Raw genomic sequence first — 144179 nt, forward strand, 5'->3', positions numbered from 1 at the left:
TTGTCTTTGAATCGTTTGTGGCTATCAAAAGCTGCCTTATATTTAACCAACTAAAATTCATGTAGGTGGAATCCTGTTTAATTCTTTAGCGTTGGCACAATCTTTATGACAAACAGCACCAAGACGAACGGTATCTATAATTAGTCTTACAAGAAATGAGAACCAGTTTAAATTTATCGAAATAACATCAGGTTTTGTGTCTTTACGTGATTGTAACTTTTCTCTGCACGGTTCCGATTAAAAACAAAGAAAAAAAAACCAGACCAATCTTTCCTGTGCAATCATTATCTTGTGTATGTTTAGAATACTCAAAGGTAAGAAGTGGGAGGATTTGAATTCGGAAGTCAAAATATTTATTCATTGCCCATTGCCCTTGCATAACTTTAATCTTGCAAAGAGCGAGAATTACGGGTAAAGATAGATATACGGGCAAAGATAGATTGAGAGACGAGGAGAGCGAAATAAAAAGAGAAGCTCACGGCAACTTTTGTCATGTTTTTACAAAGACGACGTGGTTATAGATTCTACCATAAGAAAAGAAGATCCAGAGAGGCTCTTTTTGTTAAACTCCTAAGATACCAAATATATGGAATAATTGTGGTACCGATTAGCACGCTTTGTCTCTGTGAATCTTTCAAAGAACTGGGGCAATACGAAGTCTTGAATCATTTGTCCGTCCATCTGTGAGGTAGATCTAGTTTGGTACAGTGACAATACAAATCTATCTATATCATATCTACATTTATAATCTACACATGTTGAGAATTCACGAATTAGCTCCACGGAGAAATGAAGAAATAAACTGGTAATGCATTTTGCCAAAAAAGAATGAGTCGAATAAGTTCTTACATTCATATCTAACATACGTATATATCTTGTGGCGGCATCAAAGTAGGCTCAAAATTAATAATGCTGTTGTGAATCCATCTTCTGAACCTCCTTGATGCAACGTACTTATCCATACAATAATACAAGTTGCCTCTTCAGGAACACAAAGTTTGCGCCCAACATAAGATCTTTCTCTATAATTATGTTCATAGGGCTTTAAATTTTGCTGATACAAACTGCGTCATCGCTTACAAATATTGAAACAAACACACAGAAAAACAAAATTTAAAGAAAACGTTTGGAGTAAATAGACAGGTTAAAGAAATATGAAGCAATTAGTTCACGGCTTTCGAAGTTCTGTTCCATTGTAATCGTTTGGCGTGCAGACGTCGAGAAGCTTTTGACAAATTTCGTCTGGTTTCTGCCCGGGAAATAGAGAGAAAGAGCAATCGTCTGAGAATATGAAAATAATTGAGAGACAGAATTAACTGATAAATTCGACCAAAAAAAAAAAAAAAGAAGCCCAGTTTCGAGCAGAAAGAGATAGAGAGAATGATAGATAAAAATATAAAAAAAGATCCCGTGACATATTGTACGAGATATGGAGCATAAGAAATAACCAGCATTCAAACATATGGATTGTGATTTTCGGCAAGGCATTGTGTACTCGATCTTGGATCCATACATCAAGTAGTATAGTAGCGTGAACGACGATAAATCATTCGTTAAATCTTATCACTTGAGACAAAAAGTATCGATGTTGAAACATAATCACTTTGTCTTTCGATGAAGTAAAACGCAACCGACATGCTGAAGAATTCTGACTGAGCCAGAACACTGTAATGCTTACCAAAATACCAAGTATGGACGCATACACTTTCCTTACGTCTATTGAGATGGCAAGCTTGCAGTTTTTAATGTCTGTGGGATCGGTAAAGAAGTCATGACACGGATCTATGAAGAACTGTGATACCTGTAAGATATAAGTAGTATATACCAGGAGAGAGAGAGAGAGTAGAGAGAGATAAAGAGAGTGATTGAAAACTTGAAGGGCAAATTAGGCAAGATCGTCATTATGATCATTCAAAAAACAAACAACTGACTGCATTCAATTTGTGGTAGGTTTAATGCAGAAAAGTATGAATAAATTCAAATTTGAATTTGACTTGAAATACATGTTGTATCACGACACAGTCGATTTCCTGTAAAAGATAGCAATTACGTTTAAAAGGCTATCATAATCTACCATTGACGCCTTGTTTGATCGGCATCTTTATTTATTCAGTCGTTTATTAAGTTTCCACACGAAGTCAATTTGTAAAACAAATCTGCAGATCAACGAAAACTAAAAGATAGTTGAAAATTCACTGAATATACAGACTGAACTTCAATAACATTTCATGATACAGAATGGATTTAAATCATTCTATAGTATAAATATGTAGCATTCATATCGGTGAATTAAGATAATGTATCCCCATGGGGAAAACTACGGATTTGAAATGATTGTTACACTTTCTTGACATTCTATTTCATATTTTTGAGTATAAACCTATTATTGGAAAATTGTGAGACGATGACATTATGGTCTCATCTCATGTGCATATTACATAATCGTGACCGACATCACGTATTTCCTAATACATAATGGGCTTCTACAAATAATTCACGATTGTAAATATTGTCCGGTTATGAAAAAATGGGACTTTGCGATTTCCTTTAAGTTACCTTGAACTCCCTTGACTCCTCCCCATTAAAATGTGCTTTTAAAGAATGTAACCAGAGACGATCTAGACTCTGTGGACAAAATTAATGTATGAACTCACTGCGGACTTTTCCACGAGCAAGGCATACACGACGTTGGTGACAAGCTGCTTGCAGGTGCGACACGCCAGCGTCCAGTTTACTCCATTCTCGAAGATGACGGGCGAGGGTACATTGTCCTGAGACGTGTGCTCAGAAATAGGCAAACACTGCACGACTTCTCACACCCACAGCACAGGCAAGACGAAGAATATAATAATGACAACAAAAACAAATAAATAAACTAAAAATGTACATAAACCTATACATACAAGCATGAAATGGGAGCGTTAAAGGCATTTTTTTTTTTTGGCAGGGTCACAACATCAATATATACAAATTGTAAGCTGCAGTCCTCACTGCTCTTCCAGAGTGCGCTTTTATCAACAGTACCCTGGGATAGGCTTGGTAAAACATCTTGTATTCGGGTATAAGAACCGGGCGGGATTCGAACTCATGACCTGCTTTTAACGGCAGGTAGCCGTAGAGCTTCTTCACCACGGTGCTTTTGCAACATTAAAATACACTCTAATTCTATATTTCTCAGTGAAAGCAATTGCCGTGTCAGTATGCCGACAATAATGTTGCGATGTTACGTGAATTAATTTGAGTCAATTTTTGAGATCGTCCAAATGGTTTATGGAGACATGAATGCCCAAAAGTGGTCCAAAATGAAAGATAAGTATGTTTTATATTACAGGACAATGTGTTTCATCACAAAGTATTCATTTATTTATCCACTAAACCCTACTAAGAAAGACATGGGATTTCGGTTGCCTGCACGTTTTAATCTTCTTCTTTTCAGCTAACGTTGAATACATCATGGCCAAAAGAAAAGGAAGGTGGAATTGATGACAAATTTAGTCAAACGTGGTGTTGTGCTGCTGAGAAACAACTATAGTGGCGGTGCTGATGACGGTGAAAAAGATCGTCTGGTTTATTGTGATATGTTCTGAACAACAAAGAAAGATGTAAATTTTGATCGTCTCAATGGACATTATCATTGGATAGTTATAGATGACTAGCAACGGGCCTACTTTCTTGCAGAAAACGACAGCAAAGACAGACTTACCTGCACCAATGCCAAGAGCAATAGCAAGCAAAGCTAGGCGGGTGCCATCAGCCATTATGTCGATTCTCATATATAGACGTCCTGTGAAGCACAGGTCCCCCAACTTGCCAGTCTAGCTTTCGTGATATTACGTTTAATACGTTGATCGAGCCCAGGACTTCACGGTACCTCATTAGCCGATTCATGCACAAGCGAATTATCGAGGAGAACGTCTTATCTGATCACTGCCTTGAAATACAAGCTTTCCTAGAGGTACTCGCATAGATCAATGGATGGATCGTGTTCTTTAAAGAAGTTGCTCCACATTGTCGTCTGAACAAAAAACAGCAATAACCAAGATACAAAACAAGGCTTTTAAGGCTGCTCCCTGAAGCGCATACCTTTCACGGATGATTACAAACGGTAATGGATGAGCTGAGGGAACCTATCGGCAGATGTTATGGTTCTTCGGGGGAATCGATCTTCATTCGTCACCCACTTCGGTGCACTCGAAAATCCATCGGCAAATACATGACGACACCGAAGTGTACATGTATCTCCTCCAACCTCCCCAGTATTACGGTGAAAATTCTACGAGTAGACCACCGATCTCTACCCGAACAAGGATCAGTGTAGCGTGTTTGTCTTCTCATAATATCAATACAGTCTCTCTCAACTAATGCTTCAGTTGCTCATACTGCCCTGAACAAGTCTTATTCCTGTCACCGATGTTTAAAAAGATTGTGTAGGATTGGTTGAGGTGAGGATTCAGCCTTTGACTTTTTGCAAGATACTTAGAAACCACTTTATGTATGATATTAAAGAGCATACTATTCTTAGAGAAATTCAAAGTTCATAAAGATGAACATCGGATTTGAAATGGCTGAGGTATCTATAAACATAGTAAAAAGCGATCCTAATAAACGATGGATCCCACCTTTTATTAGGATCGCTCTATTTCGGATATCTCAGCGATTTCAAAACCAATTTTAATCAAAGAAACTTTGAATTTCTCGTAGAATTATATTCTCTTTGTTCACCATTTCAACCGAAACTGAACGATCCTTTTTTGTGTGTGTGTGTCGGTCTGTCAGGATGACTATAATTCATCAGTGGCTACCTCAAGAGATCTGAACTGTAATGCCCTTGGGAGGAGCCCAGAAAATTTCGTAATCATTTGAGAACCTGACTCGATCGCCCATGAAAGAAGAGAAAGAGACAAATAAATGAACTATAATATCTCACCAAGCATCACGCGAACATGCTACAAATACGAAATCTAGCTCCCACCTGACCCTATTACTACCATCAGGGAACAATGTGTGCATTTCGAAATACAGAGTGGAATCTATCTTTATTACATCTATATACAATTGTAGCTCTAATTTCAAGAAGAGAATCAGACGTCTGTGAATATAAGCTTAGAAAGGAAAGTTTATTCATCTTTCATACATTCCAGAGATAAATATGCATATATACATGGAAATATATCGGTTGTAAAGTAATTGGAACACCTGTTTCTGTCAAAAGTGTCTCACAAACATTTTAAACATGCTTTCCTGTTTTGATCTCATCATGACTGCCGACAGCTAACCTGAATAACAACATGGCGCATTGAAAAATATAACAACTATACATGCGCACCGGCATACGCAAAAGAATAAGCCAGCACGGAGCTAGCTCATTGGTACATTGGTACGACTGACCCGTCCCTTTTTTTCTCAGTCTGTTATGGGCACCTCACTCATTTTAAGAGAGACATAATGCATATGCTTTACGTAACAATTTATGGAATTAATCCGTCCTGTTGAGACAAAGAATGAACTTACGTAGGATAGACCAGATGACATAATTACTCTCTAAAAACAATCGAGTGGAAATATTCACTCATATAAGAGTGAATACAAAAAAAGAGTGAATTTAGAGTAAAATTGGAGTGAATTTTGAGTGAAAATGTTCATGACCTCAGGGATCACTCCAAAATCTTCGAGTGATCCCTGAGGTCACTCCAAAATGAGTGAAAATGAACATTTTCACTCAAAATTCACTCCAATTTCATTCTAAATTCACTCTTTTTTTGTATTCACTCTTTTAAGAGTGAATATTTTCACTCGATTTTTTTTTAGAGAGTATGATCCGTCAATTAACACTTGCGAAAGCATCCACTTCATTACTTTTCATTGAATGTATTAACAGTATCTTTCTATTGACATTGCCAAATACCCTTTTTGCTGTTAGGTGGGTGTGCTGGCAAGCAAGCACCATTTATAAGGATTACATGAATGATCACCACATCACAGATGCTTATCCCAGTGAATTAAAAAAACCAACATGTCTGTTAGTACGACTCAATGACCCCTTTTTTTTTCTGCTCATGCGCAAAGTGGAACTGCGAACTGAATTATACAGATGTACCCCTCTCAAATCAAGAAAAAAAAATGCACGCACAGTATAATCTGTTGTAGTGTATATATAAGAAAATCATCACTCAGCCAATTTCTTTTGCCAAATGCACTAGAGAAAGCAAATAGTTTGGCAGGTTGATTGTGATTTGCAATCTAATATTACCATTTTTGCACATCATTTCAGAGTAATCATGGACAGCAACGGTAGAAGACAAAATAGGCCAATGTGATAGTAAATGTAGGTCCACGACGCAACGTACTCCTTATGTAACCGTGCGTCACAAAATCAACAAAAAGTTGCACGCCCTGATTTTACGTGAGGACTCAAAATAGGTGAACCTGTCAACTTAGTTAATTTTTAGTTTTTCATATTTTCTGAAAGAAGAATTCTTCCTTTTATACATCATTTCAAAGTTTGGAAATCATAAAACGAAATGGGTTTACGAGAGTCCATCAGAATTGAGTTACTAAGTTTTCTCCTGCAGAATCTGCTCTAACTAAATATCCATGTTTGGCGACTTTTTGTTGGTTTTGTGATGCAGGGCCACAAATTAAAAACAAACAAACAAACAGAAAGCCAAAAAAAAAAAAAAAAAAAACACCTAAAAACTAAAAACCTTCAGGAGCAAACAGGTGGCGCCCACATATACGACCTTTCGATTATAGGGCCTCTTTGTGATACAAACTGCGTCATCGCTTACAAAGACAAAGACAAACAAAACCTAAGAAAAGTTTTGGAGAAAAGACAAGAACTATGAAGCAATCATAGTTCACGGCTTTCAAGGTTCTGTTCCATTGTAGGCGTTTGGTGGGCAGACGTCGAGAAGCTTTTGACAAATCTCGTCTGGTTTCTGCCCAGGAAAGAGAGAAAGAAAGTGCAATCGTCTGAGATTTTATTACAATTGAGAGACAGAAATGATGGAAAATTGATTAAATAGTCAACGCAAATATCAGAAGTGACTTAAAGAAGAGAGAAAGATTAAAAATAGATTGACTGATAATTGAAAGAGTTGTTGAATGATAGAGAGATGACATAAAGGACGCCACAACTTGCCGAAGTGATGGAGAATTTATCTAAAAATTTGCACAATCAAAATAATGGCATGTCTATCGCGGTATCAATATCAAAATCGTAAGCAATGTCACCAAATTGATGGCAAAGAATCCTATAGTCCCATGATGCGCAATGTCACTGAAAGGTCACTAAAATACAATGAATCATTCGTTAAATTTCCTTCACTTGGCCCAATGAATATGGAAGAATTATCACTTTGACTTCGGTTGTAACGTATAATGTAAAACGCCATCGACATGTTGAAGAATTCTGAAAGAGCAAAAACACTTCATACTCACCAAAACACGAAGCGCGATCGTGTAAAATAAATTTACATCAATCGAGATCGCAACCTTGCAGTTGCTTATGTCTGTGAGGTCGGTAAAGAAATCATTACACGGGTCGATGAAGAACTTTGATACCTGTAAGATTTTAAAAGTAATTACGGATGGAGAAGAGAGAAAGGGAAGAGAAAGGGAGGGAGAGAGGGGAAGGCAAGATAGATTTACGCTAGACACATTCGGATGCCATGAAGCATGGAGAAAAGTACAAGTTTCTATAATGATAGACTGAGATATGAAATGTTGTCGATGTACAACAATTCCTGCATGAAAGGGTAATAGCAACGGATTTATGACAGCAGACAACATATTTGTTATCACTGTCTTTTTTCCTGAGTACGTAAAATGTTTTAATAATCTTTTTAATTTGTATCTGATATCTTCTCTTATATTTTGGCGTTTGAATTAAAAGAAGAATCGTAAACCGAGGATATCGCCTCAGCCCACGTGCATGTACACACTGTAAAAACATCGGTGTTAGATTTAACACTACGGGTGTTAAATCTAACACCGATCAAACTTCAATAAAGGACCACACCCACAGGTGTTGGAAATGCACTGTGATGGTGTTGAAAAGTGTTCACCTGACACTTCGTGGTGTTAATTTGACACTGTACCTGGTGTTATTTTGACACTGTACTGGTATTAATTCAAAAATGACACCACGTGGTGTTGATTTGATATTTGTTGGTGTTAATATCAATGGTTTAACACCCGTCCAGCTTCAATAAGAGACCACACCAGCTGGTGTTACTTTGGTGTAAATTTGTTTTCACATTTTTTCAAAAATCTAGTATTTTAATGTAAAATTCTTGATCGTCTTGTTTAAATTAAAAATCAACAAGAAGTGCAGTTACTAAGAAACTCTTCAAAAAACAGTTTAAAATTTGGAAATGACACCCGGAGGTGTTAATTTAACACCATAAATGAGCACCGAAAATTTAACACCAGCTCGGTGTTCACTATTTAACACCGGACTTTTTGCAGTGCACTTAGTATAACGTAATCTTGATGGGTATCACTTATTTTCGAAAACCCATGACATTTCCTCAACTTTACTTTGCCCAATCGTGATGAAACTTTCACTGTTCTTAAACTAGGACTTGAGTTTTCTTGAACAGAAAGTACGACTAGACTTCCATAAGTACCCCCCCCCCGATAAAATTAAAAAAAAAATAAGAAGAAAATATATTTAGTCAAGAAATAGATTTATGTCTATGTCTATAAGAAGAAACAGTGGTTAAACTCTGTGGACAAACAATGTGTGAACTCACTGCGGACTTTTCGACGAGCAAGGCATACACGGCGTTGGTGACAAGCTGCTTGCAGGTCCGGCACGCCAGTGTCCAGTCCACCTCATTATCGAAGAAGACGTGCGAGAGTTCGTGGTCTTCAGAATTTCGCTCAGAAATGGGTAAACACTGTACGACTGCTATCACCCACAGACAAGGAAAAGCAGGCCATAATTATGTACACAATTAAACAAATTGAATGAAATATTGCATAGACGCATACACACAAAAACAATAGGGGTGGGTTAACGGCATGGATTTTGCAGTTTCACAAGACCAGTGTCCAGAATAGAAGAAATCGCCGTTGTCAACAGTACCTCAGGACGGGCTGGATAAAAAGTAAAACACCTTATCTTCCGGGTGAAACACAAGGCAAGATTCGAACTCATATGTACCGTAGAGCTTCTTCACCGTGGTACTCTTACGGTTCTGAGTGAAATCAATAGCTCTTTCAGCATGTCGACAATAATGTATTTCGAACGTAGGCCCTACGTGCATTTTTGAAAGTAGGACTACTTAAATCGTCTGAGGAGAATGGTTTAAGAAGGCCATGCCCGAAAGTGATCAAATGCGAAAGATTTGTCTGTTATATACCATACATGTAAGATGACACTGTAACTGATCAGGGGTGGATTCAGGATTCCGTAAATCGGGGGGGGGGGGGGGGGAGGCAATATTTCTGGTGCTACCTTCGAATCGAATTTCATCTCATTTTTTCTCTTTTTATTTCTTTTGTTTTAACCGCAAATAAACAGGGGGCTCGCGCCCGGTGCTCCCCCCTCTGGATCCGCCACTGCTGATCGCTGAATATTCGTTTATTCACTTTTGATAAAAGATATTAAAGGAGCATTCCGGACGATTTTCATAATTTCACATCATGTAGTACATAAATCAACAGCTCCATGTATGGATCTGTGGAATTAATTGTGGTCCTTGAGCAGAGAAACCAATAAATTGAAAATCTTAATCAAATTACACTGAACAGTAATGATGACATCAGAGCCTCATATATTTCAGAAATGTAGCAGTGTAATTCCATTACAATACTGCTTGCTCAACAAGTTCACCTGTGAAAAATCCATGCATACTTTCTTCTTTTATTCCGCTTCCTTGAGCTCCAACTCATACATTCTTATGGTGAGGCTGTCATGTCATCATCCTTGTTCATTGCAATTCATAATAAATTTTGAAAACATTCTCATTACTTATCTCAATCGCTATAAATTCTGAAACTCTGCACTCAGTTTGACTAATTTATAGTTGTTCAAATGTAAAAGTCTGAAAATCATCCGGAGGTCCCCTTTAAGAAAAGAGCATGATTTCAAGTACACATATACCGAATATTATTTATTACTTTTCCGAATCCTCTCTGCAACCGGCATTAGTTGATATTCCATACCAACAAGAAAATGAAGTTGCGTGATTGAAAATCACCTGGTCTGGTAGAAACGGGCTGGTGTCTGTAGTTGAAACGACCATAGTCTGACACTGAGTTCAAACGATGTTGTCTGCACACTCAGCTGTCCCTTACCAAAACTTTTAAGGGGTGAATTTTTGATCAACTCCATTAAATAATTAGTTCACATGAACAACGGGCTTATCACACTTTCTTGCAGAAAACAGCAGCAAAGAGTCTTACCTGTACCAATGCCAAGGACAATGGCGAGCAAAAGTGTAGGAGTGCCACCAGCCATAATGTCGATTCTCAAGCGTTCTGTTATTCGCATGTAACCCACCCTGCCAGTCTAGCTTTCGTGATACACCCTTTTCTTAAGCCTTACATTGCAAGGTGCCTCACTATACTCTTCGTGAAAAGCGCATTATCATGGAGAACGTCTAATCAGATTACTCCCCCGAAATACAAGCTTTCCTAAAAAGTATTAGCATAGATCAGTGAAAGGAACATGCTGTCAGACAAGTTGGTCTACACTCATCTGAAGAAAAAAAAAACACAAAAAACGAAATGGGGCTAAGACAGTATACTGCTCTCAGAAGCTTACCCTTATTCACAGGTGACTGCAAAAGGCAATGGAAGAGTTTCCTGAGGGAACCTATTGACAGATACTATATGGTTCTTCAATTGGAGTAATCTTTATTCTTGGTCCTACCGCGGTATTCATTCGAAAACAGCGACTAGAGCAAGTCTAGAACGCGATAGATTGAATATCGACCCTTATATTACATGCAATACATTTCAACGCTAAATGTAATATCGACCCCAAACCCCAAATATAATACTTTTTAACTGTAAATGAAATAATCAAGTGAAACCTAAATGCATTACTTTTTTTTGAAGCAAATGTAATAAACGGAGGCAATCCTAAATGTACCATATTTCAACCCTGAATTTGACATCGACCCTAAAATTTAATGGAATACATTTCAACCCCTAAACGAAGCAAATTTAACCTAAAATGATATCATCTAGTCAGTGCTAATTTGGGATCGATGTTACAATATTAGAATTGAAAGGTATACATTTAGGGTCGATATTAAATTTATCGTTATCACATTTTAAGGTCGACCGTAATCTATACTCCAGAAATGTCTTAGCAAGGCGGAACGTAATATCGACGCTACATGTAATAATCAAGTAAACCTGTAAATGAAAGTGTAAATATCACATTACAGTTGAAATGTATTACATCTAGGTTCGATGTGTCAGTCTACATTGAGTGGTGACTGTGTCACCCCTCGAAGAAATAACACCGCTTAATAGAATATTGACCCTAAATTTACAACGTTTCAACTCCAAGTGCAATTAATGAGAGTTGAAAAGTATCACATTTAGGGTTAACTTGTCTTTTCTATTTCTTCTTTCGTATGATTGTTTTCAGGAAGAGAAGCTAAAGACGTGCGTCCACGTTGGCCAGTCAGCTAACGAGGGCATCCCCAGTTGTTGTTTTCTGTTTAAACTGTTATTTTGAAAATGTGTGTGTGTTGTTGTTTTTCTTTGGGATAAAAGCCAAGTTCTGTCTTATCTTACAATCCATGTTCATCAATGTATATCATAATGAAATTATTCCATCCGAATAAGAATTACGTGAAAGCTTGCCATTCCGATAGAACCATCTACAGCTGTATACCCCTCAGTAACAGGCAATAGAAATATATATTAGGCAAAATTACAGCAATCATGACGTAAACAGAAGTTTGTTGTAAAAGATAGATCCAGTGATAAAATGTTAAATACGACGAAACTGATGCGAGGCAAGACATGAACGCGTTTGAAGTAAATACGGTTAGGTTACTATACAACGCAATAAAATGTCATATGCGAAGGTCAAAGACTTTCTTTTTGAATATCGTGTGAAATAAAGAAATTTGGTCAAGATCTGCGTGAAGCTAAATGGAAGACTCGTCATTGATTAACATCATCATCTCATTTAATTTACATAACATTGTGACTAATGCTACTGTTTCTTCTAGACTGTTTTGATATGTACAGTTATTTCGAAAATTTGTTTAGAAATCAATAAATTGACAATGATTGACTCCTACTATTCCATTCGTTTTATTTCATTTTATATAAGAGAATAAGCTTGACTTTAAGGTGGGGTTGCTCTTTAAAAGCTCAATTAAACAACAATTTCCCAAGATTTAAGGGACCCCAAAATCTGAAATCCATTTGGAGCAGGTTAATTCCATTTTTATAGTTGCCATAACATCATAGACTTTTGAAACTAAAGGCTGGCTGAGGAAGTGGCACCGACAGCATGGATATCACGCGGTTCCCGGCGAAGATCCAAAATCCCGCCAACAACACCGGCACCCCTGCTCGCGTGCTATCATAGCAAGGATAAAGGAAGTGAGTAGCGTTGAATCAGAGTGGTAATGTTGCATAATACATAGCACTATGATCATAGTGACTCACGGGATACTTCCTCTTGTGTTTCCATTCGCAATTATTTTTGCAGGTAAAACAATATTACGTCTGCGTCACGCCTACGATTTTTTTTTTGATCACATATAATGCCCGACAGGGAGCGAAAACACAAATGGGGGTAAAAACACAAACAAAAACAAACAAACAAACAAACAAACAAACAAACAAACAAACAAAGTGAAGCAAAAACAAGACTAAAAATACTTACACACACACGCAAAGAAAGAAAGAAACAAACAAACAAAAAGCACAAATTGATACACGAAATTCGCTGCGTTAAACCAACGTTCTCAATAATTATGTCATCAGAAATACGCGTTTATACAGTACAATAAATTATTAATGAAATATACAATAATACAATACAGCTTAAGTGCTTAAAACAATAAGAGTTAATGAATTTGCTTAATCCCTAGAAGATGAGCTGTTAGTCGGGAGGTCAACCGTTGACATCAATTTCTGAGAAAGTGTCATAATCGATATTAAGAGATAATCATTTTCTATATTGGGTGCATGATTCATGGGCATGGGTGACACTTAACGGAAAACCGGTAGGCCTACAATTTCTATGTCAAGACTGCAGGTGTTGTAGATACGGTCAGATTAGTTTCTTCAAAATATTCAAAAAGAAATCAATTGAAAAATGAATTAGCTATATAAGCCATGTACTATTATAGTTTACAATTGTGTTTATGCAGAAGTATGTGTATGTACACAGCATAGTATGAGGAATGCATTAGGGACGGCATGTGAACAGTGTTATCATAATATTATACACCATCTATTAGATCCACTTCTAGTCACTGAATTTTGCGTTTGTTTCATCATCTTACTGCAAAGCATTCTTTCATTTTCTTTAGTTTTATGCGTCTCACTAGATCTTTTCTTTTCCTTTCTAAAAGGACTTCTGATTGTTCGCTGTAATCAATCTCAGATTAGAAATGACTAAAAGGGAAATTTGGCGCAATTTATGCTTATCTGGCTGAGAAATGGGGAAATTCTCACATTTCTGGATGTGTGTGTGTGTGTGTGTGTGTGTGTGTGTCTCAAATAAAAAGCTCGACGTTTCATACTGTGCATGAGCTTGTCGCAGGATCTTAGGAAGTATCCTTTCCACATCCTGATACTGCCTTACAAAGCCAATGCTGTCATTAGGAGGTTCTGTGGCACGTGATCGCTTGACCAGTGCCCTGGACAAGTATACTCACATGGTTCACAATAGTACGTCACAATTCTGCTAATTTCCTTCCTTACAGAATGACCCAATGATGTAATATTGTATAATAACCTTGTGGTAAAAGAACGAGCAGTGCCCGACAGACGTCAAGTTCTCATGTATATCTGCCAAGGCATCCCGTCAACAACGGTCAATGGACTGGACTGGCAGGTGACCTTGAGATGTCCTTCTCCACATCCGATGGCCGTAAAGCAAACCATCATTACTGATGCGGTCATCGGAAATGATCATCATTTACAAGATATTGGCCAGGTATTTCAACAAACAAGGTACTACTAAGTGATCTTATCTCATGAAACTTGTTACACTTTACAGGCACATCGAGCTCTCATGAAGTCAACTTGCGAACACATAATCACACACGTTACCACTGGTAGCCAAAAATTTTAGCACTAGCCATTCATTTCAAAATTGCGGTATGTAATAGCTCCATTAAATGCAAAGTAATATTTTCCAGTTGTAAAATGCTGAGGTGATGACATCTTGACATCACTCAACTTGTAAAGACGAGTGTGCGATTGTTACCAATAAAACTTTTTCGTGGAAACACGTGAAACTTCAAAATCCCAGAATGCCACTTCTGTCTAATTTTAAAGTGACTTTACAGTTGTTTATTTGATCGATCCTTCAAAGGCAACATCATTGCGGGCAGCATGGACAGAAGTGTGCTAATCATATGTTGGAGATGATGACAACAAATGACAACACAATTTCTGCAGGAGATGAACTCGACCAGACTTTGATGGTTTGGAGACAAAGTCTTAATGTTTTTTCGTCTTTTCAAATTGTCAGCGTTAACTATCTGAGACGGAAAGAGGCGGCGGTAGAATATTACCATAGACCAAGGAATAAAAATTGCGTGATCACTCACCTCGAGTTAATATTCATAGTAGGTACGATCTAGTCAGTTTTAACTTTGGCCGAGATATATTGCGTGATAACTCGCATCGAGTTAAAGGGAAGGTATATAGTATTGGTTGAGGAGAGAATTAGGCTTTTAACTTTATGTGAGATATTCAGAAACCACTTTATGAAATGTCAAGAAACATACAATTCTGAAAGGAATTCAACGTCTATTTGAGGAAAATCGGTTTTGAAATAGCTGAGATATCCAAAACAGAACAGAACAAAACAAAACAAAGCGATCCTAATAAAATGAGGGTTCCACCTTATATATGTAACGATTGCTTTGTTTTGGATATCTCAGCCATTTCAAAACCAATTTTCATCAAATAAACTGTGAATTCCTCTTAGAATTATGTGCTCTTTCATATTTCACAAGAGACTTCTCATTATGTTAAGAAAATCGTCATCAAAAAACGATTGAAACCTCAAACCCCATCTCAACGGAAACTGTACCATTCCTTTAATAGTTATAATAGGTACGATCTTGTCAGTATTACCTTAGGCCAAGAAATATTGCGTGATCACCAGCCTCGAGTTTACCGCCATTGTTTTTACATTCTTGTGACTACCGGAAGTAGAGGCCATGAGAACGACGGAAGGTACACAACGTTTGAAAAAAAGTCTTGTTTTATCTTCAAAACATTTTCCTTCTACCTTAACGAGATTGTACTATGTATGATATCAGCACCGACTATAGTATGGCATTAGTATTGGATAATGTCTAATTTTGTGATCAATAGTAATCCAAGAATATTTTCATTTTCTACAAACTCCCATCAACATTTCCCTTTTGTCCATGACACAAAGCACAAGGGTGCAATTGGTGGTATGGCTGGTAAAAACACGTTTAGCTCCTGCCCTAGTAACCCACAACATCCGCACTTTTTCCTGTTTTACTAGCATGTCAACCCGCCCAACAGCTATGACGTGGGCATGCTTTAAACCAATCAACTCTATTCCACGTTTCCATGGTTTATCGATCAAAAATCAAGTATATAAAATGTTTGACTATTTGAAGGATTAATCAGTCGCTCTATCGATAAACGAAAAAGGGTTTCTACGTCTCGCTCTGAAATACGATAACAGCACTACGATGGATGGGAGAACAGTTTTGGACTACTTTGTTGGAGAAGGCTCTCGATGTACGATATGTGGCAAAAGACCTGAAGACAAACTAGCACTAGGTTGTTCACATAGACTCTGTTTGGATTGTTATGCCAAGTACAATACGGTGCTGGGACATGACTGCGACGTTCGGTGCCCGAACGGTTGCGAGTCCAGTAACCTGGATTTGGCCAAGTGTACGACCGCTACCGATCCCCTCTCTCCCGAAGGAGAAAATATTTGCAACGGACAGAAAGAGAACGAAGAGAGTTGCCTGCTTGTAGACCTGACCAACACGAGATGCAGTTCTTGCGACTCCGAGGATTCCGTGGCTATTGCGTGCTGTGACGAATGTGATGGTTTTCTTTGTGAGGATTGCGTCGACGCGCATAAGAAACTTCGTCGCTTAATGAAAACACATCAAGTGATCCCTCTGGCCGATCTGGTGAGTGGGAAAGAACAATTCAAACAGAAAGTCCGACGATGTAAGGTGCATACGGAAGAAAAGCTGAGCTTCTTCTGTAGAACTTGTCGAGCCTCTGTTTGTCCAAGATGCGTCATCATCGAGCACGAGAAAGGTCAGCACGAATGCGTCGAGATCAACATCGCCCAGAGGAATTTCGCGAATGAAATGACGAGTCTTGTTGCAAAGTGCGAAACAAAAGTTCAGGAAATGACGGCGCAGTTGTCTCGCATTGAAAACGAACAGAGAGAAGTGAATATGGAGATCGACACTCTCGAGCAAATCATCAACAGCACAGCCGACGCCGTCATCGAAGCTGTAAATGCTGATCGTCGAAAGCTTCTTGATGAATGCGATGCGGTTAAACGCACTCTGCTTGGCAAGATAAAGAGCATTCATGACGCAAACCAGATCGCTGTCGACAGATTAAACAGCGCCACGGGACTCATTAGAAGCGATGATGGCAATCCTGGACTAACGCTAGAACATTGTAAGGCGGATCTTTTCTTCCAAAGGGTAGACGAAATCTTGGCTCGAAAGCCAAGCGATGGGCAAATGGAGGAGATAAAAGAGTACACGCGTCGCATGGGCTTTCGGCGGACAATGTCCATCTCTGAGCAGACAGCATTCGTCGGCGAATTCTTCCAACTCTCAGAGTGGGAGCTGTCCCGTCAACACGACCTGACATCAGCGGTGTCTGCAATGACGGTCTTCCCAGACGGACGACTGGCGATAGCACCCGAAGACGACGACGGACTCGTGGTCGTTCTGACGAATGGATCCAAAGAGCGCGTTCTTGATGGGGTAAATGTGAAGCACATCGCGGCTTTGGCGGATGGACAGTTCGTTATCATCGACCATGAAAATCGTCTTCGAGCTTTTTCTTCCGAGGGCAAAGAGAATCTTGACTTCCGGTACAGTCGTCCAGAAGACGTACCGGACGAGTGTGTGCCGGTCTGCCTCACCGAAGGGTACACTCCTGAGAACATTCTGGTTGCATTCAGCGGAGTACCAGCATGCTACGCCTACTCGGTTTCAGGAGGCGAGCCTCTCACCACATATTCAACGGGAACCCTCTGCCCACAGCATCTTGTTGTAACACGAAACGAAAAGCAAAAAATCGTTGCTGCAAATGCCGCGGAAATCATTGCGGTTGACATGTCAGGCAGTGTCATTTGGCGTATAGAAGAGAAGCAGGCGAGTTCCATTCGACCAGTCGTCACCAGTGACCACGTCTTAATCGCGTCTCTTCAACTACAGGGCGACGACGACGAGCAAGATAGGAAAGCGGTGATGCTGACGATAGATCGGTACACGATCGAGGGGGAGTTGGTTGACTCTCTCGTCCAAGATGAACGTGTATTCATCGACGATAACAACGACTCGACCAAGCTGCAGCTGATCATGTTGACTAAAACAAAAATGGCTGTCAGCGTTGGTAGGCACTGTATGATGTTCAGCGGTCCACAAACTCTGAGCGATATCGCCAAGGATATGTGAAGTATGCATTTACGCATTTACCCTCTTCCCCATCCCCGCCCTCTCCCCGCCCTTACAGGTGGAAAACGCCTGACGAAGAAATGTCTCTTACGATAACTGGACTTACAATCGACTCTAAGATACGAGACTAGACAAGAGAATGACTTTCGAAATGGACACTATTGGACTTACATGATGTAATCAATTGATACTTTTTGTGTTTGAAAATTTCACTAAATGCGACTTCAACTTATGTAGAACTCACTGTATTGCATTGAGAACGAGCAAAAAATACATGAATCTAGCTGTTTTACAAAAATTATCAAGGAGGAAAGTAATTTTCAGGACATCAAAACTTAAACTTGAGAATAAAAGTGAAAACAAAATGAGATGCAACTGACTTTTTCCACATTTTAAAACTTCTCTACATTAATTTGACAAACCATGATTACTAAGTCAAACAGGCATATGAAATGCATTGCATAGGAATAGCGAAGAGCTCAGTAATGCAATCTTTGATTTATGTTTATCAGAAATGTTCAACTCGAATGATATCCCAGTCATCTGTTTTAATTATCACTTCAAAAGGACGACTGATACAACATAATTTATCGGATCATGAGATAACATCTTCTGCTGAAAGGTTGATATTCGTACCTTTATACAGGTCTCTCTGCCATACACATCATCTCTTCACGTCTCATTCTCTACTCCTGTTTGATTGCGTTTTCCATCTTTATTTCTAATGTTCCTATGACTCGGATTTTCAACATATGGTTATTTCTGGGTAGTTCTCTTTGATTACGCCTGAGCTTATACTTATGACATGTATGAGCTCCGTGTGTTCTCACTAAGACATCCATTAAGACTCGATATGTTGACTTTTTTAAAAACTTTCCCTGGTGAATTTTAAGGTCAAAGTGATAGAAATTAATTATATGAACTTGAAAACAAAACGTTAGAGAAAGAAATGTGCAGCACTAATTGTGGATGATGTCCAATGTTCTTAAAAGTGAACACTAATCTGATGAATGTGCATTTGAATACAATGTACAGGAATTTAATTCCAAGTGTATCAGTAAGAAATGAACACTATTCATTCAGAAAATTAAGTGCTTAAAAATGAAGTTGATTCGACATTGTATCAAAAAATGGTAAAATATGTGGGTTTTTTTTTTCAAGATTGACATAAATGTACGGCGTTTGGGTTGCAAATGCACATCTATTTTCGCAAAATAGACAAGGTGTATTTTCTATTGAGAACTATTCACACTGCCAGTAAATGGAGGCTGGCGAGTCAAATTGTATACAGTGTACTTTCACTGTAATACATTCAGGACTTAATTATGAATGTGTCTTCGAAGTTATGGACATTAAAAATGTGCTGTGCGCAAACACAAAGTCTCATTATCATTGTTTTAAAATGTGCACTTAATCGAATTCTTAGTATGTGTCTGTGTGTGAGTGTGTGTTTGTGTGTGTGTGTGTGTGACTATAAATTATTTTGATTCAATGCTTTGATTTGATATACATTGTAGGAAACTGATGTACAACTGCATGTCTTTCTTCATTTGTTTATGCGGTGATTATTCAAGATATGTCAGTGATAACATATTATGTTGCTCCCATTTTCTCCTTGTACACGTAGGCTACTAAAACTAACAAAACGGGAAATATAGAGCAGTTATTGTGCACATATGGTGCATTTTACTAAGATAGCGGTAATTCATCATGAGTCTTTATAACGTGGTTTGTTAGTGCGCTCTTATTCAGTATTGCATGTAGGCCTACTGGGCAGCTTCAACGAGATAATCGAGTGCAGATACAAACATACAAACATTTGAAGGATTATATGTATGTTCACATGAATTGAAAGGAAAATTGTAAAAACATCGCATGGATCACCCTTAATATAGCAACTGCTCACTGGAGATGGACCTGCAAAGCTACGTACTTGCATATATAATGTAAACTATTCGAAGGTGGTTCACATAATGGGGGCGTTTGTAACAAAAAAGATTTCCGTTGATCGACAGCTTTCGTTATTACTGGCTGTCTGAACCAATGCTTGTTCCAATGGTTTTAATGAAGAAGATTTTCTCATGTTCTGACAGCTTACATTTTTCCTGAACATGAACGTTCTGGATGACATAACTGACATTTTTTAATCATTATTTTCTTCATGTCGCCCATCAATTTTAGATTGTGTGGACCAACAAAACCTGACTTCAAAATCACATAAACAGAAAAGATATCACGTGCATCAAGAGGAGACGCAAAAACGTCAAAGACAGGAATGTGTTGGTCAATGCATTATGAGAATACCATACATTTCGTTTGTTCTACATTGGGTGCAGTTGTAAGGTCCTTATTCTTTGTCAAACATCATTTTTGTGTAATGTCTTGTGGAATACAGGAAACACTATACACAATATACAGTATAATCACTGTGGATGACTTTATTTCGTCGTCCAGAGTGTAAGGAACAGAAAAAACCCTGAAGGATACACAGAATAATGATAACAAGGGTGTAACCCACAGATCAATGGGTGAAAGTTGTTGGTGTGTCTGTGTATCTGTCTGTCTGTGTGTGCATACGGTTTTTCCTGTCTAATCCTAACACGCACATGTGTCATGACGTTCTTTTTAATTCCACAGCAGAACAAAAGCTGACCTTGAAGCGGTGTTTGTACAGGCCTTGAGGTTCCTTCCTGTTGTCTGAACTATAGACAATTCTCGAACCTATGCAACAATCAGAATCTAAAATTGAGTTATTGTCTGCCGTGGGACGTATTGCTCATCCATTATTGTAACTTTGAGGTTTGCAAAAAACAAAACAAAACAAAAAAACAACCCAAAAAATGTTTACAATATTCCTAGGTCCAAGGTAGAAATATCGATAAACAACACTGGATTCTGCCATTGCTAAGATACAAAGTAAATGAAGTGTTGGCAGAAAATGCTATTGAAAGTATCAATATACTCCATAGCCTTGAACAGCGGTATCCTTTTTTGTTACATAAACCTATTCCTGCTGTTAAAAGCTATTAATATTTCACACATGCAGACCACAACAATTTCCACAACTACAGATACTTCCTGAGCTGTTGTTTTTGTTTCTGCAATAGCTTCCGTTGCTCCATGACGCAATGACCCACATGTGGCTTTCATAAGGCCTTGCAGCACCATTTCCAGCTACATTGAAAAATTCATACAAAAAGCCACTGTATCATTCCAGCACTTGAAAATGATAACATTCACAGTTTAAAAAGAGCCATTAAATCTTTTGTCTCTATTCTCCAGAGTGGCAGTTTATTCTCTACGATAAGAGAAATGACAATATCCTAGTCCATTCCTTCACAAGTCCATGAAATGCACACATAACAGACTCACCTTCATGACGGCTTGAAGGGATTATATATAGTATTGGTTGAGGTGGGTGTTCAGGTTTCATTTTTTTTGCGAGATACTTAAAAAACACTTTATAAAATGTTAAAGAGCTTACAATTCCAGGAGAAATTCTTCTTAGAATTATATGCTCTTTTTTTAATAATATGAGATTTGCTCATTATCTCAAAAAATCATCATCGAAAGAAGTTGGAAACCTGAAGACCCATCTCAAGTGAAACAGCACCATCCCTTTAACTTTGTGGGTAATGGTCATTCCCATGGTTCATTATACCAAAACTCACAAATTCTACATAATGCAATAATGTTCGTTGGTCTACAAATGCAAATGGGATTGATAATCTGAATATTTGTGGTCTTATGCTGAAAGTTCATTAGTCCCACAATGAAATAAGATTTGGACTTCTGAAACTTGCTTAATTTTCAAAGCAACAAACCTAGGGAATAACAAACCTTACTTTGTGTTTGGATGAACTAATCTTTTTTTTTTTTTTTTTCATACATGTATTTAGACTAACAAATCCTTGAAACAACAAACCTTATCTCATCTTAAATACTATTGAGCCTTTGGAATAATGAATCTTCAGAATAATGAACTGCAGCCAACTTTGCAATACACTGTCGACAGAAACAACTCTCATTGATAATACATGCACAATATTTAATCATGCAATAGCACATGGCAAAGAAATAGTTGACTATAAAAGAATATACAGTACAAACAGCTGCATGATCATAATGTGGGTAAATTGTGTTTTTTGTTGCATTTAAGGACAGTTCAGTATTTTGATACATTCAATCTGATACCCCTCTTTGCCAAGCCAAACAAAATAAGTGGACTGTACTGTAAAAAAGTAGAAACATCTGAACAACAACAACACTAATAACAAAGAGATAGGACGGATGGCAAGAAGAATATTAGAGGAGAAAGAAAAAGATGAGAGGATCAAAGGTTGAGTAAACAATGTTTCAGCATACAGTTGTAGGCTGACAGAGATGTCTAGTAAACTGAAAGGGGAATGAAGCCCCAAAACAAAAAGTGATTGAGTGAATGCAGCAATATGTAATAATAGAATACAGCAGTGAAAGTTTAAGGAAAATCGGACGATCTGTCCAAATGTTATGAATTTTTGAATTGGCGACGAGATTGCTGGATAAGAAGATTACTACAGATCATGAAATCACATGTGCACTATGATATAAAGAAAATTCAACATATTGTATTTTCACTTTTCTAGCATAATGAAAGAGCACAATTCAGAAAGCAGGGGAACAATATGACACTTGACATTATTATGTCAGTAAAAAGTCTAGGAATTGTGTACTTTTCAAATGAAATGATATTTTGTGGAACTTTCTTTAGATTTTCTTTATATAGTAATGTATAATTATATGACATCATGATCTGTAGTAGTCTTCTGATCCAGCAATCTTGTCACCAAACTTTACAAAATTCATTATAACTCTCGAACAGATTGTCAGAGTTTTCTACTAATATTGCTGCATTCACTCAATCCATAAGCCTATGTATTTTTGGGTATCATTTCCCTTTAACTGAATGTCATCAGTACCACAATACACTTCCCATGATGAGTTGCTCCATGTGTTATTTGCACCACCATCATACTCAGTGCAATGAGTTGCTCATCTCAGTTCTGTGGCAAATAAGGAGTGTTAGTACCACTGTTCTGTGAGACACATTTCTACTCAGTAAATGTGATATTTTACACTCATTTTGATCTATGTTTTAATTATATCTTGATACTTTTTAAGGTTTGGTTGTGTGGAGGTTAAGTTTGCGATCATTAAACAAAATTGTTCATAAAAGTTACATCTTCTATACTTTTACCCACTCTTTATGGGCTGGCACTATAGAGTAACAAAGCTATGAGATCACAGTCTTTTGTTATTGCTTGGGTTGGAACAAGATGTGAGCATGGTTAGCAACAATAATGTTTAGATATTCAGGCTAGGTGAGGTTGTTAACCCGTTGAGGACGGTTTGATTTTGCTACAACACACATTTCCCATAGACGCTTGCCCGAGTATACTCGGGTCTCGTCCTCAATGGGTTAAAGAACCAGTTTCCAAGGTGATAAATGACTATGCCATCACACGTTGGTAGGCCTGCTCTATAGATTAGTCAGCAGCTGGCAGTGAGTCAAGTGAGCTTCACAATACTTTTGATGTCAACGTGGTAAATTTTTTCCCTCCTCTCAAACATAAACACCTGTGACAAATCGAAGAGACAGAATCCCAAACAAACATTAACCCTTTACGAGTGCCAGGGACTTTGGAATGTGTGCAATACTTTGAGGTTTTCTGTGCCAATTGGTACTCAAAGCACATACAGGGTTAACCCGTTGAGGACGAGTCCCAAGAATACTCGGGCAAGTGTCTATGGGAAATGTGAGTTGTAGCAAAATCAAACCGTCCTCAATGGGTTAATCACTCTGATGGTCAGCATTACTGTGAATGTGAAAATCTTCGCGATGTTAAAATTTTCGCGCATTTCGCGCTACCAGAAACTAGCGCGAAAATAAAAGCACATGAATATTTTTGCTTGCCACATGTTCCAGTAGTTGATGTCCATGGAATTACAATGAAACTCTTCTTACCCAGCTGAGCGCGGAAAATTAGTCGAGCGAAAATATCCACTTTTACAGTATTAAACTTTGTTGGCCTAATAAACTGTAATTCCAGGTAAATCTTCTTGCAAATATAAAGGGTGATTTTTGCATTACCAGTGGTAATCTTGATATACCATTGTGTCATAATCATTGTAGTGATGCTGTGGTCTTGTGCTATTTCAGTATAATAAACTCAATCACAAAATCTTCAGGGTAACATTCCCCTTACTATCAGTTTACCTAAAAGAGGACATATTATGAGTGTCTATATCCTCCTGTTACTTTACTTGAAAAATATACATTTTCTGTGCATTTGTCTTACATAATATCTGCAAATAGCTGTCCATATTTCAGTCAGATTTTTATTTCCCTTGTGAACAACCACTTGCACATTTTACCTGTCACCATTCTTTTGCATTTCTTTTTGGCAATTATCTTGAAAACATTTCACCGCTGCTTCCTCTGTTCTCCACATATGATAATCAAAGCAAGATGTTTTTTTCATCACATCCATGTAAGTAAGCTTTTCATTAAATAGTGCTTCATAACCCTGAAGATTAATGACAGACAAGTCAGTTCAGTTGCTTCTTTAGTTATCGATATTGCATGTCATAATTCTGCAGCTAGATGTCTGTCCCCCTTACAAACACCTGTGATAATGAGGGCGTCGGACCAGAGGACACGCCCAAGGAGATGCCACGCCCGTTTCCAGGCCCCCGTCTTGGCCGCCATACAGTCATAGACAGGATTCTCGCTTGCCTCTCCTGTCTCATCAACATCACCATCACCATGCTGATGAGCAGGGGAGTGTGTTCCCGGCTGCAGTCCTTGATTTATCCTGATCTGGGCTGTATATTGTGATAAGCCCTCGGACAGGATGCCGCAGACGAGTGGCTGGCTTGAGTGAAATTCACTTCTCGCATCCTCACCTGGCAATTCAAGGAGAGGTCAGAAGTGAGAACACATGGAGAGAATCTACCGAGACACAATGCTACATGGATTGAAAACATCTACAAGTTTACTTCTGAATATGAACACACATACGCATGCTTCTTCATAATTAACTCAAAATGGTTTGATGAAAATTTGGCTATAATGAGATCTTCAGCTATCGATATTTAGACAAAGTGAATCGTAAATGAGGCTGAGCCACAGTGAGCAAGCGCCTGCCCTGCAACAGCAGCCCTTTACTTTGTACATGTACATGGACCGTGCATGCATTGTGTGTGGCAGCAGTGCACCTGATAGCCAGTTGGCTATTAATTGCTCCAATGCTGCTGAAGTGTTGTTTTATTATTATTATTATTATTATTATTATTATTATTATTATTATTATTATTATTATTATTATCATCATCATCATCATCATCATCATCATCATCATCATCATCATTATCATTATTATTATTATTATCATAATTATTATTATTATTATTATTACTATTAATATTGTTATTATTTATTCGGCAATTCAATATACAATACAAGCTGACATAAAATACAAACAGAAAATCGTATTACATGATATAAAAATTGTCAAAACATTATCATGATTATCATGATTTTTTTTACCTAATTTACTTTGAGAATTCATGACGTAGGATATAAATCAAATATGCCATGCACTTTTTGAGGTACATTGTACCACCTGAAATTATGGATTCTTCAGTGACTGGCATAGTTACTATTTTCTGTGGGTCTGCACCCTTCAGAAAAAAGTGCAATGCCAGTCACCTTAGAATCTATAATTTCAACTGGAACCTCTCTGTGCATGGTATATTTGCTTACTGTTTACAGGCACTACCAGGATGGATGCATCATCAAAATTTGACATGTTCATGCCTTTGATAAAATAACAGCCACTGCCTAATACCACAGATGTGAAGAGTTTTCTCAAAGAGCAATACAAGGATGTGGTAGTGTAACATAACACTAAAACTCAGCAAAGCAATTACTCATTAGGAATACATATCATATTCCAGGCGAAAACTGTGTGAGAATGATGATGCATTTTCTGTAACAAGCCATTTCCTATCTTAAAGGAAACCAACAAAACAAAGATGCAGCACGAGACTGAGGACGTTTTCAGGAATCGCACAGGTTCGTTTCTTATTTCATTTCTCAAAGAGCAATACAAGGATGTGGTAGTTTAAAGATGACACTAAAACTCGCCAAAACAAGTACTTGTTAAGAATAAATATCCTATTCTTGGCTAAAACTGTGTGAGAATGACGATGCATTTTCTGTAACAAGCCATTTCATATCTCAAAGGAAACCAACAAAACAAAGATGCAGCAAGAGACTGAGGACGTTTTCAGGAATCGTCAAAGGTTTGTTTCTTATTTCATCGCGCTCCACACTGTGTACTTATGACAGCTTACCAAATTAATAGGCTGCAATGAGAAGTATCACATGTGTCAAGACAAGCAGTTTTAACCCTCTGTGTACCATATCTCATTCTTGTCCATAGATTTGTGTATGAAATTGGTGCACATTTGACCCCTTGGCAGAGAAAGGTTTAAGGCAGCAGCTTACTTGTTTTCTAAAGGAAATGACCCGGATAAGATAGCAATCACTCTTCAGGTATGCTATTGTTTATCTGAAAGGTGACTAAGACCAAGGTTTACTACAACCGGTAGGAGTGAGGTATCAAAAATATTGTGACAACCCAGCACACAAGGACAAGGAACATCAACACTACACTTGCTTCATCCTCAGTTGTTGTTAATGTTGTTTAATTGGTGCATTTGTATCTTATCATTTTATCACATGAGAATCTGCAGTTGTTCCGGTACCTAAAATGTAAGGATATCCAGCAAGTGTGCATGATTTTAAGATATACTTCCTTTGCAGATTGCATCACTTCATTTCCAGCCAAGAACACTATAACAAAATCTAATTTGCACAAGAGAGATAAATTCCTCTGTGTATGTGTGTGTGTGTGTGTGCACGCGTGCACATGTATGGGAGCAGGTTGTCTAATTAACGTTTGCTCATCATCATTAGATGAAATCAACTCAGCTGCCTGCAACATATGCATTTAAAGTACTTGAGATGTGGAGCTACACAGGAAATATCTAACGGATGGAGATTTTAACGTTCGATAACCTATGATACAGACAAAGTCTGTCTCATGAATGAAGTGATAATACTCTAGTTTGGTCATCAAATGAATTTAAAACTCACCACAAAAATGCCTTGCGATGATTTCCTCAATGTGACCTCTGCCAGGAAGTACCTTCCCATCATGCAATGCCCCACGTAGTCTTGCCATGCATGCTGTGAATCTCTCTTTCACACCAATCAGCAGTGGTTCTGACGGTCCACACACAACAGCAGTCTGATTACAGAGGGAGTAAGAGAGTCATAGGGCACTCATCACTAGCCAAATCAAACCAAGTGGCACAATGTGCATTCCAACAATAACTGGCCAACCTTACCTTAATAGCTTAGCTTCTTAACATTATATATCCCTCAAGTCTTGTATATTTTCATATTAAAAATTGCATCAATAAAATCATATTTTGTAATTCACTTGGAACTGCAGTCATGCATTTCATTGTGAAAGTTCCAATGCATTTTATTGCCTTTTTGAAAGTTGAACAGGTTTTTCTTGTCACATGAAATACAAAAGGGTACACAGAGCAGGTATAGATTGTATCCAGAATCAGAAATCATGCAGAAGATATATTAACCTCCACTATGATGAAGTTCTCTCCAAAAAAATGGTTCTCAAAACTTCCTACTTTTCACTTGAGTAGATTTACTTATTCTCACCATCAATCCACCGAGAGTTGTCAGTTTGATGAGGTGTTTGATCCTTGGATTACTTGATCTCCAAATCTGTCTGCCATTATACCCTGGCATCCAGTAGGACACCTTCAGAGATCTGCAGACATCACCCTGGGAAAACACAACATCAAGATAACACTGCAACCATGGAGTCTACTGAACTTTGAGATGGATGTGCAAATGTTTCTATTGCAAGCTGCGGTCACACTGACAAAACTTCTTGAAGTTCTCAAAGTAAGTTCTCGAAGTTTGGTCGTCATGACTTCTTGGCATAGTTTGTTAATCTGTGAAATCTTCAGGGAGAGCTTAGAGAAATGTACAGTGTATGAACAAAGTATATCACGGATCTCTCACATCAGGAAAACAGCAGTACAAATTCAAAAGGTTTGTACAGTGTAAACCTTACAGTCTATTTTCTGATTCTGTGTGCTACATGGAGTACTAGTCTACCTGCATCAATCTTGTTTTCATATAACATTCCAAACTTCTTGTATTTCAAAATGAGGGCTAGATAAACTCTAAGTTAAAACTTGACATGCACGCAAAGAGTTCCTTTGATATCATTTTGACAGATCATATCAAAATATTTTTGTTTTGTGATTATCACCAAGTCTGTGGGTGGGGTGGGGTGAAGGGATGGAGGTGGGGTGCACTCATTACCTGTAAAGCATCAGTGACGTAGGTGAGAACTGTGGACTTGCAGACAGCGGCTAGCATCAGTAGGACTGTATAGGGAACTTGCTGTAAAACAAGCCTTTGCTGGAGACGACCATCGTCAAGAAACGAAGCATCCACAGACCCTCGTACAATGAGCACGTCCACACCAAGCTGCAGCAAATAGAGTTATCAAATTTTCAACAAATATGTCAGCATGAAATTAATCTTTCATATATCAAGTTATTTTTTCTGTTACCCCCCTCCACCCCCCCCCCCCCCACGAAAAAAAAAAGAGAGAAAAATACACCAAAATCTTGGTTTGCACATTTTCACCTGTTTGAATTACCAGTACATCACTGCATTTTGTTGTCAAGTCATTAAGAAATAATATATCTGATTTACTGGAAATAGCTTTCCTTTAATCTGCAATACCCCCCTTCTGCACATAAAAAGAAAGTGTGATCAAAGTTGTCAAAATATGTCAAAATATGGAAAAACTTCTACAAGGCATATCTTCACTGCACCTTGTCAAGACAACTGAAGATGTTTTCTGCCCACAGCAATTCTTCCGAGTCATTTCTCAAATGTGCATTTGTCGAGACAGTTGTAGTCTTGAGACTCTTCTTGAATCCACGGTGTCGATAGGCGGCCGAAATATCACCATTGACAAGCTGGAGGAAAAAACAGAAAAACATTCAAACATACATCATCAAACACCAATCATGCATTCTCACACATAAATCTGCAAAGCGATCATCATTCTTGGTGTGCATGTTGCTCACTTTTGACAAAATGTTCATATTTACATGAAGCAGAGTAATTATTTCATGAAAGCACTGACAAGCAGCATGACAAAGTTGTTCAAGCCAACAGTTACTGGAAAGATTGGAGTTACTGGAAAGATAGGAGGTTGATGACTTCTATTAATTTTACCTAAGTAAAAGACAACTGTTGGCTGACAGAATAGCACCGACTCAATACATTAACCTTTTAGTGGACATTGATTTCCATATTTACAAGCAAATCATCCACAGTTAATTTATGTATTACCATCAATGTTACATCATAGATACCAACTGCTCCCTACCCCCTACAATATCTGTTACGTTGCGGTTGAAGTTTAGGTCCATCAGTGGAGCATCGATGGAGCAGAGATACAGATCTACCATAACTCAAAGCCTTACCAAAGCCTGTAGGTTCTTTCCTGCCAGGGACTGCAACTTTTGTATCTGGTCTTCACATAACGGCAGGACCAGGCCATCTACAATGCTAGAAGCCGAGGATGGGGGACCAACCAGCGTCTGAATGTGTACACTGTCACCATCAAACTCACCTCTGTTCAACAAATAGAAACAACAGTACACAAGTGGTATTTCTAATACATAGTGTAACACTCAAAGTCCACAACTATCCTCACTGATTTTGTTCTCTTAAAATGGTAATGTTACTATGAAATGTGCCGTGTCGAAAAAATATTTCTCTGTAATGATGCAGCATTTTGATGGACACCTACAGGGTGCATAAGTTTGCAGGGTTTCATCATGTAAGATTTGTTCTTTTTAAGTCTCTTTAGGGTCCATGACATTAATGTGTCCTCCCTTCATCTAGCCAAATGTCTTATTTACAAGTATGGTAAGGACTGGCTAGTCACTTTGTTTAATCAAACTTGCATTATATCGGGGTTTGCAAAACAATGAAATACAAAGAAACTTTGGGGAAAAGAAAAATTACTTCGAGGTGTGAATTTTCTTCGATTTGTCTCCCTCTAAAAATGAAATTTGAAAGAACATAACTGCTGATCTGTAGTTTAACATTTGAAGAAAAATTCACGCCTCAACCTTCACTCCTCGGATTAATATTCTCTTGCTCTCAAAAATTACTTTGTTGTTTAATAAGAGATTTTGACATATCAGTATTCTTTACAACAAGAGCCCATCACATTACATAAAGCCACTAAGTCCAAAGGATTTACTATTGATTGTGAGAAGATATTGATATCCATCATAACCTGATAGCCAACAGTGAAATGACAAATAAATGAAATACTCAGGATTCACAAGCAATAATTTGCTGGTTGTAGTGACTTGTATATCAAGTGCATCTAACATACACTGACAAACATACCTGAAAAATTGAGGATCTACTGACAATTGCTTGTGGCAAACCTCCAAGGCTAGCTTCATCTCTACTTCAGCACCATGTGAGAGACCATGACTGTCAAGATAATGTCAAAATACATACTCATTTTTTACAAAATATAAACATACATTCTAAGATGTCAGGTAATATCTGTAGTACAAGTAGGTGAGAAAGATTGAATATTGTTCATTTGCATCAATGACACCACTATGCCATGAGAAACACCAGTAAGCAACTATAAGCTGAAATGAGGAAGGTATGTAAAATGATTAAGTGTATCAGTGTACTTCTTCTGTGAGGCATTTATTATGGATACATATTGTATTGGCAATTCATTGTTCTGTGGAGGAAGATTGAAATAAAGGAGAGTTCCACGAGGTGGATGAACCGGTCATACACCTTGTTTAAGAAGCTGGGTTATTTGTGGTTATAATGGTCTTGTTTTAGTCCAGTTTAACCTCCATAATACATTTATGAGATGTGTAAAGTACTCTGCCAATTACTATGCCAGTGGAAGTCTATTGCGTGAGGTAATTATTAGAAAACAGTGATATAAAGCTGTAGATATAGTTTTGGAGGCTGAAGTGATAGGTGTTGACGTCATGAAAGTAAAGTAACACATATAAAGTGAATTGCATTTAATCATTCAAAACTCTTAGAAAGAGAGGTGTGAAAGAATCAAGTATCTATGCAATTTTTGCAAGATTCAGGATAGTTTTGATTTGATTGGATAATGCCCAGTCTCTAGATTTCTGGCACTGCAAGTAAAAAGCCCATCTGCAATATAAGTGAAACTGTAACTTTTATCTTGCGAAAATCTACAACCGCAACCCATGAGTAAGACATAACTTATTGAATGGGGCTACTGTAAAAAATGATATATTCGCAGCATGAATTTTTCGCGAATTGGAGCCGACGGCCTTTTTTGCGGCATGAAATTTTCGCGAACTGCCACTGGCATTCAATGCATGTAGTGTAGACAAGAACTTTCGCGTGCATTTTAATTTCGCGAATCTTGGCACTTGCGAAATTAAAATGCACGCGAAAATTCCTCGTTTTACAGTATATCAGAAATCCTACGTCTCTCCTCTCTATGATTCTTTACAAGATAGTAACATGATTTATTAATTTACCAGTAGAGCTTACCTGAGCTCTTGCAAAGATGATACACCAATTTGTCCCACTTCCTCAATGCTCCGCATACTTCTATGCCTGCCATCCATGATGTCATGGTCTATTCTTTGTTGATTCACTCCTCCTCTTGCCTGCAACTTGTGTAGAGATTCAGCACTCACTCTCCTCTCGGCCATCACCTGCTTATCTGTCTCAGGAATCGAACCATTGTCATCGGCCAGGAGGTGTCTACTGAGGATCCGCCCATGGCTTCTGGAGGCTCGGACTTTCGGTGCATCTTGAGGTTTGCTTAGCGAGGACATCTTCGTGCCAAGAGACAGAAATGCACTGTCCATATTACTGGTTTTAACATTGCTACTCTTTGTCTTTTTATTCACCTCTCGCCCTGCTGCGGGAGGAGAGTGAAGTGACGAGGTACAGGAATATCTTGTGGGCCTTTTAGTGATGGAATGTAATTCATTGAGCATCGCAGATAACTGACGGAGCTGGTTCTTTGGCTTTCCAGAGGCTGTCCCACTCTGGGATGTCGCTACACCATTTACACTCACACAGCCTGGTTTTCCATCATGAAGACACTCCCTTTTATCAGTGTTGCTACCATAGTTATCTGCACCAAAAGTGTCATCTCCTCCTAATAACGGCAGTCCAGGGTTTCCACCTCTTGATGGGGAACTGACAGTTACTCCTTCTTCGCTTGTCTCCTTGTGGTCCTGCCCGGGCTTGAGGGAAAGGTGTGCTATTTCACTAAGGTTCTTATCAGTAGCGTGGTGTAACTCAGCATCACTTTCACCAATAGTTTGCATTCTTAAAGGATTCGCGGCTGCAGCAACAACTGAACTCGATTGCGTTCCTCCGGCCAGCTCCTTACACTTGGACTGCATACCATCAACATCATCATCCTCATGTCTGGTAGTGCTAGTGTCTGAGGATCCCTGAGCTTTGATGCAGAACAAATCATCCTTTTGCCAGTGCTGGTACCCTCCTGACAGAGACTTTTCTCCACCAGAGTTGTCATCATCATCAGTCTCAAAGAACCAGCTGACATCCTCATCAACACTCTTTTCCACTACATCGTCACCTCTCGATGAATGTGAAGTCACTGGTGCCACTCTCCATCCCAAAGAATCGCCTTCCGGCACATTGATGCCATTCAATGTCATGGAGTTTGACAAATGATCAGGATTACAATTGTTGCTATTGTAATTGGGGTTGCCTGGGTTAAAGTTGATATCACATGGTCTCCTGGGTACACTGAAATTCCTGGTTCTTCCCTCACCACCAACTTTTCTCTGTGCTAGATGCTCACTACTGCCTACAGAATGAGTAAAACTGGTATGAGTGGTCCTTCTGCTTTTTCGGAAAAATTCTGCATCAGGTTGAAGAGAGGAAAAGTGCAAAGGAATGGCATTCTTGTCTGCAATCTTCAAGCATTCTGCGATGAAAACATCTCCATACTTGATAACTTCACCGATGGGTACTCCCTGTGGTAATGAGAAATAAAGTCACACATTTAAACAATCATGCTCTAAACACACACACTGCGTGATCAATCTGAAAATCTATCTAAACTAACATCAAACATTTCTTCATCTTCTGTTCTACTTGGGCAGTGAAGTACCAGGGTCTTTTTTTTTTGGGGGGGGGGAATGGGTGAGCAGAGGACATAAGAAATGAGAGGGGAATGTAATATGTTTGATAAATGTCTAGAGCTAGATTATAATATTTTGGGCCAACAAACATTTGACATAGTTGATATCTAAATCTAAATTTTGTCACCCAAATCTAATAGTACACATTGGCATGTGAGAACACAAAGTGCTACCAGGGCCCTGCACGCAAAGGTACAAAAAAATTACCCTGTCAAGCAGGATCTGAACTTGTCCAGCCCACAGGCCAGCAAGAGTGACCAATGTAGAGCAGCCAGATCCATGGACCTTGTGTTGAGATGAGCAGGTCTCTCTGACCAACTGACCAACAGGGTGCTGCAACAAAATATGGAGAAGAAAAATATAACAGACAGAAATGATAGCACAAATGTAAAGACATGTCATAGGGCAATGAAAATTCAATTAGTATATCACTGATCAGTGAAGTAATGACATGTTGTCAAATTTTGAGTAGCAAAAATAGAAAGGAATTAAAGGAACAATGATTTAATTCAATAGTCAAAAATTACAAAAAGCAACAAAGGTGGGGGTTCTACTTGTATATTCTTCACATCTATTTGACTGTTGATTGCTTTAACATGCAATAATTCAGGGAAACCTGTAAAGGGTCTAACATTATAATTTTTGAGGGATTATACTCTCATATCAAAGGAATTTCGAAAGTATCGTAATTTCTTTCTTTTTATTTGAATCCCCACTTTGTCTATAGAATAACTGTAACATTTACTTACTTCAATATCCAGAGTTTGCAGCAATTCATTTGTAGTACTGATGAGGTTGCCTTCACTACTGTCTCCATCAAGCACACATTTGATACTGGAATAAAAATAATTTAAACCTTTATTTGCATAGTGAAGAGAGAATAACAAATACATCTTGAATGTTCTCTACCGTAATACCCTAAAAAACAAACAAAGCAAACAAACAAATTCTGACCTAATTCCTTTTTTTTAATAGCTGTTTTAAGAACATCTATCACCATATCCATTTTCCTTTAACGTAGCAATAAAATCAGAAATTATTATTTTTTTTCTGCAGTGCACTTTTGAGGAAGAATGTACCCCCTAGTTATCTATGAGGTTAAAACTGTCACAAAGGATTCACTTATCCATACCTTTTGGCAGGTCCAAGGAAGGATCTTACTGAAGAACCTGGATTGAAGGTAAAAATTATATGATTAGATTCAAATCCATCCTAATCGAACAAGATTTATCAATATCAAGTGAAGATTACAGAGCAGAGTTTGATATGATGTAATGGTTTACTGTTAAACCGATTTATCTAGCTGCCGACGCCTATACACTTATAATCTGTAAATGTCAGAAACATATTTTCATTAACATACCAGTAGTATGACACTAACTTTATTTCGGGTGACTCCTTGACAGTGTTTCACCTGATCATTATGTAATGAAAACATTCAAAACAGTTTGATAACAAAGTTTCATAATTTCATATGGCTTAAAGACTACAGGTTTAGAATTAGAACAAGTTTTCCCAGCATATTTCAAAGTGATAAATCCAGTACAATGTGTGGGCTTGGATTCAGAATAATTGTAAATGACAACAAACTGTGTGTACTACGGGATCCTAACCTAAATTTCAGTAACTGGTTTATAGTAATATTACCTATAACCTGCAACGCTTGAAGACCAGAATGTCCTGTAGTGGAGTTACATGCATGCAAAGCATTTACATTCATTTTCTGTGTTGAAATGATACAAACGAGAGAATAAGGTGAACAAAATGAGAATTACAAATATGGTGGCAAAAAACTTTTCAAATATTGCAATAATCTGTAAAGCATAACGGTTGAATACTGACACAGCTGGAATAATTTTCCTGGTATCGCATCACAATTTACATTTTTACACCACTGCTACACAAACTCACTTTTGTGTAGCAGTTCTTTTTTTCCATACAAGTGCACAGGATACTATTTGAAATATTGTTAATCAGCTGAAAATGCTTATAAAGTTTGAGTTTGAAAATTATTCCTGATATAATAAATAATAACAATAATAATTAGACAAATTTGTATAGCGCAGCTACTATGTAAATATACTCTACTGCGCTGTGACGTAACAGAGCTCCTGTCACTGATTAGACACACGAAGAATATTATATTGGTGTACCACATGGGACAAACAATATTATCATTATCATTATCATTTATTTATTTATTTGGCCATATGATTACAAATATAAAACATATGATTGAGATGTAAAGGAGTGACACATGGGTCAGGGCTCACAAAAGTACCTAATTCTTTCCAAATTCTATCAGGGAGGTGGAAAGACATTGTCACTTCCCAGCACATAATAAAGATGGCAATAGATGAATCATTATTGTCAGTATAAACCAAAAAATAAGATATCATTTGAATACAACAATCCTGCCAATTGTAAGTACAGTAGCCTGACTAGTAACCGCTCACTTTGATACTTTATTGTGAATAACTTTACCAAATTATATCCTTCCCGATCCAATCCTGTGAAATGTGGTTGGCGATATTGCTCTTTCTTATGTGTATTACGATCATCTGCTCACGAAGTCCTATAACGGAATAAACGCGCGATACCTTCGTCGTTACATCCTGTACTAGTAGCCGCTCACCCCTGACTAGTAGCCGCTCACTATAATACATGGCGCGCGCGCCGCACATTACAAGGCTCTGAATGATGCTAAGTCCCTTTCTGAATGATGCTTACTAGCAAAGGGCAAGTCTGCCAACACGTGTGCCGAGGCTGAGATAAACATAAATTTTTGGCAGCATACGGTGTGGTGGATATTCTATATAATTGTATTCAATTTCCATGTCCGAATTCGAACAATCTAATATCACATTAATGTTCGGTTTGTTGTTGTTCACTTTCTTTATTGTTGAAGTATGCTGCATTGGACATGGGATTGTATTGTGTCGTTATTATCATTATGTGGAAGACGGGTCTGCTTATTTATAGTTGCGAAAATAGAATTTTATAGATGGGAATCCCGTTATAACGAGATCGCGTCGGTTCCGGGTGATTTTGCTCGTCATAATAATCCGGATTCTCGTTGTATCCTAACGCTTGTGGAATTTATACTTTATATATAAATGCTCTATTAAAATTGGGCTATCTGCATTTTATTACATGTATGACGACGTCATATTGATGAACAGAAAAACAAGAAATGGGACAGGAAAATGAGAGAGCATTCTCGCGATGATTACTATTTTTGTTCTAGACACATGTTATCAAATATTTCAGATTTGACAAATCATATAATCATATCGTATATGGGGCCTTCCTTTTGTTAGCCCCATGCTGATCAAGCTGCACATCTGAGAAGAGAGAGAGAGATGAAGCAAAATTTATGCAACTACAGGTAAATAGTATCGCGCTATCAACGCTGCGTTTAGCGCAACTCGCGTGGATGAAAGCTGCGAGTAAAATCCGAATGTATCCTTCATTCTATGACAAATTACTGATATATCCCACGTGTACTATGGTGAAAGTTTACACCACAATTTACACTCTCATCTTTTATTTCTTCCAGGGAAACAGCTTCTCGGTTGTGATGCATGAGGTTGAATGCGTGCCTTGCGTGAATGTTTTACCCGATGACTTTGATGGGTCAATGCCGTTTTATAAGAAAACGAAAACCACGTATAGATACCGGCTAACTGTGGATTGCAAAATCGAGTGAAATAGTACTTGTATTTCGATAGGCTATATATAGTTGACTTAATTAAAATTTTATCATACGATCCCATCGTATTTTAATTTTGACATTTAATTCAATTGTTGAAGCGCTTTGTGTCTGTTTAGAAAAAGCGCTATATAAATATTGGTTATTATTATTATTAATTCATCTTATCAAAGTTACGTAAATGGGTATCTAACTGAGCGGCCAATGTTTGCGAAAGCATGCAGCGAATAATGGCAGATTCTAACTTTCGTCAGGGCTCGGTAAGGTTGCGATCAAACTCAAGAACAGTTTTAATTTTAACAAGCAGTTCTTTCTGTCGCAAAGGATTTTTGAACATGTTCAAAGCTCCCAAAACATACAATTCGCTGTGTTCGCCGCTCACAGATATTCCCGTTACGTATATCTTTGGAAACATTTAGGATAGTTCATACGTAAACATTATACTGTATATATACACCATATATTTTTCTTGTTTAAGCCATTAGATAACGTTAATTCGAATTGTAGCGTTTGTGATGACATTTCGGCATAAATAGCGAAGGCTATAGCTTCTACATATTCCGATGCTGTTCCATCACGGCCCTCGGAAAGAGACTTTATGAACTTGTAGCGCCGTTATCACCTTGATTGCTTCTGTTTGGCACTGGCATAAGTATATTAGTCTGTTTGCACGAAACGATAGTTCAAATAATTACGGAGAATTAACCTTTTCTGGTTTTGAAATAAAGCGTGATTTTGCCCATTGTTAAGTTCGGCTTAAAAGAGAATAAGTTGTCGTTGTATAAAAATCCGCACAAATTCTCTTTGCTTTTCTCCGTTTTTAGGCCCGAAAATTATCTCGCAATAGCCGGAACTCCAAATCTCCATTTAGGCTAACATGCAAATTTATTTGGGACCGGACGATTTATCTCGTTATAAACGGATTCTCGTTGTATCCGATCTCGTTAGAACAGGATTCCCCTGTATACAAGTTATGAAATAGCTGAAATGAATGATTCGTGAGGTCTTTGATGTATAGCGATCAATTATTAAAACATCTAAAACGCAGAATACATCCATTGCAAATAAATTTACGTGCATTATACCAGTGCCCTCCGCTGTTTTATTCTAATATTCCTTTTCTTTTTTCTTTTTCTTTTCTTGCTTTCTGTTTCTTCCATTTTTTTTTCTAGGATCATTTCAAGTTGTACAAACGTGGCAAACAAGGAACTTTCCAAAAGAAATCCATTCAATTATATGTAATGTCAATGTCTCACAACTTTTTCAACAAAGCTTTCGTTATAAACATCATTATAATCACCCATCCATTAAAAGCCTAGACGGCGTGCTCTGTCAATGTCTGTAGGCCTACAGATAGATTTCAGAACTGGCATAAATTGGTTTTAGGCTCAAAACTTTCCATAAAACAAAAGGCTTATCGGTATACATCATTCTACGAAATACAGAAACATATAGCTTGAAAACAATAAATTTAACATTTATACCAAAGTGTGGACTTAGATACCACCCGTTTCAAGGTCACATAACTTAAACTGTCAAAATCAGGGTGTTAAAATTCTTACACCAACATGGTGTAAACATAATTATCTTAACACCGTTGATAACGCCAGGATTCACTCAAATCGGTCACCATAGATAAAACGTAATGTTTAAATTAACCTCTAAATACCAAAGTGTGATTGCCTGGATGTCATGGAGTCAAACCACGCCCGTAACCAGGCTTTTTTTTTCCCTATGGAGGCGGGGGGGGGGGGGGGGGGGGGGTGCGTAATTAAGAAAAGAAAACTGACTTTTCATGCATGCAAAAATTATTGTTTCGTTAGCGCCGACAATCTCGCTCAGCGGGAGGAGGAGGAGGAGGAGGTGGGGGGGGGGGGGGTTGCCTCATACCTTTGTGATCACACATTGATATAATCTCTTGTTGATCATTGCATCCCAATTTCCATGGAATTAATTATAAGTATATGAAAAAGGACTATAGAAGTATACATATTTATACAGTTCACCACACAAGCTTTTAATTCTATATATATAATATTGAATGGAAAGTCCCCCAGACATTCTGGTCAATTTAGGGAATGCTGAAAAAGAATAAAAACATACCAGTTATGAGCACTTCGAAAAATGTTATTATAAAAAAAGTATCTGCAAACATTTCATAAACAGGCAAATCTACAGCAAGGCTGGCGATCTTTTCAAACATTGTATACCTTCAAACATGTAATTCTTATAATGATAATAAATCTTACGAATGCAAGAGTATGTTTGTGCTTAAAATTTCGGTCATATTAGTAATTTTCGTTAAATATGTCTGAAATAAAGATGCATAAAAACAAACTTCAGTGGTATAACTATATATATATATATGTATATGGGTTTTTTGTATATATACAGCAAAAATATTATATGGGATATAGTCATAACAGCAATATCACTTTTGAGTCCTGTAAATATCTGTATTTCGCAGCCGCTCGCTCATACGTATTATTTGTTTTATAATGTCGACGCACATATTTCTTCTGAGAAAAGAAAAAGTCAATATAATCTACACACACCTCAACACTATTTTGAATATACAGTTATTCAAAATATCATTTTGAAAATTCCATTTAAACACAATATGAACAAGATCATTTTTTTTTCACTGGTACGCAAGGTTATCCAAAAGGAAGAAGGGAAGAGAGAGAGACTGCGATCATGCTCCCCTTTCAGTTCAGCAGAAAGGACACCGATACATGTATTTTGATATGTCTTCTTCAACCTTATTGTAAGTTCACTGCATTCCAAGTGCAACCATGTGTCGCAAAAATCACAAGAAACCCATTGATCTTCACGGCTTCTTCTTTCCTGCATGCTGGACATACATATCTAACATCATCTGATTCAATTCCTTCCTTTTTGTTCCTCTTTTTTTTTTCTTTTCTTCTACGCTATTCTTCTTCGTAGAGTCATCTTCTTTGTTTTCTTCTCTCTAGTTTTACATTTCTTCTTCCAAGCTCACTTTTCTCTCTTTTTTTTTGCACTCAGATTCTTCCAACTTCATTTCTTCTTTCTGTTTTATTTCTTCTAATATAGGGTTCATTTCTTCTATCCTCATCACAATCCCATCTCTGTGATCTTTCTTTTTCCTGTACCCAACTTCATCTCTTCTATCTTCTTCTTTAGATCTTCCCTCTTCTTTCTCAATGTCTTTGTGCCTTCTTCTTTTTTTTCTTTGTTTCTCTCTCTTTCTCTTCCTTTCTTTTCTTCAACTCTCTCTTCTGTTTGGATTTCATGTGAGTTTTGAAATCATCTCCTCATATTGCTTCAGTAGCTGCAATTTCCTTTTTTGACTTCCTGGAACGTGTACTTCGGGAAACTCGATATAATGTTCGAGAAACGGGGACATTTTTATTTGAAACCTTATTTCATTTTGGGACTAACGAACCTTATGAATAACGATCGAGTTGTAACCGTATATATACATGTATTATATATATAGTTGTAAGTATGTATAATGTCACGATAGAGGAATGCATTAAATGTCAATTGCTTTGATTATAATTCAAAATCTGAATTTTCGGGGGCCTCCCACTTAGTCGGAAATCCAAGAGGATAGTTAGCGGGGAGGAGAAGGGGGGAGGTAATAAATCAGTGGTCTGAAAGCGCACGCGCCACATACTGTACACACGTAATTATAGTAAGGGGGGGGGGTGAGCGGTAACTAGTCAAGAGCCATCTCTGTCGAGTTCCGAACTTTTTTTGTTCGCGTACGCAATTCCACGTAAATACGTACACTACTATCGTTCAGTTATTTGCCGACAGTTGTCAGGTCGACGACCAGCGCATATTCGTACGACTTATCTCAACTTTGCGGGATTTTAACTAAAAAATCACGGCCTACTCACTAATTCCACTAACTTCAGTAGACGAGACCTTTCCGGCCATCGGGAATCTCCAGATGTGACTAATTGCATTTAAACATCATAAAATAGTCGTGAATACTTTGAATATTGCAATTTGTTTGAGCATCGAATTCTTAGCATTGCGCACACGCGTACTGCAGTGCGTGCAGTGCGTATTCGAGAATGTAGGGCAGATATTCGCGGTCATCATCAACTACACTCGTGCGCTAAGAGGTGAGCGGTAACTAGTCAGGCTACTGTAATAAACAACATTTGCGATTCAACACATGTATCAAAATACCAGTAATTTATGGTGTAACCACTTTCGATAGGATATAATTCTATAGTTATATATGTAGAAGGGGAAAGTGAGAGGAAGAGTGATAGAGCAAATAGGTATTCCAAGCAATAATTGTTGCTTGGAATAAAGAAAAACAAATGCATGTAAGAGACAGAGAGAGAAAGACAGGCAAACACAAACATGTATGTATAAGATTTCATAATATGCCACCTTTTTGGCTCGTAAAAAGCCCCCCCCCCCCCCGAAAAAAAAAGGGGGGGGGGGAACTAACATCAGAACACCCATGGAGGATCCAACTTTAGATTTTTCCCATTTTAAAGGTGGGAGAGGTTTTCTAACCCCGGCGCGGGGCGCTGTACCCGACTCGGTACAGGGTTGGGGTCGCTGGTGCGGTTAGGGGAGGGGTAACATTGACAATGCCCGTTCCCCACCCAGAAAAATGTGCCCAAGCCCTGCATGGCCCTGCCTTGCCAAACCGATGTACATAACCCACACTACAAGTACAAGGATCTAGGAATGTAGGATTCACTAAATTTATATAGTATGTGTGTATGTAACCACATGCATTACAGACTTGTTAAGTTGTAACATGTGTGACAATACAGTGGCAGTGCAGTGCTATCGTTTATACACGTGTACTGCCGCAGGCTGGCTGGTATACTTAGTTAGCTGGTACACCGACTACTAGCTTGGATCTTCTACTAGCCACACAAATGACACATAATTTAGATACAATCTTCACCCACTCACCATTGGATTCTAGAACACTATGGGATCCACCTGAAGCTCTAAAACAGCATTTGAACCACTACAAGAACACGAACTGGATAGTGCAGCGGCACACACATGCACATCAACAGCAGTACACAAGGAGACAAGTGAAGCATCCGGGGGGTTCCCGTCGCGAAGGTGCCTACCAACTCGGCCTAACACATAGAAAAAAATGATAATAAAAGGCGTTTAAAACAATAACCCAAGTAGAATCAAATACCGCTAAAATTTGAACGTGTCACAGGGTATTTTCCCCTTGAAAATTTCAAGGGTGTTAAGCGAAATTCATAACAATAATGATACTAGGCATGTAGTACTGTACAATAAAATATATTTTCTGCGAGTAGACTCGGCCTCAACTTTTCAGAGTGCAAAGTTTGCCCAAATTTGTCCTGAGGTCGAGATGACCCGGGGTTTGTTTTGCTCTACCTACCACACACGTGTGTACGTGCATGTGTAAAGTACATGATGTGCACAAAAAGATGGCAACTCTTCAGACTCGTCTGCTGCTGCGAGCAGACCGTTTTCGACAATTAGGCACAATCCGTGCCATCAAGGGATTAGACAGACAGCTGAATAAGGGGCATAACAACCTGTGCTCAACGACAAAAGATGACCCAAGGAAGTTTCAAGCAAGATTTGTGGGAAGAACAATGTTCCCTTCACAGCCCACTCCCGTGGACTCAGCACCGGAACGTTGCGGCATCCACACGCCGGTTTATCCCCACGGTTATCGGTCACGAATTCCCGCCGAAGCTTTACCAATCCGGGTGGCTCGTGTTGTGCAAAGTCGCAGTCGTGGTGGTAGCACTAGCAGCAATTACCATCAAGAATCAGAAGGAAACAGTGGCAGTGAACAATCTTCCGAGAACATTAAGGGTAGATGATGAATATTTCACGTCTAGAAAAGTGGAAAGTTTCCCCGAATTCGTGTTTATAAAATCTGTAAGAACAGCTGATGTTTCTAAAATTCTGTGTTGTACAATTGTGTAAATGTGTGGAATATCTGATGTGGTTATCAACCATTAAATTTTACTTGTAGCTTAGTTAAAAATGACCCTCTCATAATTTGAAGTTGAACAGTTGTCATTTTCTTTGGCGATGCAATGTTGTCATCTGAGCAAAGAGAGTGTTTAACATGAACATTTTTAAATTTCGAGATGGTAATACTTGTTGAAAAATAAAGATTGCCAGTATTAATATTCTAGCCCTATGTGAACTTGTATAACAGGTTGTATAGAAAATTTTGTTTGGTGTACTTTTCTTAATTTAAAGGAGTTTTAGGGAGGAAATGGGAAGGAAATAACAACATTAATGTGGTAAGGACAATCATACAAAAGTACAGGGAAGGCACCCATGCACCTAGGGAAAGACTTCCCTTTCAATGCGATGTCCCCCCCCCCCCCCATTTTTCCATACCACACTCCAGTCAGGGACAGTATCCTGTCCTCGCTAGCTGAACACATGGATGCACACACTGATCTACACACACATATACATTTAACAAGTGGTTTGATAGGAGTGGGGGACTTAAGGAAGTTGTCCTGCATATATTGGACTGTCATTGACATTAATTTACCCTTTTGCCTGATATTGACTGCAGGTTTAGCACTGTGTTCTGCAGGCTTAGCTTTCACCTTCTGGTCTGAGGACAAGAAAGAAACAATAGAAAAGATGATTGCTCGAGCTTTGGTAAGTATTCTGACAGAGTGGTTTCAAAAGATGGACAAAATTCTCTGATTAGCAGAGAAGCTTAATACAAAAGTAACAATATGATAGCGAAAAGAGATAATATTCTAATAGTGTGCATGTTAAAGAGTACCAGTAATGGATTAAGAATTTTCTTGTTTCATTATATTTATTGTTTGGAGGGAATCACTTCTGTCTGTTTTAAGCAGCCGAAAGCTGTTGATCTGCAATTGTAACTTTTTATAAACTGCATGCACTTTCAACAGAACATTTAAGACATTAATTTCACTTTTGCCTGGAACGTATGCCTTGAATGTAACTTGGCTCTTTGGGTTTGGTTTGTTTTTTGTTTTTGTTTTAATTTGTATTTTTATTTCACTAAATAGAATGTGTAGATTTTTATGTTCAGTTTCCATTGATGTCCCAGGAAATAGAATAGACTTTCATCCATGTCAAGTGTTTTTATTTCTTGCTGTTAGATAACACTCAAAGCAAATATATTTTCCATAGCAAAAAACAAAACAAAAAAAAAACCAAACAATCTAGTTTATGATATATCAGAAGAAAGGAGAAAGCCAATATTCCTCTGCCCCACACACTCCCTCCTTCTCCATTTTGGAGGGTACACGTGATATCAATCATTTGGTGGTATAAATCTTCAAGTAATTCCCGCTAACTGTCTACAATTGTCTCATACATCCAGTCTGTAATCTGTTATTTGTGAGTCATTTTGAATACTTTCTTCTTTTGACCTCAGATTGCTGAAAGAGAAAACCGACTTGGAGATGCAGAGAAATTTTTCCATCGTGCCATCACCATGTGTCGGCAAGAGAACAACAAGCAGGGACTGGCTTACACTTACGATCAGGTCAGTGCTGTGAAGTAATGAACATATGTTGCTTGTCATTGTCAGTTAGGAAATTAGTTAAAAGATTTCTAATGAGCCATAGTCCATGGAGTTCCTAAAGACAGTACCATAGTACCATTTTCCAATGCCTACCTAGCCTAAATTATCTCAGGGTAAAGTGTGTAAACAAGACTATTGGAAATAGGAAGACTTGGAAAGTACCGTTACATGAAAAAAGTGTGGGATCCTCCTTGTTTGACATGTATTTTTTAATGTACCGGTAGCTTCATTTATCAAGGGCTAATTCAGCAAAAAAAAGAGAAAATTATTAACCCGTTAAGGACGGGTTGATCTTGCTACAACACGCATTTCCCATAGACACCTGCTCGAGTATACTCGGGACTCATCCTCAACGGGTTAAGGGATGCCTTTATTGACATAGACCCAGTCTTTGGTGTTCTTCAAGCCTATATTCATTAATTCAGGCATGGTAATTTGAAATTGGGTGATGAAATTTGCTTCTCTTTTGTTTTCTTGAGTAAAGATGGCTGATTTCAACATGCGCCATGGTCGTCTCATCAAAGCAGAGAGCCTCTTCAAGGACACCCTACAGGTCCTGCTGGAGACTGGACTACCTCAGGGAGACCCAGCTGTGGTGGAAATCTCGCTCAAGCTAGCAACAATTTTTGAACGCATGGGCAGGTAAATAACCCTGCAGTTATCCAAGCACTGAGTGTGCATTTTATATAGCATGCTATCTCTTCTGAGAACTTCACATGAAGATATACATCTAGATGTTTTTGCCTTTACATCCGTCTTCCTCTCTCTGGTTTTCATGAAATGATAATTATAGAGTAAATTATGAAATTATTGTCAATCCACTGTTTCCACTAAATCAGTGTCATGTTTTCACGATGACTACTATGTGTATGATGTTGGGCATTATCATGTAGAAAACTGTACAACTGCTTAGTGGTGTAACTTCTGTATCTTCTTTTTATGAGAGTCTGCCAGATGTTCCTGTCTCTCAAATTTTCCATGTTTCCTGGATATTTTTTTTCTCCCTTCTAATTTGCTACAGTTCTTAAAATCTAATATACACAAACGAGCAATAACATCTAGCCACTAACATATGCAGAGACTCCAACTCTCCCGTTTTCGACGGGAGATCTCCCGCCGAAAACCCATTTTGCACTTAAAATCTAATATACACAAACGAGCAATAACATCTAGCCACTAACATATGCAGAGACTCCAACTCTCCCGTTTTTGACGGGAGATCTCCCGCCGAAAACCCATTTTTGCAAAATCTTCCGTTCTCCCGGTTGAGATTTAATTTCTCCCGCCCTGGCTCTGTGTCTCCCGGTGGAAAGGATTTCCTACTTATTGCTATCGTATGTTGAAAAAGTAAGCCTTAGATAGCACCAGAGAGCATCTAGAACCCTAGGAAATTCGCGCTTCCATGACGCAAATCTCTCGTTTGAAGAGGCTACACCCCAGTAAATAATGCCAGTGCATATCTTGGCAATCAATGACTTAAAGTCAAAGATATAAAACACCTGTTTCTTGACCCTGGCCTAATCTAAGCATCAGTCATCGCCACAGCGCCACAGGAGGGGGGGGGGGGGGCACCGCGAGAGGAGGAGATTGTTTTGGTTTTGGCATGGCGCATGGGCCATGTAGCTCCATGGTGCGTGTGTGTGTGTGTACGTGTGTGTGTGTGAGTGTAGACATTCAGCGTATGCAGACAGAGCATGCCTGTACTGTAGTGACCGGAACAATTGTCATTCCATTTTGCTCTCCCCTTCTCCCTCCCCCATCTCTCCCCCCCCCCCCCCCCCCCCCCCTCCCTCTCTCCCCCTCCCTCTCCCTCTCCCTCTCTCTCTCTCTCTCTCTCTCTCCCTCTCTCTCTCTTTCTCAATGATCCAGTCAGCAGGCTGATAGTAACCAGGGAGGTAGTCTCACCTCCCCGTTGTAACTCACTGCCAAATAGCACATTGTCAGCACCGGCAAACTGGCAATGCTCTCCTTCTTATTCCTGTATTTTCGTTATTTACGGGTCAATTTTTTTTTCGTTCGAAATGTAACATGGATGACCATAGAATTTCTCAATAGAATATAAAATTGAAAACTTTAGAAAGAATAGAGAAAATTGAGTTCACTTTGAATGGTCTGCCACAGGCAGATATCCTTATCATGCTCTTACGTAATACGACAGCTGCTTCTCAACGATCCAGTCAGCAGGCTGATTGTAACCAGGGAGTAGTCTCACCTCCCCGTTGTAACTCACTGCCAAATAGCACCGGCAAACTGGCAATGCTCTCCTTCTTATTCCTGTATTTTCGTTATTTACGGGTCAATTTTTTTCGTTCGAAATGTAAAATGGATGACCATAGAATTTCTCAATAGAATATAAAATTGAAAACTTTCGAAAGGATAGAGAAAATTGAGTTCACTTTGAATGGTCTGCCACAGGCAGATATCCTTATCATGCTCTTACGTAATACGACAGCTGCTTTCTCAACGATCCAGTCAGCAGGCTGATTGTAATCAGGGAGTAGTCTCACCTCCCCGTTGTAACTCACTGCCAAATAGCACCGGCAAACTGGCAATGCTCTCCTTCTTATTCCTGTATTTTCGTTATTTACGGGTCATTTTTTTTTGTTCGAAATGTAAAATAGATGACCATAGAATTTCTCAATAGAATATAAAATTGAAAACTTTAAAAAGAATAGAGAAAATTGAGTTCACTTTGAATGGTCTGCCACAGGCAGATATCCTTATCATGCTCTTACGTAATACGACAGCTGCTGGAGTCATCAAACCCTGGCTTGGCCTCCAGGTTTGTCACGCCTGAGCAGAAAGTTTATTTGCAATGGACAAGTACTTCGACTCCCAACTCCCAAACGACAAATATACGCACCCCACTTTGGGTAACCTCAGTTGAGGACTCGCCTCAAACGAGGGATTGACGGCATGCGCACACATCAACTTGGAGTCTCCCGTTTGCTAGGGGTTTAAGGCGGGAGAATCTCCAGATCAGAAGGTGCTTTGGGTTGGAGTCTCTGCATATGCCAATAGCACATGATGTTGCTCTGACTTGCATCTGCCAGTAATCTTTCCAAATAATTTGTGCATAATCATTACAACAGGATCTTAATGCTTTTCGTACTTTCAAGTTTTTGTGCAAATTTTCTGCATTCATGGTTGATGACCACCCTCTCCCCTGCAAAAAAAAAAAAAAAGTTAAAGTAAAACAGAAGACAACCACTGTCACATGAGTAACTATAATTCCTTTCACTTATCTCACTGCCAACAGGAATGAGGATGCAGAGCTGGGCTATTCATGGTGCATAGAAATGTCTGAGAAACTGCTTAAAGACATACCAAAAGACCCAACGGATGAAAGGTATGTTACAGTACATTAACTATGTCATTCCTGAAAGGATACTGTAAAAGTGGATATTTTCGCGTGACTAATTTTTCACGCTTGGCCGGGTTGGAAGAGTTTTGCATGTTTTTAATTCTGCAGAATCAAGACATCAACTGCTGGAGCATATGGCAAGCAGAAATATTTGCTTGCTTTTATTTTTGCGCTAGTTTCTGGTTGCGCGAAATGTGCGAAAATTTTAACATGCGAAAATTTGCACTTTTACAGTAATAGATAAAGTTTTTTATTTTTACAAATGTGGTATATCTCCTTTGAGCCAGAAATGCAGTGTGGAATGGACAAGTACTCCAATCCAAGCATCTCTTACTTTAAACAGGTGATTCTCCTACCTGGGCCTGGGCCCTTGCAAACTGGAGACTATGATTGTGTGAACATACACACAACATTATGTGTATGAAATGCTATGTCCCTTGTAGTTAGGGCCCACTGTGCCCACTTCCGGGCCCTTAAAACTCCAGGAATCTATATAGATGCTCTCTGGTGCTATTTTAGCCTCATTTTTTAACAAACTAATATGACGAAATCAAACTTTTAGGTGGGAAAAACCTAATTCTAAGCCAGATAAAATGCATCCATAGTTGAAGTGGCAGAAATTCAAATTCAAGCAGGAGAGTGGGAGATATTAAGAAAAATGGCCTGAAAGCTACAGAGTTGGAGTCTCTAAATGGATGGCAATTTTTTATCTGAGCTGACAAAAAGATGATTTACTGTAAAACGAGCAATGTTCGCGTGCATTTTAATTTCGCGAATTTCGCGAGCGCCAAGATTCGCGAAATTAAAATGCACGCGAAAGTTCTTGTTTACATTATATGCATTGAATGCCAGTGGCAGTTCGCGAAAATTTCATGCCGCAAAAAAGGTCGTCGCTCCAATTCGCGAAAAATTCATGCCGCGAATATATCATGTTTTACAGTATATGTTTTGTATGTCATGATTTGCATTCACACTATTTCTCATTAGGGACAGACAGGGTAGTCCAGAGAAGCAGAAATACCAACTGTGTGCATAAGTGCCCCCAGAATGAGTATTCACCGGCACATTTTAGATGTGCTCCCAGCTCCATATGAAATCAATATCTTGCTCAGAACATTAAACTTTGCTGGGTCCACCCCAAACTCCCCATCCTTCAGATTGCTGACCCAGTGTCTTGACCAAGGATATCATACTTATATTCTGACATTTCTTGCTTAGAGCGGACATGACCATATGATCCAGAGAGCAGGCATATAAGATTTACTCTCTGAAGAGGTCAAGAGCTTCAGGGTGAACATTATGATTCAATTTGCCATTTATTATTATGTCAAGTACTGCATTTATTTGTGGTTTTATGTATCAAGGCTAGGAATTGAAGTTGCATCAGATAACCAACTGATGTTGTGATTGGATTATTACCTTCTGTCTCCAAAATATCTAGCCGTGATGAGATACTGAACATCAAGGCACTCCTTGGGATGTGTATGGAAAACTTTGCGAGATTCCTCACCACAAGAAACAGACTAGCTGAGGCAGAGCAGTACTATAAGAAGGCCCTAAAGATATGTGAAGAGGACTTACAGGAAGATGACATGTCTCACCCTCAGGTAATGAATGGATTCTTTTGTCCTTCCTTTACAGTTCTTGAAATTTGAAAAAAGAAGCAACAAAAACAACAAAACATTTCCACACAAACCAAAGAAAATGTTAATGACTTTATTATACAGCCTTCTTGCCTTCAAAGAGTTATGTAAGGAATGTTACAGGTGGACAAATTTGATACGGAGAAAACATAAATGTGTACCAAATGCTTGCAATGAACAGGAATCACTGGTCAAAGTCAAATTTGTCATCTTATTTTCTCCAAGGACATGGGGTTTGGGTTAGGGTTGTGATAGGATTTTAGGTTTAGTTTGATGTGAGGATTAGGAATAGGGTCAGGGTTATATTTGAGGATGGAACTTGTGTTTGGCTGAGTGTGTGGATATTTCATAGGTGCAACTGTCGCAGAAGCAAATGTCATGGAACCATCTTGGAAGTCATGGATTACAAACCTCGAATTGCAAGCATTGTCCTATTATACTAGTCAATATTGTAATGCTTTCTTCTTCTTTTTTAAGCTAAACATGAAACTGAAAAATTGATGTATCTTCTCTCCCAATAACTTTCTGTAGACTGTGGTTCTACTGAATGACCTAGGGACAGTCTGTGATATGAGGGGTCACTTTGATGAAGCAGAGGGCTACATGCAGAGAGCATTGCAACTTGCTGAGAAAGACTCACCATCCATGGTGCCAACCATCCTGTGCAATTTAGCATCCGTCAACGTGCATAAAGGTGTGATCATGTGGTACAAAGTACGCAATGAAATTACATGACCCGAATTGTACATCATGTATTAAACTGAGTGTATTTTTAATTTGTAATATTTGTGTGTGTGTGTGTGTGTGTGTGTCTGTGTCTGTGTGCATGTACCATTTTACAGCAGAGTTGCTTCACCCAGAGTTATGGTAAATTTTCAACAGTGGTGTTAACAGTGCCAATAATGATAATGATGATGAAGAAAATGATGAAAATGATGGTGAAGAAAATTGTGAAGATGATAATGGGGGTAGTGGTAATGATAATGAAGATGAAGAAATGTGTAAATATTTCAGCACTCATTGATATCAGAGACATAACAATAGGAGTGGAAAGGAGTCTTTTTCCCAGTTCTCATATTCCTCAATTTATTGACAGTTATGCTTGATTAACTGTTTCATCTGCATACACTTAACTACAAAAGCATTTCCCCTTGTACAATCATGTCCTTTCTGTCTCTCACACATTTAATGATTTCATACTTTTTTTCTCCGGTACACCCTGGTTTCCGCAGGTAGAAAAGAAGATGCCAGAGCCCTCTACCGGAGAGCCCTGCGCATCGCAGAGAAATCCGGAGACAGAGAGGCTGCCCTTGTCATTCGTGCCAACCTCCAGAAGGTGTCATGATTTCCTCTGGAACTGTGCTGTGAGCATGGCAAGCTCTCATGCAGCTGTCCCTTTAAGGGCTATTAATATGGGTACCATGTGTGGCTCCGTATTGCTCCCTTCATTGCCCTTTAAGTACACTCTGTATGGTAATGAGTGTGTGTGTGTGTATCAGTGATGGAGTTGCTATGTCATAATGACATTTAGATGTAGCACTGAAGGTGACATTCACCTAAATTCTAAATTTGCTGTCTGTCTCCATGAAGCCATTGCCTGCTTCATGCTAGCGAACGTGCCCTCTTGATTTGGACGAATGTACTCCAGAAGAAGACATGAACAGACCCCTCACTTAATGAAAACGTACAGGGCTCCTTCTGCTTTTATACCTCCATCGTGTAATGCTGCTAGAGGCAATACATATGTATATATGATTTTCAGGTTTGAATATCGGTCTACACGTGATGGCTCATTTTCTCGTACCTCAACAGCTTCAGACAAAAATAACCTGGCAGAGCAGCAGAAAGTTAGTAATGGTACGGGTGGACAGAGTGAAGATGGCCTCCAGATTTTACGGTCACAGGGTACAGTATTAGAGGCTGGCCATGGGATCTTGGTCGGAAATTGTACCATGCATTGAGTGTTCACGCAAGTATGGGATACAGTTAGTCAAACTGGGTACTTAGATAAACTGAATTATAAGGTGCAATTCACTTATTATGAGTTTGGAATAGTCTTGCAAAGTTTTAAAGGTCTTTACTAAAACTTCATACCTGAATTTTGATTAAAAAAAAAGTGATGAAATTCAGACAGAGTAAACTCATTAACAATGAGTTCCAGTTTGCCATTAACTCATTAACAATGAGGTTTTTTTTTTTTTTTTTTGGGGGGGGGGGGGTACACTGGATGCCACAGAACAATTGTGACCCGCTACAACAAAAGGATCGGAAAGTCGGGGAAAGACAATTTTCTGAAAATGACATGACGTTATTCCCTTACTCTTCTACTTTAATTTCATACATAGCACATCTCATAAAAGTACTCTGTTGCGGAGATATCGATGATTTTATTAGCGCTTGTCAAGTAGTTGAGGAAATCAGAGTTTCGAGAAAAACGCCTTCAAAGTTTTCCTTCCGACGCTATCATGACAATAGAAGGCATGCTCCTAGCGACCTCCGCGAGGTTCATTCAAGCTTAGCGCCAGCGGTCTACGAACGACCAATCAGTAATCAGGATGCCTCACACTGACCAATAAGATCACTCCCTCGTTGCTAGGGGCAGAGTTTAGCTGCGGCGTTAAATCCAAATCTTTGGACACATTTCTGTTACGTTGTAAGTCGGAAAATCATGGTCCAGGAAAACACTATTTTCTTCTTGCCTTTCCTTTGATCATTTAGCTTCGAAATTTTGACAGATAATAGACAAAAACATTAGACTACAAAATTATGCCAAAAACAGAAAACCAATTATTTTGACCAATTTTTATGATGTGACTTTTAACTCGATTTTCTCGGCTCAGCCGTCAGCGACTTTAGGATCCTGTTGTTGTAGCGGGTCACAATTATGTAGTGTCACTCTCAGTAGCAGTAGGTAATTGATAATACATGTAATCATCTTTATTTTTTTTTTCACCCAACATATCTTGCCCTTATGAACTTGAGTTCACTTTAGAGTTAATATGTGAAGCTTACTGTAAGCAAACTTGACATTAATAATGCACATTGTATTAGGACACTGTGCCATTATTCTATATTTTACACATGTATCAGCTGATTAAGTTCTTGATTTACACTGTGCATTACCTTGGTTGTGAATTGCTCTTCCATGCAGGTGTCACCAGCAATAGATGTTCTCTTATTACTTGCAGTGTAACTCTCCAAATCTGAGTGTTTGTGCATTGGGATATGAATGGGGGATTACAATATTCATACTACTGCCAAGTAAAAGCATGATGCAATTTATCATATATTTTGAATTCGTCTGTTGAGAATGAGAAGGGCGTTAAGTTGTCTCGAACACTATGGGTTTAGTGATAACCTAACGCCCTTATCATTCTCAGCCGACGAATTTGTCCCAAATGTAATGAATTTGATAAATGGTGACAAATGGTTTTAATGTCAATGTAAGGCAATTTATCAATTGGGTGCAATTGACTGGATTTGTGTTTGTTATTGACCACTCTCAGATATACTGATCTCATAAAACTGATGCCAGAGCTCTTGTTCAGCTGTCTAATATACAGTCAATAAATAATTAAAATATATTCTACTGTTTATGCTTTGAGTAGAGGAAGTATGTGAAAGATTTCATTGCATGTGGAATGATTGGGACTTCCAAGGTGAAATTGAAGAAATTATATGAAATATATTCTTAAATGACACGCCTCTATGACCTGCCTCAGAGCATCTGCCATTACAATGTATGTGAACAATATGAACAATCAGAGATGGGCTGAAAACAAATTTCACTTAAACCACAAGGGCAATGACTTTATTAGCATTTCAGAACTTTGAACACAATTAGTGACTCAATGTGCTGTACATAACAGACCACTTAGATAATAATAATGCACATGAAATATATACCAGTTTTGTTCGTGTATTTGTTTTAACCTGGTATTGAAATCAGTGCTAACTTGCCAGCCAGAGATAAATCAACAATATGTACCTTGGCTCTCTCTGAACAACCATTTCAAAAGGCTGGTTGATTTGTGATCATAATTGTCACTAATAGAAAAGTTAAATTTATGGTGGACCAATCATTTCGCTTGACACAGTCTGGTTGATGTGGCTTGTTATTGCAGATAATAAATACACCTCCTGAGAGAAAGAGAATGATTAATTGCAACTCCTGAAAACAAGCAAATGGGACTAGTACCCCTGAGAAATACAAACTACTGGTCAACAGCTCTTCAAATCCAGGTGCTTGGTGCTTTAAATTTCAGTTAGCTTCAATACAATGTATATTTTCCCACAAAAAAAACAAGAACATTTTGTATTAACTCAAGAAGAAAATACTTACCTATAAAAACACTTTACAAAAATGTTTGTAAACAGAAATAGGTGCTGAAAGTTTTCTCACATTTGACATTTTTTTTTGTGATACTTTTGCCAAAAGCATAAACAATACATGATCTAATCTATAGCCACACCTCTGGTTCCTAACATCATGGTCTTGCATACTCATTCATTACTCAATACAGTACAAATGTACACGTTTTACTTTCTGGTAATTCTTAACCTCAATGAGCATAAGATTTGCTAGCTTGATAGATGTCTTTGGCCTTATGTGAACTTTACACATCAATTTTCCAAAAGCTTTTCCTTTAATTGTTACTACAAGAATTCAACATCTTACCCTGTAACTATCTAAAATAATACAAAAAGGTGACATCTCTTACATTAAAAACAGATCTATCAACGTAGGCATAAACTCCATCTAATATTTAGCAGCATTACATTCAATACATTTTCAATGTGGCAACAAAACATGTTAATGTCAACTGATGCTGTGTGCTTGACATGATTTGCATACACAATCTTTTTCATAGTTACAAAGACATTCACATTTGGTCCATTATTATTTTGTTACTTTTTTTAAAGATACTTGTACTTTCATGACTTCAAAGGTACAGAAGAAATATTTCAGTGAATCCAAAGTAACCCAAGTGTCTGGAAAGGGACAAGAAAAAAAAATTAGCCAAATATCATAAATCAAACACAAGGATCAGAGAAAAGTCATTGCAACGCTTACAGTTTTTACATTCAATTCTCATTCCATTGATGAATACACATACTGCATACAATAAAATATGACTTGATTCACATAAAGTACCCTTCCATCTCAGTGAAGATGTTGCCTATTACAGAGCCACACACATACATACACAATGTACACACATGTACACCTCTCTCTCACACACACACACGCACACACACGCACACACACACACGCACGCACACACACACACGCACGCACACACACACACACACACACACACACAAGAATTTCATAGAAGTTATTTGCATTTTACTATTCGGTTGAATCAACTTCCCTCACGAGATCTATGTACATTACATATGAAAGCATTATACCCAGAGGGCCAAAACTATACCACTAGGAATGTAAAGCTTGTAATAGATTGGTGTGATGTGCACACAGCACAGCAAGAACTAGATCTGTTTGTCCAGTACCATAATTCATCATGAATCTGAACAAGGTTCTTGGTGTTACAGGCAATAATACAAATTATAATCACTAGATTGACTGAATAGCATGTAATTTACAAATACTGTATAATTTAACACTGGTGTGGAGCTTGTCTTTACATCACACAGTCCGACCTCTACTATCTTGCCTCCCTTTATCCAAATCTCTCTATTATCCGGATGCAATCCCAGGATGATTTTTTTTTCTTCAATCTAATAATTATGAGGGAAAAGGAGGATTTCAAACTTAAACAAAATTCCAACACAAATTCACATAAATTACATATTATCTGTAACATAATCAACATACATTCACATCAGATTTTAATCTAAATAACATGCATTCAGACACTCATTGCTCCCAATCACCCCAGTCTGCGCTACCTACATGTACATTGTGTACACGTGCAGCTACCAATGGGTAGGCAGCTGCGTGTTATAAACATCGAGTCTCCCATATCCGGATGAACACCGGTGCCCACATGTTCCGATAAAAAAGGTTGGACTGTATTGCAATTTGAGGTACAAGCGATGCCAATCTCAGAAACAGAATAGACAAGTCTGAACATGGGTAAGCATGTCAGCAAATGACCACTATTACTATCATAGTGGGGACTAAACCTGAATGTTATTGACTGTTCCCTTGGACTACTGATTGCTTAATTCTTTATGTTCAGAGATTCCCTGTAACTGAAGAAACAGCCCTGGAACCACAGCAGAAAAGAGGAGGATACTATGATATACACAAATCAACATGTTCGTGAGATAGCATGTCAAATTTGTCCACCTGGGTCCCATTTCATAAAACTTGTTATCGGTGACAACTGGCATGTTTCTATGACAAGTTTGCTCTCAGCCAATCAGACGCAAGGATTTCAGTAGCGTATAACAACTATGATGACTTGTCACTGATAACAAGATTTATGAAACGGGGCCCTGGACTTATATACAATGTATGTGGAGACCACAGAGAGAACGATTTCATGACTTGTCTGAGTCACTTCTACAGCTTAGACTGGCAAAAATTTTTGAAGGACCCATCCTAATATAAAGTTAGGTTTGAACCAATGCCTACTTTACCCATAACACATTTCACCAAAGTTATCAACTGCCTGGGTGAATTGAAATCTAAATTGATAAACCTTTATGTACTCAGTAGTGAGCCATCCATGGCAAATCCCCGAATCGTATCATCCTGCAAGGAGTGATAAATACTTTTGTAACAGCTGCAGATGAGTATTTCTTATTTCAGGGTAAAAAGTCTGTAGGTCTTTGTAATTAACAATAGAATACTGTTGTCTGGTTTCATTTTCATTTATAGTTGAGGACAAGGATGAGTCCCGAGTATACTCGGCAGGGGTCTATGGGAAATGCGTGTTGTAGAAAAATCAGTCCGTCCTCATCGAGTTGATATTACTAGTTTTGTTAAGCATGTTTTTGGTAGCATGTGCTATCAAAAATGACATACACTCTCTTATACCCTGGCTTCTTGTTTCATTAAACTTCTTGATGGGCCAAAGTAAGTGATAAAATACCAATGTCAATAGCTTGTACAAGCAGTGAAAAGAACTGAAAGACTGTCCAGTTGGTCATATCGACCAATTTTCATTATTCTTTGTTTCAGTGGTGTCCTTTATAAATACAGCAAACTGTACAGGATAAAAAGATTACTATGATGCACCTTTACAATCTCTTACCCAGTTTAGTTTCCAATAAGTTATAATGTCTGTTGATCTGGTTTGTTTGCCTCTACAAGGAAGAAACATTGGCCCGAATTCACGAAGGTGGTACAAGTGAAACCATGGTTTAAACCAGGGACAATTTATATGGAGTGCCAAGTGTCGCATGGCCTATTTCGTTCCGAAATCAGTCATTTCGTAACAAAATGACAACATTTTGTTGATGAAATGGTCATTTCGTCAACGAAATGACTGATTTCGGAAAGAAATAGGCCAAGTGACACTTGGTGCTCCATACAAATTGTCCATGGTTTAAACCATGGTTTCAAGCGTACCACCTCCCTGAATTCCAGATTCGGGCCTTTATGTACTATTCATAGACAACAAGCAAGGGTTTGAAAAGGCTATACACGGTATGTGCAAAGGATAAAAATCATTATTTCTTGCCCCTCTTACATTGCCTATTGGAACCTCATAAGAAATACATGATATACATATTTTTCATCATGAAGCAATAAAAGGCATCCTTATAGATCATCACACCTGGTAATCTCACATCTGTTTTATTTTTGTCTTTTTGCATCAGAATAAGACAACATGAAAGGATGGCTGGCCCTAACTTTATCGCGTTGGTCAGACCAAAGCTTTAAAGCTTTGACATGGCGTGGAGAGTCAAACCGTGAATGTCGTTCATGGCCTGGGAGATGAGCTTGAAGAGGGCGTGGTTGTCCGTCTCCGAGCTGCTGTGGTGGCTGACCACACAGAACTCAAAGCTGGAGTCAAAATAATATGAGATACAAAAGGGTACATTGGTAGTTGTGATCAATAAGGTTTGTTGGCACGAGAGTGTGCAGTCAAAATGAAGGTAGCTGCAATTGCTGTCAAAGGCACTTGTCTTTCCTGGATACTGTACAGTCATTGAACAGTAGATGGCAACAAACTTCTTTACTCTCAATGAATACTACACTGAAGATTGATTGTTGTACTATTGAGCAATCACATGGGTCAAATAATCTTCTAGTCTACGCTTAAGTCATAGCTATTTATTTTGTGAATGCTAAAAAAAATCACTTTGATCTCAGCAATAGTTGAGACGATATGATATTGCAAAAATCAATATCTAACCAACTGAAATGTAATTACAATAGAATATACAGGCAATTCTTTTAATCACTAACATTTCGAATTGAAAGATCTGAAGTGAAGTCACTATCGATATCCTGATCAGTGTGCGTGCACTATCCCCTCAATTTTAGACATCTCATTTGTACGCATACGTACCCTGCATACTTTAGTACCAGTCGTACAATATTAACCTCTTTGGTTGTGATACACAAGCTGTACACCTAGAGCCCTATACACATTCAGACAAAGGCTAGTGGTACACACCCACTCACTTTGCACTTCACGCATATCTCAAATGCTTCTTACAGAAGCTGAAATAAAAGCTGATGTGAGGTTAGCTGACATTTTCAGGGTTAACTGTTCCATAACTACAAATTACAGGTATTCGCATTTCTGCTTTTAAAGTGAAACAAAAGAGAAGGCACATTCTTTGCATCAAAGAAATTCCCTAGATATGATGATTGTAATAGCAACTCATTGCTATAGTGGGACTTGTTACAGTAATGTTGCTAATTGACAGACACAGACTTCTATGATATTTCTCTGTACAAACTATGTCCCAAATAATGTCACTTCTGGCAACTTTTAACAAAATGTGCAACAATTCTATTTGCTTGACTTTAGTCTCTTTGTTTTCACGTAAAGTGAACGTCAGCACGGAGTGGAGTGTGCAATATGTTTAACACTTTCTGTGCTGGGGACTTTGGACAGCATATTGTATACGCCGAATATTTCGCGAGGTTTTTATTTTTCGCAAATTTCGCGAGTCAGGTGCTATTCGTGAAATTAAAGACACGCGTAAATATTGATTCTGATCCCAATGTGGATGTGACGGATGCGTGTGCATTTCTCCGTGCAGTACAGGACTCCACGATCGCAAATTTAACCACCCGCGAAGTCGTCGGGATTCCCAATTCGCGAAAATGTAGACTCGCGAAATATATGGCGTATACAGTTTTCAATGGTATGAGGTCTTCTGTGCCAATTGGCACTCGAAGCACACAAACAATTAAAGCATTAGCCCAGCACTGAAAGGGAATATACTGATCCTCGCCTTGGAGTAATCTATTAAAGGGGATGGCTAGTAACTGATCAGTGGGAATCAGTGGGAATGCTGGGGGATGATTGTACCAATCCTTGTGGGGTTCATTTAAGAGTACATTATATATCTATTGTTGTGTGAAAATTATTTGCTTCAGAATGGTCTCATATTCAATTAATGTGCAGTTTAATGTAAACGGGCCGTTAACGATCGCCCTGTCACTGCACAGGCATGCTAACCTGGAAACATTAAACTGCACATTACTTGAATATGAGACCATTCTGAAGCAAATAATTTTCACATAACAATAAAGTGTATATAATGTACTCTCAAATGAATCCCACAGGATTGGAACAATCATCCCCCAGCATTCCCACTGATTCCCACTGATCAGATACAAGCCATCTCCTTTAAATACTCACTTGTCATCTGTAATCCTGTAGGTGCAGAAATATCCATCATGACACATGGGTGCCACGAGGCCCAGGAACGGTGTGTATCCTGCCAGACTTGTAGACAAGGTAAAGTTACCACCTCCACCACTGTAGGATTGACCATGGAGTAGAGATGAAAGGGTAAAAGGTGGACTTTGTAATGTGACCACAAGTTGTAATTCCTATCCTGTTCATCTCATAACATGACAACTCCATGGTAGCTTATGTTTGACTATCGTTATGACAGGTACCAAGAATATCCATCCATCAGGCAGTTTTTCTTAGGTCACAAAAACAAAATGTGGAATGGAGGGATGGACACCCTGGAAACACAATGCCTCTGACACCCTTTGGGGGAAAGGCATTGAAACACTAGTCCTGATTTAGACATGCCATGCCGGAGGACTCTTGGTAAAAATAACCTTATTTCACTCAGCTTATCTGACAGACAGTGTACTAGGGTAATCAAATATTAGAGTTTTGACCAACTTGCATTCAGGCTCTAACAAATCCATAATTCCATTGCTATCAGCATGGACCTAATATAACATGGACTATTCACGGCAGTCTTTCTTTGATGTTATGATTGTCACCGACACCTGATTATGTGCGTCTTAATGAGTACATTCAGGTGTCTTGACAATAACGATTGTATCGTCACTAACAAAAGAATCGTTTCCCTCATTTCAGTCTTGTTTCACTGATGTGCCTTTTTTCAGACGGGAATGTCTTTGAATAAATACAGATGATGAGGAGCAGCAAACCTGAGATCATTACAAGTTTTGTGTCAAAAGATGTGTAATTGCTGATTCGCACATTTTCGCACACGCATAAGACCTTGCCTAATGGCAAGATATATCTGTACTCTACCATTACCGTCCCTTTTTGCTCTGGAACTTGAAGCTGGAGAAAAGTGAAATATTGAGATCCAAATGATAGTCATTCTGCCAAAATGTTAGCTTTCTTTTAAAAACTGCCTGCTTCTCCCAAGCGAAATTGTTTTGAGGTATGATTTCCCAACATACACCACAACTGCACATTCACTTTACTTGATTTTTTTGTGAGTTATTTTCTTCTGCGCATATAGTTTTAGATTTCTCGAATCTCCGTCTTGTTCTTCTCCCGGCTTGCTGGCGGTGACGATCATGGATCAAAGCAGTAAAGCATGCTAAAAATGTCTGTGGCACTTTTGAGATGTACGGGTGCATGAATCAATTAACGATACGATGAATGTCCATGCGTATTAGGTCCATGCTATCAACGATAAGCAATACAATGTATGCAAAATACTGCAACCACGGACCATCTAGCGCTTTGGGCATTTTTGCTGATTTGTGCTTCATCCAACTTGCACAACAATACGAACAGGTGAAAAATGTAGCAAAAATGTGCAATGCTAATTTGAAAATGATTAATGGTGCAATCATGACTGCTTGTACAACACCACACTGCAATGACAAGACATTATTGTACCTCTTGATGAAGCCTGCATCCAGAAATATTTCAGGAACGGAGAGGCCAAGCTCGTCTGAGATGAAATAGAGGCCCAGAAGGTGTCTGTCACAACCCTGGTTCTGCAGACACTCCCCCATGAGGGTGGCGTGTTTTATGAACGCTGCCTTTAAAAGGTCCGCCTGTGTGGATTTCTGCAAGAGAGAGAGAAAAAAATGAACACACCCAAAACAATTGGTATGTAAAAATCTCTGTGATAGATACATTATTTCTCACTGAAAAAAATATCACATGCACTTCAAAGTACAGGTGCTGTTTTAATGCTAATAATGCCATTATTGTGAATGAACTCTGCCTATAGGTGTTCACACTGACATACAATCTACATTCACAATAGCATGTGATTGGCATACCAGTAATACCATAATTACATAATTCTACTCTAGTGTATGGGAAAATATGGTGTAATGCATATACAAAACACATTTTAGTCACACATCATTGCTCATTTTGATTGCAGAATTATCAAAAGCTTCTCAATTGCTATATTCATGACTAATCCTAAGATTGGCACATCTTTAGTGGTTAAAATTAATGTTTCTCTCTGTTACAAGTCATTTCTCCCCCGATCTTTGTTCGTACTCATTATGCACAGCCACTGAGGTTATTTTTATGAAGCAAGTATATGTTGTTGTTATTGTCCCTATGTATTACGTAGGCTGGGAAATGATTAGCATTATTCTATAAAAACACCTGTAGCTTCCCCAGCACAGTGCTGCTCTTCACTGGCAGCCTGACACTGTAGTATTTCAGCAATGTGTTGTTGCTGGGCCAGATTTCTATACACAGGACCGTTCTATCCAGGTGTCAATAACTCTTTTGTTTGTCAGTGGTATCTCAGATTTTTTAGTAGGGCGTAACAATAGATCTTTGATAGCACTTGTCTAAATTTTTACCATGTTCTAGGTTTAAACCAGGTTTAAACCACCTTCGGGACTTCGGGTCAATGGGCTGAACAACCCACATTTACACAAACACAAATGGTGTGTTCAGCTTATACACTACTCCTAAGCATGTCACTGTTTGTGTCTGGTGATACGTCCTGTAAGTTGAATTTTGTGAGTTAATTTATTCAAAATATCTCTTTATACAAGCTCTTCCTTTGATTCAACGCTGTAAGTTATTTTAAGTCATTCTTCCCTTGCATAATGAGCCATTACTGTTTGAGAAGAAGTCGTGGGATTCAAGTTGGTGTTAATTTTGGCAATATTAGGGACAAAAGCACAGAGATTTCGACATGGCGCCAGAGTTATCACCGTGGAACAAGTTCTTCTTACATGACCTTGATGAACTTAGTGACAAACATCTTATGGGATGGATAAGCACATAGCCCTCGAGTGGTTATATGAACAGAAACTACGAGCCAAGGAGAGAAATTGTCCCTCATGTGGTTCTCCCATGAAGTAACTCCAGACAACTGACAGGTTCGATGGATATTAGTGGGTTTGTCGAGTCATGAAGGGGAAAAGCTGCAATCAGAAGGAAATATCCCTCCGTCATAACTCTTGGTTTTCTTTCACAAATATGCGTATCGAAGAAGTCCTGAAATACACGTACCGGTGGAGTATGGGGATGAAACGATCTGCAATAAGGACGCAGCTTCGCGTATCAGAGCACACATTGGTGGACTGGGATATGTTTTGCCGAGAGGTATGTTTGGATGTACTTTTAAGTCAGAAGTCGATGATTGGTGGACCCGGACAGGTTGTTGAAATTGACGAGACCAAAGTTGGCATGCGGAAATATAACGTCAGTCTCACTGTCGAAGGACAATGGGTTTTTGGAGGAATTGAGCGAGATTCCAAAAAGAGTTTTGTCTGCACCGTAAAAGACCGATCTGAAGCAACGCTGCTTCCTCTGATCAAGGAACACATCCAGGAAGGAACACTAATTGTGTCAGACTGTTTGAAGGCATATTCAAATTTGGCAAAACATGGATACACTCATCAGCGAGTTGACCATTCCATGGAGTTCAAAAATGATGAAGGATTTCACACCAATACCATGGAATCCCATTGGCTACACCTGAAGACTTCTCTGCCATCGTATAGCAGAACGAAGAAACACTACGCGTCATATTTTGCAGAGTTCATTTATCGCTACCAACACAAGCAAGATGACTTTTTCATGAAGTTCATCCATAATATGTTGAAGGTTTTTGATCTTTATAAATCTTCAGACGATTAATTTTATGTTTTGATGTAGACTACACTTGATGAACACTTCATAGCGTATTTGATTTGATGTCATCAGGATTTCACACTAATACAATTGAATCCCTTGGGAGATACCTGAAGACTTCTCTGCCATTGTACAGCAGAACAAAGAAACACTATGTGTCATATTTCGTAGAGTTCATTTATTGGTACCAAAACAAGCAAGACAACTTTTTCCAGAAGTTTATCAGTGACATTTTGAAGGTTTTTGACCATAACAGATTTTCAGACAATGAATTTCATGTATTGATGAAGACTACACTTGATGAAGACTATCAAGTGTATATGCTAGAAATATTTTTATTTCATATCATTATATTTTGTAAGCTTCAGCCATGCGTAGAAGTCAGTTTTCTTGTACTATGTCATAAAGATTAATGTGTCGATTGAAAGTTGAAACTCTATTTCATGTACATGTAATTAAAATCATTTAGACGAACATGATTGCTCTACGTAGGATGACTAAAAAATCCTCTATCATTATCAATTTCAAGGTGTTTAGAACATTATGTATCTCATTATGACATTTCCAAGAACTTTTCCTTAACAGAGAACTTCAGTAAATGAATTTTATGTTTTGATTAAGACTACACTTGATGGAGCCACATAGCTTATATACTACAATTGTTTTAACTTAGTATTACTTCAATTTAAAAGCTTCAATCTTGTGTGTTAGTAACATTCTTCTTTTACTATATCATGCAAAATGTGTCGAAAGTCTTGAACCCTACTTCATGTTTATATAAGAAAAAGAAATAAGCTTGATAGTTATATCCGTGTAATCTTGTCGGGCACACCAAAGTGCAGTACAGGTTCACTGAAATGGTAGGAAAACTTACAGTGGCAGCAGGGTCCACCATTGACTTGCACCAGGCGAGGGACTCTGGGGTGCACGACCGGCAAGTCTCTGTGCGCCCGTGGTAGAACTGGCGGGTGGTTGCTGTCTCGTAGGTGGCCACTGATCTGTGTGTGGTTCAAAAGAGAGAACAGAGGAGAGTGGGCGGGACTGGGAAGGAGAACGCAGCAAGGAAGATAAAATTCTGGTATGAATGACAAAAGGCGTTGAAAAAAAGAACAGGGAACTGTTTTGTTTGTTCGTAGGTTTGGATAACAATTCTTCACTATTTTTATCTTTCTTTATTGATAATGATATTCTTTGCATTGTACATTGTATCAGGTATCTTCATGTATTTATGTATGATTTGTTTTGTAAACGGGAAATATAAGTCTTCGGACTTTTCACCCGTCTGTGTGTTTTTGGATGGCAATAAATCTGATCAATAGGAACTCTTAATCTAGATGCTGATAACCGTTGTGGGAGGGCACATATACAATGGTCCATCTAGAAGGCTTGAAATGCTAGTGCCCGTATTTGTCTTGTAATTTCCCCACAATAGCATTTTCAGACATTGAGACAAAAGTATAACAGCATTGAATTAGACATGACTATTTGTTTTATTGGCTGTACTGAAAAATAATACAAAAAAATATGTTTGTTCCATAGTTTTGTGTCATCTGCCCTCTGTTTAAACCCAAAAAGCTGACTTGAGCCTTTGCCTCAGGTGAGCTAAATAAAAACCTTTATTATCAGGCCAGTGGCTAAGGCCATTGGGAAGAGTGTGGCATCTTTCCAAAATAGCTCAGAGTCGCCCCTCTTTAACTGGGAACTAGAACAATCAAGAATACAAGTATCACTTTGATAAGGTGATGTGCCTCTTAATCAAGTCCAGAGAGGAATTCTAATGTTGGCTGTCACACACAGACTCTAACTTTAAGCCAACAAGTGGTAAGAACCCAGACATGAGTTAGGTCAGATGCTGGAGGGCAAGGATGAGAAGCAACAGGTGGGACTTAGAATGACCTAGACTAGACTTGGCTGTGGGCAGACAACAATAAGATTACTTATCTACCAAACACTGCTGCCAGTTTGGCAATCCTAAACCCTTTAGCCCCAATAAACCAGACGTATGTGACCGTGCACCACAAAACCAACAAAAAGTTGCCAGACATTGATCACAGATTCTAAAAGAGCAGACTTTAAACTTTAAAAATTATGTATAAGTCAATTCAAATGGATTCTCTGACCTATTTACAAATTGGAAATAAAGGACACACTCTGGGAAAGTGCGCACTGAGAAAAGAGGCTCTAAGGTATAGGGTCGATTCAAGTGCTTTTATATCTTACCAAGCTGTGCTCTGTGCAATGAATGGGACAAAAATGGACTGTAAAACTCCATAGCAACAACAATGAAGAGATTATCAGATTAAGCTGAAATTAAGCATGCTTGATTAAAACATTCTATCAATGACTAGTACCAACTTTCAAAGTAGTAGCGTTATCCTTTCAAACGTTATTAGAGTTGAAAGTCAAGAGAATAGAGAATTCATCTCCAATATCTTTACAAGACCCAAAAAGAAAGTTATCCTTGCTCTTTCTGAACTTAATACAGGCATCCTTTTCCAGCATTTCAAAATGGACAATATGCATATAGCATGTGTCACTGCTAACTCCAAGTTGCTACATTGCATCGATTGATTTGCAAGATGCATACTATTCAGTTTCCATATACCATACCCATCATCGAGAAAGTATTTGCATTTCTATTGGCAAGGAAAATTGTACCAATACAAGGCCCTTCCTAATGGTCTTAGCCCTGCTCCTAGACTGTTTACAAAAATACTGAAGCCAGTATTTGCCCAGCTTCGGAAAGAAGAGCAAATTTTGGGATAACGTAATGACAATTTAATTGTGAGATCACAGGAAGCTACCCAAAGGGCGGTTTCAGCCACCACCAATCTATCATTAAATAGAGTTGGGATTCTCAGTTCACCCAGAGAATTCGGTCCTATGCCCAAGACAAGACCTAAAGGTTCACAGGTATCATTTGAATACTAGATTGATGCATATTACACTGCCAATAGAAAAGCAAGATGACATTCAGGAGTTTGCACCTCCCTCTTGTCTGACACCAATCTTCCCATTCCAAAGGTTGCTAAGGTTACAGGGAAAGTAGTTGCAACTTTTCCTGCAGTGGAGTGTGGTCCATTCCATTATAGATATCTAGAGAGAGACAAGATACAGGCTCTTAAAGACAGCACATGGTTATTTTGACAGACTCATGACTCTTTCCATTGAGGCACTATATCATGAATATGCATTTTGTCCAAAGTGGGTGTGGCCTGTTTGAACCATGTTGGAAAAAAGATGGATCGAGACTGGGACGATGCCGCTGGAGGTGAGGGAAGAACAAAGTTTTTGTTACTTTAAGTTTGATATCATTGGTGGTGGTGGTTTGTTTTGTTGTCATGATGTGTGACATGTTGTTGGGCCACCGGTATTTCCCTCCCTTCCGTAATACACGTAATGAATTGAAATGGTAGACAGAACAAGTCCATGGGCCATTTAACCATGGAGCGAGACAGAACGTTCATTACCAATTACGCTCAAATGTTAGTTCAGAGGGCTGGGGTGCCACGGACTTCACCTCCCACACAGGTGGTAGGTGGACTTGAGAAGAAGTTCATTCAGCTCAAGCTTCAGGCATAAATTACCTTTAAACATAGACAACTGAGTTAGCTCTGAAATCTTTCTGTGCAGATAAGAGGAATTGGCATGTCTTTACTGAGGATAGAGAACACTGCAGCTGTGTAGCTTATCTTAATAACATGGGTAGGCTGAAATCAGAAACCTGCAATCAGGTGGTGTTTATAGACATCTGGCAATGGTGAATAGACCGTGTTTTATCCCTCACAAATTATTTCTTGTGCTCTGATTGGTTGAGAGCATTGGAAGCAACAAAACCTTTTTTTTTTTCTACCATGAAAATCCTTGTCCCATCAGAGCCCTGCTATTTCCCTAATGAAATATCAAAAGAACTAAATCACGCTTGTGATTTGCTAAATGATACAACAAATGCACATTATTTTTGTGTAAGAGATCCTGCTCATTGCATTGACCTGAATACAGTATGGTTTTCCCACCAACACGGGGGAGAAGACGGGTTAGGTTTTCATGTACAAATGGGCCGCGGTATCGTGGGGTCAAAATGCCTTTCGAATGGTGCTCACACCCACGGTTTGAAACCTGATTCTCGCGGGGTGCTGCGTTTATCTAAACATCATATAATCGTGATTAGAGTGTTGTTACTGCTGAGCTGCTTTACGCTTTGCAACCCATATAGGTAGAGGTCATCTGAGGTGCAAGCTTTTTTGTAACCAACGGCGCGTATACTGGAAGCGACCATGACAGCTCGGATATATAAATGCGTTTCAAAATGGCATTGCCTTTATCTACTCGCAGAAAGGCGATTGTGGTCTCAAACGCATTTAAAATCATCCTTTGAATGGCATTTCAAATCACCTTTTCTAAAAGTGTTTAAAAACACGGCAGATGAATAAATCTATTGTCCGAAAATGCCTGAGAAACTTTTTAAGATAAACACACCATATGTGTTGTTAAACATTTCAGGGAATACCTCCGTTGCATGAAGCCTCTCAGAAGAAGGGTAATAGCACTGCCCATTTGATGTCAGAAGCCACATAAACAGGCCTCAACGCAAATGATATAAGGACATTGAGAGAAACCCTACAGGTAGCTGGAATTGACACTGGCCGATATATTTCGCGTTCGGCTTGAGCCGCGGGGTGGCAACATTGACTGCATACAAAATGCATAATACTTGCCCAAGCAGGATGGGCGAGAGAGACAACTTTGCAAAAGTTTTAAAACAAGCCAATTTAAACCAGAGGTCAAACTTTCACTAGTGAAAGTTTGACTTGAAAGGACACAATGTGATTTTTTTTTTTTAAAGAGGCTATGTGCCCTCCACTCCCTCTGCAATGGTATAGTTACATATCTACGCATGATTTGAATAATCAAAATCTTTCTGTTTTCTGTGGCTCTCTAGCCTCTAACCAACAAAGTCTTGACTTCTATCCTTTTGTGTTTGAATTGAGACTAATTGTGATACAAAAACAATCTCAACAACAATCACAACAACAACTACAACAACAACAACAACAACAACAACAACAACAATCATCACATCCGGAGGCCCAGACTGTTGCAAACGCGATCTAAAGTGGGCACGCTTAGTCTACATTCAAAGCAGTGGAGGCCTCATCCAAAGGCTAGTGGCTCTCAGTCACATTTGCCATCTAAAATTAAGCACATGCACAAGAGCATGCTCTTCAATAGTCCCTTCTACAGACCTCTACAAGAAACAAAGATCAAACTTTAAACAGTAAGTTTTCATTCAATCTTTACATTATCCATGCATGGACAATAATGCCCGACTTTTCCCTGCAAACTTACTAACAAGGCTCTATCTACTTCATCTCATTCTTAAAAAGACCTTTCTATATTGGAAACCTGCATTCATTGTTAAGTTAGACAACTCTGATTCAGTACAAAAGAGGTCATACAAGTAAATTACAATGCAAAACAGCCTGAACAGAGACAAGTTTGCGCTTACCTTCCATACATCCTGTAGTAGGCAAGCTGGATCGCCAGCTGACATACAATGTCTGGGTGGAGGCGAAACTGCTTGCACCACTTCTTGCCAAAGCTCGCATAGAAGCTTGTCAAAATTTCAACGTCGTCTACCTGCATGTCCAGTGCGTTTGAAAAAACATGTGGTGAGTGACTTGATGTCACATTAATGATCTTTTCATGATACAAGGGAGGTGTTAGAGAAGGAGAAGAAACAAGAATCTCTCCTTCATATCCTCGCTCCATACTGCAAAGAAGTTATGTGCTCTATCACAGGTGTCAATAAATTGCTTCAACACTTTTTAAGCATGCATCATTCCTCATTCACGAAAACTAAGCGAGCTGCAGTTCACCGTCCCTTTCAATATGTTTGGCAGCAATTATTCAGTATGTAAAGAACAGGACACATGAACAAAAATCACAACAAAATTGTACTTCTTTAACTACGAAATGCCATTCAACACACAAAAACAGGCTATAGCCAATCATCTAATCAAAAGATTTCACATACAGGTACTAAACCTGGCAAAGAAAATTACGCACAAATTTGCACAAGATGGTCAAATGCTACCTTTTATATGACACTAATATTCCTTTTTTCGGTCCTGGGGTATTGGTAACAAGACAGATTTGAGAAAGAACTGAAAATATTTGTTCGGTAACATATAACCAAAGAGTTCCACACAGGATTTTCAACATTTCCTCTGACATACAGCTTAAAATTGTTAAAATCAGGAACAACTGAAGTGGTCTCCATACTAAACCTCTATGGAAGAGCGGCTTGGAGCATGAGACACCAAAGCCAGTGGAATGCTAAGCATTCAATTGTCATGCTATAGAACCTACACATAAATCTGCACAAATTTGATAGAGATTCCACTCCTGTAACAGAGGAGTTAGAAAAGGAGAGACAACTCCTGCTCTCCTTTGAAGTCATGCGCGGCACCGCCGAGAAGTTATGCACTTAACTACAGGTGGAAATCAGGTGCTTTGACAAAAGAGAGCATCAATAATCGGGACTAGCGTTCTCCATCTAGAAATACTTGCCCCTACTGCATTTCGCTCTCTCTCTTTCAATGTGATGGCAACAATGAATTTGTGTACCTTAAGTTGGAGCAGCGAATCAAAATGCAGTGTAAAACTGACAATTTTAACAGCAAATAGTTTAAAAGCACGCTGGAGCACGCTTTAGCAGAGTACTTTATTTGAAAGACCAAAATATCCCAGATTAAAGGATAGAAAACTAACATGCGGAAATGTGCGCATTATAAACAAATATTAGGTTTTTAAGAGGGCCTAATTTTCATGTCATTTCGACTTGCACATTAGAAACAAACTAGAAATACATGTTTATAATATTGAATTCTTTCCTAAACTACTCTTAGTCAATTCGAGTATTTCATTTAAAATTTTACAGGGAAATAAAGCTTGTAATTCAACGAAAGGTGAAATGCGTTCTTCGTCTCCGAACTTCACCTTGCAACTAGAGCGGTGCAGAGCACGACTTCAAAGCGTATAGTGGAATGCTAGACATCTCATTGTAACGCTTTGAACCCAAACATGTGTTTGCATGACTTACGAAGAGTTGTCTCTCCTTTTCTAACACCTCCCTGATTATACATAGCAAACAAGTGTCAGCAAGAAATTGAACCTTGCGCAGTGACAGGTTGGTAGCAGGCTGGGATATCAGCTACATAAGAAATGGAAATTGCTGTCATAAGATAGTAGAATTAGTCAGACACACATCATATTGCCAAAGCTGTAAAGACATTGGAAGAGAATCTGCTCAACAATCATGGGTCAGATGACATAAACACTATCACTCTATCACTAAATTACAACCATTTACAGGTTACTGCAGTGCAATTTCATTTTATTGCTTTTCTTGATTAAGTCACAGAAAAGTGACTGAATGCATCAAGACTATTACTGTTTTCTCTCCTCCCCTCAAACTTCACATAACATTTGATTTTTAGAACAACGCTGCACACTGGCACTGGTCCAATGGTCTCTGACCAGTAAAAATCACTGTTGGACCAGTAACATTTTCAGGAATGGACCACTAAAACATGGAAAAACTGGTAACCTATTGGTCTGACCTGTCTGTCAGACCAGTGGAAAAATTGGAAAGTGTGTAACCCTGTTTAGGAAGCATATATACAACTTTGTATAAGGATATGACAGAGGAAATGTTTAACACACTCTCCTACTGTACGACACAAAAGCTAGACCATCTAAATATTCAGCTCCATATCATAAAATTTTTTTAATGCCACCTAAAACTATTCACTCTATACATGTAGTTCCTTCCTTAACCCTCTCTCCAGTTGTTACTATACCGTACATTCCCCCCCCCCCCAAAAAAAAAAGTACAACAGGACCCTCTGCAATGATCACTTTAAAAATCATGAATCCAAATACAATTTCAGGGTATGAAACTATGACTTATTACCCAAATCTTAAAGAAAACCCCATCCGATTTCCTTCGGTGGACAAAGAGAAATGAGAATTTTAGTAGAGCATGTCAGGAATTCCTTCCCTCCAAGTTCTGTCCATTGCGTTCACACATTAATATGCAGTTCCAAGAGCATCCCAGTGCTAAACTTGGAAGAATCAGACCCATGACATGCTTTACAACAATCCACGTTTCTCTGCGACCACTTAACAAAACTGAATGGGGTTTTCTGCAAAATATAGGTAAGATGTTATATTCTTAGCCGCTGAAATAGCATTTGCTTTTTTTTTTTGGTTTTTTGGAGGGGGATATACAGTAGAACATAATGTGACTACAGTGTCTTAAATCTCTTTATGTTTCTGAACTTGTTAGCCCAGTGTGGCAGACACGATGTGGCAGACACAGATACAACTTACAAGTTTGTGGTGAATCTTTTGAGCCGTGTCTATGGCTTCATTCACCACTGCATCTGTGGTGAATATCAGCTCCTCTGGATCTGGTAGGTCATCCCTCATCTCAGAACTGGGATCCTGGCAAAAATTCCAGTTACAATTTCACCATTTCACTACCATTAAACACAAGCACAACTATAAGAATTCATGATGTCATAGTACACTGTACATGGAAAAGTGAGAGAGCAATATGACAGGAATAATAACAAGAAGAAACATGTCCCAAAGTAACTTTGTAGACTTGGGGCAGCTGTTTGGGTGATCAATTCGGCATCTGTTTGCAAACATCAAATGTAAGAAGGACAGTATTTTCCGTGCTGTTTCCACTACTCATATATCTCGCTTGCCATTTCCAATATCTCAGATAGTTGCGAGGAATTGAGGCAAATCTAAATATGAATACTACGTTGACGCAACGTCAAAAATATGACACTGCCCCAATGCCATGTTTGGCCATCACGCCAACATTGACTCAACAGTGAAAGATGGATATGTTGGACCAACTTTGGTACGATGTTTAGCCAACTACCCATTTCTTATTCGTGTTGACATCGTTCCCACATTAAAGCAATGTTATATCAACCACTTTTCCACCGTGACAGCAAAGGTGCATAGGTGGTTGTAGTATGTTGGTCTAATGTTTGGATCACATCATGACAAGGTGGAAAGGTTGCTATAATGTTGGTCTAATGTTTGGATAACATTATAACAAGGTGCAAAATTTGTTGTTATAATGTTGGTCTAATGTTTGGATAACATTATAACAAGGTGGAAAGGTTGTTATGATGTTGGTCTAATGTTTGGATAACATTATAACAAGGTGGAAAGGTAGTTGTTATGATGTTGGTCTAATGTTTGGATAACATCATAACAAGGTGGAAAAATTGTTGTTATAATGTTGGTCTAACACTGGGATGACATTATATCAAGGTTGAAAAGTAGTTGTTACCTCCGCCAAGGAAGGAAGAGGTTAAGTGATCATCAGTGTTGGTTTGTCTGTTTGCAAAATAACTCAAAAAGTTGAGAATGGATTTGAATGAAACTTGCGGCACGTAGCTTGAAGCTGGTGACGTAAACAAAAGGCTTTTATATTGGGAAATTGGGCGATATTCAGCATGTGCGCATGGATGGAAATTGTAAATGAGCTGCTTGGCGGAGGTCTGCGCTCTCAGAGTGCTTTTCTAGTTATACAATGGTGGTCTAACATTGGGATAACAAGATACAAGTAAAGAGATAACATGAGAGCGAGAGAGAGAGAGAGAGAGTGAAAACAGTCTCTCTCATGAATTTAGCAGCACTCCTGACTTACCGGCCACGTTCCTCCATCTTTCACCATCCTCCGATAACCCCAGTGAGACATTTCTACGCAGACCATTGCATCAAAAGGAGCATGCTGTAAAACATATAACATGAGGCTCGTAAAGAGGTCTGACTGTTCGTGATTACAAGTAACAACCACTTTCCCACGTAAATTTACATAATTATACTTGTATCCACAAATGATGCATATATACATAATATGTATGTAATCTATGGGAAAGTGGTTGTTCATATGTGACCGTGCACCTCAAAACGAACATAAAGTCGCACACACTGATTTTGCGTGAGGACTGAAAATAAGTGAAGTGGGTCAACCTAGCCGAACTTGACTTTTTCATATTTTCTGAAAGAGCGGGTCTTCTTTTACATTATGCTAAAATTTGATATCATAAAACGGGCAGGAAAGTGTGTTTTTTTTTAGCAGTTTATCTCGAACATTTTTGGTAGAATAGTGTGATTAGGTGTGTCTTTAGAATCCCTTTTTCATTTCTGAAAAACCTTGTCCACACTCTTCACTTTCAACTCTAATAACTTTTGAAAGGATAGTGCTACTGCTTTGAAAGTTGGCATTAATTATGGACAGAATGTGTTAATTAGGCATGCTTAATTTCAGTTTAATCTGATAATCCCTTCATTGTTGTTACTCTGGTGGTTTACTTCCTGTTTTTTGTCCCATTCATCGCACAGCCAGCACGGTTTGGTAAAGATTAAGCGCTTGAATAGATACTGTACTTCAGAGCCTCTTTTCTCAGTTCATACTTTTCCTGAGTTTGTGCTTTCTTTCCAAAATTTAGATAGGTTAGGAGAGTCCATTTGATTTGAGTTATACATCATTTTAAAGCTTAAAGTCTGTTCTTTCAGAATATGGTCTTAACTAAAAATTTATGTCTGGCGACTTTTTGTTTGTTTTGAGGTGCAGGGTCACATATGTTGTCACATTATGTGACATTGCATCACAAAACCAACATAAAGTCGCATGCCCCAATTTTACGTGAGGATTCAAAATAAGTGAAATGGGTCAACATAGTCAATCATTAGTCTTTAATATTTTCTGAAAGAGCAATTCTTCTTCTACTTAATTGGAAAGTTTGGGATCATAAATTGACTGGGATATTGTGAATTTTGCAGTTTTTTCTAAGCACACATGCACACACACACACACACTCACTCACATACACATATCTCATACAACCTTGCATTAGAAAACCATATAAGATTTCTCAACTTATGTTAGCCTGTAAAATGTAAAGTTTTTCAGCTTTAAAATGTACAATATCTGGCTAATCTTAGCACACCGACATTAAAAGCACTACACAAGTTTATGCATATCAATGCATTTTATGAGACAAAGTATATGTGTACTATACCATAGACACATTTAAAAGGTAAAACGATACAAGTACTATGAAGGTCTTGTACTTACAGTAAATGAAGTTTACTATTTTCAATTTTTAACCCTAACTAGGCCAGGCTATTAAGGCTGCGTTCATGCGAAACTAGAATTGCGTTTCTAAACACGTTTAGTCGCTAAACGTGTTTAGTTGCGTTGCGTTCATGCAATTTTTCCATTTAAACGCGTTTCAAAACGTCGATCTGAAACGCGGAAAAAAGGGCGTTTTGAATCATGATTCTGCCAGAATCACGATCGCCGAAACCGCATGAACGCAACCGTGATTTCAATCATGATTCTATGACGTCATTGTGCGCTGTGCGCATGCGTGTTTCTTATAGGGTATCCCACAGCTTGTTGTTCTGTTCGCGCGTTTGTGTACGTCTTCTGAATCGTGTGGTTCGGTACCACATTTGCACTTGTTTATTTGCATCAACGCCATACACCGATTCTATGCTAGTATCTAGCTGTTTAATATAATAATACATGTAATTACTCTCCGATTGAGTTGATAGTAATGGCTGCAGCGCTGTGTCTACCAAGGGAAACAATTGGAGAGACGAAGAATTCAGATTATTCCTCGATCTGTGGGCAGAGCCTGAATGCCACAGCTTATTGGAAAGTATTCACCGAAATAAAAACGAAAAGGCCTATAATAAACTGACTGATCAGTTGGCATAAGGAGGTCTGGCTCGAGTTGCAGAGACAAGGTCAAACTGCGCAGTGCGCTGCGCAATGGCAAAGGATGAGCAGAGCCAGAATCAGCGTTGCGAAAGCTCGCATGAACGCTCTTCCGCTGAGACCGTGATTTGAAACGCCGTTTTGAATCATGATTCATGTTTGTGATTCTGGCTACGAAATTCGCATGAACGCGGCCTTAGGTAGATGATAGAGCCGGGGGGGCCTCCCAGGCCCCCCTCCAGATCTCGGCCGTCGACCGGGATGAAAATTGGCAAACATATTGCCTATGACGTAATCTAGTATTTAATAGTTCTTTCAATTTCTTATGTATTTCTTTGTTTTTTCAACTTTATGTTTTTCATTGTTTTTTTCGAGGATATTTGTCTGCAACATTGTTCCGAACAAGAAAGTATGTTAATTGATTTTAATCAATAAAACCCCCAAATAATCATGCTTTTATGAAATTTGCCTGTAAGCACAGTTTGCATTGAAATTGTACATAAATTCACGTTTTTTAAAACCCCATAGTATCAAAAATGTTGAAAATCACTGTCATCTGTACACGGAACTTGCATTAACTGCATTAAATTGCATCATAAGAATGCTTCGAAAAGTTGAATCAATCCTCATTCTAAATACCCTCTTTTTACAAAAAAAAAAATCTTATTTTGTGTTGATTTGTTTCGTAACAAGCACGAGAGGAGCTAGTTGAGTTATATGAAGCTCTCTTATGATTTCCATGACTTGCCTCCTTATTTCTGTATGATATCTGATGTTATAATGCCAAGGTGCACTGGGTACTTATAAATCACACATTCTTTAATTCAGTTCAAGTATACAGTAATGATTAACAAACAAAGTTATTTTCTGGTTATCATCATTCCTTACATCGCATATGCATGAGAGTGTTCCATTCTTGTTGACGATCATGAGGTAACTCTTGTCCAGCCAGTGATTGTGTGCATTGTGGCCACTCATAGCAGTTTGGAATAACTGGGGAAACACAGACGAGAGTAAAATGAAAATGGGTCAGGCATTTCTCAAGCGGAATTTCCTGCATTTAGCACTAAGCCAGAGTAATAAGGCTGCTAAAATTCCTTTGTTCAAAAATTTTATTCATTCTAACACTTCCAATACAGTGTGCTCATATAGTTTCCATTGTAACTGACTGACAAATTGCCCAGCATGGATTGTAAATAAGCACCAAAGTAATCAGTGTTCAGTAGTAGCCACAGTAAATATCATGGGCATACATACTCGATCCTAATCAAGCATATTATATGCCCATGATTTTATCGTAGCTACTACTAAACACTGATTTATCCAGTGTTTAGTTATTTCGATGTAGGGCACTTTGTCAATCAGTTGCAATAAAAACACTCGACGCAAGGATTTAATCGATTTGAATAGTTTTCTTCTCATATCTGTAGCACAGGATGTAACAATCTCTTTATTACTGTGACTTTTTGAATCGCATAGCTCATCCTCTCATTCATCATTCAAGCACCAATACTACCGAAAGACATAGCATACTTCACAGTTCTATCTCTGTTAATCTGATCTTTCCCCTAGCCAACCAGTGAACAAGATAATGTTTAGTAGTAGTGACATACTGTGAAGGTGTTTACACCACTCTTTACTTTTCCATGTAGATGTTATGATAACACTTCACAAATGAGAGCATCAGACTTTTGGCACTGTCACTGCTCACTTCATGCCCTTGTTGACGTATCTCCAACTCAAAACATAAAAGAAAGGCAAAAAAAAGTGAGTTATTGATAGCTTCAAATAAAATGAGCGTCACTGGGCATTGAACACAGGTTATCAAGGGATCAAATAGTTTCACAATCAGTGCATCAACAGCTACTTGACGATTGAGAAAGAAATGGTCTCTCACACTTGGTAGTTGGCCCGATCAAAGTTATTGCATGCACACACACACACACACAAACACAGACACACACAGACACAAACACAGACACACACAGACACAGACACACACAATAAGATTGATTACACACTCCAACAGAACAACTAACTACAGCATTGGTGTGCATGTAGGAATCATTGGGTGTCTTGTGCATGTGTATGTCGAGAAGAGACTACAAGAGAAATAAAAGGAAAGAGAGACAGACGGAACAGAAGACACAACTAGAAATGTCGCTATGGCGACTGGTATGCCTCCGCCATAATGCATGATTCTCCTAATAGGTCTATAGTACATGTGGACAATGTGTGATTACATTTTCACAAAACTGGCAAAATATTAAAATGACATGTTTGTCACAAATGTATTGAATGTTTACCTTCCTTGACCTATGTTTATTGGATGAATAGGAGAGCATGTATTTGGGGATTTAAGAACTTTAACTTGACTTTGACCATTTCATAAGTTTATGCACTGAGTAATTTTCAAGGTATGGAGAAAAAGCGCAATTTCTGTATTGAACAGTAAATTGTTATCATTTTCATCTGGCCTTTGATTTATAAGAGAATCACTGTCAGGCAGAACATACATAAATTCAGCATGTTCTAAGTTTCAAGATAACTTGAGCCACTTCCGAGATATGGAGAAAGAATTAAGTTCAGCACTTTCACTTGATCTTTGACCTTTTGACCTTTGACCTTCTTGGAAAAAAAAAATCCCAGAGAATCTCTATTGGGTTATACATGCATACATCAAGTTAAAAAAAAAAGTCCTGCTGGCATTGCATAAACATAAGGAAAATAGTAAAATTTTGAAGTATTGCCCTTGACCTTTGACCCCTGACCTTTGACCCCATGAACCCTAAATTCCCTAGATAACCACTGCCAGTCAGTAGATGCATATATATACTATGTTCCATGAAGATACCTTGAACAATTTCCAAGATACAGAGAAAAAAGTGAAAATTTAACATTTTATTTGACCTTTTGACCTTTGACCTTTTGACCTCATGACCCCAAACTTTCACCAGAGAATCTTAATTGGGTAGTACATGTATACACTAAGTTTCCAGAAAATATCTTCAGGCATTGCATAGATATGGGGGAAATAGTTAAATTTTAAGCATTTGACCTTGACCTTTTGACCTTTGACCTTGAGCATGTGCACCCAAAAGTTGATAGGCACAACTTCACCCCCTAATACACATACATGCCAAGTTTCATTAGGATACCTCAAAAGGTTTTGGTAGTTACCCTGTCCACAAAATTCATTACGGACGGACGGAAGGACGGACGGACGGACGGACGGACGGAAAGACGGACGGACGGACGGAAAGACGGACGGACGGACGGATGGACGGACGGACAACCCGAAAACATAATGCCTCCGGCACCACTTCGTGGCGGAGGCATAAAAAAGAACAAGGCAAACCCCAAGTGATGTCTCGCCTGCACATCACAATTTGCGAGTACAGTCCGACCTCTCTTATCTGGACATGTCGTGACCGGTGCTCATCAGGATAAGGGATTTGGCCAGATATGGGAGACTCAATATTCAATACACACACCTGCCTACCCAATGGCAGCTACATGTAGCCTTTTGCAGGTAGCATACACTGAAATTAATTTTTAAACTCTTTGCTATCAAGTGCAAAATTAAAGGCAGGTTTTTGTTTTGTTTTGTTTTGTTTTGTTTTTTTGTTTTTTTGTTTTTTTACCAAATTGAAATCAGTTTGTTGTCAAACTCTTGGGATGATTTACCTGCCTAAATATTGAGGAATATATCAAGCAGGTCTTGGAAAGAAACAGAATGAGTCAACAAAATTGTAAAAATTCAATCATCATGGCTAGGAGAAGTCGACGCACTGACAAATTGCGCAATGTGACGGACTGCAGTCCAGTCACAGCCACGCTAGTGTTACCAATACTGTACAGGAGCCTGGTGCTTGGTGCATTGTGATTGGGTAAAACTTGTCTGTGACTGTAAGTGTGTGTACAAATTGTGAGTGTTAAAGGAGAAATCCAGTTCAAATATAAGTTAGTCTGATAAAAAAAGAGTATAATCTTACGAGTTCAAAGGTAAAAATTTGACTGAAATCGGATGAAAAATATGAAGAAAGTTATGACATTTTGCAGTTTTGCTAATTTCTGCAACACAGTTCTTGTACAGTGGATATGAATATGCAAATGAGTGAGCTAACCATGTCATAACCTCACAATTTTCCATTGATCGTGTACAAAAAAAAGACGAAAATCCAATATTTCTGTCATTGAAGTCTGAAACATGATGTTATTCCTGATTGAATAATCTCAGAAAAGTGATCAGTTACATAATACAAGGATTTGAGCCTCGGGGATAATTGCATTTGAATGAAAAACTGGAAATTTCAAAATTTCATGTACAAACTATATGGTACATGTAAGTTGTAAGGGGATGATATGATCATTTTGCCATTTGCATACTCATACTGAACATTCAAGAATTGTTTCCCCAAAAAATAGCAAACTTCAAAATGTCATATCTTCCTTATTTTTCATCCGATTTCAATAGAAATTATACCGTTGAACTCTATTTTTACCAGACTAACTTATATTTGGACTGGATTTCCCCTTTAATGTCATTCATCATTAGATTAAAGAGTGAGAAGAGAGAAAAGATGAGACAGAAGAAAGAGAGAAATAAAAGGAAGGGGAATCAGAAAGAGAAAAAGAAACAAGACATATCAAAGCCAGAAGAAAGAAAAGACAGAGCTCCATTACTTCACTGTAGGTGCTTGGAGAGTCTTCATCAAAGGCCAGCATAGCGATGCTCTCGTCGATCGCCGTCACATGCTCTGCATTCACCGGATCAAGGCTCAACAGATATTCCCTGTTCCTGGCGTATGAATCCCTTGTGTCTCCTGTCAAGGCTGCTACGCCCTGGCCACGCTGCTTGCTATGATCTTTCACATACTGCAAATGCCTGCAAGATTGGGTTTTAAAAAATCCTGTTAAACCTGTCATGATGGTTAGCAACACATTTACCAAACCAGTCGTCAATTTGTGAAAGCTTCAAGCTGCGAAAAAGGCAGTCAGCTCCAATTTGCAATATTTTAATACCACAAATGTTTTTAAATTTACAGTAATATACTTCTTAAAACTGAAAACAAACAAACAAGCAAACAAACAAATGAATACATGACAGTTCCTAAACAGTTGGCCCAATCACATCAAGAAGAATTAAGCTGGTACCCTGCACAGCTGACTGACAGTCTACCAACTAATAAGTTACACATACCTACTGTAAAGGGCAAATCCATTACACATATTTCCTTTCTTATTCCCCTTCTCTCTTACCCAGTTTCTTATATTCTGTGTTTAAACAGAGATATTTCACCAGCCAACAAATTGCAATCAGAAAATTTCTAAGAGTTCCCATCTGTTGGAGGTCATCCATACATGATATAAGATATTTACTGCAGTCTAGGGGGGCATTTCATGAAGGAACTTGTCAGATGAAATATCTGACAAGTCTCTTTTATCCGACAAGTTTTCAGAAATTCTTTAGTCTGATTGGCTGATTCCTCTGAACTTGTCGGATATAATTGACTTGTCGGACATTTTATCCGACAAGTTCCTTCATGAAATGCCCCCCTGATGTAACTGGCTGTATGTGTTGCATACATTTGAACCTGCACTTCTCACTTCTTCCTCCCCCCTCCCTAAACTTTGCCATGCAAATGTCAAGACACACTCCACTGTAAAACACAATGTATTCACAGCATGGAATTTTCTCACGTAGCCACTGGCATTTCAATGCATGTAAATAGCGCAGACAAGAACTTTGGCGTGCATCTTAATTTCGTGAATCTTGGCTCTCCTGAAATTGCAAGCAAACGTTCCTCATTTTACAGTATATTGTCATTTAAACCAGTGACAGGAGGAAAGTAAATATGGAAGTCTTTTTCAACCTCAAGGAATCAATTGAGAATATTACGTGGAATTGAATGCAACACATGTCTGACTACAGGGTAGTCCCATGTGATTTCTTCCAACAAGCTGTCCACATTGTTTCTCAGAGTCTTTGAGAAAACCTCAGCAAGAGCATTTTCTAGTATTTTTGACACAGCCGGTAGGTACACATCTGTGCACTACGGAGGATCATAAACATAATGTGAGTCATGTTGTGGTGGATGAGTGAACCAACAACAGCTTTGAGTCATGTTCAACAGATGTGCTATCATAGTTTCAATCCTGACAAGTGAAACAAGACACAGCAAAGTGGGTCCAAAACAATACAATGCTTTAATGGGATACTTTTCTCTCTGCCAAGACTCATACCTGGCTTGGTTGAGCACAGAGGCCAACACTGAAACACTGATACAACAAGAGACTCACACCTTGCTAATTCTTGTGCACAGAGACACAACACACCACTATACACTGATGAATATATGTGCATTATAACAATGACATCTTGTAAGTTATGAAGCTCTTTCATACTCAAATCACACTGAGACATCTGTGCAATAAAACACCACACCTTTCTTTAGGCTGCGTTCACATAGAAGTATTCGGTATTCGGTATTCGGTATTCGGTATTCGGTGTTCGGTATTCGCTATTCGAGCACCGAATACACCATCACCCGCACCGTCAACTCACCATCCCATACAGTGAGGATTTCTTCCTCCTACATAACAATTTCTAAACTGCATCAGAATGTCAGTCTACATGCTTATTTTTGCTAAAGGGCAAATCCAGACCAAAAGTGTCATTATCTCATAAACGAGAGACGGTATACGCTGCAAGAAAATCGAACAAGTTCGATTCCCACTTTGCTATACTTTTCGCAGCTATTCGGTACTTTTGAATAGTGCCCTCCTATGTGAACCGGTGTGAGGAAATCCTATCGTTCGATTCAAGCTATTCGCGTGCCCTCGAAAAACGAGCCCGAATACCCGAATAGTATACTTCTATGTGAACGCAGCCTAACTAGTTCTTGTGAGTATTGAGACGCATAATACTCTAGCAGTTATGCAGCACAAGACTGATACCGGAAATGTTATTGTGCACAGAAATATTTCACACAGTAGGACACCTTTGCAAATCAAATACTCATACCTTGCAAGTTTGTGTGCACAAAAGCACATACCACTAAAACACACAAACCTTGCCAGTTCTTGTGCACTGATGAGCTTGCCCATCCGGTCAAATGTCTCAACCTTGAAGAGATGACCATTGCTACTGACGACCAGATGGGTTGGACAAGGCCCTTCATACTCTGAGAGAATGATAACAGTATGGCCAGTCATAAGAAAAAAAATATTCAGGGTGCATAATTTTCACTGATTTTGCACTACTTTTGGCTACCATAAATTCTAACTAGAAATGTCGCTTTGGCGACTGGTATGCCTCCGCCATAATGCATGATTTTCCCAATAGGTCTAGATAGTACATGTGGACAATGTGTGATTACATTTTCACAAAATAGGCAAAATATTGAAATGGCAAGTTTGTCACAAATGTGTTGAATGTTCACCTTCCTTGACCTAGGTTTAATTGGATGAATAGGAGAGCATGTATCTAGGGATTTAAGGACTTTAACTTGACTTTGACCCATTCATACATTTAGGCATTGAGTAATTTTCAAGGTACAGGTGTGGAGAAAAAGTGCAATTTCTGAATTGAATAGTAAATTGTTACCATTTTCATCTGGCCCTTGACCCTAAAATTCATAAGATAATCACTTTCAGGTAGAACATGCATAATATGTACTAAGTTTCAAGATAACTTGAGCCACTTCCGAGATATGAAGGAAAAAGTTAGTTCAGCACTTTCACTTGATCTTTGACCTTTTGACCTTTGAAGCAATAAAAGAAGTTAAAAAAAAAAACTTTCCAGAGAATTTCTATTAGGTTACACATGCATACACCAAGTGTTTAAAAAAAATAACCCTGCTGGCATTGCATAAATATGAGAGAAATAGTAAAATTTTGAAGTGTTGCACTTGACATTTGACCCCTAACCTTTGACCCCATGAACCCTACATTCTCTAGATAATCACTTCCAGTCAGTACATGTATATACTATGTTCCATGAAGCTACCTTGAACAATTTTCCAAGATACAGAGAAAAAAAAAGAAGTTTTAATATTTTTACTTGACCTTTTGACCTTTGACCTCATGACCCAAACTTTCACCAGAGAATCTTAATTGGGTAATACATGTATACACTAAGTTTCAAGAAAATATCTTCAGGCATTCAATAGATATGGTGGAAATAGTGAAATTTTATGTATTTGACCCTGACCTTTTGACCTTTGACCTTTGACCTCATGACCCAAACTTTCACCAGAGAATCTTAATTGGGTAATACATGTATACACTAAGTTTCAAGAAAATATCTTCAGGCATTCAATAGATATGGTGGAAATAGTGAAATTTTATGTATTTGACCTTGACCTTTTGACCTTTGACCTTGAGCATGTGCACCCAAAAGTTGATAGGCACAACTTCACCCCCTAATACACATACATGCCAAGTTTCATTAGGATACCTCAACAGGTTTTGATAGTTACCTTGTCCACAAAATTCATTACGGACGGACGGGAATGATGGACGAACGGACGGAAGGACGGACGGACAGACGGACGGACGGAAGGACGGACGGACGGACAACCCGAAAACATAATGCCTCCGGCACCACTTCGTGGCGGAGGCATAAAAACCCATGAAAATACACGTATCTATAAGATTTTTGCAAGCACAGTTTTAATGGGTTGAACTGTGCGCTTCATCAGCTGATAACTACTACTACAGCAGTAGTATTTGTGCGTGCATAACTACAGTATGTGTGTGTGTTTATGTGTCCTAGTATTCATTTGAGCATATGTGTATGCTAGTAGCTTTCTGTGCAGGTCATACACTCAAATGGATCATTTGTGTGTATATACTGTAACCAAATGTGTGTACTTGTGCAATACGTAATGTACCGGTACAGAGCTTGTCGTCTAGAGCGACTTTAAGAACTCACGAACATGTTCTTGAGTAGCTCAGTGCAAAAATGTAATCATGCGAAATAAACATGTTGACAGTAATCACTCAACACTTTAATGTTCTGATCAACAAAAAAATACTGGAAGAAATCTCAAGCTGATTTGCTCTTTCTGGAGGCAAACATTCATCCCAGAACGAAATTTTGTATGGTGGTGAACAGCTAATCAATTGAGCTAGGTTAAAGGGACATTCCAGACGATTTTCATAATTTCACATGATGTAGTACATACACTTAAATGGACAATTCCATGTATAGATTTGTGGAATTTATTGTGGTTCTTGAGCAAAGAAACAATACTTTGAAAAACCTTAAACAAATTTCACTGAACAAGGATGATGACATAGGAGGTTCACATATTTCAGAAATGTAGCAGTGTAATTCCATTACAATATTGCTTGCTTGCGAGTTCACCTGTGTATAATCTATGCATGCCTTCTTCTTTTGTTCTGCTTCCTTGAGCCCAAACTCGTGCATTCGTATGGTGACTCTGCCATGTCATCATCTTTGTTCATTGCAATTTGTTCTAAATTTTGAAAATATTCTTATTCTTCACCCCAATCATCACAAATTCTGAAACTCTGTCCTTAGTATAACTAATTTATAGTTGTTCAAATGTAAAAATCTGAAAATCATGCGGAGGTCTCCTTTAAGACCATGACAGGTCTGAAATTCCAAATTTGCTGCATATTTTTTTTTTTATTTCTATACATGGATGTCGACTACAAAATTATTATTCCATACAATTTTTAATGTCAATTTCATTTCTGATGCGTAGCTTCCTGTAGCATGGCCTTAATGTCAAACTAATCTAATAATCCTGTTCCACAGAGAATTTTTCTCATCGGTCACTCATTGGAAGCAAAGCATTTTGCTTCTGGCCATGAACTGAAGTCTACTGTAAAACATGATATATTCGCAGCATGAATTTTTCGCGAATTGGAGCCGACGGCCTTTTTTGCGGCATGAAATTTTTGCGAACAGCCACTGGCATTCAGTGCATATAGTGTAGACAAGAACTTTCGTGTGCATTTTAATTTTGTGAATCTTGGCGCTCACGAAATATGCGAAATTAAAATGCATGCGAACATTCCTCGTTTTACAGTTCGGTCGCAGTCTGATGAATCTGACTTATGTTTTTTGGCTATCAGGTCAGTGTCAGACATGTCAGGCATGATCCGCTATAAAGGCAAGATCATCTGATGAGGACTGATCACACGCGGCAGTCTGACTGTGACCTGATAGTTTGACCATGATCATCATGGTTTTCTCCTATTTTGAAGGTGCTGAATCCCAATCAGGATACAAATCTTGCATCCTTGAGGGTTTTTAGATGTTCAAGATGACCGCCAGCATGGCCCTCAAATTAATAATTCTGTATGAATGGTGACATATAAAAGAAAGAAAAACAAAAAGCGCTCGATTTCCCAACATAGAAGCCTGTTGTTAATACATCATCAGCTTCCAGCTACGCGACACCTCGCCCAAGCAGAGCACACGCTTTAGAGTGTGTATGCAAACCTCAAATATGCGTAGCTTGAACTCCCAAGTTCATTGACCCTATCTGCCAAAAGATCAAAATCCTTCAAAAATCCATAAAAATTTCTGGATCACTATCAAAATTTTATCATCTGTCGCTTGTGTCAATATCAACTTTTTCTGCAAGTTTTGTTCAAATCTGTTCAAAACTTTTTGAGTTATTTTGCAAACAGACAAACAAACAAATAAACAAACAAACCAATGTCAATGAAAACATAACCTCCTTCCTTGGCTGAGGTAACACCGGGGTCCCGTTTCATAAAACTTGTTTTCAGTAACAACTGCCACATTTCTTTGACAAATTTGCTCTCAGCTAATCAGATGCAAAGATTTCAGTAGCTTATAACAACTATCGTAACTTGCTATTGATAACAAGTTTTATGAAACGGGGGCCCAGGTCTTCTCATAATTGTGTCTGCAATGGGCAATCACCTCAACCATCGTACTGCTGCTTTAAAGGTCCTGTTTACGTTTTGGAGCAGTGATTTAAAGAATGTTAAAGATATCATATTTGATACAAATGTGTAGGTCTGTTGTATCACAAAACATCCTACCATATGAAATTTTTGCAATAAAGACTAAAATATAAGGAGATAACAGGATTTTTCTTAATAAACCATAGAGGGTATTATTCTAAATAAACTGTAGACGGTTCAGTCTGGAAACATTTTTATTATAACTATTGTTCACATTTTGTGTATTTAACAATTACTTAACATTGATTATACAGTTTCAAATTTTTACAGTGGTTGTTTCTATCCATAACTCACATTTTAGAACTATTTTACAGCACTAAAGCTGGGTGTTTGTTTCAACTGCAAATGGCGTATATTACGCCTTTAAGATATGATGCTTTGTCTAATCCACTATCAAAACCACAAGCTATTGTAGGTTTATCAGTACACTTGGCAAGAATTATTTTGAACTTTTTGTTGTTGCTATCTTTATCAAGTTCTCAAAAAAAAAAGATGAAAAAAAGAAAGAAAAGCACTGCAAATGAACTACCTTCTGTGGTTTCAATGAAAGAAAAAAAAAAGAGTCTTGACCGACAAAGCTGTGGCCCACCTGTTTTGAAGACGTTGATGAGCTTATCACTATTGATACCAGGAACTCTGCTTCCATTAAACACGTGGCGCAGCTGGTCCATGGAAAAAACCATCTTTCCTGTTTTGCTCTTCTGAACTGGAATTTTCTCTCTGAAGTATGAAATAACAGTCAAACTTATCCGTTGTGAACATGATAATCATCCAAATCAACAGGTGATGTGGACCGTCTGCACGAAAGATTACCCCTTCTATATCACACTCCTAAGCTGGAAAAACAATAGCACAGCTGCCCTCAAAAAAATGTGTTTGTTTGTTTTTTTGACAAAAGAAGCCTAAATCATCAAATTATTGCCTTTATTCTGAACTCTCACTAACACCTGACATTCAATATCTAATATCTTGCACTCAGATTAGACAGCCACCTGAATTCCACAGCTGTGCTGTAGACCATGATGCCTCTACCTTGTCATGCAAATGAATATTTTTTTCTTCTACTATCTTTCCCAGTCAAAAGAAAAAAAAAAAAGAAAAGTGGTGTAATTCTTATTATTCCCATTTTACACTGCCATTCACCGAGTTGCCCATATGAATCAACTGAATGATCTTTGAACTGAATGACCTTTGAACTTAACGACCTGGTAGTATGGGGGAAAAAGGATTGACCTGATTGAATAAGTCTTTATTTGCTGCCAACTGGGGTAATTTGAAAACCGGCCTGCTAGAATAGAACTAGCCATTGTCAAAATATGTGCATCGACGCTTACACTCATCATTTCCGTTTGACTCCAGTGAAGATTTCACTTACACAGAGATCGGTAATATAAGCTGTATACAATCCATTAAGTGGATTCCCAACTAAATGAGAGTCGGGCCAGATTCCATTACATGGTCTGCCTATACAGGCCCTGTTTCATAAAGCTGTTCGTAGAGTAATGAACGACTTAAGGACTGGTGATCAGTTATAATGTGCTATACTTACCAGAATTTCTATAATTCAACAGAAGAACTGATCACCAGTCGTTCATAAGCTTTCTGTAACTTTACAAACAGCTTTCTGAAACACCCCAAGGGCCCCGTTTCATAAAACTGTTCGTAAAGTTACGAACGACTTGAGAACTGGTGATCAGTTCTAATGTGCTATACTTATCAGAATTTCAATAATTCAGCACAAGAACTGATCCCCAGTCGTTCGTAAGTTGTTCGTAACAGTATGAACAGCTTTATGAAACATCCCCCGGGTCTTTAAAAGCTCACATTCTTTCAAAACAACTGAAATGAAAAAGAGTACGAGTCCCTTAAAGTACTGGAACATCTGTCCTGTTGTCTGGCTCTTTGGGTTCAAGGTACTTTTTGTCACATCCATACAACCAATGCTACATACTGTAGATGATGACTAGTATGAGGATGAACATATGGAATAATCTATCTGTAAGAGCTTGACATGCTAATGAGGGACTTACCACCTCCCTGGATATAGCATTTCAACCCTTGACGTTAGACAGTTCTGTGTATTCCCAACATCAAAAGTCATCATCTGCCATCTTATACAGAATTTAATGTCTTCTGAGAAATTTTTCCTTTACCATAAATAATTGTACAGATGGTCCATGCATTCTACTCTCTAAGCGACATCATGGATATAGGTAGGAAATGGATTTTAAGACTCATCATATCTGACCCAATGGGCACTCTCAAGCAGTTCTTTCCAGTTAAAATTGAAGAAAAATTCAAAGCATGGCATAAGCACTACTATAATATAGTACTTTGCTATCTCTACCTGCTGGAATTCTAGTCACTGCTTTTCTGGTCAGAGTTATTGCATCTCACATTAATGATAATAACAATAATAGCTAGTGTTTATATAGCGCATTTCAGACTTTGTACAAATTTCAATGCGCTTTACAGACTACTATTAATCACCCTGGTCACTGGTACATTATTTCCAACCAGCACTAACAGTGCTCACTCTCCACTTCCTGGGGAGCATTCCAGCCAGTCTCAGCCATTTTACAGGCGTGCACACACTGATCAACCTACATAAACAATCTCATCCTACCGGGTACCCATTTATACTACAAGGTGGAGAGCAGCAATGTGGACAAAATGCCTTGCTGAAGGGCAAATGTATCAGGCTTTACATTGGGCTTGAGAACCCACGAACCCAAACTATGCTTATGTGATTCAGAGACATGGGTTCTTATCCACTCAGCCACGACACCTCTACACTACAGCCTTTTCACAACTGTCCAACTTGTTGGAGAGTCACAGCTCCTAACTGGATATACAGTGCTACGTTCTGATTCCATACATCCGAGATTCAAAGTTAATTGTGGATGTTAAGCGACCCTTTGCATTCATGCACGCATATGAGACATGGATGGATAAACATTCACTACAATGTTGACAGAGTCAAGTTGATCGCCTACTTGTCCAAAGTGGCCAAATATGTCTGTCTCTATTGACTACCTATTATTACTTGGAGTTTTCTATGACCACGGTTTAAGCCAGTTTCACTACAGCTCCTATAGAACTATTCAAATTCAAAACAAATTCACTCTCCTCAAATTTTGACACGAACAACACTCACTTTCTCAATATCTCAAAGTACTTGAGCATGTGCCAGGTGGAGATTGCCGCTCGCTCAACCTCAACCCCCAGACAAGGAGGCCAAAAGGTCTGCATGGATCTGTTGGCACCGTACATCGAGCACACCCCCAGGGGTGTTCGACTTGTCAGGTAGACCCTTTCTGTCCACCACTCCTCCAGCTGTAGATGTGTGCAGATTCAGAGCATGAAAACCAGATCATTTTTGATGGGATTGAGACATGGTTGGGAATGCAGGACATGATTAATTCAGATGGACTGGAGATGAGATCAATAAAACACATAAAACACAGAATACAAAGTATTTCTGATTCAATTTTCAAATATCACTTCCAAGTCATGTTGCTACACACTGCAAGCACCGTTACAGGTACTGTTTACCATTTGGAGCAGTGATTTTCATAAAAAATGTTCAAGTTACAGCTGTATCACATTTGATGCATACGTGTAGGTCAGTTGTATCACAAAACATCCTACCATACAAAAATTCCACAATAAAGCCTGAAATACAAGGAGATATCACTATTTTTCTCAAAAAGCTATAACGGTTTATTCTAGAGACAATTTTATTATAACTATTGTTCACATTTTGTGTATTTAACAATACTTAACATTGCTTATACTGATCAACTTTTTACATTGATGGAAGTATACCTATCTGAAATTCCTCACACTGGCTTGTCACATTCAATTTAAATGAAGCAATTATAATCAAATCTTGGTTGAAATACCTCTTGTTTGACTCCTTATTAACTATTATACCCTGGCACTACATGTCACCTATAAGAATTGACAACACTTAATCCAGAACTTCTCATATATTGTATATTTATTCAACTGGTTGCAACATAAGCATTACTTTTCATTTTGAAATTTAAAACCAGTTTTCTTCTGTTGGAAAAAAAAGGAAGTTTTTGGTTATAAATGTTGATTTGACCATTATTATATACTTTGGGATAATCCCTGTGTTACAAAATACCTCAAATTCTAGGAGAATGAGAAGCAACTATCCTACTATCTTCCTGCTATTTCCTTTAAGCATTTCAATATATTATGTTTCAAGACTGAAAATCCGTGTACAGCATTTCAACATGCACATGCTCTATAATCTTTAATTCGATGCTTGTCAAGACACAAGTGCCAAAGTAGCAGGCACTATGACATTTGTTGCTAACCTGCCATAGATTTGAGCTCCTAAAATGCAAATCCCCACTTAATTTGACATCACAATCAAGAAATGCTCATAAATTATGCAAGCTAGAAACTTGCAGATTGCATGTGAGTTTAACATGATAAGGAACGGGCAACAGCTCAATGCTCAGGGAAGGTCTGTACCCAATTTTTGCGGTCCCTGGCTCTCTCCAGTAGCTTGCTGTGTAACTGAGGACCAAGGCTACTTCTGAATTCCTCAACGACCCTCTGTGTCTCCCTGTACTCCTCATCTGTCGTGACTGCTCTCACTGTCATTATGTGATGATAAAAAGAAAATTGTTCTTGAGAGCAGAGATTAAGTGAGATGAATTCTTCATGCAAGCATTAGTGCAAACAGATAAAATCAATGATTGTGAGATCAGGGCGGTGATCAACATCTTCGGCAAACAGCATTGTTGACATATCACTACTTGGTATCAGAAAAAAGGAACATGTTATCAATGATTGACATGACATTCATGGCCAACAATTTTGGATTGTGATATTCATACTATCGACAAGGATGATCTACAAATAAATACCCTTGATTGTATTTGCCTCAATGGAACTCGTGTACCACATCTTTTGTGAAATTCAAAATTAGCAAAGCTCACAAACACTTCAATTTTGACCAATATGAGGTGTAATCTAAAAGATATAATTACCTCAAGGCAATTTGTGCAACTACATCTTCATAAAATTCAAAAGTACAAACTGTACAAGCAAAGCTCACACTTCAGTTTTGACTAATATGAGGTGCCATGTGGAAGTTTTTTGAGAAAGTTCTGTACAGTTACAGAACAGTAAAAACTGTCATCTTGTGATCTACCATTTATTTTGACATTTGAAAGACATTCTGCAATGAAAAAAAAAATCTGAAGTACAGAAAACATGGCATTGTGAAACATGCTGTATGTATTAACTGTATGTAGTAACTATTCTTAAGTAGAATAAGAATAGTTACTTAATATTAACGAGGCTTGCCTTGGTGCCGTGTGTATTTTCTGCGTCAAATTTGTACGCAAATTTGTCAAAGAATATAAAGCAACAACAACGACAAAAGTACACATCCCTGAACGAGTGGATAAAGGCGGCTCGCTCCACTCGCCGGCCAACAGGTTTGTGGGGTAAACGCGCTATACGGGGGCACGCAGAGCGAGTCGCCTTGTTTAAAGGCTAACATTAACCTTGCAGCATAGACAATGTAACATAGCATGCTCATCATATGTGATTGAGCATAGCAATGAGTTTGACATTCTAAAACAAAGCATAGATAGACAAACAACTTTAACAATGCTACTGACATTCAAGCTTGAAAGTCAAATTTCCGTTGTCTTATGTGCACTACAGGCCCATTCACACACAATGAAAAAGTGCAATTCAAATCATGCTCTTTTTTTCTTCCTTTTTGCACTCTGGTTTACTGCAATAGCTGTATTTTTGTGAGGGTGCAATTGTTGTGAATTTTGCTAATCATTGTTAGATTGTAAATTTAACTCCCAAAAATATCGTGAATGGACAGGCCATGCTGAGTCAAATCAAGAAAAACAACATCTAAAAAAAAAAATGTCTGCAACTTCCTCATTCACAAAAATATTTGTACACAAAAATATGATCAGCTTTTACTGTATTACATCTGTATGATTAAAGCAAATTTTTCTTTTTGTATCACGATACAAATTGCACCCCAAATAATCATGGCTATTGGAGGCTGTGTGAACGGGTCACATGATAACACAAAGATAACTTATCTGAAACTCCGGGTAATGACAAGTTTAATTTGGTTAGGTATTTGTACAACGTGAAGACAAACATCTCCTTTAAGGCCAAGGATGAGCAAACAGCCTTTGGTCCAAAGATCATGATGCCACAAAGAACCCAAAGTCACATTGACGATCTGTACCTCGGGATGGGAACAACATCAAACTCGAGGTGCTCAAAAGAAAGCATCAAGAGATATGGACTGCTATATTTATCTCCATATTATGCAAAGGTTTATGTGTGTTATACAAGTACCGGCAATTGTATTGAAAAAAAGAATGGAAGAAAAAAAATGCTAACAGTCCCCATTATTTGCCCAACATACACCTTCGTATGTGACCCAGCATCACAAAAGCACCAAAAAGTCACCAGACATGGATCTTTAGTTAAGGGCTGATTTTGAAAGTGCAGACTCTACACAAAGCATTAATATAAATTCTTATTTAAACTCAATACACACGGACTTTCCTAATCCACCTAAATATTGGAAAGAAAGTACAAACTCTGAAAAAGTGTTTACTGAGAAAAGAAGCTATGAAGTTTAGGGTCTGTTCAAGTGCTTAATCTCACCAAGCTGTGCTCTGTGCAATGAATGAGACAAAAATCAGAAATTAAAACCCTAATCCTATAGCAACCACAAAGAAAGGACAATTACACGATTAAGCTGAAATTTTGCACACACTAAACCATATCTAAACCCATTCTATTCATGGCAAATTGTACAATGTAACCTCATCCTTTCAAAAGTTATAGAGTTGAGAGTGAAGAGTAAGAAAAGGGTTTTAAAAACCTGCTCTTTGCAGGAAATTGATGTGGGATATTTTATGTCCATGAGTTGTGACTCCCTCACGCATGGGTCCTCCATTAAATGTCCTGTACTAGTATCCGAAGGACAGGGTGTTTTGCCTTTTGCTTAATAGGGTACTGCATGATTACACACAACACTGCTCAGCAAGACACACTGGCCGAACCGAACCTGAGGCACTTCATCGCAAGGCAGAAATGTACTAGTAGCAACTGAGTCACATCACTGCCCTGGAAACCAATACGAAAACAATCAAATTTTATAGTGTGATATAATACACCAACAATAAAATTATGCAACTGCAGTGGCATCTAGATAAAAATCCAAGTACAATTTGTATTATAAAATAGGCTTTAGAATCTCTGCAAACTGATTGGCCAATTATCATGCATTGATTTTTATTATAAAATAGGCATAAGAATATGTGCAATCTGATTGATCAATTATGATGCAGTGATTTTTACTGATCCACATTGAGCCATGCATCCAGTAAAATGTGAACGCATGGCTTAAGTCTTGTTCAGTATTGTAGGTGTACCGGAGGTATGATGGGGAAAATGGTTGTATTTCATGAATTTACGGGCCCACTTTTTGAAACAAATGATGCACGGGCCTATTTCATAGATCAGTGAGAACTGGATGCTCTCTTTTAACTTTGGAAACAAAACACTCGCTGTGCTCGTGGGTTTAAACAGCTCTAAAGTTACTATAAACTTGCGCATCAAATTCTCACTGATCCACTTGGTCCTGTCATTCCAATATAATTGTGGTCACAAAGTTTCCTACTGGTACAAAGGAGCTAGTTTCCAGATCACAACAGCAGTTGCCCTCAACCAGCACATTTCTCACTAATAAACAATTCTCACTAGTAAACAATTCACACTGACACGCTTCAGGGGATAACCTCCCAACATAGTTAACAATAGAATCAGTCTTGCATCATACACTGTTTAGATCACAAGGCTTTAGACCACAGCTTTAATGTGCACTGGAGGGAAACATGCCCGTGCCTGTATATTCTCCTGGCTGCAAACACTACCAGGACACTTCATCAGACTCATGAGGAGTGAACTTGACTGCGATGCATTAGTGGTTTGTGTTCAAAGATTGTAGAAAAGCTTTGCGCATTGTTAGGCAAGTATCCCCTGAGATGAAGCAAATATCCCCCTGTACATAAAAGGGCATTTAACCGTTATTCCACTTAAGGAACTACAAAGTCATTGATCACAATGGTGCAAAGCTCCTGAAAAAGTTGTAAGTTGCATGAAAACAGCAAAATCCCTTCAGCTCAGGATGGAACCTGACTGCAAGTTGGAGAGTGTAGCAACAAGTAACTGTGCTTGCATAACCCATCATCTTGTCTTTAAGCAATTTTTCACTAGCAGCAGATGCAACATGTAGTAATAGTACTAATACTGTAATAAGAAAAAAATATTTCCCTTGCTTGTCCTGCCTCAGACCTTAAGTCAGTGTTATTTTAGCAGGCCATATAAATTGTTGATTAGCCGATGATTGAATAATTGTGGCAGTTCTGTTGAATACAACCCCCCAAAACAAAAACAAAACAAAACAAAACACACACACACATGGAACTATAAGCAGCATGTAACCTTGTGATTTGTTACAGTGATGAACAAAGTTAAATACACTTTAATCCTTCATTTCGTTTGACTAGGAATGGTGTTAAATCCCCATTACTTTTGTTCTGGGTTTTTGAATAAAAAAACAAACAAAGCATGACTCATCAAATCGGCTATTTGAGTTAATATGATCACTTTTGAGTTCTGTATTCTGTACGATGTATCTTCTTTTGCATCAGGAATTTGGAGTAGCACACGTACAGTGCTCCTATCCAGTTTGAGACTGAATGCCAATTATATTCATAAAGAGATAGTCCAGAAAACCGAGGTGAATGCAAGTCATTCTTTTCTTGACTTTGATAATGTGAGTGTGTGTGTGTGTGCATGTGCAGACTAGTTTTATCATCAGCGTAGTGCCCCATTCACCAAGGCTTCCAGGTCCTGAGGTGGTATACAAAGTTCTGCTTTTGAATCATAATGAAATACACTCCTGAAGGCTCAATTCACAGAGGTGGTACGATCTTGTCCATGGTTTAAACCATGGACAAACGCCATAGTTTTAACGAGGCGGCAAGTGTTGCATGGCCTATTTCATTACGAAATGATCATTTTGTCAACAAAAAGGGTCATGCGACACTTGGTGCCCGATAAAACGGTCTTTGTCCATTGTTTAAACCATGGACAAGATTGTACCACCTTCGTGAATTCGGGCCACAGAGTTTGACAGTCAACATACCAGAATCCAGGTATTTGTCCAGGGTATCATCTAGCTGTGGGACAGGGAGTGGTGGCAGGCCCTCATCAAATTGGAATGTTCTCTCTGGTATCATGTTGGTGGACAGGGGCGGATCAGAATCCATTTTCTCCCCCTTCGTCTACTTGGTGCTGACAACAGTACAGTACCTTGCAAAGTATGGCCTATATCAAAAGCAAGACAACAAAGCACCTGCATATATATCAAGAAATCATAAGAAAGAAATCTATAAAATATCTGGACACCAAATCGGAGAATCCCAGAGAAAATTGAAATGCACTGTTTAAAGGGCAAGTCCACCTTCATAGACATGTGGATTGAGTGAAGGCAACAATAATCAATATTTAGTAGAACGTATCAGTGAATGTTTGGGGAAAACTCAGACAATCGTTCAAAAGTTATGAATTTTTAAAGTATCTGCACAGTCACTGCTGGATGAGAAGACTACCATAGTGTATGATGTCACATGCGTACAACAATATAGAAACATAAAAAGAGAATTTCACAAAGCTTTATTGAACAAAGTGCACATTTCTTTGACTTGTTACTGATGTACGTTAAAGGTAATAACTAATATTATTCCCCTTGCCTTCTGAACTATTAAATGAAAGAGAGAAGTCAAGTGTTCTTTTGTTACATGAGAAAAGTAGGCCTAGCTAGCTAGGCCTACAATATATGTTGAATTTTCTTTATCATTAATCTAATGCTTTCTTTGTCGATCATTTGTACATGTAATGTATGTGACATCACAACCCCACAAGCTATAGTCTACTCTAGACCCACTAGACATAGTACAGTCTTCTCATCCAGTTGTGACTGAGCAGAAACTTCAAACGGATTGTCCGATTTTCCTCAAACAAAGTCTCACAGATGCCTAGCCCTTACTAATATTGCTACATTCACAAAACCCACATGTCTACTACGTACTAGTATGAAGGTGACCTTGTCCTTTAAATTTACGACTAACGCTAGCTAGAGTCAGTGCCGTTTCACTCAGCATTTATAATCATATAAGAATAAAGATTGTTTTTCCCTTGCTAGAAACTCTGTTTTGAAAACTGCTAAGGTTTGGTTGAGGATAGTATTACGTATAACGGTTACTGGTGTAGAATCGCGTCTCAAACAACAACATTATCAACAACAACTTAACAAAGTTCTCTCCTATGTAGGTCCTACTATCTAGTCCTACTCCTCGATCCTCCCCGGGCATAATCTCACTTGAATCTAACAGATCTCTGCCAGACTCCGGAGCTGAAGGTAGCAACCTCACGTTAGGTGGCAAGAGCTGGTTCGAGACGAGACGATGGAGTGTAAAACTTGGGTAGATAAACAGTCAAAAGCGAACACGAACTACAGAACTCGTACTGTACAATGTCATGACACTGCTCACTGGCCGAACGCCCGAAGGCATACAAGCAGGCATACGACGGCTTGCGCACAGTTGCTGTGCGGGGCCGGTCAGGGGCGGGGAAGGGGGAGTGCTTGATGCCTACCGTGGATCGGTCCCTGCAAATTGGCACGACAGCGTCAGCGGTACGTCTCCTCTCTCTCGTTCCAAGATTTTTAACACTTATCTCTCTCCGTACCTGCTCGTTCGTGTTCACCGAAATGCGATACTGTTTATAACGATGACAGTCTGTCTACGAGGGGGTCGACGACAAATGGATCGGTTCGTTAGTCGCTGAGCGAAAGCTTTGAATTTATTCTAAAGCAAGCCAAGGTATCGGTATCCGGTAGTACACTCGATCCATGATGGGTGGTAAGCACTATTTGGGCACCCGTCCCGCTTCATCATGAATATTCATCAGGCAGTAAGATACTGTACTAGTAAATGGCAGAACGCTGGATACGTGCAAAACGTATGGCCGGGAAATGTAAAAATCTCGAAAAATTGCATCAATGGGTGATGTTAAAACTCTCTCCGGGAGATGGAAAAATGTTCAGTTTTGCCGAGAAATGTAAAAACGCTGCCGGGAAATGAAAAAAATATGTATTTCAACGGTATTACGGATACATGTAGATGATGAATATTCATGATGAAGCGGGACGGGTGCCCCGATAGTGCTTACCATGATTTTTTTATGATGGGTTCGCAGGACGTAAACATCAGACCAAAACACAGCTATATATAGCTTTGGTTCGCACACCACACCACTGATCGCTCACGACACACACACGTTTTACAACACACACATCCGTCTTGACGCGCACGTTGGTCCGAGAAGACACAAGGCTAGATATCAATCCCGCGCCTTTCCTAAGATCCTCGGCGCGCGCAATTTGGATCGGGCGTAGCGAGCGAGATTTTCGTACGGTGTCTAGTTACTAGTATACGTACCCGGCCGCCGCCGCCGCGGCCGCCGGTCGGTAAAGGCCTACCCGGTGTAACATACGCAGGGATTAGTACAGGAACCAAATTCACCCTGATATTCCCGTTTTGTCCAGGATGCAGCCCCTACTTCTTGAACGCTGTTGAATAATCCCATTGCATCGTCGCTCCACCTCCGTCCGACCTCCACTGTTTCCACTGCTCCTCCGGCCATCACACGCCGACGGTTGTGGTCCGATCTGGTCAGGTGGTCCAGCTCACGACTTCAATTCACATCACTCATCAGTCTGAACATCATTGCGACTTGCTGCATGCAGCTGCATGCATGGCTGGTGACTTTAATTCCACCAACATGTCAAAAGATCCGAATCATCAAAGTGATCCGTCACTGTTAACGAGAAATCAACAAAGACTCTTGTAAGTATTCAGCGTATTAGAAACGGTATGTCTAACAAGTTAATAGGAGATTGGGTGCAGTACAGTACCAGTAGTGACAGTAGTACATTACTTACTGACAAGTTACTGAGTATACTGACCCAGGATGGTCCACGAGGGGTTTTAGCATGTCGCTGCAACATGCTAAAATTCTTGTGCAACATCCTAAAAAGCCAGCAACATGCTATGCAACATCCTTAAGAATTTGCAACAAGCTCAAAGTAAAAGTATTCAAAAATGTGCAAAACATGTGCATAACATAAGAAACATCAAACTACCAGGTACTTTAGATATTTGTGTGCAAAACATGAGAGAGAACATTGAATGTAAGCAGCACAAAGAGAGATAAGCAGCAAAATATTGCGTACTACTACTACGTACTCATCGTGTGCGCTCCGCGCATATTGAATTTCTGCAATATTCTCAGATTCTGAGCTTGCAACATGCTAAAATTTCAAGTTGTGGACCACCCTGCCAGTGACCGGTAATCATTAGTTAATTTACACGGAGTTCCTAAATAATCCTATTCCTTTCGACGAACACTTGATGAATTCCAGACAGAGGTGGAGCATGGAGAGGCAGGTAGCAACACAGAAAACGCACTTAACGTGCTACAGTCTCATTATATTTAGTATTATTATGTTTTATACTCCAACCTTTATCTTCACAGAGTTTTAATTGTCCAAAGCAGTAGATCTAACCAATTAGATCTAGAATTCTAAGTCGGTGGATGTCAGGAGCTGGGATCTGGTTCATTAACGTCGATTACCATTTACCATGATTACTATTACTAACGTTAAGTCGCCATTACCTAAAGTGGCCAGACATTCACATCGCATGTAACGCACGCAACGATCGGAGATCAGCTGGGACGACGGATTTTCATTGCTCTCAAAAGACATTCCCAATTCACCTTTTTCCTCCATAAAAACACAAATAGTTTCTAATTGTAATCCAAATATATTTTACCATGTAACAGGTGGCAAGACCATTTTTAATGTGAGAATGTTTTTCATTTCGAATGAATTCAGCCTTCAGGTGGCAGATTAACAAAGTTTTTAGATGCGATGATGCACAAATACATCCTACATTGAAGTGTGTGTAAACACACGCGCTATAATACATGACTCGCTATGGGCGGCGAACTGATTCAATGCCTATCGTTGGTTCACCAACCCGGGAGTGCATAGCATAGGAAATACACGCAAGTGGCGACTGTACGGTAACTGACGTTAGGTGCTTTTCCATATATTTCAGTTTGTGGATGTGACCGTCGAGGAAATGACACCATTTTAACCTGTTCCTTCAGTAACCTGTTAATGCCAGGTTCCCGTGGGAGCAACTACATTACGTATATGTGACGGTGCACCACAAAACAAACAAAAAGTGGCACCCCTTTATTTTAAGTGAGGACTAAAAAAAGGTGAACTGGTTCAACCAAGTCAATCTTGAGTTTTTCATATTTTCTGAAAGAGCTATCCTTCTACATTATTCTTCAGTTTCCTATCTTAACATGAATGTGAAAGTGTTTTTAGAAGTTTTTTGACAACCTTTTTTGGGAGAAGAGTAAAATGATCAAGTATGACTTAGAGACCGCTTTTCATGTCTTGAAATCCTTTGCACACTCTTCACTTTCAAGTTTATATAACTTTTGAAAGGATGACTCTACTGCTTTAAAAGTTAGCATTGATCATGAGCAGAATGAGCTAATAGAACATGCTTAATTTCAGCCTAATCTGATAATCCCTTCATTGTTGTTGCTCCAGTGGTTTACATCCTGTGTTTTGTCCCTTTCATGGCACAGCTAGCATGGCTTGGTAAAGATTAAGCGCTTGAATAGACCGTACTTCAGAGCCTCTCTTCTCAGTTCACACTTTTCCAGAGTGTGTGCTTTCTTTCCAGTATCTAGGTAGGTTAGGGGAGTCCATTTAGATTGAGATAAATACATCATTTTAAAGCTTAGAGTCTGCTCTTTCAGAATCTGCTCTTAACTGAAAATCCATGTCTGGCGACTTTTTGTGTGTTTTGTGGTGCAGGGTCACATATACGGGAACCTGGTGTGCCTGCTTTCGTGGCCTAACGTTTCTTTGTCTTGTAATGCCCAGAAAAATGGGTTTGATAAAAATCTAGGGTTAATTTTATCACCATATGCTCTCTTTCTTTTGGAAAATCACAGTATTAACTATTATTACCTTTTTTCTGATTTAGTTTGCACTTGTTCTGCTATAAAACTAGTATGAACATGTAGGGCCTGCATAGTGAATAAAGCTGAGCTCGAGCAGATTTCCGTGTTCTCTGACCCCAGTCATCCCATTCAAGTGCCTGGTTTTGTGTAGAACAAAATAGTCTGTGAGCCCATCAGTGCACCCTCTATTCATACCTCGCACTTGATCGATATTTTCAGTGTTCGACGGCACGTGTAGTTTGCCATGGAAAGGGGATACATGTACCGCTTGCTACTTTCGCTCAGGTGGATTACACCAATCTGTCCGTTCTCTGAACGATGGGCAAAAAGAATCTCGTTTGGGGGCAATTTAGGGCACTTGGTGTCAGAGAATTGCGGAAGTAACGGGTTAAGAAATTGCACATACTCTGGTTCTCCAGCATATCCAGTGCCAGAATTGCAAGCGCATCTTTCAAGGAATTACACATCCCCATGGCCCTAGATTCATGACTTGATGATTGCCAGCCTGCTTGAGGGGACGGGGGCCATGATGTCATAACAGTATGTCACGAACAGTGTGCACTGAAAATTGAAACATTTGGGTGATAACACCATGGACACGACGAGTGGACCGCAACTGTTGAGAGCCGCTCTCGTACGAGATTGGTAGCCTTGTCCACACAATCGAAAAGTCCTTAATATTGCTTTCAAGGCCTGACAAATTATATGACTTTGAGAGGTTTCAAAGAGGAGAGTAACTTATTTCAGGGTGCTATGGGTCCAATGCGTCCAGAGCACGAGTTAGAGCTTGCGAGGGATTGTCTGTGTGAAGTCCTTACGTGTCACTGTTGTGATGCTGTTCTTAATGAGACGTTTCCACTGGAGGTATGGCATGGGTTGGGTGATGAGTTCATCAAGATTTGGTTTATGTAGGTCGGTCAGAGATAGGTCTTGGTCTAGTTGGGGTGCAGCAGGTAACACTGTTAACGTTATGCAAGAATTAGGTACAGCCTACAGTGCGCTCAAACCTTTTGTCAGAGTGGTGAGGGTTTTGCCAAGCACCAGCAGTAGGAGTCCCTTAATGTCTGTCTGTCAGGTGATTGGGACTAGACTAGACCTGTGAGGAGATCATTTTTTTTTCTTCCACAGCAGTTATAGGAAGACCAATTAAACCTGTTTGAATAAATTATGTGTTAGTCCCGATCAAGTTTGGCAAGCATGCTTTTTGTGACACGGCATCTGAATTTTCTACTAACTTGTTTCTGATAAACACAGAGTTCAGTTGTTTATAAAGGAGAGCTAATTTTGGACAACCATTGTGGTTGATAGAAATGGCTCTCATTAGAATGGTATCCATGGAGTTTGTATGACAGTGAAGTAGTCAGTTTGTTGGTTTGTTTGTTTGCTTGCTTTTTATTCAGTCAGTAGATGATGTGTGTGAATTGTATCAATATATTGTTAACAGGAAGCAGAAGCAATGGCAGGAAAGACTCAAAAAGTTGGAGGAAAAGGAACTCTGGATGAAGGAACATCCCATCATTCCAGCATATAAACCAAGGTATCCATTTTTGAACTAGTAATGGTTGCAGTCTTTCTTAGGCATGATTGAAAAAAAAAATCAAATAAAAATGACAGCAACATTGAGTTATGCATACATGGCAGTTTACACATGGTTCAATTTTTACTGGACACATAATAAGACACTCAGTAATGCTAGTGGATGTGGACACCTTGTTCCGTTTTGTTATTTAGATTCTCTTACTTGTTAATCACCATATTTTGTGGCAGATATTCTGAGACCCATTTTATGATTATCTGCATCCTCATCATTATCATTGTCAGCTCTTTGCCCCGAGTAGTCTGGCTGAGGATAGATCAAGTCCTGTTACAGTGGTATGATGGTATATGAACTACAAAGAAGGGCGGCTTTACACAAGCATATACCGTGAAATAAGTTATTTATTAGGGACGAAGGTCGGTGCTTTCTGACTCGTCGGAATCAAATAAAATCAATTGGTACAAAAATGAGCAAATCAATGTATTACCTACACAAGGTAGTAACAATATTGCTGCAAGACAATATTATCATACTAAGTCAACATTATGGCAGACATTAACATAAACATATACATGTAGGGTTTAATGGTTTTGTAGCACCTTAGGGGATGATGAGCAGGTCGAGCTACCGAGTGTCAGTTTTTCAGTCCATGCTTGTGGTGCTCACAACACTGAGAAGTCCCCGGGTCATATGCGCGGATGAGCGACGGACGCATCGGCCTGTAGGACGAGGACGGCGAGTAGTTCCGATGACGGGACTCCGAAACCCGACCAGCGATGAACGACGCCGACCGATGCCGAATAGTGATGTGGCTTTGATGAGTGACGTACGATGTCTGCCGAGTGCCGAGAGTGTCGCGTGGTGAATAGCACCTAGGGAGCGATGCCTGCTGGATGTCGCTTGATAGCGATGCGGGCTGACAATTTCTTCATGAGCCCAGCTCATCACTGAAGTAATTAAGATATCGGGTTACAACAATTAGGGGGTAATTCTATCATTCCTACCTTTAAACTTCCCTCTGCCATTTGTCTGCCACTTGTCTGCCACATTCATCTTATCACCAAACAGTATGTACCTGTATAATATAATCTATTCAATATCATACTTATCTATTGTATTAAAACACCCTCCTAAATATAAGTTTACATATTGTAACTTCTATGCAATGCATACGTGAACCAATAATTGCTCTGTTGAATTAACCATTTCCTCACATCCAAACTGCCTCTTCTATGCATTATTCTTACTCCCAAGTGATACTTATGTACACCCTGAGAATACTGGATACAATAATTGTCATGCTTCTTAAAACATCAGAGTAACTGATTATAAACAAAGTCAATTATAATCACCTCGCCATAATATGCATTTCTTACGCCTCATTATAACTTCAAAAGAACCTCATCCATAATGCTGATGCAATAAGCGAAGCATATCATTCTCATATTATAACAGTTATATTCCTTACGTTATAGATGTCTTCCTTCATGGAATTCAGATTCTATATGGAATAAATTCATATGTGAAAATTAATTACACTTCTGCTTTCACTGTCAGAGTATTACAACTCTTCAGAATATTACAGCTCTTTTACACTTTCCAGGAAAAGACACTTTTGCTAAAATGATGTAAGCAATTAAGATTTTCCTCCACTTTGACAAAGGATATGCAAAAAAACATAACAAAATACAATTGATATGATTACTTACAGTTCATGGTATGAAGGGGTGCACCAAGCTGGGGGAAAATTGGGGCTTCTCCTGGCCTGTGCTGCCAGAAGTCACGCTGCCTGTAGTGCTCTGGTTCTGCCAGCCATGCACAACCAATTTGCAAGTTTGGGCGTGTGCCTCAGCCTCAATGCCTCTAAATCCCTATAACACACACACATAGGAGCCTGGGTTGCAGCTCCTCAGCCTCACATCCTTCTGCAAGAAGCTCTGGGTGTCATCTGTTCATTCTCACACTTTCTCTCTCATATCTGTGCACTCTCATACTCACTTGCACACACAAACACAAAAGATTTTGCATCCTAGACAATTAACCACATCTGTACAAAGTATGCCAAAACCCTGGGTTATGTGTTATTGACTTGCTAGGCAGACTGGTAACTTATCCTGTTCCTTGTAATAATCTCAACCTAATAAATTCAGAATAAAACTTAGATGTGAGCATGATCCTAATGCTAATGAGAGGGGGGGGGGGGGGGAAAGGGGGGGGGGGTAAAACTGGTCACATTGTGACAATCACCATTGTTACATATAATTTGTGTCTGTATTTTCTTCCCCTCAACATTGAGGCTATCAGAACCTGCTCCGTTGTGGATGGAATTCTGGAGACAGAAAGAAGCCTTCAATTACACTGCAGCTCATTCACAGGTAACTACAGTCAACCTCGCCCACATTGACCTTGCTCAAATCACAAAATTGGCTCAGTTGAAGAAAAATTCTACCCCGGATGGATATAAACATGTATTAGATCTATTCATGTAAGTCGAGGATGTGCTCCGGCTCTTTTGGATTCAACCTAGGCAAGGTTGACTGTACGGTATGTTCAGTAGATTTCAGAGAGCAATAATCGTTTGGATTCTGCATGATGCTGCTCAAGATACCTGCATCTTCACTGTGTTATCACACATTTTCCTAGACATGGAGAGTCTGTTACTTTGAACTGCATTATTTTCCCAAGCTTGTAGATATGTATTTTTCAAAGTACAAATATGAATATATATACACATATGGGATTTATTTTTCAATATTTGGTGAATAGTGTTTTTTTTTTTATAATGACAACATTTGTGATCAGTTGAGTTGGCACTTTGTGACATTTATGGATTTCGTTATAGTTCACAGTCATGAACTACATACTATCTTATTCTTGCGAAGAGAATGCTCCTGGCATAGACAACAATTATAAATACATACACTTGTACTCTTCATTTACTATATTTTAAGAATGGTATGTAGAAACTCTTTCATGCTCAATTCTAGCCAATTTACCCCTCAAATGCATAGCAACTAGCCCTTATGCAATAATATTTCTTTTTAGCCTGTATGAAAAAAATGCATTCGGCCTAAATAGGCATATGAGGGAGAAAGGTTTACAGTGACACCATGTGTATTTAGGCCTAAATCCGAATTGTTGCATATAAATTAGTATGGTGCTCTTTAGGATCTTGTAATATTGATATACAATGCAATAAGAATCTCCAGCAGCTTGTTTATATTTCTGTTATGATGAGATAACAAGTGTTGACTTAATTACAGACTGTGTGGAGGTACTGTAGAGTTCAAATCAGCTTTCCAACCAAAATCTATTTTGCTTTGGTCATCACATTCTTGCCCAGGATGTGCACGCATTTGCATTCGAGCCAGAGAATCTTGGAAATGGACTCAGGAAGTTCCTTGTCACAAGTTACAGCCAGCTGTGGCACAGAATTCAGGCTCTTGCGCAGCATAATCACCATGGATCCTTCTACGAGATCATCCAGGAGGGAGCCGCATGCAAGCTGTACTTTGATCTGGAGTTCCAACGAGACTCGAACCCTGATCTGGATGGCAATGCTATGGTCCAGACTCTGATTAAGGTTAGCAAGATCCTTTCTCTTCCAACAAGCATCAATCCCTAGGTAGTAAATGTCATGTGTATTTTGTTGATGTCCAAAAGATCAAAGGTCAATTTCAAGTTCATATCTGTGCGTGTTCATGTACTGCCCATCAATGATTCTCTCGAGAATTTTGAGGTCGTGGGATCAAAGGTTAAGGGTCAAAGGCCAGGTTGGATTCTAAGGGTTTGTTGTCTGGTGCTGATTTTTTTTAAATGTTTTTTTTAATGTTTTGATGCATGGATTTGTGATAGGTTAGGTGTAAGTTGAAAAATTTCGGATTTTTACATATCCTTTTTTTTTCTTAATAACATGGATGTTTATTGAATTGGACCTCGTTGGGGGGGGGGGGGGAGGAGGAGCACTCAACACCTTTGTGATAAATACAACACATTTTTATGCTTTGTCAGTTGTGCTGAAATATTGTTATATATTGTTGAGATGTGCTGTAGACCTCTTTGGAGAGCCACGTTTTGTGCCATAACGACACATTGAGTTTGTTTACATTCATATGATTTTGTTCGTAATGCACCTGTCAATTGTAAGACCCACTATGTGACCCCCGAGAGAAGTGCGTCATGGGTGAGTACTTGCGCCAAAATTATGGACTCAGGGCACCGTCAAGGACACCTTTGGTGAGTCGCGCCAGAGACGTTATGGTGGGGCAATGTCAGTCTCTTTACTGGGTGGGTCCCGATGTGCGTACGGGGTGCGTCCAATTTAGTCCACTGCTGGCACTACTTTCAGTACCGAACGCGCGTTGTATATACGCACGTACGCACAGGACCCTTACCGTATACCATGGATACGTCGATCAACGCATGTACATGAATGTAGAATCAGTGAATGCATGTGAACGAGAACTCTTCAAAACAACCAGTAAATACTATTGCAGTTCAAATATTTGACAAATACAATAATACACTTCAAAGAAACATCAGTTTTTCAAAGCCAATTGAAAATGAATGTACATGTAGGCCTACCTATTCACGATTGCTATCTTTGAAAGTACATGTATTTCGTGTGGCAGTGCCGTGCGGTTGCGATTGCTGCTGGTTTGGCATTGAAAACGCACGGCGTTTGGCCCGGTTTTTCAGAGCCGCGAAATATTGAAGATTGCCAATTTTTAACCCATCAATCTAAAAAGCTTTTAATAATCGCTTCATTGCCAATATGTATGATAATAACGGTGCATGCAGTACAGTCGGGTGCAGTGGTATACGTACGATACTACTGCCAGCGCCACTCGACTACAAAGAAATAGTCCCGCTATAGCGCAACGTACAATATGCATGCGCATGCACATTAGTTGTAACCGTGCAGCAGCACATATTCACGCGCATACACTGCACGATCCGTATGTACTCGAACGACGAATTTGAATTTGATGGGGGGAAAATGTTCAACAATAAATATTTACGAGGGATATTTTTGCATAATATATCAAAACTACTGTTATAATTTTGTAATATTTTAAGGTCAAAATTTTCTGTTGATAGATTTTAATTAGTAGCAAGTGAAAATAAAGAAGACACAAGTTACAGACATAAAAAAACCTCCAAAACCCGATGTGCGTAAGATGGAAAGTCAAATTCTGTGGAGGTAAGTCCAAATTGCGACGGAGGGTGCGTATAATTCATTGAATGGTGAGTCCAAAGTGGCGACGGAGGGTGTGTACATGGTAATAAGAAGTGGACTCTCCTTTGACCATGACTGACATCTCCCGGGAGTCACCTAGTGGGTCTTACAATTGATAGGTGCATAATGTGTATTTATAATCAGGCTCATTATTTTATTGTTCAGAAATTTAATTATTCCGTGCTGAGTTCAGTTTTGTACAATCATATGTTTCTATAAATGTGCGATATTTTTTCAGTATTTGTATACCATTATTGATAATTTGGATATATTTATGCATTTTTATTTGGGGTAAAGAGATCAACAGTTTTAATTACCGGTAGTGAAAATAATATCAATGCATGTACTGTTTGTTGATAATTTCTTTGGGAATTTTGGGGTCTGCAGGTCAAAGGTCAAGGATTTGAAGCCAGGTTGAAATTTTAATGTTTTATCAGTTTGTACAGTGTTTCCGTCATATTTATATTCATATCAGTAGCCAATTTCAACAAATATATTTTTTACAATGTTGTATTTCTATTTTAATTGTAAAATGAACAATTTCAGCTATTGAGCTGCATGTCCTTTTTTATTGTCAATAAACCTACATTGAATTGAATTGAATTGAATTGAATAGGCACTAATTCTGTTGCCTGTCATTCAAGTTAGTAGTAACGACTCCATTTGGGTATATTTTTCTTGTTCATTTTGTCATATTTTTCTTTGATTATTCATTAACATATTGTACATGTTGGTTTGGTTATTTATGCATCTGTTTACTTAAGGTGCAATCACACATCGCTGGTTTAGATGGCGGTTAATGGCGGTGCGGCAAATCGTCGTGCTCCGGCAAAGACCGTGTTCACACCGTACACACCCCCTGGCCATCCGTCACTCATCCGCCATAAACCTCGAGAACCGCCAGAAAAATTAAACATGTTTAATTTTTCATGGCGGTCTTGGCGGTTTGAAATGGACCGTGTTCAAAACGCCATCCACCGTGTAAAGAACGGCTCCTCCGTGTTTGCATCGCAAAATCCGTGATAATATCGTGTCAACACCGCCATAGCTTTTCATGCCAAAACAAATGTAGAAATTAAAAGAGAATAATGCCTCCGGCGACACTTCGTGGAGGAGCAATAAAAAAAAATGGTGAAAAAAGCAAAGATGAACCCATAATACTAGATTGGGTAAATATTGTATTGAATTCTAAAGTTTCATTACTTTTTTTATTTGAACACACAGAGTAAAACAGAAAATTTAAGTTTCAAAGTTGGTACTGAGGTTTGTTTGATAGTAGCCTACGTCAGTTACTTTAAAAGACGTGTGCATGATTTTATCAAAGCTTGATAGTTAAAAAAGATGGCCAGCTATACGTGAACCTGTAAGTTATACACAGAAGACTTATGTAAATACAGTGTATGTTGGGTTCTGCTTTCGTGATTATGTACGCCTTTTTGTAAGAGTACGTGTTGATACAGACATGTTGAAAATTAAGAGAGTAGAGGGAAAAGCGATGTTGAAATGTGAAAAAAACAACACCATTATTATGTTACGTGAACCTGTAAATAAACAGGAAACTATGTAGATGTACTGTTTTCTTCTTTGATATGTATGTCTTTTTATTGACTGTTGTTAGAGATATGTGAAAACTTAATTAAGAAAGGGGGAAAAGAGATGTTGAAACAAGCAAGTGCTTCTACATCACTTGATATAATATATAAACCTGTAAATGAACAGGAAATTTGTAAACTATGTTTGATTCTGCTTTGACATGTATGTCTTTTAATAACAGTTCATACAGATATTTCAAAAGTTAAATGAGAGAGAAAAAAAGCATGTTGAAACTTGAAGACAATTGCTTATTGCATCACTTATGTCAATCTGTAAATACACAGGGTGTTTAAACGTTTCGCAATTTCTTTTGAAATTCTCTTTTTGTACCTAACAAAGCAATACCTCCTTGTTGTAACCCATTGGAGATGAGTGAGAGGGCTCTGATTGCATCCAGCTACAAGGGCTTGGTATGGACTCCTCCACCTTTCGGGGAGATCCGTGTTACTACCGCGCCAATCCGCGTTAGCGCCGTGTTCAAAACGTGTTGAGAACGTAGTCACATCGCGTTTAAGTGCTTTCCGCCATCGTTAGGACACGGTTCACGGCGGTTTAAGAACCGCCATCTAAACCGGCGATGTGTGATTGCACCTTTCGTAATCTTTCGTAGCAAGCATTGATGATGCAGAACGTTTGTGCACCCTTCTGTCAACAAGAAGTTCCTGTGATCACCAATGTGTTGTAATATTCCAATTAAAAGAAATAACTGTTGGACTGGAATGTCTCTTGAGCTTAGTCAGTGTCATTACCGAATCAGCAAAGTGTGAAGGGGAAGATTTTTGCAATGAAAAATGCATTTTGTTGGTCCTGTGGCTAACACCTTTGTGTTGGGATGTGAAAACGAAAAAAAAGAAAAAAAAAAACACACATTTATTTTTTGCTCTCTCTCATTTCACACCCTCCCCTTCTATCAGTAGGCCTACTACAGCCAACCTTGTTTAAGTCAACCTTACATAAGTTGAATGCCAATTTAAGTCCTTTTCTCTTCATATTCTATTGATTTTAATCCCTCATAAGTCAAATTTTCTCTTAGGAAGTTGAAGCTATTTCTTCACTTCAAAGAGATTCGACTATTAATAAGCAAGGCTGACTGTATTTTGACACCTCCTTTGTCACACTTCTACTACCCAGTTTGTCATTTACCAGCTTCGTCAGGTCTACAATGTTCACTGCCACAAGAGTCATGTGATCAATCTTGATGCAAGCACCGATTCTAAGTTCAGCTGTCACCTTGTTTTCAACATTCCTGGAGTCGCATTCCAAGACACCACACATGCAGGTGTGTCACACTCTGATCAGTTTTGTTGATTCCGCTGTGGTGTATTCAAAAAACAAATGAGCACAAACCATGTCTATTCGGATTTTGCAAGTTCTGATGACTATAAACTTTTATAACTGGTGTTTTAAGGTATTGAGTTTTATATGTTCCTTGTCTCAGCGACCAGTGACATGCCTTCTACATCACCTTCCTTTATTGGCATCTCTGCTTCTAGATGTAGTAAGATTCCATGTAAACAAGGAGGTTCGAGAAATGGAGTCACAACAGTCTTATTCGCTTTGATCCCATGCTCGAAGCCGCCACTCAAAAATATTTGAAGTATGCGTCAAACTGGATCTGCCACTCAGATGCGAAGGCAAGTGACTCGTGTCTCATTGCATAATCACCAGCCACTTTCTAAGGAAGATATGTCTTTGTGATGGTAATCATTTTTCGCTATCCCTACTTAAAAACGATGGGCGGTAGACAATGGTAAAGGCACGGGGGTGCGCGAAGAGAAATTGCTCAAATATTGCTGAAATAGATATCAAAATTACATGACTGTATGTTTCTGTACGCTAATCTGACATATTAATTTATAAAGAACTATGCTTGAAGATGATACCATATTAGTTTCATTTGGCGGAAATAAGGAGAAAAGTGATAAAACCGGCTTTCCATGAGGGTAGACTTTCAAACACTTTCACAGAATACAGCTCAGATTTACACTTTTGCACATATTTTCGAACGGAATTGACTTTTGTTTTATATGCTTTATCATTAGGTGAAATTTCATTGCATTTGATATATAAATGAGCAGCATATACCCGATATTATGTTAGCGTTAAAAATGAATCTTCAGATTGCTCAGAAAGTTGGCGGCTTCAAGCATCGAACATCAAAGGCACAAATGCACCTGTGGAATTCTTTTGTCCATCCATAGAAAACTGACAGCTGATTGAATAATTATAGTCAGTTGTAACTCCATCTCTCGAACCTCCTTAGTGTAATCAAGATTCACAAATGATCATGACAAACCTGAAGCCCTAAAGTTTTGCAGAGTACTAAAGTGATGATGTCACAGTCCTTTGTTATAACATAGTGCTGGTTCCAAACAAGGCATCCATCCCTGCACAAGGCTTCATGGTGGTGGGCTGGAACTGGGTATGAGCATGGTTGGCAAACCTCTGTTCACAGATATGTGGGCTACTAGTATGTGAGGTTGTTTAGAACCAATTTCCATGGCGATGAATGACTATGATGTTATGCTTCAGTACTCTATCTAGCTTGCCAGAGTTATAAGAAAAGTGGGTTGAGTAGATAGCCTACCTATAAGCACGGGAGCTAGACGTACAATTAATAGTTTACATGATAGAAACCTATGTACATGTAAACTATTTGTACAGTTGGAAGTTCATGTATTACAGGCAAGCCACAGACTATCGGATATGTCTGACTCAAATATCTGATGGTACCTCAAATGCAAAGACTAGTCGAGTAATTGCAAAATGAATGCAAATAATTTTCTCATTGTATAGCTTGGCTGGCTGAAGCGACACACTTGCAATGTGTGTAACCCCATATTACCATAATGCATCATTGATCAAAGTGCTATAAACTTGTGTGATTTTGCAGGTATGTTTTTTGCCCATGGCATATATATTGTACAGTAGTATCAACCTTGTCAAAAAGACTTGATTACTTGTTTACAGGTGTAAGTGGCAATTACATTCATGTCCCCTGAGTGACCTTCCCCAACATGAAGACATTTTGTTTTAGCTGTTGTTGTTTTGGTATCTTGAATGTTCATAGTCTCCTGGTATTTCTCTTACAGGTAACTTTGTGCATGACATCTGCAACAGGATACATGCTGCATGTAGCTCAAATCCATCCTCGCTGCTATCAGCTGCATCGGCATCACCTGGGACGGACCGAGTCAAGATCTCAACGACGTCGACTGGAGTGAAGGAAGAGGAAGCTGCCGATGCTGCCAGTTCAGGTAAATGGTCCTACCTGGACTCGTATAACCTGTGCCATTTGCTTTTTTTTTTTTAAAGGAGATATATCGTTGCTAATTTTGTCCTTGTAATCTGCCCAGACTTCATTAATCCGGTTTCAGATTTTGCTGCACACACAATCTCAATTTTCGGTATCGCCAATGCACAGAAAACTTTTGCGCATGCTAAAGAGCCATGTCTGAGATGCACTGTGGGATTCCTCGGTGCCTTTGTCGCTTCCGGTTGTCTAGCACAAGTTGTAGTTCCCATACAATTCAGTGGAATTATTTGTCTACTTTTCTGTTGTCACTCCTTTTTTTCTTGGCTATAATTCAGCTTTGAAAGAGTTGAATTTATCTGAATTTTACTGATTTGCTCTCAATAGAGTCATGTTTCACTACTGCAAGACTTCAATGTGCTGATCACATGATGGAAAGCAAAGAAATCTTTAACAAAAAATACCTCTTGATAAAGACAGAACGTGACCCAAGTGCATATGCAGCCAAAACCAGGGCAAGTTTGTCCCCCGAGTTATCCCATAATGCGTCTAAAATGCTGCTCTGCACACGGCACCTAGGTATTGGTGATACCGAGAATTATGTGGCCTGGCCTATGTGGGTTCATGGGGTTTGCAGCATTCAACCTCGTTTTTTGTGAATCAAGGAGGAAATGAAGAGAAATAAAAGCAAACCAGTTTCTGATTGCTCGCCGTGTAAAAACCTAGTAAAAATATGATCTGGTGTTCTCACTGACATATTATAATGAAAAATACTTGCTGTGAAGAAGTTGCTGTAAAGGTCCGTGTGGCTGCCTTGAACGATTGTAAAGGCGCTGTGAGTATCCTTGCAAGTCCATGACATTTTTTTTTCACATCAAGGACCGTCACGAATCAAGGCCCAATATTTAGGATACCCTCAGTTTCCTTCAAGCAGTCAAGATGTAGGATTTATTGTGACAGATTTAGTGTCAGAAGTGCCTCTGATGTTAGGGCAACTAGCTATGCAAACAATATGTTGCAAAAGGTAAACTAAAGTTCTCTGCATTATTCATGTACCCATATACAGGCAAAACACTTTACGTTTAGAAACACTGGTGTATCAATGCACTTCCATGCAATCACCATGCAAGTTCTCTTTTCTATAAATTCAGCGCCCCCAGCAAAGCGGAAAAAGGGTGATGGTCCTAGGAACTGTCCTGACGGTGAACACAGAAGTGAAAGCAAAGGCAGCGATGAAATCAGTGGTGATTATGCAGGAGGATGCGGAGAGCAACACGACTTGCACACATTATATGTCAATACCACGGATGGAAAGAGGGAGCTGTTTATTGATACAGGTCAGATAAGGTCATCCAAATCATATAGACATATTTTGTCTTTCGTTTTTTGCATTCATTAAATTTTACGTGGGAATTGACGGTGTCAAAATGCTATTTTTATTATTGCAGTCTCACTCAGTAAAGAATGGCAGATAAGTTTGTTGACGATGCAGTGATTTAAGCTGAATTTCATTTAATGCTTTTAATAGCCTCGGAAGAACTTGGTTATTACACAGATTGTGATGTGAGGCAGTAAAAACATTTCATTGTACCTGCTGTAAACATACATTGCTTCCTTCAGTAAAATCTACAGTACTTGTAAGTTCAGGGCTGGATATTTCATGCATCAAGCAGTTTTCATCTGTAAAGATACTTGAGACTTACGAAAACACAGTGATTTCAACATGTTTAATAATAATAATAATAATAATAATAATAATGATAATAATAATAATAATGATAATAATTAACAGTGCCTGTATAGCGCATAGCACATAGTGCATAACAGTAATATGTCCCTAAGCGCTTGTAAACATACATTTTTAAATGGTTTTAAGAGAGAAAATCTTCACTGATATGTCACATCCACCCGGATGACTGTTGAAGCAGAGACAAATTAAGTGTATGATGTTTACATATCTATCCCGTGTTGGCTGTGTGCTCACTTTCTATGTTTTGTGTGATTGGCTGTTCATGGCTTGATGTAACCATAATGATTCACAAACTAAAAGCATGGCAAAAGACTCTGGTTAATCTTTGACCAACTTGCACTCTCCATTCCTCCAGCTGTGTACACTCGCAACCGCAATTTCCGCCTTTTCAAGTGCGTCAAGCTTGGCAAGAAGAACCCATTGCTCGTTGCCCCTGGCAACAAGTATGTGGTGAGGATGACACCGAAGCAGAAGAGTGGAACACCCAGAGGAGACCAGTTCCAATTCTTCCTTGACTCAGTCATCACCAATGTGAAGTGAGTTGAGAAATCATAGATTCTGAGAGAAGGCATATAGAAGAAGAAGAAGAAAAAAAAAGAAAGATTGTGAGTGATTTTCACAACAAGCAAGCTCTTGGCAGCTATGAGCTGATGGAGATAGAGTTAATGTAGCTACATTTGTCATGAAAAGGTGAGTTAGAGTAGCTCAGTTCAGGTTGGAAATTTGGCATGTGCATTTAAGATTTCCTGTAAAGTTTTCTGTCACTTTGTGGTGCCTTGCAACCCGGCCAGGTTCACAGTGGACACCAAAATCCTGACATGTGCTGGGAGCAAGAAGAAGTCGAGCCACTCAGGGAGTAGGAGACAGACAGAAATGGAGGAAGTGGCTGATGATGATAGATCAGGTTGGTTCTTACAAATCAAATATGTTCCAGAAAGGAAATTCTAGCATTCAGTCTGACGTCCCAAATGTTACAGTGCATCATGGGAAATTATGAAAGGTGCTATTAAGGATGTGCACTATAAAGTCAATTTCTTTTACAAGTACATGTACTTACTTTTTCAAACTCTGTTCGTATATGATTGTTTTTATTTATCTATATGTTTTGGAAGAACTAACATGAAAAAGACAAGAGTGATAGTATACTTGCAATTTATATTCATAATGTTACTTATCTTTCCAATTGTAATAAGTATTGATTTGGCAATACCTTGGTGGAGTGAGGATAGATGTTTACTTACGAGATGAATTAAGCCTTTCCACCTTTTTTTTCTCTCTTTGAATATATTCGTGTTCTGTTTGCTTATGTCTTTGTAGTCATTATGCTATTGATTTGGAAATACATTGCAAAATAATATTTAATGATTGGGTATCATTTGAAATGGAATCTGGCTATTTTTCTTATAGTTGTGGTCAATAATTTTTGTCTTCATGACAAATTTGTTGCTACTGGCTGTCAGCATCTGACAGATCGTTCCGGTATTTATGTTCGGTCCTCTGATTGCATAAGCCTATTTTGATTAATACCGGTCCCTCAATAATGTGAAAAGGCAGTGAAGATCCTGTGAAGAAAGTTTTCATCATTGAAGAAAAACTCTAACTCTTTATCTCAAGTATATTAAGTCTTTTTCATGGGTAATGATTGTGTGTCCTTGACTACCCAATACTGTAAAACATGATATATTCGCGGCATGAAATTTTCGTGAATTACCACTGGCATTCAGTGCATAGAGTGTAGTCAAGGACTTTCGCTTGCATTTTGATTTGGGAATCTTGGCTCTCGCAAAATTCACGAAATTAAAATGCATGCGAACATTCCCTGTTTTACAGTACCCCTCTTATATTCCTTTGTAAGTACTGCACACATAAAAGCTTGAAGGAAATATGGAAATTATAATGTGTCACTTTTACCTTGTTTAAGGCTTCCTCTTGTGGAGGTAATGTACACATTCACAAACAATACAAAACAAAACAAAACAAAAACAACAAAACAAAACAAAACAAAACTTGTGTGTGACAAGAGAAAACAATAAACAAGTATATAGAAAGCGTGTGAAATTCACCATAGGTTTAATTTAAAGTTAGATAAATCTGTACCCTATCACAATAGAGACAGTCTACAGGTGTTATTAATTTGAAAGGAGAGTTAACCTATCAACTTTAATATCAATTATCAGATGATGATTCTCTGGCAAAATGCTACAATCAATAAGTACCAAAAAGATCACAGATTGAGGAAGCCAAAGAAGAATATTAAGGAATATAAACAAGTTCCCCAGACGCTCGTCATTCAGCTTATCATGTGATGCCTGAAGACAGTATGCCTTATCTGTCGTAATTACCATGTGTCTATCTCGCCTATCTCTAACTCCCCTTCATTCAGACGAGACAGAAATTCTTGAGGGTTATCACTCCTCACCCCTGCCTGATATCGATGCTTTTGTGAGGAGGCACTGCATCTCTCAGGGAGGTGTGGTCGGCGAGATACGGCGGTGGACATACTTTTCTCAGGCCCACCTGCTTCTCTTTGACATCTCCAAAAATAGGTGGTGTGAGAATGTCAGCCGGCAACACCGTAGCAACAACATCATGTGAGAACTCAGCCAATCAATGATCTAGCCAAGGATTTACTATAACATCAAATCAAAGAAATTGTATTTCTTTTCCTGATAATTGTTATCATGCATTGCTTGTATTTCCATCCAATAGAAATCTTCTCTTTCATATGAGCCTTATTTGTTTTAGCCACATATATCATTTTATCAGTTACAGAATTATCAAAAACCTATTAGTTGCTGAAGTTATCACTGGTCCTGAAATTGGCAACAGAGATTTGAAGATTAAAGTAAATGATTCCATTTGCAATTGTGTATTTGTTCATAATTCTGTGCAGATTTAAGACATTTAAAGTCACATGGTCCCGGTGATTTAGTCAAATGCGTACACGGGCGCACGGCGCAAGTTTCCTATAGAGACCTATGCTATCGACTCCTCTTTAGCGCTTACGCTGTGGCCCATTTCCCTGAGTCTGAAGAAGTCCAATCACAGTTCGGCTCATGATTCGGCTGAGGGGGATGACGGCTTTAGCAAACTTCTTTTGTGATGTCATGATAAGAAGCACATATGCACGCACCCTGGCATTACTACAGACTGCGTGATGCGCAGAGAAGACAACGAAGGCAGCGTTACCAAGCAACACCTACGCGATTTACTCTTGATGACAGCTCAACTTCGGCAATCTTCGTATCAATGCTAACGGTGATCGGCACTATCATCAACAGTGCCCTCTGCACCACCGGGACTATGCACCTTTAATCAATTCCATCTAATCTTTCTACGATAAGAAAATGCAACAAAATTCAGAGTTGCCAGTTCAATGCAATTTTATTATTCAACTCCAATGAATACAAGTTGGAGGCACCATAACAGTTTGTATTGCTGAATTACAGAGATATGTATTCCTACTCATACATACAATTTGGAAAAACAATGACATTTTTGTACTCTATGAAATAGACATGATTAGCATTATCATATTTGCCTGTTGCACAAACATTACCAGCAGATGTCACAAACTCATGGTGTTGACAATTCAAAGCTCTTGAGATGATCAATGTCATCTTTTATCCCAGTCAAAATGGCAATGTCACACTCAGCTGATAAAACAAATAGGTATTGTTTAAAGCTAACCCTACCTTCTCTCTATCAAGGCGACAATTGCGTCAGAAAATTTCTGAATTTGTATGATAACTGAAGGTGATTAATAATTGTTGCCCATGAGAAATATCAGTGTTTTTCCCTGTTTCTTTGATATTTTCTTGGGTTAAGGGTTTTCTATACATTATGATACAGTATAAAGGATAGACAATTGTTTTCTTGGAATGATAAGGATTAAAGGTCAAGATTAAAGGTTGCTGTACTTTGGCCAAAACATTTCTGGCCAAAACATTTCTAGCCACAACATTTGCTGGAAAAGTGCAGTGGGAGTGCGTTTTGGTATGATGAATTGAAATAAAAACTCCTTGTGCAAAGCCAATTAAAAGACAGTCATGAGGGTCAGTGGTTAAAATATAGCAATATTGTGAGGAGACAAAGGCACCCAGTCATCTGTGCACTTGAGTTGAATTGCTGTAGTCATAACTTTGTCAGCTGAGAACCAGAAGGGTGTTATCACATTCTAAGATTTGAGCATAAATAAAAACAAAGCAGTCAATTTTCATGAAATATGAAGTTTGTTTAATCAAAAGTGGATAGATTTATAAGCATTGTATCAAATATAGGGTAAATTACAGCTCAGGTGATTTTAATTTTTAACATTTTACTGAAACTGAAAGTAATTCAAAATTGACTTGATAATGTAGAGGAGATTAACCTCTACTACATGATACCTGGTAACCGATAAGTCGATGCCCTTCAAAATTGCGATAAAGCCCTTCTGATTCTCAGCCGATAACATTGTGTCACACATTCTGTTAATGAACAGAAGGGTTTTTTCCTCTAAAGCCTCTGCCCAGATTTTCTGCTCCCTCTCATTTTAAAGAAGCAGTCAAATAAGTCCACGATGTCATCTCGCTGGTGGACGACAGGTGTTGACGGTCAATAATGAGTGATCCACAACTACACTACCCTGATAAAGTTGCAAAATCAGTTAATTTGTCTGCAAAATTGGAATTTTATATTTGTACAGTTATCACATTGGTGATATCTATCTATTGTCCTGTCCAAGTGTTAAGGTTAAAAAAATGTTTGAAAATGGAATGCCAGAAGGCAAAGCGTGTTGCTCAGCTGAGTGCTAGACCCTCGTGTCTCTTGTTTATTGTATTTTGAAATGCAGCATGAGAAAATATGTACCATTTAGAAAGCTTAGCTCTGGAACAGTAACAAAATATGAAAATTAGAAAATTGAAGGTCAACAACTTTGACAGGCTATTGTGATGATGGGTCAGAAATACAGTTTGACTTGCACAGCACATTTTGAGCATCTCCTTCTCCCTTCTATGATTGATTTTTTACATATTCATTTTCCTACATCAGGATTATAGTTGATCTGAGACATGGTGTGTACTACCAGAAATGTCATGACCCCGTCTGCAAGGAGCAGAACTTCAAGTCGGAAGAGAAGCCCATTCCTCCCGAGTTCCTCCCCTCCTTCACAGAATGGGACGAGGAAGAACTGATACCGCTCGCTGATCAGGTGGAGCAGAGTTGCCATGGAAACGGTGCATTGCATCAGGAAGGAATTCAAGAGGAGAACTTGAGGAGTCAAAAAGATGGGATGAGAGGTTCTACCAATGGGGGACAAAATTGCCCCGCCCAGAGACTCCCAAGAGGGGAAAATCCTGAGATTTTATCAGATACTGAGGGAAATGAGTCATTATGGGATGAAAGCATCACTGATGATGAACTCATGAAGAGCTTTTGTGAGTGATCTTCTCTGTTTCTCTTTCCCACTCTCTTCCATCAAGGAAGACTGAATGAATGAAATGAGAGAAATGAGTGCAAGGTAAGATGGAAGATTATTTGTGCCCTCATCTCGTCATGAAATGCTCCTAGAAATATACAAAACTTTGCAAACCATTTTAGTGTTCCAGTCCAGGGTGCTATGCAGTCCAGGGTGCTATGTTATAAAAGACAACATTATTACATTATTCTGTTATTAGTCAGTTGCTCATATATGGACTTGTTTATTTGTGTTTTGAGCAGCCAAGTAGAGACATTATGTGTGCATGCATTCCCTGTTTCAATTGTCCTCCCTCTAAGGTAACAGTCCTGCCAGGTGGCTGCTTTATTGTGCACATCACATTCAGCATGGTAAGCTTATATAGTTCCAATGATTCTCTGATGTAGATTTCAGTTTGTGTGTTTTTCATCTCCACCATAGTTTAGAGCAAAATGAGAAGGAAAAAGTCCTAAAAACCAGCAGACAAATTTCCAAATACACTGTATCAAAGGAGCAGGAATGAAATACTCCTCGTAGGTGGGGGAGGTAGAGCTTAGATAGTTACATGACGTCTGTAGTTTACTTACAGTCGAATGCAAGTCTTATGAACTCTGCTGCATCATACTTACATAGGAGATTTAACATTCTGTACATATGATATCACACATCAAGGTGTCAAATACAGTAACATAGATAATGAAATTATGGTCTGACTCCTAAAGATCTTTGACATTTTATCAAATACATTTTCTTCTGTCCAAATGTGTAAGTTCTTCTTATTTTGTGTGTGAGTCAATCTACTTCATGAATGGCTTCTTCATGTAGTTAGACATACTAATACTGTATCTCTAGTGGAACAAGCCTTTGAAGTCATGGTGTGTTCTTAGTCTATAATATACCTGTTGTTGGGAGACCTCCAGTTACCATCCTGGAGACCTGTTTCATGATAGAAAGGCTTGCAATTGCATCAAGATAGACCAATTCTTTTAATTTACAAAAAGTGTAATCATTGCAGCTGAGAATACTTGTAATTGTAAATGAGAATAAATTGAGAATCATCAATGTTCTTAAAGAGGCTGCAAGACTGAAAGTGCAATTTGGTGATGATCAATATAGTGATAAAATCTTATTGTGTGTTTGTACATGATGACATAAATGGTATCCTAGGGTACCAAATAAAAATCAGCCATTTTGTTGAATTATTTATTTTTTTTAAAAGGTTGTACCCTGGGTGCTAAAAAAAGGAAATTATTTTGGTGCTGGAGCTAGCACGCGCTAGCCACTGCACTGCACTGCACTAAAGCACACGCAAGTGGTAGCACAGCGTGCCATGCATGCATTTAACATGCAGTGGCATGGGAATGACAATGTACATGCACACACAGTGCATGCATTTTTCTCTGGCTGTCCTCGAGTGGACGTGAGGTGGTGCTACACAACGCGGTAATCCGGGGTACTACGGTACCCCGGGGTAACGCGTGATGCATCGTTGACAATTAAAGAATAGAAAGCCTTGTAAGTTAAATCCTCAGTCATTTATTTTTTTGGTGTCACAAAGTCTTTTCTAATGATTAACTTGATTTTTGCCAAAAGGGAATATGCCAGACCTTCAGTAATGGAACTGCACATACTTGTTAGAAAACAACATGTCTCAGACCAGGTTATGGTAACTATCTCTAATTTCTTGGCTTTAATTGGCTTTTGAATAGTGTTGCTATGGTAGTTAACATTGATAACTTACCAATAATTGTGAAGTTGCCATTGTTATATGCAGTGGGGCCGTGCACTCCACATTCAATTATGAGTGAATTTTCCTTTACACAGCAAGCCATCTTATTTGCCATTGGAGGTGCATCACTCAGAGTCTTCCATAAGAAAAACATTCCCTGGAATTCTGCCATTGCCATTCACTAGTACATATATTTCAAGATATCCTGCTCACATTGTGCCTTTTGCACTTGCTCTTTGCATTATTTTCAATCTTTGGATTGATGTTTGATGCTCTTTCATGTGTCTTCAGAATTATGAAAGTTATGATTTATATATTAAACCTGCTGCAATATTTCAGTGAAAGATACTCTTTGTAAGATATCAATCCTTTGAAATTAAAAGTGTCTTGAGTGTGTAGAGTGTATATGGAGTAGCCAAGAGTATGACAGTAAAATGAGGACTGTGAGAGTGGCAGAGAGTGGAGGGGGGGGGGGGTGGGAGAGAGAAGGGATGACCCTGGTATGTCACAAGAGCAGATTACACACAGATGAGATTTAGGGATAATAATAGTTATCAAATAGGCCTACTCCCATTATAACGAACACGGCTATAATGAAATTCTGGTTACAATGAAATAAAAATTCAGGCCTCAACGTAATAGGCTCTATGTCTTTTTATTGTTCATTTCTTTGGTTATAACGAAATTTCGATGTAATGAAAGCCTGTCCCGAGGACTTTGTTATAATGGGAGTCCACTGTATTTCTATCTTCCATTAGTTCAAAATGTTCATTGTCTGACGTTGATAGTATACTTCAACCATGCACTTTGGACTTGGGTTATTTTCCACTAGCATAAATGGGTGTGATGGATGACGTGTGGACTAGGCTTGTAAAAGGTTACCTGTTTTCGTGGCTGGTCAACATTGGCACGGATGTGCTCTTTAGAAGTGCCTTAACATATTGTTAGCCCAATCTTGTTATAACATTTTTCTTTTTCTTTTTTTGCTCTAATGATATTTTTCACTTTCTATGTATGTATGTATGTATGTATCCAGGGTGGTCCACAACTTGAAATTTGAGCATGTTGCAAGATCAGAATCTGAGAATATTGCAGAAATTGAATATGCGCGGAGCGCACACAATGAGTACGTTCTCTCTCATGTTTTGCACACAAATATCTCAAGTACCAGGTAGTTTGATGTTTCTTATGTTATGCACATGTTTTGCACATTTTTGAATACTTTTACTTTGAGCCTGTTGCAAATTCTTGAGGATGTTGCATAGCGTGTTGCTGGTTTTTGAGGATGTTGCACAAGAATTTTAGCATGTTGCAGCGACATGCTAAAACCCCTCGTGGACCACCCTGTGTATGTGTGCATGTATGTATATATACATATGTTTATTCTCAGACAGATATGTATACATATATTTTACATCTATAGGAGGAATATATAGGACGATATAAAGAAAAAATATATATTTATATACACACACAGATATGTATACATGTATTGGCTGTTGGTTGGTTGAGGCTTATTTAAGAATGCCATAAAAAGCAGATAACAGAAACAGATAGCATCACAAACAATAAGACATATATAAAAGCGTCAGAATTACTACATCATTCATGAGAAACACAAGGAAACAAAATAATTTGACAGTGTTAAGAGACAAGCAGGAAGACACAGTCTTATATTTAAGCCTGTTCTGCAAGAAAATATTTACTTAACTATATCATCATGAATCATGTTATAAAATATTGTATGATTATCCATAATCATGAAAACATCTCACATTCAGCAAAGTAATACAAGATTTTAAATATTTGCACACACATGCACACACACACGCACACACCCCTACACACAAACAGCCTATCTATCAGAAATTAATTGCATCGATGTACAAGGTGTAGCTTGTATCTCCTTTGAAATAATCGTAATGACTTGCTTCTTTGAATATCTGGAGAAATTCTATTTCATATTTTAGGTCCATTTGACAAAAATTTATATTTTTGGGGGGACAGCAAGGTTCTGACAAAAGAAACGGCATATACATGTATCTTAAAATTTCTCATATGTCTACAATTATTACGATTATAACTAAATGATCTCAAACTTTCAGGAATCACATGATTGGAACATAAATACTGTACACTGATTACTGTATATATCTTGAAACCTTTAAAGTGGTGAAATATTGGAGTAGTATGGAAATAATCACTGTGTGATTAATTGTATAAATAAGTTTCTTCTGAAGCAATTACTCTATTAGCATTTGACATACTAGGATTGGCACATATTATATAACAATAATTCAAATGTGGGAGAACTAAAACATTGTACAATGTAATCACAACATTTTTTGGGGTAAACATTTCAGTCTGTTAAAAACTTTAATATGTTTTCTTTTGTTTTGTTTTGTTTTGCCAATTTGTGGCAGATGAAAGAAACTCCCCCTCCCCCCCCCCAAAAAAAAAAAAAAAAATTCCAGGACATTGAAAGAGCACTTGACATAACTCCTCCAGAAAACACGGATAATAGATTGATATTTGCCTTAACACATCTCGTTAACGGGTCAATGTTTGATATTTGCCTTAATACATCTCATTAACGGGTCAATGTAATGTGTGATTAAAAGAAACGCAGGTTTGTTTGAATCCTTTACACCTTGATTAAAACACTATTCCTGTTGTTCTCCTCCGAGACTGCACGAATCGCCTTATAAAGTTTTTAGCTAGAGAGGGCAGCAGATTACTAATAAGTTTAAAAAAATAAAACCTTAAAACAGGTTGTCTGAATTTTCTCGGATTTTAACTCTGATGTTTCATATTTCTGCAATCGCTGAATCCATATTATCTGCGTGCCACATAAGTTTCCTGTCCATAGGTTTGTGTGTAATATTTGTGCACATTTGACTCAGTGACACAGAAAGTGTTAATGGGGTGGCATTGCGATTGCTGTAAGAGAATTGTGACGTAATATCTCCTCATCTAAATTCATACTCCGCGGTTACGTCTGATATGTGTGCTGTTTTGTGAAATCATGTGAAACTCGGACCATTAATTTTTCCCAACATTTAAAATCTCATTCATATTATACCAGTATGCTCTTATAATCTTATACTCGTTTTGCAAGTTTACCTGAGCGAGGAGGTGGGTGTCACTCCAAGAGTGAGACATGGTAGCACCCGTGGTTATTTGATTACAGGGCTGGTATTACTTCTCTCGCACTTTTGCGATACTGCAGTTCTTAATATTGATTATGCTCAATGAATGCTCTCGATGATGTAACTTGACGGGCATGTACCACCCTCGCGCCGGCACCACCGGGGCCCAGACGAGAATATCCTCCTGTCGTGCTCTCGAAGTTCAGAACATCCCAGACACGTTAAACCCGTTTTATAGTTACAGATTCTCGTTGTATCTGCAACTACCTCCTTTGAAATGACACATTTAACTTTATAATTCCTTGCATAGAATTGAAATCCTGGCCCGTAAGTCGAGCATTTTAGGGATTAGGTTTTCACGATAGCCCTGTAGGGGTGAGGATTAAAACTTTGTAATTTTGCGGACTAGTGAGTCGGAAAGACGCATTGTGCAGTTGTGTGATGCCAGTACCCCCTACCTGACCGCATATTGTCAGGTTTTACCCCCCTCCCAGCGGCCTGAAAGAGGCGACCTAAGACGATCTAACGGTTCGCATAACCATTTACCCAGGATTTGCTTTCAACGCGCCGCGTGCACTGCAAGAGAGTTAATTGTAACAATTATCCAATGTAGACGTGACAATAGTGGGTAATGGGAGTAACGCGCTCGTCAGATACAGCAAATTATTTCACAGGTGCATGGCTATGCTTTGCTATGTCTAGTTTCTAACTTTCACACCAATGCCTGCTGCGTTTGCTTTCAACTTCCTTTCCCCTTCTCAAAGTGGATAATCATAATAGTGAAATTAATCCGAAGAATCTTCTTCTTTCACTAGTATGCAATGCACCCAGGCATTAACTGTATAGCGCACAAATTTGAGAAATTGCAAATTGCTAAAATATTGTAATGATAGTTAAAAAATGACGATAGGATTTTATTTCCATAAGGAGAGCAAAACCAACCGTTTTGAGTGGATAGATGGCATGCAAAATGATCATTAGCTTACGCAAAGTTTAATGAAAGTTTATCTCCGTTCTGGTGAAACTATGGAAGTTGTTTTCAGTGAACCATAAAGCACAATGATATCATTCATCAACGCATTCTGGAACTCCTGTAATAGAGAGGGCTGTGTGTATCTTTATAAGAACCCTCTCCCTTAAGGTATGATTCATCGAACTAATCCAAACTTTGGCTCGCAGCTTCCCAAAACACATCGGCGCTTTGCGGCACTAAAAACAATCGGAGGTAGATTGCCCTGGACTCATTACAAGGTTCGTACTGCGTACCGTAGCCATTGTATGAAACACTACAATTTTTAATATAATTAATCATTATCATAATAACCATTCGTCATCGAATGGAACAGAAGAAAGGCTTTGGACTAACGCGCCAAAATTGCCAGTGGATTGAAAGTTTCGTTGTCATTCGGCGTTGATTTGACCACAACTTGTATTTACGAATCCAATTATTTACACATGTACCGGTATTTAGAGAATGAGAGGACAGAAAGCAGAGAGTGCGTCGGCCTATTAGGATGACCGCAAACACATCATAAACAATCTATACAGGTAAAAACCAATATTATTGTTGTTTGCAAATCGCTGTGTGTGGTCTCGAATCAAGATGGGCTCAACGTAGCTTTTGGATGACAGCTCGCGTGGGAGTTGGGATATTCACTTCATACTTCAGCTGTCGTGACTGCTATACCTAATAAATGCCAAAGATCTCTATATCTTGAGGCAAGTTGAGGCACCTAGTTCATCCAGACAGCCAAATAACCATCAAAAAAAACAAACAAATAAACAAACAAATAAACATAGAACCAGAGAAGGAAACAAATAACCCAGAAGCAAAAAACGTGGAAATTATTTTATTATCAGGCTCGTAACGGGTTTGACTTTAGCACTATATATAGTCCAAGGTCGAAAAGTCGGCCAAATGTGAAAGGACCATTTAACCCCCTCAGCATCGCTAACTCAACATTCCATTGGCACCGTGTATCAACTGATTGTCTTTCGGAATGACAGAGTTGGCGATAGCGTGCACATTCTCTATAGAGTTATAGAGAGATGCTCTTGACAAATCAACTCACTGGGACGGACCATGGAATGCAGCAATTCAAGAGCGATGGGAGGGAGCCAAGAGATTGGCTAAGGTGATGATCATGGTTATTCCAACCAGTGTACATTTGTGAGATGACTGCACACATTAACATTAGTTACATATAATTTGCATGACGCATGCAACTAGGGTAATACAACATTCATGTCTGAAACAAAATAGGCGGAAACTTTTAATCAAAGCGAAATGTTCGACCAACAAATTAGACCCAAGTGTATGATGATGTTTATTAGAATCATCATTCTGCAACAGTTCCCCAAAATGTGAGTGAAGAGCTCTTGTGTAGACATGGCAAATGAAAAAGAAATCAATGTTTGACCCACATGTATGTATATTGCAGTAAGGATGAAAAATGATCTGGAGTTGGCCTCCTTAATAGCTACTGTATTGACGATTTTGATGTATCTGCTGCTTCATCAATATGACGTCATAACCTCGGCCGATTTCACCAAGAGATATTCGTAAGGTGGCGGGAATGTCGAAGTCGCACTGTGCTCACTTAGATCTCTCCTGAACGCCTGGTTGATAGATTCGACTTAAATTGGTCTTCATTTTAATCTCACATAACTATCGGTATACGAGTATTGTATTTGCTTTGGGGTTCTTTGCCTTGTAGAAAACTTTACATTTCAGTTGTATTGAAAAGTTAGTGTATGGTTTGCCTGATGCTCTTACGCTACTGAATTGTGTGGTTTGCTGCTGTACAGAAAGAATAATGTTCTTAGATGGAAAAAAAGAGAATCAATGAAACCAAGCGATTTTTACTCGACGCCCACACCTGACGCTAATAATACACTTAAAAGTCCTTTTCATTTTGCTCTCAGCTGAGAAGAGTATCCTCATTAGGGTACGGTCATGCTATTCAGGCGAATGCCAGGTGTTGAGAGCAGATAGAAAACGAAGAAAAAGATTTACGTAAGTGTGCAACAACCGTTATTAGCTGGTTTCTTGTTTGACTAAAAGGCGCCGCGATAGTATAGATATAGTCACACGGACAAAATAAAGACACTTCGGGCGTGTGTTTTTTCTGTTGTTGTTATTTCCTGAGTGTTTCTGTTTCGCTTCGTGAACGGGACAAGCTGATCATTAAGTAGTCGATAATCTATTCACAAATAACAGCTCGGGTGTGAAGGCAGTTAAAAGGTTCGACAATGGTTTTAAGTGAGCGATACCGCAACACCGTGCCATGTGGTCCGATCAAAGATACCGCTCACAGCGTGTCCCCAGCTAACGTGAGATGATAATCAATTGTTGGAATCTTCAGGAAGGATTGTTCTGCATTAGGCAGTTGATCAAAACTATTGTCATAACTGCTACCTATATCGGGTTTACTACGACAGTGAAATGGTCGAATAGCTTGTGGTTGACTTTTCATTAGCTTGTAACTGTTAGTCAAGTACCCTCGAGAATACTATAGTACTGGCTGTAACCAATTGAAATACCCATTGACCTTAATTGAGCGAAAGTTTTGGAGTTTAAGAAGAATCTAAGTGTTCAGGAGAATGATCTGTACAAATTCTTTCTTCTTCGATGATCTAATCATGCCCTATACCAGGGCTCCACACTAACTTTTTTGTTTGGTGGCCCGATGGGGCCACCTAAATCCTCAATTTCAAATTTTTGGTGGCCCGAGAGAAAAATTTGGTGGCCCCGAAAAAAAACAATAAAAAACATTAAAGGTTCTGTTTTTTAATGAGTCAAATATCTAAGTTTTATCATAGTAAGAATTGGAAGTTGAACATATCTAGAACCTACTCATAAATAAACCTCAACAAACTTGCAACACTCACTCTCAGGCACTCATTCAGTCCTTTTCATCCATTAATTGACACACATTTCCAAAAATTTTGGTGGCCCGAGGCGGGCCACCAAATTTGCTTTTTTTTTTGAAATTTGGTGGCCCGACTTTCATTTTTGGTGGCCCCGGGCCACCGGGCCACTGTTAGTGTCGAGCCTTGCCTATACTGATAATCTGAAGACTAACCACATGTGTTCATGAGAATCCTATGTGATCCTTATGAACCCCAAACCTTAATGATGAGTGACACTGCAGGACGCCATAGATAATTACAAGACTTATTTGTTATAAATATTGTCAGTATTTCATAAGATCGAGGGGTAATCGAGTAGTAAATCGTTTTGCGATTAATCTACAAATTATTGCTGCTACTTCTACTACGCTTGTACTTCTTCTATAGCTATAACTACTACTGAAGACAATAATGGCAACAATATTAGTTATATCAGTAAATTGTTAAATTGATACTACTATAATACAATGTACTATACTAAATTTAAATTAAAAAAGATAAACACCCGTAACGCTTTTCGAATATCATTGCGAAAGTATCTGTTATCAATTATAGTATAAATTATCTCCTATGAAAACATGTAAATATGTACATATAACAATTCTTCTGTGAATATTGTAAATACGTTATATTATAATCTATATCATTGAAAGGACTGGCCTCGACTAGCCTGCACGCTATCGCCAGTTCTTTTTTGCCAAACTATATTTCAAGTATTCATTGTTGTGACTTTGTTGACGATATTTGTTTGGTAAATAAATTTCATTTCATTTCATTTCACTTCAAATGGCTGTGTGCCCAACGTGTTTGACTTTAATTAATCCGATTGTGCTGTCGAGACATCAGTCGTGTATCGATCACACCATGTGACGTCAACAGAATGCTGGAGTGTAGACGTCGATGCTGATATGCTAACATGGCACCCCCCCCCCCCCCCCAAAAAAAAAAAAAGAAGAGAGAAAAGGGAAAGAAAGAAAGAAAACGTTTCATTGAAACATATAAAACTGATTTTAGAATGCCTCATAAAATGCGGAGTATGTCACTTTTTCTCATGAACATTACATTATATAGCCCCCATCAGACACCCATCATGCCCGCTCAAACACCACCACCACCACGACCACCACCACCACTACCACCACAATCATCATGACCACCGCCACTCCCCTCGCTGTCGGACCGCAAGGCTTCGATTGAAATGAAATTCCGATTAAATCTTTTCTATTTTCACCTGCAGCCTTCCCCCAGCGTTGAATTCAAAGAGCACGAGGATTTAGAAATCTAAATCTATTTTCAGCTACACCTGTTCATTGTAAACGTTTCTCCCTATGTTACTTTTGCGGTCTGTTTAGTACTTTAAACTGTACAGTGTATGTTTCCGTGGTTGTTTTTTTTTTACCACCCCGAAAACTCATGGGATCCCTTCATTATCATTCAGAAGAAAGGAATCATTTCACGATGACATCGCTGTGATCTTGTCGATATATTAAACCGAGCTAACCACGTAACGATTTATACGTACCATTGGTTCCTTCCGCATCTATTCTGTTCATTACCACATAATATCCTTTTTTTTTGTTGTTTCTTTATTTTTATCAGGGATTATCATTCTACAAAGTTTAACAATTATTACCAGTCCTTAACACAATGAAGAATAGCTAGATTCTGTAAATGCGAATGATATTAGGTAATTCCCCGTTTCATACGCGGATTTGTAATAAATATATATTTCCTTTGTACCTTTGATTGATTTTTATGATGGAATGTGGAAATTCAAAAGAAAGAAACAGCTATTATGTCATCATCATCATTATGATATGTTATTATGATTATTAGTAGTACAGGTGTATTACCTTTATCATTGTTGTATTGTTATCATCGTTATTTGTATTGTTATCTTTTCCTTCTTTTTTACCTTTTCATCAACTTTTACCATTGTATGCAGTGTTATGTCATCATTATATGGGGGAAAGCATGCTATGAGTGAGGAGCATTCGATCGTCGTTACACGGCGGGTTTAACTGTACACACTGTATTCTTTACGCAATAAATTTCTTTGATAATGTGCACGCGTGGCTTTATGACAGTTATTCAAACCAATGTGCATTAATGATTTTTTAAATTCTAAGCGCAATTCTAAGTAGGGTTATTTTTAAGTGAAGAAATGTGAAATTAGCAAATACGTTAAATCTGAAGCTAAAGGCCGTGTCACACCTTTCCGAGCAAGCTACGCGGACTTCTGGCGAGGAGGTATTTTACAGCATTACACGCAGGAGATTTTCCGCTAGCGAACAAGAATGTTTGCAAGTTTCGCACTTGCTTCTTACCTACTAGACGCGTGCTACTTAGCTTCTACTTGCGTGCATTCCGTGTGACCTGCGTGAGAGCTTTGAAACCGATCCGTTTTCTGTTACGAGCGACTTATGGGTACTGAGAAGTACCTGCGTTGGAGTTGCCTGCGAGGTGCTGCCGGTAAGGGTCTCCTACTGGTGTTCTGCGTGTACCTCTACGAGCGAACCCCCGAGACTCACTCGAAACAAGTTTTGAGCATGCTCAAGGCCTTGTCATACCGTATCTGTGGAAGTTTTGCGGCTTGACTTGCGGGGAAACAAATTTGCTACCCGGAGCTCTCCGCAGTTGGTCCGCACCTGACAGTACCTAGCGCGTATCTCGCCTGTAGTTGCCCTGAGGTGCGCACGCAAGTCCGATGTAACCGCAGCCAAGTTTTGAGCATGACCAAAACCTTTTCCGGGTGAGTCGCGGGGATGCCCGGAGAGGTCCACGCAGAACGCCAGTAGGAGGCCCTTAGCGGCAGCACTTCGCAGGCAACTCCAACACAGGTACTTCGCAGTCCTCGTATGCAGCCAAGATAATGACATTCCGTGGGACTTTTGCCATTTCTTCGGAGGAATTCCTTCACTGAGTTGTCAGCCCCCACGCGACTGGTACAAAGGTCACACAGTATACCCGCAAGTAGAATTTAAGTAGAACGCGTCCAGCAAGTAAGACACATGCATTGACTCGCCCAAATCCTTGTCCGCCCTCAGCTATTGTCCCGTATGCTGGAAAATCCCTACACGCGTAGCTTGCCCTGAAAGGTGTGACAGGGCCTAAACGTGGTTGCGGGTAAAAATATTTGCGTGCGCGCCTCCGGGCGACTACGGATGAGATACGTGCTAGGTACTGTCATGTGCGGCTCATCTACGGGGACCTCCGGGTAGTAAAAATTGTTCTTTGCAAGTCGCACGCAAGGCTTGCCCGGAAAGGTGTGACAGGGCCTTTAGGATTCCTGACTTCAAAATGTTCATATTGAGAGATCGTTTACAAGAAAATAAACAAAATGAATATAATTTTTAATACAAAAACATTAACAAAATGTAGGGAAAAGTTAACTGTTAGGTATAACGTGCGTAAGTGCGCAACATCAGTGATTTACATGCAAAATGGTAACAAACACTGAATCTTCGTTTGTCAATGCACCTCAGCTGATAAGGAGCATGTGCGTAAAGCAAATTCTTTTAAAGAATGAGAAGTTGTATTTCATCGCACACAGGCACAATGGAATTGAAAGTAAAGTTACTGGAAGCAATAGAATTTCGAGGTGTCGAAGGGAAATTAAGACCTTTTGAATCTCAGTGCCACCTAGTGATTCAAATGTTTGGAAATAACAAACCTTCCGCGTTGTTGTCTATTATACATGCCTTCTTCTGAGTTAGGCTTTATTTCAAAATAAAAATGCAGGATTTATTGTAAATTATCATCAACAAAGATCTATTTCAAAGTCTATTCTGTTTTGTTATATACCAGATAATGTTTATGTGCAGTGACCCAGCCAGCCAGTGACAAGATTCGATAATTACGGCGGTTCCGGTCAAGTTATTTTGACGTACATAGTGGAGAAGTATTCTCGCTGTTATTGCGTCACAAACGGTACAGGTTTTAGCGGTTAACTCAAAATAACCGCAATATAATGTCCAACGTGGGACTGACAGTAAACGGAGGTACACGTGAAGTCATGTGTATTTCCGTGGGCGCATGGGTGTGTTGCGCGCGTTTTCATTTTCCGTTTCATTGGAGAAGCGCCGGCTTTTTCGAGCACAGTCAGGACCCCGTGCTCACCACTCTCAGCTACGAGTCCAGCTACGAGTTGGCAAGCTCCCGCGACAAAATAGCGCAACCGACGCAGTCTGCGGTGGCTGAAGTACCTTGATCCGAGATTGATGAATTCCTGGCTGAGGGTTCTAGCCATATATTCAGCGAGCTCACATAATAATGATATGCTCTTCTCACTTGTGGTCGCCTTAATGAGCTAGATCATTACAGCTTGTGCGTGATTTTGTGTGTGATGGGGTGCCGTGTGTGTATGCTCGCCAGCGCAACCGGAACTCGAACTGCTGACCGAGTGCACACTTTTCACAAAACAACAAATTACAAATAAGCCACTTTTGAGTATGACGTCATCAGATCATCAATATCTCGCAAATTAGAACGGAATTTTTCATTCTTCTAAAAAATTGTGTATTTCCATCATCCGCCTTAAAAAAAGTACACCTTCCCTATGTAATCGTATGCATTTCCTGTGCTCTTTTTGTATTCCGTACTCATTATCGTAATCATGTTTAACATCGTTCGCTCTCAGCTTCCGGTTCAATATGGGTTGTTAGCCAAAATGGTGATCCGGGTTATCGCCCCCTTTACCATTGCTAAATGACATCATGGTAATTGGTATCTTACCCAAGTGCATCCTCGGAGTTCATCAACTTTCGGCCAATAGATGCTTTCAAGCGTAATAGCTCTCATTATGCACAACCACGTCAGTTCAATCCAATCTTGTTGACATTTAGTTTAATAACCTCCCAATCTAAAAGAACGAAAATCGAATAATGTACTTCCTATCACGTTATGTGCGTGTGCATGGTGCATTCAAGGAAGCCGGTTAACTTCCAAACTTTGGTCTCTTTTTTTTTCTGACCCAAAGTGGCATTTCGGTGATTCTGTGTCAAGATTCTACCCGTCCTAGTTCATGTTGTGTCTGCGTCATCGATGAAAGATTGACTTTATTACAACCATCAATGGTAATTTCCTCATCTGCTCATTACTTTTAGTGTTGAGATTTTTCTGTGGCATTATTCCAAACTTAAAGAATTCAAAACACTCTCGTTTACATTTTGCATTTTTTTAAACGTTTTGAGAGTTGTTGTGCGATGTTATCTCTTGTCCATTCGTCAACGCTTTAGTGACCTCGACCTTATTGAGTTCAGTTTTGTACATGTAGTTTCTTTTTACAGATCAACATCTACTTTTTAAATCATTTTCATCATCATTATGGACCACGCTATTATTTTTAGGTCGAAATTGCCACCATGAAAGAATGATTACAGATACTTATCGATGACTTTTTCGTTATCCTCAATGTCATCACTTCTTTGATGATTATGAAACCACACGTTTGAATAATAATTGAGGACAAATTTCTCGTCAATTTTTGCTGCGATCCATCCAATTTTCTCATGTACAAAGATTCATTAATTTCATCAGAACCAGGCACTGATTGGAACAAAATCTCCGTCATTCCCTTTAAAAGTCCATTGTCAGCACAATACATTGCGTTATTTTCTATTTAAAATTTTGCTTAACATTCTGTGTGTTAAACGTTAATGAAAAAAAATTCTGACTCTGATAAATGCTTTGTGTGTGTGTGTGTTCTGGTGCTGCAGAGACTGTTTCACATTTGTTTTTAGAATGCCCTTCTGCTCGGCCGTGATTTGCAAGATGTTTCAGAGATTTGTTTAAAATGATGAAGATGCTCTAACACGTAACAAATTTGTATTTGGTATTCCAATTGTTTATTTCAGCACATTGAATTCTTTATTTTTATATGCCCAATTATTTTGTCACCAGATGTAGGGATGGACGATTATCTCCAGCGACGTTTCAAAAAAAAAGTTTTGAAATATTTTCTTGAAATTAAACAAATGGTGTACTTAAAACGAGGTAAATTGATTATGTCTTTAAATAAATAGAGGCATGTGCAAATGATCTGAATGCTTGAATTTCACCTTTCTGTAGTGATAACTATTTATAACCTGATTTCCTATATACTCATGTACTTTGCTTCTTTTTTCTTTCGTGTGTGATTATTGTATTGTCCTCTTGAAATGCCGAATAAGTGATGATAATGACGATAACATCTATGGTATGCTGTAATGATGATGCTGCTGATGATGATGATGATAATAATAATAATAATAACGAGACATGAAAACTCGTCACATTGAGGACGAGTTAGGTGATACGCTTGTGGTCATGAGATGACAGTCATCTGTGATCGACAAAGAAAAGAATGTGATATAGGCACCTTGAAGTTATATTGAGCGTGCATGCGAAACCGTATCTGTAACCACTCGACCACGGGTCATCCACGGAAATGGTAAGACAAAAAAACAACAACAATGTATAGATATAACGGGGGGAAAGTCAATGCCCACTCAACTAACGTGGCCGTGTGAACATCTATTGCATTGCTAGACGGAAAAGCGGCCTTGTAACGACTGAGGTCGCTATGCCATTTCTGGCAACTTGGGAAAAATACGTCCCGCAGACATAAAACCTATAATCGGCTGGTTTTGATACCTTGCCTTTAATCACAATTTTCAGTGTAATGACGTCATCAAATTACAAAACAATGACATGGTCTTGAAAGAAAATTGTTCAAAGTACAACACCTCAGTCGTCGTCATTACATACTATGATCGGTTTGACAAAGTCAACCTGCAAAATGTTGCTGCAGTCGAAGCAATGTGGTCTCCAACACACAAAAAAGAGGGATATGGCGTGTGTGTGTGTCTGTGTGTGTGTATAGGTGCGTTTATATACGAACGTGATTTCTACATGGACGAATATGTAATACAAAATTGAAGAAAAAAAAACAGTAAAGTAGCTAATTATTTTGTTTCGTGATCTTGTGGGGTTCGAACCCGCAACCTCACGTCTCTGAGACGTCGCCTTTAACCACTCGGCGACACGTCTCGACGGGAAAATATGGGGAACGTTATGGACTTGAAAGACAGTTGTTCAATATATAACACATTCATCGTACGTTGTCAGTTTGCTATTGACATGACGATCTATCATTTGAATATGAGGCAGGCATTAGTACCTGTATGAAATTATTATAGGCATGGTTATCAAATTGCCCTAAAATATCCTTATAATTGCCTTATTTTTACACACAGTTACGCTATCCCTTTAAACTCGTCACAGTTTAATCAGAATCATTAACATCATACATTAGTACCATATTCAGTTCCATAGCTGATCACGTTTGCTAATCAATTAAGAGTAATTGTCTAGCATGTGTCATATGGCCAACCTGTATACACACGTATATACACACACACAATGCTAAATGTATGTATCAAACATCTGTAACACAGCTTTGAACTAACTATAGGAATTATCGCTGCACTTATCATCCATACTTTTTATCACTATCTGAAACTCCACAAAAACCACTAATTGACAAATAATCATCAATACAGAAGACTGAATACCTTTTTTACAATGTATAGCTTGTTACATGTATAAATCAGCACAAAGTAACCACGACTACATTGTGTTACTGAATTAATATGAACAAATTTCATGTTGTGACAGTATACTATATCAGTTTGAAAAGCCCAACCTGCAAAACTATAATTTTGCAGCAGTCGAATTAATGCAGTCTCCAACGCAAAACAAAGGTATACTGTGTGAGTGTGTGCGTATAGGTGTGTTTACATGCAAACGTGATTTCTACATGGACGAAGGTGTAGTACTCTATTGAAGAAAAAAAGTAAAAAAAATATATTATTTTCTTTCGTGCTCTTGTGAGGATCGAACCCGTACGTGTGCAACCTCACGTTTCTAAGACGACGCCTCTAACCACTCGACCATACGTCTCGACGAGAAAATTAGAGGAACGTAAGCTTATGTACGTGAAAGATGAATCAGGAATCGTTTGGTCCGCATTCCATTCTCATTTTCAGTTTTAAATTGCAAAATTGTCAACCTCATGAGGAGATTTCAAAGAATAAAATGCATGATTACTGCAGCTTATTGTCACAGCTACAACATAAATAAGTTTCAGAGGAAATGAAGCAAAATCAGCTGAGATAAAGGTGCTTAAACGTTGTCAAGTCAATGCATGGTTTCTAAAAAAATCACCTCCCATAGACATAACACGTAAACTTGTCCGATTTTGCGTCTTTACCTTTAAACACAATTTAAAGCATGATGACGTCATCAAATTTCAAAACCATGACATGGACTTGAAAGGCAAATGTTCAAAGTACAACATATCTGAATTTGGGATAATATTGAGCTTAAACAACAGAGATACGAGCAAATGAATGTCAGAAACAGTACCTCAAAAAAATTAATTCCACTTTTTTGATTTCAGATGACGATATGATGACGTCATAATGTAATTATGGAAATAATGATACTTGAAACGTCATGTCCAATTTATATGCTTTTGTAATATGCAATAAAAACATAGGGTCACCTGACGTTTTAAAGAGCTATGGCGAAATAAACAAAGACATGTTTTTTCACTATATTTGCACATAGACGCGCACGCGAAATTTGAACTTTGACGCAAGTGCATTGCTTTGTTATTTGTAGGAATCGATTAGAAATCAATGGATATTGTTGCTCAAAGTATCAGGAATCCAAATCTGTCAAAAAAAAGTGTATTTTCATGTTGCTGACGCGCTGTGCGCGCGAAAATGCGCGGACGGACGCGCACGCGCAAAATTGTTTGAAACGCATAAAATTGTCTGAAACTTCGAGATTTCCCATTGGAAAGTTGTTTTGAGCCTTTTAAAATTTTGACGCGCGCTTACGCGCACTTAATGATGTCCTAGGTAATTAGCATCAAAAGAAGTAAGATAGAACGTGACCTGAACTTTATGTCCACAAAAAATGATACAGAAATGACCTTTAGTTATGAAGTTATGATCGATCATGTAACATGGTCCAAAAATCACAAAATGGCGCCTAGACGACGTCATAGATATGTTACTGTCATGAAAACCTTATTGTGGCTAGATATTGTCATGAGACATGTTCCCTGAAAATGTCATATTATTCCGTAATGTCATTCTTGAGATATTGATGACACAAAATTGTCCAGAAAGAAAGAAGAATAAAAAGAAATAAAGAGAGATTTTGACAATCACAATAGGTGATACGCTGATAGCGTATCACCTAATAAAAAGAAATAAAGAGAGATTTTGACAATCACAATAGGTGATACGCTGATAGCGTATCACCTAATAATAATAATTATAATAATAATGATAATCATCATCATCGTCGTAGTCGTTATCATCATGGTCATCATTGTATTCATTCTCTTCAAAAAAAGCTGCGTCACGATCTGAGGGAATGAACCTGTAAACAAGGTTTCGCCACTTTGTGTTGTTGGTATAAAGTGTGGTGATACTAGCAAACAACATTTGACGTACACCTGTGATCAAACGATCACCCCATCATAATATGCGAGCACTTTGTCTTACATGGCTAATAGCGCTTCAATTGGGACAGTGACGTAACGCCTGGTTGACCACGAATAAGGATATAACGATGCTATAATTCAAGCCGTTGTAAATACTGTACACATCAAGGGACTGAGGATCCCAAACCACTCAAATACTCTTTGCTGCAGTGAAATGACAGCAACCGACATGTCATCTCTTTTCCGATCTGTTCAATGAAAACATCCTCTTGTCAATTTTGCGGTTTTGCGCTGAGAAGATTTCTCTTTGTTTATGTTATGGTGACGCTTTTTTGACGTACTTTCTGCGGCGCTCCTGCGGTGTAAATTCTCTAATTTACTTCTTGCGATCCCGTTTCCGCACCACTTAAAAGTATTTCCTTACCTTTCGCATAGCCAGGTATGATCACGACGAAATACAGCAAACAAAACAAGTCTATAACAGTGGAAAAAGTGATAAATGTGTGTCCATTTTACTCATCCAATAAAGAAAATTGTAGATTTGTGAAATTGTTCATTGTTCGATTCCACGAGATATCTAGTGATCAAAATCGCATTTTCAAAGAAATTCAATTTTCTGCACATATTATTTGCTATAGTATGTGACAGTTTCAACAAAGAGAAGTGATTAATTTCCGCTCATATCAAAAAAACAACAACAAAAGTTTGATATGAATATACAAAATATCTGTTCATGATAATATAATGCAACATTGATCATGGGCAATCAAATGAAGCCAAATCCGACACTTAATTTTGATTGAATCGGGTTTTCCCCCCTCATCTTTTGATCAAACCAGTCATACATGTATTACGACAGATGGTAACATATCGCAAAACAAATCTTTCAATGACAGGCCACTCACAGCTGGTGCTTAATAATAATAATAATAAAGCCTTCCTTTACGGTAAATTAAAAAGGGTATTTTCAAATTTGTGAATATTGCGAACAGCAGACAGAGCTGCAGATGATTCTGTAACGCGGGACCAATGCGATTAAAACTTTATGTAGGCCTATGCCTTCTAACATGGCGACTCTCTCAATTCTTCGAAATAAAAATTGGCTGGATCCCTCGCCTCATCTCATTTATCATTCGTTTCGCGTGAAGACACGCCCGATTCAGGTCCCCCTTCAGGTTTTAATATGCCCTGCCTATCTGTCGTCAGCGACTACCGAATATTTTCAGTATTAGACAAAGATTACTAAAAGCTGCGGTTCACTGGTTCGACATGGCCCAATGTCAGCCCAGCACCGGAAAGCTCTGAATAAGTCCAGGCGGAATTTAACTGCTGAAGTGATAACTACGCAGATGCACGTGCAGGAGAAATTTGCAACAAATACATCCCATCAATAAGTGTGCTCTGAGTAATGGTATTGATATTTTGTTATTTTATAGAACGTTTGTTTTGCTGTTTTCAACATCACATACGTCGGTCATCTTATTACGTCAGCTGCTTTCTTCGTACGTCCGGGAGCAGACTTACAATGCCTGATATCGCCCTGATTCAAGATCATTTTTTTCGTATGATAATATACAATAACACGTTTTACCTGTTCTCTCACACACTCGATAAAAGAGAGAGAGAGAAAAAAAAAAACCCGAAAAAATAAACCCAACGTTCAAACAACTCACCTATCGACAAGCGACAGTGAACAAACTGTGTAGGAGCTTATGTTCAAGCAATGCCCCTTGACAATGCTCTCGATTTGCTCTGGATTTTGGTTCGTTTGCACGTAAAAGTACTTGGGTACGTACGTTTTATCACGTATAACAACATAAACAAGTTCCTGTAAAGGAACAAAATGTCAACGGTTAATGTGATCTTGTTCGCTCTTGTCTGCCATTTTTTTATGTAGTACTGAAAAAAAAGTAAACGGCTATTGTAAAATAGGGATTAGAAAATCGATTTTTCAATTCACAAAAATTAAAACACAGGAAAGATCAGCTGCTAATGGAAACCTCACATGGAACTTTCCACTGGTGAATGTTGATTTCATATGCTGGAAGGGTGCCAACATTGGGACAGAACCATTATACAGTACATGTCCTTACAGATCACATCTTATTTTGGGCTGACGATTACATTAATGTCATTTGAAAGTGGAACTTTTCGTTACAAAAAAAAAGCATAGTGAAAACTGACTCAATATCGAGTATTCTTACGTGGGCATTTTTCTTTTGAAATATTGTTGACATTCGTAGCGTGTTATAGAATTGAAATAAAGGAAAATGAAAATATTCATTATCATCACAAGTTTGTGTCAAATCCTTCCATGCTGCCTTTCAAATCGAAATTCAGGCCATACTTTTGACTTTGAAAGGTCAGTATCTCTATGGTCCCTATATATATAGCTTATTTTTGGTTCGACATGCCGCAGGTCTGTCGTGGATACATCAATAGATTACTAAAAGTTTATCAGGTCATTATGTCAGCATACCATATCAGTTCACTATTTTTCTTTTTATCGTAATCTGTTTCGTTTGAAGCTTTTGATATGATATTCTTTTTTTCTGCCACAATATTAATTGCTGCCCTCGCAGCCAAACACACATCCGCACGGCCACCGCACAAACCACGTCAACATCCAAATTCATTTCATCACATCGCAAAGATTTTACCGGATATCCCATTCTTGGTCGATGACTTGACATACAGGTCTCATATCACTCACTAACCCGTCCGTCGCTCTTCTGTTTATACTTGACGCCATATGAGTGGTCATTTTATCGGGGGATTTCTTTTTTAATTGGTGTAGATATAACCAGTGTCTCTCTCCAAAGTGCAAAGGGACAATTCACCCCTTGAGAAAAGGGAAGAAGGCTAACATTACCACGACAATACGAGATACCGATGTATAGTGTGAACGAAGTAATGTGTGGTATCGCCGGTGTGGCTAATTCGCCTGTGGGGCCGAACATTTCCACAAAGATGTGGGCGGAAGGACGAAAGTGGTTGAACTTGAACGAGAGAGAAAAAAATGAGACAGATGATTTAGTGCTCGCATTTAAAGAGAAAGGCTAATGATGCCTCACCTCTTAAACTCCTCCTTACTCTAGGTAACATATTGATCTTATTTATTGTCTGGAACGGAACAGCGGAAGACACGTTGTAAAGTGGTGACTCGGTTGAACACTCAAATAAAAAAGAATGGAGACAGAATGAATATGATATCATCAATTATGACAGAACACTGGACAGTTGATACCGGATGATAGGTTGCGACATTTAAGGTTACTGCGACATATTTTAGCACATTCATGACAAAAATAGAAATGTAATTAAAACGTTAGATAAGTCTGTCTATTGTCTGTCTGTTTGTGTTTCTTATCACTTCCGATTCACATCATAAAATCAACGACGGGTACAGAAAATATTCATACTTCAATATCATATAGATGAAACAAAAAATTGCCCGAATTTAGCTTTATCAATGAAATGTAGTTGTTCTCCTCGGGAGTGCCATGTTATGTTCTGAAAGCAATCATGCAATATCAAGATTACACACTCAGTTTATATCTGTCTGTGAAGATTGTATTATGTTTTGATTCCTTGATAAATCACGAAAATAGCAGAAGAAGAAAAAAAGTTTATACACTTTTACACACTTTTCAAGAAGTAATTTTACAAGAACATTTCATCGCAGTGAATGATGGCATCAATATCTTGTGAACTATACTGAAATTAGACAGAAAGGGGACAGAAATGAACATAATGGCAGTACTAATATGGAATGAGAAGTTAATACTGACGGGAAAAGAAAATGCATCAGTGAAATATTGATGAATGATAAAATCAATTCGCGTGTTCTAACTTTTGATGTGTTTAGTACCCTGACAAGAGTGACTCTACTCAGGCGTTAAAATATTCTGCATTTCAAAAGTTTAGTTTAATGATGAAGTGCGTCCATAATTCCTTTTCACATCTTTCTTTGTGTGGTGTCAACCATCATAACACCATTAGGGATTGATGACATGTAAAATGCTTTCCATTTGTTCTTTTAAAGTTTTGAATGAAATATTTCAAAGACGATACATACTGCAGTTTTTTTTCTCTCTCTTTCTCTCTTGCAGAGAAATATCGTCCCACTCTAAATTCAATATTTTGCTCAAGAAGTAATGATAATAATGATAATGATAATGATAATAATAATAATAATGACAAGAATAATAGTAATAATAATGATAATAATAATGATAATAATAATAATAATAATAATAATAATAATAATAATAATAATAATAATAATAATAATAATAATGATAATAATAATAAGAATAAGGTCTTATTTACCCAGGGTAGGCTCTTCAGTGTTGCCACTGCTCTATATACCAGGGGGCCCTGCTATTATCATTACCCTAGCGTTGCCATGCAGGTACCCATTCATACACCTGGGTCGAGAGGGACATAGTGGGTAAAAATATCTTGTCCAAGGACGTAAGCATTGGGCGGGATTCGAACTCGGGTCCTCCAATCGGGAGTCGGGAGTCTTATCCACTATGCTACAGATCTTTACCTCTATAACCACTCTGACAAATATCATCATTGATGCCCTTTTATAAATTGATCAGTGTTGTCAAAAGCAGGATCATCATTATTGTATTTTTTACCACCAGGAGGACCTCTGAAATGACGGGATGGCGCAACCTAAACATTTATAGAAGTAATACAAACGAGAACGACTATACATTTACGAGGAAAGAGGAGAAAGCCATCGTTAAAGTTATAACTCTCATTTAAGCAGAGGTCTTTTTCTATTCCTTAAGAGTCAATTCATTCGTGAAACACATAGATGTCTCATTCACTCGTAATGGTTGCTTGCAACTGGGCGTGTCACGACTGAAGATCGTCACATTTGCATATCTGCCAACTGTTCAGTTTTAATCCGAATATTCAGATTTTCACTGAAAGAAAACGCATTAATTGCAGTGTGTTCTGATTTTTTGGAAATGTCTGTGTATAGTAAAGTATATGAAATTTATGAAAGTTCAGATTTTTGAATTATTTTTCTTTGTTTGTTCAGATTTATTAAGTCTCAGAGTTGGCAGGTATGCATTTGTTATCATCTTTAAACTGTTGTGTCCCAAAAAAGATGATATTCGTCTGTTGAGAATGACAAGGGCGCTAAGTTGTCACTAAACCCATAGTGTTCGAGACAACTTAACGCCCTTCTCATTCTCAGCCGACGATATTATTGTCGATGTCTTTTGTAACGGTAAACAGAGATGTATGATGAAGAGTAAAACACTCTCCGAAGAAAAAAAAAAAGAAATCGAACAAATCCGCCCCGCACAAATGTTAAGAAAGATGTTTATGTATTTTTGAATGCCCATGTGTGTGCGTTTGGGTGTGATGGGGGGGGGGGGGGGAGGGGTAAAGTTTAGACTTAAACGCAATGATTGATGTGCCGTGATAGTGTTGGTGACATCTTGTTGTCATCACTCACACCATCGTTTAACATTGAATTAGGAGTTACAAACAAACCCAGAAACGAACTTGGGCAAGACAAAGGCAAGATGACACATAAACATCATACGTATGCCGTGATCGACAGAAACGCTGAAACTCTCCGACAGCTGGGCTCTCACCGGAACGAAACGGAACGGGAAGTCGGTGGCTCGCGAGATCAGGTCGATCGGTAAAAGAGGCGGGCGGGATGGGGTTAGCTTGGACGCGTGAGTTTCTTAACCACAGTGAGTGGGTGGGTCGACCAGACGTCAGCAAACTTTCTCTCCCAACACTAACCCCCTCCTTTGACTTCCCTTCCTATTCTAACATTTTAAAACAGTGTTCCTGCCCGTGCCGTGATCAATTGCCAAAGGACTTGGATTTGGTTCCGTGACGTCATCCGCTTGACCTTGAGCCAGGTAGATTGAGGTACACCAGAGGGGCTGCCTTGACATTATTTTCAAGGAGACGATATACATGTACTATCATTTCTCAATCTGATGGATGTCTGAAATCTAGGGGTGTATAGAGACTCCCCTGCCATACTTATACTGAGTGTAACTACAAAACACATTATTATCTGAACGTCACGAAATGAGAGCTCACTCACAAGAGAGAGGGAGGGAAGAGGTGTTAAAGAGAGAAGGGGGTTAAAGATGGAAGGGGGTTAAAGATGGAAGGGGGGTTAAAGAGTGAAAAGAGAGCAGACTGGAGCGAATGGAGGAAAAGAAGGAGGAAGAGAGACAGGAGGAGGGAGAGAGAAGGAAGATGAACATAGTGTATGTTATTATAGAGGGAAGATTGAAGATGATGAAGGCTGATGGAGAAAGAGAGAAAAGAACGAAGAAAGGAGCAGATGAGTGAAGGGAGATATGCGGAGAGTACGGGGATGGGGTTGGGCCAGAGTGAATTACACACACGGTTGAAATGACTTCCGGTAGACTGTAAAGTAAGACATGCATTCTCTTTAAGATAATTGTCACGATTCCGCCAGATGATTTACCCATGATTCAACAATCACACGCTCGACAAGTTTCTGTTTCTGCCTTTTTTTTTTGCTTGCACACGTGACACAATGTAAAATGGTGCACGCTTTACAACAGTGTGCACGCATGTAGTGCAAGTCTGTGCGTGATGTACGTGCGGCGAACTCACATAAATCATGAAGCGCGGAACATTCTTCAGTGATACGTATTTCGTTGGGCAATCCCGATGATTTTATATCGATAATGGAGTAGTTTCAAAAACACCGGAAAAGGTGCCCGACATTTTGCGGTATCCTTTTGTGACCATGCACTATAATATATACCATGAAGAAGTGTACAGCATAACATTATGATTGTGGAAGCAAGTTTTCGCCCTGCCCCTATATTAAAAAAAAATCATCTTCAAACCAAGTTTCACAAAAGAATGGCTAAAGCGTACTTTTCTTACATTTGTGCAGTGCAGAGGATTGCTTAAACACGCACACACATGTTTATCAGCTCAGCTTGACCATACCTCGTCTTGTGTATATTCTAGCGTACATGATTTTCAGTAAGTTTGTTTT

At 38.6% G+C, this 144179-nt stretch overlaps 3 protein-coding genes across 5 annotated transcripts; 2 read left to right on the forward strand and 1 right to left on the reverse strand.

Annotated features, from left to right (window-relative positions):
• Nucleotides 1-42407: 42407 nt before the first annotated feature.
• On the forward strand, nt 42408-50900 carry LOC139731682 (tetratricopeptide repeat protein 19, mitochondrial-like). Its single transcript, XM_071642571.1, has 8 exons — nt 42408-42804; nt 43529-43617; nt 44372-44482; nt 45006-45163; nt 47781-47870; nt 49327-49492; nt 50060-50222; nt 50761-50900. Exons 1-8 carry the CDS (start codon nt 42408-42410, stop codon nt 50871-50873), a joined length of 1287 nt encoding a protein of 428 aa, XP_071498672.1. The 3' UTR covers nt 50874-50900.
• Nucleotides 50901-57138: 6238 nt separating this feature from the next.
• On the reverse strand, nt 57139-96878 carry LOC139731623 (peroxisomal carnitine O-octanoyltransferase-like). 3 transcript variants are annotated; one of them, XM_071642512.1, is made up of 15 exons: nt 96587-96878; nt 95076-95257; nt 90338-90462; nt 88986-89164; nt 86418-86548; nt 81930-82041; nt 79541-79742; nt 75743-75847; nt 72773-72856; nt 71428-71541; nt 68540-68670; nt 63905-64028; nt 60811-60983; nt 59326-59445; nt 57139-57509 (listed from the first exon to the last, which is right to left on the reverse strand). In XM_071642512.1, exons 2-15 carry the CDS (start codon nt 95197-95199, stop codon nt 57383-57385), a joined length of 1851 nt encoding a protein of 616 aa, XP_071498613.1. In that variant the 5' UTR covers nt 95200-95257; nt 96587-96878; the 3' UTR covers nt 57139-57382. The 3 variants fall into 3 exon arrangements, with proteins under 3 accessions (XP_071498613.1, XP_071498614.1, XP_071498616.1); XM_071642513.1 differs by lacking the exon at nt 96587-96878 and adding an exon at nt 96312-96534; XM_071642515.1 differs by lacking the exon at nt 71428-71541.
• An 854-nt stretch (nt 96879-97732) lies between these two features.
• On the forward strand, nt 97733-118842 carry LOC139731683 (DNA-directed primase/polymerase protein-like). Its single transcript, XM_071642572.1, has 11 exons — nt 97733-97839; nt 101487-101579; nt 103876-103954; nt 104923-105162; nt 109543-109690; nt 111504-111668; nt 112816-113001; nt 113770-113950; nt 114206-114318; nt 115798-116005; nt 118449-118842. Exons 1-11 carry the CDS (start codon nt 97748-97750, stop codon nt 118840-118842), a joined length of 1899 nt encoding a protein of 632 aa, XP_071498673.1. The 5' UTR covers nt 97733-97747.
• The last annotated feature ends 25337 nt before the right edge of the window (nt 118843-144179 follow it).

This window comes from Diadema antillarum, unplaced genomic scaffold (genome assembly GCF_040938485.1).
Source record: "Diadema antillarum isolate AM-2024a unplaced genomic scaffold, OU_Dant_1.0 seq00000382_RagTag, whole genome shotgun sequence".
In the NCBI taxonomy this organism is placed as follows: Eukaryota; Metazoa; Echinodermata; class Echinoidea; order Diadematoida; family Diadematidae; genus Diadema; species Diadema antillarum.

Coding starts and splice junctions, on each gene's coding strand:
- LOC139731682 (XM_071642571.1), top strand. CDS start 42,408: ATGGCAACTCTTCAGACTCGTCTGCTGCTGCGAGCAGACCGTTTTCGA. Junction 47,871..49,326: donor AAAGACCCAACGGATGAAAG/GTATGTTACAGT, acceptor CAAAATATCTAG/CCGTGATGAGATACTGAACA. Junction 49,493..50,059: donor ATGACATGTCTCACCCTCAG/GTAATGAATGGA, acceptor AACTTTCTGTAG/ACTGTGGTTCTACTGAATGA.
- LOC139731683 (XM_071642572.1), top strand. CDS start 97,748: ATGGCTGGTGACTTTAATTCCACCAACATGTCAAAAGATCCGAATCAT. Junction 111,669..112,815: donor TGCCGATGCTGCCAGTTCAG/GTAAATGGTCCT, acceptor CTATAAATTCAG/CGCCCCCAGCAAAGCGGAAA. Junction 116,006..118,448: donor CACCGTAGCAACAACATCAT/GTGAGAACTCAG, acceptor TTCCTACATCAG/GATTATAGTTGATCTGAGAC.
- LOC139731623 (XM_071642512.1), bottom strand. CDS start 95,199: ATGGATTCTGATCCGCCCCTGTCCACCAACATGATACCAGAGAGAACA. Junction 79,743..81,929: donor AGTGCACAAGAACTGGCAAG/GTTTGTGTGTTT, acceptor CCAATCTTGCAG/GCATTTGCAGTATGTGAAAG. Junction 75,848..79,540: donor CTCCAAGCACCTACAGTGAA/GTAATGGAGCTC, acceptor GTGTTTCCCCAG/TTATTCCAAACTGCTATGAG.